General features: G+C 44.0%; 4 protein-coding genes across 6 annotated transcripts; 1 reads left to right on the forward strand and 3 right to left on the reverse strand.

Annotated features, from left to right (window-relative positions):
• Positions 1 to 6,366: 6,366 nt before the first annotated feature.
• Positions 6,367 to 11,161, reverse strand: LOC115312557. 2 transcript variants are annotated; one of them, XR_003917229.2, is made up of 3 exons: positions 11,111 to 11,161; positions 6,992 to 7,195; positions 6,367 to 6,548 (listed from the first exon to the last, which is right to left on the reverse strand). XR_003917229.2 is itself a non-coding variant. In XM_040500529.2 (2 exons), the coding sequence occupies exons 1-2, from the start codon at positions 7,160 to 7,162 to the stop codon at positions 6,483 to 6,485; spliced, it is 237 nt and encodes a 78-aa protein (XP_040356463.1). In that variant the 3' UTR covers positions 6,401 to 6,482. The 2 variants fall into 2 exon arrangements, 1 of the variants encoding a protein (XP_040356463.1); XM_040500529.2 differs by lacking the exon at positions 11,111 to 11,161 and having other exon boundaries at positions 6,401 to 6,548; positions 6,992 to 7,162.
• Positions 11,162 to 20,918: 9,757 nt separating this feature from the next.
• Positions 20,919 to 25,024, reverse strand: LOC8043229. Of its 2 annotated transcripts, none has more exons than XM_029971361.3 (4): positions 24,933 to 25,024; positions 22,661 to 22,851; positions 21,762 to 21,843; positions 20,919 to 21,081 (listed from the first exon to the last, which is right to left on the reverse strand). In XM_029971361.3, exons 2-4 carry the CDS (start codon positions 22,847 to 22,849, stop codon positions 21,059 to 21,061), a joined length of 294 nt encoding a protein of 97 aa, XP_029827221.1. In that variant the 5' UTR covers positions 22,850 to 22,851; positions 24,933 to 25,024; the 3' UTR covers positions 20,919 to 21,058. The 2 variants fall into 2 exon arrangements, with proteins under 2 accessions (XP_029827221.1, XP_029827222.1); XM_029971362.3 differs by having other exon boundaries at positions 20,919 to 21,086.
• Positions 25,025 to 61,540: 36,516 nt separating this feature from the next.
• On the reverse strand, positions 61,541 to 102,275 carry LOC8039247 (ribose-5-phosphate isomerase). The gene is made up of 8 exons (XM_029971355.4): positions 101,996 to 102,275; positions 99,095 to 99,155; positions 90,912 to 90,967; positions 86,746 to 86,805; positions 81,039 to 81,172; positions 78,946 to 79,087; positions 73,942 to 74,041; positions 61,541 to 61,824 (listed from the first exon to the last, which is right to left on the reverse strand). The coding sequence occupies exons 1-8, from the start codon at positions 102,200 to 102,202 to the stop codon at positions 61,733 to 61,735; spliced, it is 852 nt and encodes a 283-aa protein (XP_029827215.1). The 5' UTR covers positions 102,203 to 102,275; the 3' UTR covers positions 61,541 to 61,732.
• A 22,922-nt stretch (positions 102,276 to 125,197) lies between these two features.
• On the forward strand, positions 125,198 to 126,985 carry LOC115312554. Its single transcript, XM_029971357.3, has one exon. The coding sequence runs from the start codon at positions 125,198 to 125,200 to the stop codon at positions 126,683 to 126,685; it is 1,488 nt and encodes a 495-aa protein (XP_029827217.3). The 3' UTR covers positions 126,686 to 126,985.
• Positions 126,986 to 144,179: the final 17,194 nt, after the last annotated feature.

Genomic DNA, 144,179 nt, shown 5'->3' on the forward strand with positions numbered 1-144,179 from the left:
GAAAATATGTTTAGTTGGAAATGTTCAAATTGATGCCGGAGCTCCCATTTAAAGGCGGCATGAAAACTACAGGGTTTGACATCATTTTAACCTCGGAGAGTGGGGACAAGGAGGACAGCACAAACACAAATCTTAAAGCACAGCTAACGTTTATTCCACGCTTCACGACCTTAAATAGGTACGTACACAAAGAAGGGATTCCGAAAGACCAAAAAGCAACACGACGATCTGAACAGACTTCAACAAAGCAAAACAACCTCGAAACTTGGGTGAGGGGGCGACACTCGAACAAAGCGAAAGAAGTTCATACCTCGAAACTCGGACGAAGGGGACAAATCTCATAACGACATAGAATAGAAGCTTCAAAAAGGCAATTCACACAATAGAGAGAGAAAGAGAAAAGCTTTTCTGTGGTGGCCTAAAAAAAACACCAATCTTTAAGAATATTAATGGTTTAGGAACGTTTTAACGGGATTTTCCAGTGAAACACACATACTGCCAAAACAAGCTGCTTATCTATCATCAATGATTCATTCACTAGACGTTGAAACAATATGTTTTCCTTGTTGAGGACTTTACTGTCCTCTTACACAACTACGCAATTAATACATGAAGAAAGGTGTTTGGCTAATTCTAAAGATTCAGCTTCTTTTTTTTTTTTGTGACTGCACGCTTTTTTTTAGTTAAGGCATTTGGCCGTTTTTTTTACATAACAAACCCCACATTTCACTGGAATATTATAGACAATGCCAAGATTGCACACCACCGAGCAGTATCTGTAATTTTTGTTACGACCATTTTCTTGCGACGAAAAAGGAGTCAAGCTATGTAGCCAAAAATCAGGTTTAAAAACAACTGTCACGCCGAACTTCGCAACTAACGCCTTCAAGTTATGGGAGATATTATGAAAATAGGGTAGACATACAACCTTGCTTTTTTCTGCTGTAGTATCTCTGCTTTCATTAGAACTTATCAACAACCGATGAATGAACGAGGAAACAAAATCACTGCTATATTTTGCCAATAACAGCCTACACATCTGTTTTTTCTAAACGGACTCCCAACCGAGGTATGCAAGAAAATTTGATCAAATTCATTAATACAAACTTGACTACTCCCCTCTATACAATTTTAGAATGACAGCTTAACCTGGAGAGCAAAGGTTTCAAAACCGTCTTACCAAACTCCCAACAAAGACCGTTCTCGACTAGAAAACGAATACCAAAAAATTGAGGTCAACCTTCTTGCATGTTCTCTACCGAAAACGTTAACGCAGGAGCCGCCTTTAAAAAAGAAAAACTTCCTTAACTCGTTCACCAACAAAGGAATTCAAAGAACACACCAAGCTGTCGTCCACAAACCTGCGAACGATCACAGGGCCCTCAGCATACGTTTCAAGTTACTGAAGTACTGTACTGTAAATAACACGAAGATAGGTCTCTGATAAAAAAAGGAGCTATCCGAGAACCAATGCAAATTCCACTTTTTTGCAAGAATGACTTATCTTGAACCATATTCACTGTAAAACCTAATTAATGCTAACAAGTTTTACAAAACCACCGACAACAATGCCTGAAGCGGATTGAAAATGCACTAAGTTTTCCTCCATAAGTTTTTTTAACCTCTGAAGGGGAATACGCTGATCTAATAAATAATACATCTCTTTGATATCTAGAGAACAAACATTAACGGGCTTACGATGGTAAGGTTGAATATTCGTTATCACCGGATCAGCATTTTTCAACGACAACAGGCTAGAACAATCGATGCACATCACGCCTTTTTGAATAAACCGTGAGACTACTTTTTGCCATGATTATCTTCATTATTAACTACTCTTAAAGGAAAGTCTACCTTATGGTCCATAAACAAACGAACAAACTTCTCTGAGCACTCCTGATCTGGTTTACTACCGAGGAAAAATCACAGTCCTTGAGAACTTTTTTGATCGCTAATCGGGACAATTTTACAGAGCCATCGAAAGCTTGAAAAAAAAAAGAATTGACAGAATGATCCACCTTTTTATTAAACATCTAACCCGGAAGGACACAAAATTTTCCCGATTTACTGTTTGCATCAAACCAACCCCGAGCTACATAATTCCTTTCTCGCCCAACGCACATCTCTAAAATCTCGACTACTGGTTCAAAACGAACTGTCAACAATGGTATTCAAACGTTTCACAGATAGATCAATAAAGGCTGACCGTTCATCACTAGAGGAAATTTTGTGTGCCACTTAATGAATATAAGCTGCCATGTCTATTCCTGAGGGTTTTACATTTAAATCTTGAGGCCTTTTTTAATACACGGAAAACCGAGGAAGGCAATGGTACATGACAAGGATTACAAATCTGACTCCTTTTTAAATTCGGTTCGTAAAGGAAAGTTCCATCGGGGCTGTATACGTTGAAGCTGTAGATCTAAGGTCTGAAGATTCCGTACCTTTGCTCCGCAAAACCTCTAGCAGTTGGGTTCTTTTCGACGACCAGAGACGATGATACGAGTAGTGTTTCAGTTGATACCAGGCTTTGAAGTCCAACGAGGAGGTGAAGTTCTCTCCGTGGATAGTAATCCACAGCTTCGTCGACACTTCATGAACAAACTTAACATGGTCACGTAAACTGTTCCTGTAAGACTTGACGATTCTTCTCTTAAAACGCCACTGAAGGTTTGCAGAAGTCAGATATCTAAAATCAGAGCCTCCCACGCAACGTTTTTGAAGTGCAAGGCTGAAATAGCTGGCGTCCGACTGCAAGTCTGCAGCACGATGATCAAGATGGCATAAAACAAGGAGCGCACGCAGCTTGAGGTCTCTCGGGATTATTAAGAATAAAACAGAAATAAAAACTGTGACAATTCCTGCGTTAGGTAGAAGTAATGAAGTCAAAGCAAGGGTTTGAGATCGATAAAATGACACCCGATGTTTCGGCCCGCATAAATAAACCACGCATTGAAGAGAGCTGAAACCCCGTGGAGAAAGTGACGCTAGTGGTGGTGATAAAATGCAAAAGTTTGAACATATGACGTTAGCTGAATCAAAATTTACAAAAGAAAAACAAAAATTATTTATGAGCCCACATCCACGTTAGCCTAATTTGCGTATACCGACATTTGAAATCGTGGGCGCCTATAGCATGCATTTCAGTGAAAAAACTTGTCAGTTAGAAAGACAATATTGATTTATTTCTTGCTGACAAGTTTTTGTACTGACATAAATGCTACACATGCCCATAATCTCAAATTACAATTTAATAGATATAGGGCCATAGCTTCTTTTTTTTTTTATCCAGATAATGTTATGTATGAGCTTAAAATTACGCCCTGTCTTGTGGGCATATCTTGTCTGTCCTCGTTTTTTTTTTTTTTTGCCTATTTCCCATTACGTATTTGAACCAACTCGCCCAACTCGCAGTCTTAATTAAAGTTTCGCATTTTGTCACCGCCGCTAGCGTCCCATACTCGCGGAGTTTCAGCTTTCTGCGATGTGTAGTTTATATATGCGGGCCGAAAACACTGGTTTTATTTTCTCGACCTCGCTCTGTATATTGAAACTAAACGTTTGAAACTTTAACCCCCTCCCCCCCCCCCCCCCCCCCCCCCCAACCCTACGGATGATGGTGTTGGTAACATTGTTTATTTAGGTACATGAAAAGTCGATGCACTCCGGTTCTCTTGACTAAAGTCATTTGAGCCGGAGAGGGGGGGGGGGGGGGGGGGGGGCTTGTCCACTCGGTGTAACTTCGAGGGCGGCACTCCGGGGGAACGGTACCAGGGTGGAGATTTCGAATAAGAAGGAATTTCGAGCAGTCCCAGGTCAGGTGGGTACATGTGGCCGGCACTCGACATTGTGTGCACAGTAGTCTAGGGCCCGTGTCCCCTGGGCAGTTGGGTTTGTAGAATTTAGTTAGCCAAACAGGAGTCATGGCCGATTTTGTTTCTAACCTGCGAAAGCAGTTCCGTTCCCATCTGAAGTACCAAGACGGAAGGGGCGAGTCATCGCAGGCCAGCAGTGCAGCCAGGTGAGCCTTTCGGGACTCCTGGCTTCCTGTTTGAGCTCTCCTGTATCCGGTGGGATGGAATAATTGTTTGTTGGGACCGAAGGGTGAACGGGGCCTTGTGAAGGTGGGGTTGCTCATTGCAAACCCCTCGCGGTCGCGTCAGCCTTTTCGTTCCTCGGGATATCGGTATGGCCGGGTATACTTGTGAATTTGACCTGATTTCTAAGGGGTCCTAGGAACTTATCGAGTGCCTTGATTTTGTGAACGATGCGATTGCGACTGGTCAATCGCTAAACATTCCCGTGTCGTCTCCTTGGAATATGTAAAGACGTGAACTTGTTTGCCGTTATGATTTATTTTAGAATGCAGTGCGCCGCGGATGGCCAAGAGCTCTGCCGTCTTGGGGCTGGGAGTCAGAGGCGTAATTTGGCTCTCTCTTCGATCTTTCCGTAAGTGAATAAAATACAACGGCGTTGACTCTGTAGGGCTCACGCGCAGCATCTGTGTAGAAGATGAGATTTTTGGAATCCTTCTCCAAGGAAGCCAAGTCGTTGACGTTGATGGCGGTCTTGGCTCTGGTTTTTTGGGGCTGAGTTTGAAAATTGTAACGGTGGTGTCCTCCCACGGTGAACATGGAGGCGCATTACGACGAACCTGGAAAACATGCTCCTTCATCTGGTGTACAATTATGCGACCGGTCATGGTTCCACGGAGACGAAGCCTCTGGCTGGATTCCTCGGCAACCACAAGGACGCGGTTCAGTTCTAGTGCAGTAGCCGAAATACTTGTTAAACCTAGTCCTGAAACCCGTCTCAAGACGACGAAGGCCAACTTGAACTCGTCAAGAGCTTTTTGGTCTCCCTCAACGTGTGCACGAAGAAAATTCGAATATTATTATTTTTATCATGATCGGCATTAGCTCGGAGTGTAAATGCCTGGAAGTTTAATGAACGCGATCCCTCAAGATTAATAAATATTTTGAATATACAATAATTATGGCTCGCAGAATGTTGTTAGAAAAGGGTAAAATGGGCAGGCAGGGAAACACTTGATTTTTATGCGTCAGATGAATATTTGATCATAGCATGCGATATGTGAGATTCTTGTCAGGAGTATGTTGTTGGAAATATACTAAATTTTAGAATTCAAGAAACACACCCTGTCAGCAACAACTATGACCCATATGCTAGTACTTATTATATTGATACAACGAAGAAAGAAGACAATTAACGAGGTAAGAAGCAGGACTGGACCGCGACAAAGAAGCAGATAGCTTCTCTGGAATCTTCGCTAGAACCGCCATTTTCAATCTCTCTCTTTCTCTTCAGTGTAATTAAAGGGAAGCTACGGAGCTTCTTGGAAAAAATGAGTTAGAAGTGAATTCTAGTGTATTTTTACCCCGTGAACCCGAATACCCAAACCATTTGCTGCGTAAGTATTGTTAAACGCGAGAAAAACGCGAAAGACAGTCGCTGTCCGTGACGTCATCGACGGCTCCTTTGGCTGCCCAAGGCTAGGGAGGCGGGGCTTCAGTCCTATTTTGAAATTGCTCGTATGGCTCTCCGGCGCGTCGCATTGAAATACAATCTTGATATCTGTTAATCTAAAGGCCAAATGAACGCAATTCAAGCGTTTTTTCTCAAATGCAGGAGTGCCCCATCTTCCCTTTAAATCCCTTGATAATCACCATATCAATATAACAGCCATGCTGGTTTCAATATCAGTGAACCTTAGAAAAGAGTTTTCATCGCATTTGTCAAAATGAGACTGGTATCAATAGAGACGGGTTCTTCTTGCACCCGATTTGCTTTTCAGCACAACAAAGGCTTTTGGATATTTTTATCGCTCAAATAGCTTCGGTAATTTCTTTCTGAACACAATACATACGGGAACCTTCTGCTATAGGAAATGGTCAACATTTTCGAGAAGATTTTTTTTTTTTTCGGTTGTGTCATTGAGTGCACGGACATGTGACTCTCACGAGTTAGTGCTGTATGTATTCTTTAAAAACTTAATAACCAATTAACAAAAAAATTGAGCACCCTTTCTCGTTGTATGCAGTAAGAGCTAACATGCAGATTAAAAAGTATCGTTATATGAGGGAACATAAGCGTACCCAGCATTTTGTTTTTTTGAAAACTTTGGACTTTACTACGACTATTTTATGAACACATTGTAAGAAACATCCGTACACCATTACAATTTGGAAAAGGTTTCAATAAATAATTTAAAAAAAAGACAGGTCTTATTTGAAAAAAATATAACAGAAAGAACACCCAAAGGGAAAAAAATAAAATATAAATATATATATACAACATAAACACATGGCATGCTATGATATATGAGGTATTTACTGTTTCGGGCGAGCTGGCATCACATATCGCGTCTTTATTACTCCGAAGGACCACTGTTACAGAGGAAAGTAGACACACTCTCTGAAGCAGTGGCCAATTTTCCGCTGTTCATCCGTACGAGCGTGGACTCATTCCTCGGGAGCGCCGTCACTGGCGTAGAACATTCGACACTCAGCCACCAGCTTAGCTTCCTCCTGGAAAATAAAGTGAACGAGTCAAGCGCAGAGATACGGGCGCACAAGGAGACAGGGGAGTTAGGCCCGTTAGGCTATAAAACAAAAATAACGTCCCTTCCTCGAAAGTTTAAACTCAACATGGGACGAGATTCCCCAACATTATGCAACGAGTCCTTTTAGATTTCATCAACGTGAAACCGTGTCTGTAAGGGGGGGGGGGGGGGGGGGGGGGGGGGGATGCGCTAAATTAAAACATAGAAACGATTTTCTTTCTTGGGGGGGGGGGGGGGGGGGGAGTTATTTTGTGACATAGAAATACTTGAAAACATGCCTTTTTGGAGTCCAGTGCCCCTTTGAGCCCTTTGATTTTTTTCTGCCCGCTAGAGAACATTCACATCAAAATAGTGCGATTGAGGCAAACAAGAGAAGGCCTACACTTAGAATTTGAGAAAACCGCTCACTAAAAGAACTTGGCGAAGCTTGATGACGGCCTGGGCTTCCCTCTGGGAGCACATTTCACCTCGTTTGCCCGGCTGCCAGTTCTTTGAAAAGGTGATCTGACACTGCGCGTGTTGGACCACCAAAAGGCCCAGCAAAAGAAAGACCAGCGCGGCTCTCGACACCGAAGCCATTTTCACAGGGTTCTGCGAAGCAAATTCGAGCACCTGCAAGCAGATACAAGACAAAAGAAAATACCATTTATCTAGCGCACAGGCAAACTTCTCGTCGGTAAGAAGAAGCGCGTATCACCGGTGGGCATGGTCAACGCCAACTAAGATAGTCGAAGCCTGTGCAACACCATTTCCACGTCATCGCAGTGAGATCAAGAGCGTAGGCGCTGACTGGATACGAGCGCTGCGCCGGCGTTCAGCCGGGGTTCGTGTCTGGTCAGTGCGCTCAAGGGCGCGCGGTGCCGAACTCAGGCCCAATTGCTGGGTTTATTGACATCTTATATGGTGATGTCGCTCCATGGAAGAAGAGGTTCGCAGTAAAGTCCCTTGTTACTTCTTTTTACAGGTAACCAATACAAATGACAAAGCACATTCCTCTTGAACAAAATGCCGTCATTCAGTTCAGACTTCTGCTGTACGCCGCCCATTCGCTTCCTAAAACCTGCACCGTCACGCAGTCGGCGCTTAAAAGAATGTCGCTACTTGTGCGAAGCTCTTATTTATACTTGGTTTCAGCTTAAGTCCAAACGCGGTCAATATTATGAGCCAAAGAGCCAATCAAACAGCAAAAAATGCGCAACGTCATGACGTGCTCTCCGCAGTTGATAGGGCCAGCATGTGTTCGCGCCTTTCTATGCGTGCTCCTCCGCCGGCTCAACCTATCGAGCGTAGAGAACACGCCATGACGTTGAGCTTTTTGTACTGTTTGACTGGCCGTTCGACTCATAGCATCGCCCCCTCTCAGACCTAGGGTGAAACGAAGTACAGGAACTTTAGTTCGCACGCCTTGCCTCAGCGCTAGACGCGGTGTTGTCACAGCGCGGTGTTGAATCAATTAGGAATTGCTTCCCTGCCTCATCGCACCAGCACCAGCCTTGTCGACAAATCGGCATGATGGAACAAAACAAAGTGGATCAGTAAGGTGGCAGCTACTTCAACCTCCCGCATATTCCACCGGGTCTGTGTAAATTCCCTAGATAAGAGCTTCTTGCAAGTAGCAACATTCCTTGAAGCGCCGACTGCGGGACGGTGTAGGTTTTAGAAAAGAATGGCGGCGCACAGGAGGGGTTTGAACTGAATACACATGAGTAAAATCAGTGAACAACGTTAGGAAACTGTTGAAGAAAATGGAAGACAGGAAAGACGCTGAAACTCACAAATCAATGTATCTTCGACAGAGAAGAAGAAAGAAAATGACAGAATATACAGGCACGTGCCAATGGCTAGCGATCTCCGGAGCGCGAAGCGATAGCTTCAGACTTTTAACGCCTTAATAATGATATTTCTTTGTGATAAAGCCACTGATAGCCGACTCACAAAGCGCTCCCCAAACCCTGTATAATAAACGCCTCATAAATTTCTCTGGTAAGTTTTCTGTTGTATCTACCTATAATAGTAGTGTTAGCCAGAGTTGGACTGCACGAACAATTTCGGCAGTGTAAAGGCAAGTGACCACCTACGTTGGATCTAAATGACAGGTAATGTTCACGAAGCCTCTCGTTAATACACCGTCCAGTTTGTCCGATATAAGTTCTACCACATGACGACGGGATGCTATACGTCACGCACGAGGGACAGGGCACAAACGGTGAGACATGTTTTTTTGTTGCACATGCGTCTGGATACTTTTTCTATGCCGAGATGAACCTTTGAACAAATTTGGGCCATTTTTTAGTGGGCAGAAAACACAAGTGGTACGCCACGTCTTGAGCTACATAATTTATGTTATGCGATACCTTGTGTAAGTACGGTACCACTACCACCCGTTTTTTCTCAACATCGCGCCTAGGACTAACTACTCCATTTACTTTTTTTAACAAAGACACGCACCACTTTACTGAAAACCGGCCAGGGAAACCCGGAAGACCGGAGACTTTGAATTTGAGCATTAAAGCTGTTCTTAATACAATAAAAACAGGACTTTTTTAAAGCAGAGCCAAGACATGGAGAGCGCAATAACCCTCTTTACAATTTTTAAATCTGCAGAAGCGTAAGCTAAAATGCCGTATTTCGAACGTGAAGAGAAAGACCAGCATAAGTGGTTAATAAACGTTTTTAGTTTTTTTTTTTTTTTTTTCGTCCTTCAACTGCTGCGTCTGTGCTTCCTTCTACCCATATATTTCTTGCAAGCATCCCTATACCTTTCTCCGTTAGTTTACTTATTACCCGTTACTTTTCCCCGTTATATATATATATATATATATATATATATATATATATACCGGGTGAATTTTTTTAAAATTTAAAACAGATCTTTAAAAAAGGCGTATTTACTCCTACGTTAATGCCGTCTTCACTATATGTTTTTCGAGCTCGGCGGACATTCGAGGGGCAGACAACCGTCACTGTCTGGTGAGTGGTTAACTATAATTCGGTAATTAACTTTTTAATTAGTGAAACTAGACACATGGTTCCAATTAGAAACAATGCAGATTGTTGGGCTAGTTGGTACTGGGAATTTGACGTCATGATGGCGCTTAAGAAGAGGACAAAAGGGAGACAGACAACACGGAGCGCTAATTCAACTGTTTATTTTTGAAAAATAGGGGGGACATAAATACACTCACACCACTTCACCTCAGCCACTGCCGGGCCTCACCGTTGCTCGCGAAAACGCTGTCTCTTTGTCTAACAGGTCAATGGGGGCAACGCTGACATATTGTGCTCCAGACTGTTTTATCAAGTCTTCTTCTATTATTTCCCTGACCGTCTTACATGTCACAAGGATAAGACGGTCAGGGAAATAATAGAAGCAGCCTTGATAAAACAGTCTGGAGCACAATGTGTCAGCGTTGCCTCCATTCACCTGTTAGACAAAGAGATAGCGTTTTTGCGAGCGCCGGTGACGCCCGGGATTGGCTGAGGTGAAGCGGTGTGAGTGTATATATGTCCCCCCCCTAATTTTTCAAAAATAAACAGTTGAAGTAGCGCTCCGTGTTGTCTGTCTCCCTTTTGTCCTCGTCTTAAGCGCCATCGTGACGTCAAATTTCCAGTTAGAAACTTACTGAGCTTCATCGAAAACCACGGAATTAACTCTTTTTAGAAATACTTGAAGCTCATGGGAAACTCGGGGGCGCGCCAAAGTTACCAGTCATGAAGCAGGCGCAAAGCCAGCGTTGGCGGAACGCGGGTGATTCCATCGTTACCGCGTTCCACCACTGCTTGCTTTACGCCTGCTTCACGAGTGGTAACCTTGGTGTATCCACGAGTTTCCCACGAGCTTCAAGTCGATCTAAAAAGAGGTAATTTAGTGGTTTTTGATGACGCTCAGTAAGTTTCTAATTGGAACCATGTGTCTATTTTCACTAATTAAAAGTTAATTAACAAATTATAGTTAATCACTCACCAGAGAGTGACGGTTCTTCGCCCCTCAAGTATCCGCCCAGCTCAAGAAACATATAGAGAAAACGGCATTCACGTAGCAGTAAAGATGCCTTTAGATAAAAATCTGTTTCGAATAAAAAATATTACGCGGTATATATAAGAAAAAAAAGACATTTACGCTTAAAACATTAACATTTTCCAATGGCATGACGACAGCAAGAGGTTTTTCTTGCCCGTACTCGACGTTCCGCCACCTAAGACGACAACCGGCGTCTAAGAAAGGTGTATTAATTTCTTCAGTAACGCCATTAGTTATTAAGAACCAAGCACCTGCAGCCGAAGCGTACCACTTAAGGCTGGAGCGTACTTCTCTTGCAAGCCGGAGTGGCAGACTTTAATGCGGAGATTATTCAGTTTTTTTGTTTTTTTTTAACAGTACACCGCTTTATACGATCAATAAAATGGTGGATGTTACACAGTCATATGCCCACTGTATCCTGAGCATGTATATTCCAAAGCGCAAGGACGAAGAAAAAAAACAACATATGTACATGGGTAGCCAACCATGAGTATAAGTCTCCTTACCGTTACAGCCGTCAATGTGCTGCCTCAGTGGGGGCTTGTTTCAAGTGACCTGGAAACGCGTCCGAAGCCACCTTTTAAATAGACCGGCGGTCAAGCGAAGAGCACGTCCTGATTGGCTGTCGGCGGTTTGGTCGCCCACAAAGGAAGACATCGCCAACGGTCCGTGCGCGAGATCTCCAGAGGCAGCGTTGCCGCTCCATACTAAGCAGCAGTGCGTTTCGGGATCTAGAAATGTCCCCTGAAATAGAAAGAAAAAGCGTGGACAGGATCGACGGCCCAGCTAGGCTTTCTAGTACACGCACGGCCGCGCGCAAAGGATCTCCGGGCCATGTCGGAAGGGACATCCGGAAAGATTGCATTAAAACTGTCTTACTTATTCAAAGCCGGACCAGACGCTAGCATTCGTGTTCCAGTTGGCGCCGATCTCATTCACGTTGGCGTAAGGGCTGGGCTCGCTCCTGTCAGAAAATGTATAAATACATTTTCTACCCGTCGCGATAAAAAAAGAAAAAAGAAAGAAAGAAAAGTCGAACTGGTTAATAGATTTACAAATCAGCGCGGAATCATAAAAATTGATTTCGCGTCTTTTGGGAAGCTAAATGGGTGTACGTTGATGTAAATAATTGATAGGGCTCTCGTAAATCTAGGTGGACCCTGTGATCCTAAATTCTACTGGCGGGGGACGCACTCCGAACTGCACGACGCTAATGAAGACACGAAGCGCGAATCTGAATTGATTATATATCACCCCGCAGCGAGCCGAAATTAATTATGCTTTTCACGACCTCGAGTAATTGTTTGCGCAACTTCTCTGCACGTGTGTACGGTACGTCGCAAATCTCCAAATGAGAATTCGCGAGGGATGGACTGCGTACGAAGCAATTAGTTTGAATGTCAAGAACCCAACGTTAAAAAAACCATGAAACACTTTTTGATTTCACTTCGACTCATTGTAGTGGCTCAGAATGACGACTATAAGTTCATAAAAAGGGCATACTTTTCATATTCATATACCTACTGTTTCTCAATTTGTAGAACGGTGCCTCCTATAAACGAAAAAAAAAAAACTTAGTCCAAGTTTTTAGTGTAAAATTATGCGTTTCGTGCAAGGCTCGTCAAAATATTAGTCGATGAAAAAAAAACAAAAAAAAAACAGCCATCTGCGTTAAATCCTTATTTCGGACTCTTGTTGTTCACGTTCCGCTCATTAAAAAGCACGACAAACGAGCCCAAGCACGCACTTAAATGCCGTCTCCTTCCGAACTGTAAAGTCCCTTTGCCATTGTCACCTTCACCATGGCAACGAAGCGCCTCATAAATGGACGCATACGCAAACGCAGCGTCTGAGGGCAGCAACAGCCTACGCTATGTTCCGAATACCTTCTGCCAAAGTCAACGCCGCAACGCAAGCTAAAGCCGAAAGCACTGGTGCGACGATCGACGCTGAGAGCGGGAAGTGGTCGCTTGCCGAACTCTTGACGGTTCCGACGAGGCTTGGTGCATACTTGGGACTGAAATTATAATCAATTTCCCCCGAGCGGAGTGGAGCGAAGTATGTGTGTGCGTGTGTGTGTGTGTGTGTGTGTGGGGGGGGGGGGGGGGGGGTAGGGGGGCAGGTGACCGTGTTTAACACGGTCTGTGTGGAAGCCTAGCTTGAAGCCTGAAGCTAGCGTTGACAGACGGCATTCGGAAAATGACACCGGTTGTTGCTGGCTTCCTATTCTGCGTTTGCGTGTGCGTCTATTCAGAAGACGCTTCATTGCCATGGCGCCTGGTGAGTACCTCCGATCGGTGTTGTTTACCGCGTCCTCAAAAGGGGTCCCTCGATTTCCACTTGAAGACTTCACAGACGTGTCATGCAGAGTATGGTGCCTGGAACGCGTCTCCGACTGGTGTGTTTACCGCGTCCAAAAAACTGGTCCCTCGAATTCCGCTTGATGACCTCAAAAAAGTGTCATGCTGCTGTCGGTCGCGATCCTGGCGGCGTCCAAGCAGCTGTAATCAGGGTGTCGAACCGGAACCTAACCGAACCGAAAACCGGAACAGAACCGTTATTTTTAGCCGAACCGGAACTGAACCGAACCGAAATCTTCGCCGCCATCTTGGAACTGAACCGGAACCGAACCAAAAAAAAAAATATAACGGTAAGCGGTTCAAAACGGTTCAAGGTAATTTATTTTTTTATTTTTTGTTAGTATCACAAAATGAACATATGGGAATAAAAAATTGGCGGCTGTATTTCTATCTGTTCAAATGGTCATATACAGAATTTCAACGTATGGTAAATTGTGGGTTTTCGTGGCGCTTTTGTATTGGCACTATGATTAACCATGTGTCACGTTGTCACGTGACGTCATGGTGTCAATACATGTTGTCAAGTAATGTCACGTGACCTCGTGACGTCACGTGACTGACTGCGTCAACTCGATTTAATTTGAGGAAGTCACTAGATGTATTAGCCTTGTTGACAGCGTGACGTAGCATGACATCACGATTTTGCACTGAGAGTCACGTGACACCGTGACATAAGCGATTTTCATAACACCTAGTCGAGTGCTCGGGTTCTCGACAGTGAGCATCGTCAAACATTCGGGTAACGGCTCATGTCAATTAAATATGTTAATAGCTCAACTCTAAAAATATCTGAAGCTCAGCCCAAGCTTTTGCTTTCCAAACCCTAGCCGCCTAGGGCATGACTATGATGATCACTGACGGTATAGAATTAGCGTCAGATCACGTGGCCGCTTGTTCAAATGGATGTTTTCGCAAGCTATCAACGTCAGTGGTTACTTCTTAACAGTATTTATTGATAGTACAAAAAAATGTTGAGAGACCAATTCTACATCATTGAGGCACCCAAACATTTTTTGGTTGTTGCTGAACTGCATCCGAAAGATGTCCCCGAGAAGAGAAGTATTGAAATGACTAAGCGCGACTTATTAATATGACGTTACATATAACTACATGTGTGTACGAAAGAAATACCTAAAAAAAAAAAGATTTTAGTGACCTCAGAAAGACAGCGAACGTTGGCAGTCGCTGTAAGTCTCACACGAGCGTCGTTCTCAAGTTATTGCCCAAGTTTCGACCCCCTCTGTATTTTGCTTAAGAAGCTCCCCCTGGTGAAATTCGGATCATGATCCTCACCGAGACGCTGCTTATGTGTCATGTAACCAGCTTCTAGTAGTGGCATGTAAACAAAATAACGCCCACGTTGCGTTAATTGACAAAATACATGGGAAATGGAATCCCAGTGTGCTTTCGTTAGCTTCAATCTCCAGTTCTGGCAAAAAGCTTACGCGTAGCAGAGGCCCGATAAAGACGACTCTCGTTGTCTTAATCGTAACAATATATATATATATATATATATATATATATATATATATATATATATATATATATATATATATATATATATATATACTTTCAAAAATCCTAAAAATTAGGGCGCTTGAAAAAAGAAGAAACTGTCTTCGGGAACAAACTACCAGCCACGGCGGACGTCAGGAATTGCCAAAAACATACTAATTAGCCAGCTAATTAATTAAAATTTGTTAATTAACTTTTTAATTAGGGGAAATAGACATATGGTTCCAATTAGAAAGTTGCTGAGCGTTATTGAAAACCACTAAATCAGTCGTTTTCAGAAAGACTTTGAGCGCGTGAGAAGCGTAGTAGCGCACTAAAGTTACCGCTCTTTGAGCAGGTACAAAGCTAGCGGTTGCGATAAGGCGCCCGCGCGATTTTTCCGTCTCTTATCTCGCCCCAGCCTTGTACCTGCTCCACGAGTGGTAACTTTAGTACCATACTACGCTTCTCACGCGCCGAAAGTCTTTTTGAAAATGACTGATTTAGTGGTTTTCGATAACGCTCAGCAACTTTCTAATTAAAACCATATGTCTATTTCCACTAATTAAAAAGTTAATTAACAAATTTTAATTAATTAGTTGGCTAATTACTATGTTTTTGGCAATTCCTGACGTCCGCCGTGGCTGGTAGTTTGTACCCAAAGAAAGCTTTTTTTTTTTTGACGCTTTAATTTTTAGGATTTTTGAAAGTCTTCGCAGAAACACCCGGTATATATATATATATATATATATATATATATATATATATATATATATATATATATATATATATATATGGGTGGTTTCATCTCAAATCGTGCAGGCAAAAAAAGGTCGAATTTTTAATTTCGATGAAAAATATATGTTATGGCGCCGTTTCTAAAACCGCAGTCGACACAAACCGCAAGTACGTCAGATGTTTTGTTCTCGACTGATGAATTTTTAAAGAGGCCGCGGCGAAAAGCAGTGTTTTTCACACCCGTCGTGGGTCGGATGTTTCGCTTGATCTCCCGCCATGGATTTTCAGTCCACATTATATTATCTTTTTTGAAGCACTCTGTGGACACATTTAAAAGGCTCCAATACCATGAAATAATTTTAGGCCTTTTGCTTTTTTTCTGTAAAAATGTCAAAAACGCCTCCTCGGTCAATTGTTGACGAACTTTGACAATTAATTACTGGCGATCTACTTGGGTTACACCGATATTTTTTATGTCCACGGAGAGCCCAGAACACGCTCTTTATATTTATTATAAAATGCCTTGGCTGTATAAAATATCCTTTGCGGTACGTTTACGTTAATATTATGCAAAAACCAAAAAGTACCATTTTTGAAATTGATTTTCTCAAAAAACCCATTTTTTATTTTTTTATTTCTTTTTCAAATGTAGATATGATAGTTGTCTACACGAAAATCAACCCTAGAAAGTGTATATTTTGTTTGCATGTTTTATATTTAGGCCTCAATATCGGAAAAAGACGTCTTTGTTTTGCAAGACCTAAGTCAGACATAGCGACCCATGCGTCTCTATGAATTGTGAAAAAGTTTTCTTGAATTTTCTTCTGCCTTTTGTAATCAATTATAAACGGATTTTGTGGTATTGAATATTTATGTATGTTTGGATAAGAGCGCGAACCATGAGATACATATCTAACCAAATCAGCAGACCTGGTAGACTTTCAATAACCAAAAGGCACAGACGTTGTATTGTTTCGATTTATAAACCTTTCAAAGTAAACTAGCACGACTAGCTATTAGCTGTCATATTACTAAGACAAAGAAAGTCACCACATCGTCGATATATTATATACAATTTTTTACGAAACCAAACACTGGGGCTTGTTCACTGCACATCCCACAGGTCACCAGGGAATGTCCTTTCACTTCCGTAATACACAAAAGTGGTGACACAGAAACGGTCCGAAACACACAGAGAGTGTGTCATGGAGAGGGGTAGGAAATAAAAATAAATAAATAGGAATTAAATTGCCCAACTCCGATCTTAACGAAAATTGCGTAAAAAAAAAAAATAAAGTGTTTAGGTTCCAGCGGTGGCAAGGCGATAGGTCCACACCTGGTGGAGAGTCTGACAAAGAAGTCGACGACACGTAAAGGTAAAACAACAAAAAAAAATTTAATAAAGACGGGAAAACTAAGCCGCACATGGCAAGAACAAAAACCAACTGCTCCGGGCATCGGGACGCAACCAAATGCGTGCGAACACGATCTCTACATCACCGCCAAGCCGCTACGCCATGACGAAATAAACCCAACAACTGAACAGTGCTAACAAACAGTTAGTAAGAAAACATTAAAGAAAAAAACGTTCAGAAAAAATTGCACCCGAGAAACAAAGTTCAGCGTTGCGAAGAAACACACACGAGTCGGTCCCACGACATTGAAGTCTGGCATGATGACGGCGTCCAGATGATGTTCAAATCTGTTCCTCCCTCTATTACGCACATCCACGGCACCTGTGCGGAACAGTGGCTGTGCGAAAGAAAGTGAAGAATAGATTCGAGCAGGAGATGCGCGAGAAGGTAACCGAGACTATGCTTCAAGCTTCATATCGGGAGAGGAGCTTTCGAGGTAGTTTCTGCAGTTACTCAAACTTTCTCTTTCCCCTTCCCTTTTTTCAAAAGAACACGTCAACTGGCGCTAACGTTTCATCTCGGGAGAAGCCCACTCTTCACAAACGGTTATAGTTGACAAAGAGGCTGACTTCGACCCTACTAGTCTCCGGGCAGAATACAAACACAAGTATATTTACCAACACGCTCGTTTTAATGTCAGTCTCCGGGCTTTGCTGTTTCCAAAAGAGATAACCCTTTATAAGGACAGAACGAGCGGGTTGGTGGGGATAATTAAACTTAAACACTCCCTTCTCGTTTTCTTCCTCAAGTTTAATAGATAACCCCTCGGTGCTATCGGATCTCCCCGGAGAGAGAGAGAGAGCACGGCAGTTTCAAGGTAAGGATAGGGCGCTCGATGCTAGGGCAAACATGCGGTATCGTTTCACGCATGCACGGATGGCTGGTTTTAAATTTCCCCACATCCCTAACGAAACCGGCCCATCTTCGTGTGTGCGTCTGCGCGATTTCTGTCCCGCGCCGCCGGTTTTAGCGCGCACGCGGCGTTGTTTTGGCTGGCAGAACAGTTGTTGACCGTCGACATTGTAAGACCGTGGTGTCCTCATCCTTTCAGGCAACGATTCCTTTGCTTTCCCTTGTGCAATACTCTGACAGACTCCTCCTGGGTGGCTGTCACTGTTCGCCGCGTCAACGACACAATCGTACCATTTCACTTTTGGTGACACAGGGTGCGCTGCTCGCTTTACTGTCACGGGCCGTCCCATCTAACACAACGAGCGCGAAAGGTCGTGGTCATCTGCTGGCTCCGAAAGGGCGGGACGTTCATGCAGGCCAATGAGGGCCCCGAATCAATAAGACGTCTGCCGACTCCTACACGTTAAAAATTTACGACACCTGCTGGTGTGTTAAGAAGTGTTGCTTTCTCTTTTTGGAACTCCTCCGATGTAGCTTGCCGCCTACAATAAAATTTAAATAATCAATAAATATATCAGGGTGGAAATACTGTATTTCATTTTTATGTGGGAACGTTGAAAAAAAGAAAAAAACTATTTCCAAGCTTGTGAAGACGCGCAATTCGCAAGTCCACTTCGAGCCGTAAAAACACGTTTTTGTACGATATTGATGCTTAAATGTAGAACATACAAACAAAATATACACCTTCTAGGCTTGATTTTTGTGTAGACAACTATCATATCTACATTTGAACAAAAAATAAAAAAAATAAAAAATGGGTTTTTTGAGAAAATCAATTTCAAAAATGGTACTTTTTGGTTTTTGCATAATATTAACGTAAACGTACCGCAAAGGATATTTTATACAGCCAAGGAATTTTATAATAAATATAAAGACCGTGTTTTGGGCTCTCCGTGGACATAAAAAATATCGGTGTAACCCAAGTAGATCGCCAGTAATTAATTGTCAAAGTTCGTCAACAATTGACCGAGGAGGGGTTTTTGACATTTTTACAGAAAAAAAAGCAAAAGGCCTAAAAATATTTCATGGTATTGGAGCCTTTTAAATGTGTCCACAGGGTGCTTCAAAAAAGATAATATAATTAGGACTGAAAATCCATGGCGGGAGATCAAGCGAAACATCCGACCCACGACGGGTGTGAAAAACACTGCTTTTCGCCGCGGCCTCTTTAAAAATTCATAAGTCGAGAACAAAAAATCCGACGAACTTGCGGTTTGTGTCGACTGCGGTTTTAGAAACGGCGCCATAACATATATTTTTTTCATCGAAATTAAAAATTCGACCCTTTTTGCCTGCACGATTTGAGATGAAACCACCCATATATATATATATATATATATATATATATATTTATATATATATATATATATATATATACATATATATATATATATATATATATGAGGATAAATTAACCGTACTTGGTCGAATGAATCAAAGTTTTACGAAACCGCCATAAGTAAGAATGTTTGGCCACGCGGGGATTTCAACTCGCGGCCTCCCAATGTGCTAACCACTACACCACTAAACCTTGTCTTTTTGGCGTTCGCTATATGTGTTATGAATGTACAGGAACAGAATGCATAACATCAGAGATCCTCTGATCGAATATACGGAGGTTGAGGCGTGTCTCAGCTGTAGAGGATAAGTTTAGCCAGTGCAGTGCAACCCCTACTCTGTGGTCTTTAACGAGCATCACGCACTAGTGATACACGACCGCAAGCCAGGAACGATGCTCATTCAGCTCGAAACGGGTAGGGGTGGGGATTGAACTCGGGATCCATGGGATCTGCAGCAAGAGCTTTCGCTCCGCGTGCTTCGTGCTGCGGTGAGTTAACACACACGGCCACCGATCCCCCTCACTGAACTCTACAAACACAGCTAGAAACACGGCTATGCAGAAGAGGTAGAAACAAGTGTCTTAACCAACTCGCCTGTATACCTTTTCTTGAAATACGTTAGTTAATTTTGAATTTAATCAATACGTCTTCTTTCTCTTTTTTTTCATTTTCATTCGTGCGACATCTGAATAGCACGTAGGCACGATACTGACGATTTCGTATTCTTTTGCCGACTTACTGGTAGTCGGCTAGAATTCTTGGTCGCTCAGAGTCTTCAGTTGGCGCTCCCCATCACTCGAAATGAAAGCCACGGGCGCGATGGAATAGACGAGACCGGGAGTCAACTTGGAATACAAATCGGACCACCGCGGCGGGACTGAACCCGCCTGCGTGGCCAAAACCCCCTATCTCGTATTCCCTAGCCATTCCCCTCCATGCCCACTATATATATATATATATATATATTTTAAAAAAAAGATAGAGACAAAACAAAGCGGGAATTGCCGCTCAAAAAGGAAGGCAGCCGAGAACTCGACGTTTCAAATTTACAAAGCACGGAGTTTGACCACATTAGCGAAAAACTCGGGCCGGAAGAGTGGAACGGCCTCCCGTTCACCCCTTACTCAATTTCCGGCCAACGGTTTGCTTCTCCCAGAAACCGACTGTAACTTGGGCGCCCGTGAAAATAATGGAAAGCAAAGGAAGTTTCGTGCCCCGACTACGTGCGGCAGTATGCAGTCTCCCGAGAAAAGTTCAATACACGTCAGAATTTAAGTGTCATCATTTAATTCGGGTGCGCACATCCGTTTTAGCCGTGTGTTTTATTATGTTCACAAGCTCTTTTGTTGCATACAAATATGGTGGATGGAACAGAAACAAAAACTCAAACTAAAACTACAAAAAAAAGAACCATCAACGGGCGTAGTGTTAAAAAAAATGAAAAGGTTTTTTCTTTTTGTTTTCTGCATTCTACTAAATTTTAACCCCCCCCCCCCCCCCCCCAAAGGAAAAAAAAGTGTCGTGAACTGCTATTAATTTTGTTAATTGTAACTTTAACTCGGCAGGCATTTCTAATTGATTATCGCGAGAAGATGTGTGGAAGGCATTCAAAAAGGAGGCGATGCCGTGACATGGCAAAACCCGAGAAAGGTTTGGTGGCGTAGATACAACATTTCGTGTCAAGCAACTAAAACAGAGGCAGTTGGTTTCTGGTTTCCCTCTCCACACTTTTCACATGTCGCCTCGGTGGCTCCGCTGCAATAAAGAAAATAATTTTAAAAAAAGGGCCTCGGAGGCGGTTACCCAATGTCTGACCCTTCTGAACCTGCGTGCCCTGCGGAAGCACATGTCAGGGCAGTTTTAAGTTTAATCTCTGTGATCTGTCCAGGTACACTCGTTCATGTAGGTACCGTACACATTCGTCCATTTTTTCATCAATTTAATGAGATATAATATTATATACATAAATTTCAATGATAATGCGTTACCTTGGCACACTTTCTTGTGACCAACGTCTTCATGAGGTTTACATATATCGAAAAGGAAGAAGCGTAGGATCGTGGAAACATTTATTCAACAGGAAGGCAAAGTGAAAGCAACGTTGCATAAGGGTCCTGTTCTTGAAACTCCACGGCGATGCGCACAGACCCGGGCCGTTAGATCCTCCAGCAGAGTACTTGTGGCTGGGTCACCGTTCAGCAGCTTCCCTTCTCCCTACCTAGTCTTCAATAATCGAGAAAGATAAAATAAACGGCAGAGTAAATTCTTTGAAGTTAAAGCGAGAATGCAGGCGAGCTTGCTTGGTGATCCTGGAAAGTAGAGGCGGAAAGGGACATTCCCAAACACAACTGTGTTTGTGGTTGTTCCTTCTGTCCCCACTCTCTCGGATAAAAATGTCTACAGTATCCTTGTTTTCGTTTTTTTTTTTTTTTTTATGTGACACAGTCTCATGTCTTGATTACGTGTTACAAACACAGAAAAGACTCAAGTTGAAATGTGCGGACACTCTTCAACGGCTGCTTGATCACACTCATCTTCATTGCAGCTATATTTCTTGTTTAAGATGTCAAGCGAGTCACAGGGCTACCGAGAGTTACTACAAAACTTATTTGGGTTCATCTTCCCGAGGTGCACCATTTCAATGTGTTCACCACAACAACAAAATATCAATCTGTTACTTCGTAGAATCAGACGTCTGGGTCATACTTTTATAACTACATGTTGTAAATGCCCCTCCTGTAATGACCCGCAAGGGTTGACAGTATGTGGCATAAATAAATAAGAACCTCTACGAGAGGGTAGCGGAGAAAACGCCCACAGATCAGGACAAGGCGTTGTGAAAGTGTCGTAGTTAACTGCAAGAACGACCCGCTTGACTAATCTTTTACGTTTACGTACATTCCTGCTGTTCCTCTTCGGCGTGATCAAGTACCCTCACCATGTGGCCTAGCCTCTCCAAAACGATCCGATCCCGGGGAGTCTGGAAATAAAACACAAGTGTTTATTATTGTCACAACTGTGGCACGCATCAATTACGCAAGACCAACTATGCCTAATATGTGTGCATGTGTGCTCCGATTTGCTTGGTCTTATCAGAATAAAGCTGAATTTCTCAAAGGATATCAAATCGTGATATATAAATTTGTTCAATGTTATTTTGATGGGTGCACTAATGCTTGGTTATCCCTTAATTCTGAAGTGCCAATATGCTATCTCAGTTTCCAGCATGCAACGTGGGCATACAACCAATTCTGGAAGAGCAACCCTTCCCCTCCGCTGGAAAGGCGAGCGAGCGTGAGCGTTTCGTACCCCAACTCATTCAAGTACACCTATCACAAGATAATTTTAAAGGTCTCGAGTTTTTAGATCAAAGGCAGCTAGAGAATCAACGAATCAACGCGTGCTATGTAACCGTGAACTGCCAGAATCTTAAGCTGATTTGCCGGCTAATTAGCGGCCTCCAACTCAAGGCCTTCCGAAGTTCCACGTGGAAAGGCGTTTTATTTACTGTTCACATGCATATGGGCTGTCTTCAGCATTTGATTACAGTTCCTCGTTAAGACTATCAGACCTCAAGTTCCTTACCGTCACCTCCAGCTTCGACGACACTTGAGCTACGCGTTCACGATTGGCGTTTACGTACGCCGAAAATCCGCGGAAAGCAACCGACTGAGATGGCTTCCTTGCCGCTTTGTATATGGAAGTGGACAAGTAAAATAAACTCGAGCTCATGAAGCGACCGAGCGCTGGCATTGCGAGGTCACGATTGTAATCAGAGAGGTGGCAAAGTAACTGACGAATTTCGAGAGGACTTCATCCAGGGCCCGGTGATCGTTGGAAGCACGGAGGGGGACTCCGACGAGAGGCATTTCGGCCACCCGCCGCTTGCCATTGGTCCATCCACGGCTGTATTGGAAGGTCTGCGAGTAGGCAGTCACAGCGAGGCACACCAGCAGCACCGCGGATAGGCCCAGGTAGTGACTCATGGCTGCAGGTCGAGCAGACGGAGGCTCGTGAACAACAACGAACACTCAGCCCGTCTCGCCGCACTGGTTACACTCCGAGATATTTTCACACGTATATGGTTCCCTCGTACAGCCCGCAGAAACTTCCTAGACAGAAGTTAGGTGCTGCTGCGACGCAGTTCTGTGGCGAGATCACAGAAAGCCTACAACGGAGGAGCTGGCATAACTTATGGGCCTAAACATATGTCATCCACCACGCAACAAGTGTTCAGTTCTAACGGATGACTTATTCTCGTAAAAAAAAAAATTAATAGAAAAATTTAACTCGTCATTTTACTTCTTATAGACTGCAATCAAATGCGTACCATGTGCTTCGCAGAGGCGTATACGAGCGAGTAGGGACAATTCCTGAAATCGCGACTACACAACTCTAGTCTATAAACTGAGTTTACCCATTATTAAGTTCGATGGCGGCCTCCACCTGAATTGTTCCTCGCTAATGCCGGTATAGTGCCGGCAACATTTGTCACGTCGATAATCCACAAAGCGAATCAAAACATCCCTACATCTCTGCAACACAGGCCCACCATCGGCTCTCTGAGATTGGCCAAGGTAAAATCGCAACATCAACAGCTCTAGCCGCGGACAGCTTAAGAACTGCAGGTTCTGGCAAGTCTTCAGAGTGTCGCCCCTCAGCCAATGAGATTGCAGCATTAGAAGGTAAATACGCAGAAAAGCGAACACAGTAAGCCGTGCCCTGCGTTTCTTATGTCGTCAGTGGCTCTCATAGCGCATTCCAACAATCCGCATCTATACACATGTGTGTGTGGAAACGTATACAATTTTGGGCATATATGCATATATACACAAGAAGACAATAAGCCACCACACACTGAGTTTCTTCAGCTGCCAGTTATACTTTTGAGTATCGCAGTTACGCTTTTGGGGAAATGTCCGTCCTGACATTGAACCTAATTTAAATTGCCCAAATGAAACAACCTTCAAATTCAATTGAATTCGAATATCTCGGTATCTCGTATTTGAGTGACGAATCATATCTAAGCAGGATACTCTTTTGTCTGTGCATGTACACTGATAAGTTCACGTCCAATGGAACATCGTAAGGCAAAGGGCAGTAAAACTTTGCGAAGGGAAGCAAAAAAAAAAAGTGGAAAGACGAAAAAATAACGTTGGCAGACAATTGACATGGACCGCGGCGACAGCCTGCAAAGTAGTAACGGCTGTAAGCTGGTGCAATAAGGCTCTGTGCCTTCGCGAACAACAGGTTATAATGTTTTTAATTAATCTAGGGTACATTAATAAATTATAAAAGTGTGCTTTCACGGCAGTAAAATAAGGAGCGACATCTCAAGCCAGACTGATCTGACGCTAGATAAACGTCACAGTATATTCGGACCCTGGACGTGATTGGCAAAACAAACGGAATATTTCCGTCAGATATTACACCAACCGTTCGAAAGCTGGTTAAAAACCTCGGGTAAATTTGGAAATATGGTCCCGCGCGATATCACTCACTGGCACGGAAAGTGCTGGGCATCTTCATCAGTAGCGTGACACGACGACTAACTCACTAATCTGGCAATCTTGACTTACATCAATTATCTATCACAATTTATCACCTAAACAGAAAGAACTAACACGTAATACCAACGTCTTTTTTTTTTTTTTGTCTGAAACATTTTACATAGCATCACAATCAAGGATAAAAGCTATATCAAGCAAGCATTGCAAACACCATGACGAATCTAACCACACAGTACGCCACGAAAGAAAAGTTCTCACAAAAGAAGCGATCACATGAGAGAACCGATCACATGAAAGCGACTAGCACGCAAAACAGGTTCCAAGAACTGTCATATCAGATTCATTCGAACCCCGAAGAACGCACCACTTGTGCTAAATCTGGGGCTCAAAAAGCAGCTTGGCGCATCGAAAGCTCAGTTTGCAGGTAGCGACAGAGCACACAGTCTTAATCCTACTGACAAGGCAATACGTGTCAAGGGTCAAGAGCGACACAATAACGTCCCCTTCACTGGCCACCACGCGTAGTCAAACTAAATTGTGAAATCAAATGAATGCTCACCTATGGACCGGAAGGCTACGTCTGGGTCGACTCCGAAGATGAGCGTACTAGACACCACGATCGTTGCAACTCGCGGTCCCAACTCTGGAGTCAGAGTTCCGAACCCCGGCTTTTATAGCACGGATCGGGTTCAGTGGGCCTCCGTCATCTCGCGCAGCACTGATTGGCTTTTTCCCTTCCCCTTCTTGACGCGCTGGTAGAACCTCTACGAGCCGGCACCAATCAGGGAAAAGGCAATCCACGTAAAGTCCCGCTGACACCGTACAAGTTCATTAGAATGTCCGGAGGACGGGGGAAGCGACGCATTTTCTCCCAGAAAAGTGAGACATCCCGATAATGTTCTTTTCCACCGCGGGGACTCCTGTCTGCGGCTTCGCAATCCCTGCTTGATTAATTATTCAAGGCGACAGCGGCAAGACAACGCGCGCGGGGAAACGGGTGCGCGAGCGGCGTGAGTAATGCTCTCGGGCAGCCCAGCTCGCCTACTCCGCCGTCGCCTTCGAAATGCACACCCCCGCGTTCGCCACGCTTCACACTGCGCGGCAGTATTTCGCACGTGCTGAAGACGACCGCGGAAAACCTGCAAAAGTGTATGCTGAGTGCGAGCAAATGTAATTATAGGCCGCCAACACGGTTTTGATTTAAAACCGGCAGCTCTAGGAAGACAACCGCCGGTGTTATATTATTTATATTTATGCAGCCCTCCTGTAGAATTGATGTCAGGTAATTATGAGGTCTTGATTTTTTTTTTTTTTTGCATGATAGGTGCCAAGTGTTGGATCAGGACCCTGTCGGAGAAGCAATGCCTGCGTAATTTTTCCCTATTCTCTTTTAATCATAAATGCGTATTTCCTCACAGTATTTTCCTTAGGCCGCTCAATCGCAGCAAAAGTCGTCTTTACGGGTGTGGGTGCCCGTTGCAAATGGCACGGAGAGAGGCATCTCGGCAGACCACAGAATAGACCTGCTGTAAAGCGTGCAGTGCCGTCAGCGGCGCGCCGAAAGGAATGCTGGGAACTCAAGGTACAACAGGTTGTAGCAGACGACAGAGGCGCGATACCCTATTGCACTCTTTAGTGTCACGTGGGGGCAAGGAGGAGCGTACACGACTTTGCGCGCGGCGTTTTGGGATTTTTACAAGAGGTCTATTCGTACTTTCGCGAGAAAATGTACCACGCGCGACAGTCGACCTCCAAATACAGCGACAAGTCAAGCACCAATAAAACAATGACGTGGATTTTCACCGCAATTGCCCAACGTTGTGTGGTTTTCAAGCCATAAATATTTCAGCTCTCCTCTGACGAACAGCTGGCACAAGACGGTCTCGAACAACGCCAACTCTGTGAGCGGAATCGTTTTGAAGAGACGTCGGTCACTCAACGAGATGGACAAGTACACAGCCACTGCGCCTAATGAAATTAAGATAATGCACCCAAGTGCTTGCAAGCCTTGTCGTCTCTCCCATTCTCCCTTCCTTCCTCGCGCTATGCAATTGTCGTTCCGCGAGGAAACAAGTGTTTTGGAAGGAATTCATTTACACTCCCTGAACTTTCCGGTGCCTTCTCGCCCCTTTCTGGCCTCCGTGACCACACTAGTCTATGCGAGCGAACAAGCGTCAGCAGAAGGCACAGTCGCAGACGGTATGGTTCAACACAGCTTCATTTTGGCTGGCTGGTGATGAGAACTTTTACGTGTGCTAGCCTTCTGCGGCAAAGTTTTCGGTCGTATTTTAATCCGCAGCCGCAGTCTGACATCACTTAAGCCAAAATCATCCATTACTGGTTATAATTCCGTACCTGTAAAAATCGGAGACTAAACCTAATCTTTTTTTTTTTTTTTATGTGTAGCATATAGTGTTTATTTGACCACGCACAATTGAAATGCTGTTCCAGACCCACCCGACAAGCTGGAAAACGGTAGCCGGCCAATTAAAAGATCAAATATTTTTTTCGGCAAATACGGAGGTAGTGAAAACTAACACCTGAACAACCCTTTTCGGGTGACATGATTTGCTCAGTTAACATACTATATTAAAAATTGCTACTAATATTTAGTGAAATTTTGTAGTGTACGATGTAGTCCACTCCGCTTGCACAACGGAAGAGCTAGCCTTAAAATATTATTCTCTTTTATTAGTTTCGTTTCCACTTTGGTACTCAAGGTTTGTGGCCTCATTGGCCCTTTTTGAATGAGTGTGATGAATCATGTATAATTATTGAGGAGATTTGATCAAATGTGCCAGAAGTAAAACTAAGGAGTTTTTTCACGTGTCGCGAGTAAACCTATTATATGGGATAGCGCGACACGGCGAGGAAACATAAATAGAGGGAACAGGACAGTGCGCTACTAACATCTGACGTCTAATGCTATAGACAAAGACAAAGATAAAGTAAATAATACTATCCTTAAAACGAAAAAAAAAAGAAAAAGATGAAGTAAACAATACTATCCTTATTAAAAAAGAAAAAGACAGAAACTTATTAATATTAATATTAAAAATACACCCCCAAAGAAAAACAAAACAAAAAATATTACCGAAAATAAAATTACCTAAACAATAAGGCAATAAAATTATTTCTATGATAATGCCACTGATGGTGGGCTAATGCAGCCATCACCTCTGGACAAGATGACTTGCGGCTCGTACAGTTCTCGAGTTCTTTTTTCATTAAAACGTCTTAGGATTCTGGTCTCGCCAAGCATACGTGTGCATTTGCAATCGCTTACATGCACAGCAAGGTGTCCCGCTGGTGTAGACTTGAGTGTTAAAGCATGTTCTCTTAACATTTATTCACACACCGCCACGATTGTTCTACATACACTTTTCGCAGGTAAACGATATTTCGTATATACCACACTGGCAGTCGACATATTTGCGCTGATGTTGCACACCACATCTTGTCTGTTGAAGCTGATGGTTATTTATCTTCGGGCATAGACTCTAGTTTATCCGGTGCCGATAATACAACCTGGACTTCAAACTTTGAGGCTATCTTCTTTAGGCTGTGTGATAAACGATGAAAGTACGGCAGAATAACTGCCTGGCGTTTCTTGTCCTTTTTGCTGTCTCGTGTTATGCTTGTTGTGAATAAACATTCAGCGACGTTATGAAGGACCGATCTCGGGTAATCGTTGTCTTTGAACTCGAGCATTAAAACTATTCTCTGCTGCATGAGCAGAGGGTTTCCTTAAGGACTCACTCAGGAAACTTTTCACGATTCTTCTTTTTAAAGAAATCTTGTGTCGATAAAACAGAGAAGAGTTTTAACGCTAAAATTCACAGACTTAATACATCCGGTTACCCGAGCTCCATCCTATAGACAATTGCAAGCATGGTGCCCCGACTGGTCCACCATGCGTGCAAGCACGTGCAACTTACGCGTGAACGTAGCTCTGGCAAGCTTGCAATCGCACGGGCGGGCCCGTACGAGCAGAGACATGGCGGCGGCCAGTCACCTCGCTTGCAATCGTCATCCAGGCGGCGCCAGTAGAGTGAGAGCCCAAGGTTATACCCTGTTTCGTTGTAACTTGGCAAAGGGCGAACGATAAGCCCCACATTGCGTGCCGACGGCTTCCCGATATGCGCTACGAATACAAGCCCAACGCACATGTATTGGAGCTTGACGCAGCGAAAAGCATGATACTTCTTCGCAGTAAAAGCGAGCTCCGGTGATACGCATAGTTACGTTCCGATTGGCCCGCCAGGGCCGTTTGCTCCCGTTGGAACAATGCAGCAGCCACTTTCAGGCATGCCCTATGTTCCTTGCTTCAGTCACTAGATAGCGCCAAACCAAGCAGCATTGGATGAATATTTACCCACAACAAGCATAAGACGAGACAGCAAGAAGGAAAAAAAAACAAAAAACGCCGGCCAGTTATTTTGCCGTACATTCATCGTTTATCACACAAACCTAAAGAAGATAGCCTCAAGGTTTGAAGCGCACGTTGTGTTATTGGCACCAGATAAACTAAAAAGATTATGGCCGAAGATAAGTAACCATCGGCTTCAACAGACAAAATGATATGTGCATGGCATCAGCGCAAAGATGTCGACTGCCAGTGAGGTGTGATCACGGTGGAAGATGCATTTAGGTGATGACTCTCTGTCTCACGCGGCGACCAGATTATGTTCGGCCCATCGAGCGCGCTTCACTCGCACGGGGATAGATGGCGCGCAAGTATAGAGGGGCTTGTGAAGGCTTATATGGAGGGCTTGTGAAGGGAATTATGCATGCTTTACTCGGTTCTTGTGTACTGTGTGGTGAAATGATGCATTTATGTCGGCGCACTCGCACTGATTGCCTTTTCCCCCGTGCGGTTCCTGTTCCTTTTTTTTTTTTTTAACGAGAACATTTTGATGATGACTCTACGTGACGAAAATACTCGTATAAACATAAAACTTCCCGGCATAATCTACTGGGCCTTCAATAATTTAGAGTAAACAGCTGGGTCATGCTCGCATGCTTTGTCAAACAGCATGTTTGGTAACAGTTCTGTAGATTGTTTACACACATTGCGTGGCTTTATAGGAGGTCGGGTGATTTTTTTCCGCCCTGCTTCTGCCTTCTTATTGAAAAAAAAATCTAATAACGTTACATAGTGGGGCCCAGACTTGTACACGTTACTCAAAAATTGTAAGGAATTACAGTTACAATTACCCAAGGGTAAATTGTAATTTTTTACTATTACAATTACCCTCTCATAAAAGTAAGTGACCGTTACCCCAAAAAGTAATCCGTTACTTTTGTGGCGTTACTTTCAACAATAGTTTCCTCAATTAAGAAACAAAAGGAAGAAGGTTATTCAAGTTCTTACTGTTGCCACCTGTCCCATTTATTGACCTTGAGTATTTTGAGCAACAGCTGGCTCTTGAAAGTCTCGTCAGACATATACTGCGTCATTTCTTGCTGAAGGTGTCGACTGCCACGCTGAGCCCCATTTGAACTGAGTCACTGGATGGGAGTGCCGTATTATGCCTCACGAATATTTAATTCCCTGCATTGAGCTTTTTCAGGGAAGCAATGGAAGTACTATTTAGGTCGAAGATAGCCCAAAGCTTCATCGTTGCAGCCGCTGCCTGATATTCGAGAGTTTTAGTAGAGTTGGTAACAGTAAGGTGATAATAAAATAATATTTAAGGTTTGGCTCGACATTCTTCTTCCTTTGATTATAAACAGGTCGAGCCTCGGTTGAGGCGCGTTGATGAATAAGAAAACGTTTTTAACATATAAATATAAGTAATAGAAAAAAAATCAGAACGTCGGTTAAAATAAGGAAATGCAAATGCACGTTTGCCGTGTGTACCTTTCTTGATGCCGTTCGAAAACGCACGGAGCACGGACCGATTGCAGTCTACTCCGGTGTTCTCCAGATAGACTTCCGCTAATGCCACGGGCAGCGAAGGGCAGAGACCTGAGCCACACTATGGCTCCTCACTCATGAGTTTCACTCTCTCCTCAAGCCCAGAGTCTCAAGTCTACGTCAGCCACCATTATGTTTTATTTGTAAAGATCTCTTACCATTTATTTGTAAAGATCTCTTACCATTTATTTGTAAAGATCCGTCGTGCTGGAATAAAAACAGCAAAAAAAAAAGGAAGACAATTATTATTTTTGGAGTGATCGCAAAAAGCTGACTCACGAAAAGGGTGGCTGAGATGCGGATAACCTGGCTTAAATTTACAAATAAAATGGGCCAACCCTAGAAATTGGACCACAAAAAAGTAAGTAGCTTTCAAAACAGATTCAAATAATGTGAAAGAAGCAGAAAAAAATGCATCCTGTTTTCTTAGAGAAGATGATAAGTGTGCAGCAACGAACGAGGATGCTTGTGGCAATAACACCTTCACATATTATCACATCCCTTTTAGTGGATTTTAGGCAGACGGAGCGTTGTCTCGTGTTGTGACATTATGAAAATGGTCGTAGTTACTGTAACCCAGAAGGGCATTGTTAATTCCTGTCTGTGCACTTAACGCCTAGAGTTTCTCGAAGAGGCATACAATCACTTAATGTCCACATCTCCCAACCTTCGATTGCAAAGAAAAAAAAAACAGACACTAAAAAAAGCGGATATAAACATTTCTACAAAAAAAAAAGAGGGGGGGTTCTTTTTTTCTTTTTGTAGAAATGCTTATTTCGATTTTATGACATTGTAGTTAGGGTCTAAAAAGAAAATAGGTCCAGGGGCTTGGTGTTGCAAAAAAAGGCTTTGCAGAACTGAAGAGTGCCAAGCCTCCCTTTGCGCTGGTCAATGCGCGTGACAGTGTCACTGCGCTCAACTTTACCAAAATAAAAACGACCTTTTCTTTAACAGGGAGGGGGGGGGGGGGGGGGGGCTGGCCCTGAAAAAAAGTAACGAATTACAAGGAATCCGTTACGTAAAAAATGTAAGGGAATTACTTTAAAATTACTCTAGAAAAGATGTAATTATTCCGTTACTAAATTACCGATAAATGTAAGGGATTACAAGTAATTTCGTTACTTGTAACGGATTACGTACAAGTCTGGTGGGGCCCAAATATTTCTTTACATGCGCATAAAGGTTATAGCATTAGAAATGGTTTATACATACAATGTCAACTTGTACTGTGGAACATACAAACCTTGTGAGCAGAAATGATTTCTATTTATGAGGAGATAGTGGCTGAAATGATGACACAGTATGATGACATACTGACTGACATAATGACACAGTGACCGAAAGTCAAACAATAGTAGTGGTTATAGGATATAAATCACTTTTCATCTATATTCTCACGATATGGTGTCCCCCCCCCCCCCCCCCCCACCCCGTCTTACATGTAAAAAATACCTGTCAAATATTTTTGCTTTAAAATCTACACAAAAGCTGAATTCACTGCATACTACCAAAGAACGCCATCTCCTACATCCTGTGTTTCTCGCAAAAGCTCTCAAACTAAGACGAGCGCTGCTTTGCTGGTTTCTTTTTTTCTTGAGCTTGTTTGTTCCAACTCATCGTAATATGCTTACAGTGTTGTCGCATTCGCATGCTGAAGTAGTAGTGGAGCAACTGGGCAATTGTTTCTTCTTTGTGTTCAACGCATGGAAACGTTATTGTGCATGTGTCAAGAATACTGTCGAATTGTGTTCCAGTAGACAGTCTGGTGGCTTTCATTTTCCACGAAGAACTGTTCCGCTTTCTTCAGTAGCTGGAAAAGGTTCTTGTTGGGGTGTATAAGGCCTCCTCTGTTCTTCACGTTTGTCAGTGCTGCTTCAGCAGAAGCGTTCTTGTCGATGCTGAAAGCGGATCGGCATGCAGGGCAGCGTGTATCTTTTTTCATTTTTACGCAAAAAAACCCAGTTACATAACATAGTATACGCAGTCCACAGCCTTGGTTTCTTCAGCCTTTTCTGTCCAGACATCTTCGCATTCCCAGTGTTCGACAGAAATTAGACTGTAAAGCTTGGTCTTCACTTGGTCAACGAGATGAGGAGACTAGGTATTGACTTGGCGATCGGCCCTCGGGATTGCACGACGCCACTGCTTCAGGCGAGCGTCATTCACTGGAGCTTTAAACAAGGACACTCGCTCTGCGCAGTTCCGGTACCCCGAATTGCAGTTGGGAACAAAGCACGTCTTTCCCATCCTTATATCATAACTTCTTCGGGTTAAGGCTCATCTTCATGCACGATGATGGCACCTGTGATCGACACAGCACCAAAGCAAAACATGAGGTCAGCCACTGGCCGTACACCACCACCACACCGCGAAAAAGGCGAGCAAGCTACGCCTCCGACACCGTGGCCGCCGAGGAGGGACCTCGTACCCACGGTGCTCACACCTCAGCGCCCTCCGCGCGGCGGCGCGGAACTAACTGTACTTCGTTTCACCTTATGTTGTACCGCAGCGAAAGCTACAAGCGCGAGCTCATAGCGCTGGCAGCTGCTCTTAAATCACGAGAGCTTGTGCCGCCCAGATGTGCCCCAGAGCAAGGAGCTCGCGCTTGTAGCCTTTCCTGTGGTACATCATAAGGTGAAACAGAGTATACTCATGGTTCGAGGCTCGCTCCGAACACGATCTGGGCCCGTTTTCTCGAACGCGAACCGTGGGTTAAAGTTAACTATTGTCCCTAGAAGGGGGAATTCTAGGTCACGTGACTGGGAGAGCAGGGGCGCCGAGGGAGGAGCAGTACCTACGAGCAAAATGGCCGCGACGTCGCTTAATGAAGGCTAATAGTTCTGCTTGGTTCTGCTGAACATTCATTTCGATCCGGCTGTTATATTAACGACGCACCATCAACCTATTAGCACGTCAAGCAAAGCGGTAGTTCAGAGGGACTGCTAAACTAACCGACGGCAGCATTCCGCGAACGCATCTCTCTTCAGCAGTCCGGGATCCAAGACATATGACGGTACATAAGCCTTGCAAGTGTTTTTATGGTGAGTAAAAAAATGTTTTGCGAACGAGTGTTGGTATATATTTATACTAACACGTTTAATTTGTTACACTATGCACGCCAACTCGTGAGCAGCGATTACTTTGCAGAGAAAGGGGGTTATCCTCGATAAAGTCTTCGTTCCGGGTGAACAGCTGGGACATCGTACTGTTTTTTTGTTCGCAGTGCGCCGACAGTATGCCGACAGCATCGAGGTTTCTACATATCCCCGGTGGCTAGCAATTCAACGGTGACGAGAAGCTTAGCTTCTCGTCACCGGTGGATCGGTTGGGCAAACAGAAGAGAGGGCAAACAGTTGAGATCTGCAGGAATCGCAGAAACGTGCGTCGCAAGAAACAAAAACGAGACTACAGCACCGGCGTTGCCAGACTGGAAGGCACACGGGAAAGTTATGCGTTGTTTATGGCGAAACATATTGAAGGAAATGTTTCTTATATTTTTTTAATATTCGCCGACAAACTCTAGCATAGTAGCTAAAATTCCTTCGTACCATCGGAAGCAAATAAATTGGTCTTCAAGCACAACATTACTACATTTTGACTTAAAAGACCATACTAGATCGATAACAACCAGCGGAAAAAGAGAATAAACAAAAAGACTGGTTTGTTTCACCAATAGATGGCGCATCTTACTGCCCAATCAAAAGTGATTATTGTTCTTCTATATCCAGCCGTTTATTACAGTACCTAGGTACTTTTTTTCTTCCTAGGCACCGTGGCTACCAAAATGGGTTTACCATCGCTTCGACAAAACCGGCCCAAGTCGCTCGCACCCCACGGGAAGAGCGGCCAGAGTTTTTTTGTATAATTTTTTTTATGTTTTTCGTTGTTGTTTTTTTTTTTGTTTTTTTTTTGGGGGGGAGGGGTTTATTTTATATTATATGATTAATATTTTTATGATAGTATTATTCTCTTTATCTTTGTCCTTCTCAGTCTACAGCATAAAATGTCAGTTGTTAAACCCTGTTTCATACTTGGTGTACAACGCTGTCACAGCTGCTGGCGCGAGCATTGGGTTTGAGCCTTTGATCTCGCAGATCATTTGCACGCGTTCTCGTGCAAACGAAACCTTTTATTTATTTATTTATTTATTTATTTATTTAGTTATGTATGTATGTATGTATGTACAGGGTGTCACAAAAGAAAATTTACACGGTATTTTTTACCGCAAAAATAAACTAGGCATCGCCGAACGCTCATTCTCCGCCCAAAGGTAGAGCTAGAGGTCACAACCAGATGCCAAAGTTTCAGCCCGATCCGATAACTTAATCAAAAGTTATAAGTCATTATCTGAAAATTTCAATGGGAAAATGGAGCCCATTTTTGCCCGTTTTCGGTTTCTGGTGCCATAGAGCCCCATGTGTTTGAAAACTCCGTCGGCCGCCATTTTCCCATTGAAATTTTCAGAAAATAACTTATAACTTTTGATTAAGTCATCAGATCGGGCTGAAACTTTGGAATCTGGTTGTGACCTCTAGCTCTACCTTTGGGCGGAGAATGAGCGTTCGGCGATGCCTAGTTTATTTTTGCGGTAAAAAAGACCGTGTAAATTTTCTTTTGTGACACCCTGTATGTATGTATGTATGTATGTATGTATGTATGTATGTATGTATGTATGTATGTATGTATGTATGCATGTATGTATGCTTGCATGCATGTATGTATGTATGTATGTATGTATGAATGTATGTATTTAATTATTTATTTATTACTTTTGCGGTGTCCCTCAACAGCCCAAGAGCTTACAAGAGGGTGCGCCGAAGTGTGTACATGCAAGAACACAAAACATAGATGAAGCCACGCGCTCTCGCTAGTAGATTTGACAGCGTTGTATAATGAAACGGAGGGTAGATCACGTCAACTGCACCTTCAAGGGATGGGATTATTCCGAGTCATTCTGGAGCACCCTCTTGAAGTAGCTTTATGTTTTCCCTTGGAGCAGTAAAAAGAACCCTTTGAGCGCCAGCATATCGTATTCGCCCTTTCTCACGTGAGTTGAAACGTGGTGGCGCCACTGTGCAAATAGCCTTCAACGATTTCCGGTTCTGAACTAGACGGCAAGTTTCACAGTATTTACGAAATCAAATATACACGCTATCTTCTGGAAATAGCCTTTTATAGCACTGGCAGACTTAATTCACTTTTATGATAAAAGAATGATGAGTAAACAATTAGGAAATATACGTGAACCGTGTTTGGTATCTTGACTGACAGCCAGCGCTCCCTGGCTCCTGCGCTCTCGTCCAAATTAAGCAAACTTTGCTTAATTTGGAGGGCAATGAAAGGTTCTACACGTGGTATTATTTTATAAGCGATAGTAAACATTGTCGACTAAAAAAATTCTCAATTTAGGTCACAGTTGTTTGCGGAGGAATGTTTGGGGATTTTTACAAGGATTGGAGCAACGAATAATAAATAGTAGTTATAATGCCGTCGTACCTACTTGCATATATATCACACTAAAAAAATATAGATGCTCTCTTTTGAATACTTTGAGATTGAGAGTGATTCAAAAAGGCTACACACGGCAATCGTCACAATCTCGTTGTTCCTTCCCGCTTTTTCGAGATTTTTTTTCTCAGAAACTAAACATGTCAGGACATTAAAATAAAAAGGATTGTTCTTCTTGGAACATGCGCCACGAAATGTAACAATTTGAATCAAAATAAAAAATATGACTGCACCTCGTTGCCTGAATCCAAATGAAACCGGCCAATGGGTGATTTCATCTCAACTCAGGCACGAATTTTGGGTTGAATTTTTAATTTCTGTCAAAAAAATACATGTTCTCGGGCAATTCCTATAATAAAAGAAGAAGCAAACGGCGAGTTCGTCGGATTTTTCGTTCTCAAGTTATGGGCCGTTGAAGCGGCCAAGGTGGAAACTGACGTTTTTCCAGCTTATCGGGGGTGCCATATTTCACTCCATCCCTTTTCCCCACTTTTTACGCTACATCAATATAACTTTTTTGGAACACTCTCGAGATATGCTTTTTTATAATAATTAAGCGTATAAGTCATAAGATCCTTAATGTTTTTTTTTGTTTTTTTTTAATTGTCAAATCGCCCCTTTGCGACGTTATTTGACGAAGTTCAGCAAGCTGTGCTGTGTAACCTAATCAACATATTTTTATGATCTTTACGTCACCGTAAAGCTCTAATTAAGCTCTTTTTTGTTTTGTATAATTTCAATATTTTGCGCTAAATATATAATTCGCAACATGTGACTGAAAAACGAATATTTCGAAAAACTAGCAAGTTTGGAGTCGATTTCCGAAAAAAAAAAAAGCACCTTTTATTTTTTTATTTATTATTCATAGTTAGGTAATATAGTAGTCTATCAGGAACTACCAGCAGGAATTGTAATATATTGTTTGTGTGGCCGCTATTAAGACTCGAATCTCGTGCTATGAGTGTTTTGAACGGGATTTCACACAGGCGCTCTGCTGAGACAAATATTGGCTTATGTAAGGTTTTACATTTATCGTTAGCAATTATCTCAATATCCAACCATAAACATTATTAAAATTTTAAGTAGTGCGCTTAAAGAAAGTTTGGAAGTCCGTATCAAAATGAGCGGGCACAGCGCTTACTTCCTCCCAATTCGGGGCAATGCAGATCGTTAGAGAATTCCTCTGGGGCATTTTGCTTTCGGCTTTGAGTTTGAAATACCGAACTTAATATGTAATTGTCATATTTTCTTATGTCAAATAGATATTTCGTGCATATACATAAGTACGATTTAGTATCTGACGCTTAGGAAGTACGGCTTATTTTGTGCACGTACGGACTCTTTCGTAAAATAACGAGCATTTCGTAGCGTGTAAGAATTCAAATGTGTTAGTCATGTGCTTAGGTTTCATTTTTATTTTCAGTGATTCATATCGGGTTACTTAGGCTTTTCCCTCTTGACTTAAGTTTGTCCGGGAGTCTAGCTGTTACGTATCTTCTCCGTCAGTACATAGGCCGAAGCTCACACACCTTGGAAATCACCCCAGTGCCAAGTAAATAAATATTGTTAGGATAAATATTGTTGCTTCACTGGCTTTTACGCTCAGATATAGGGGCAAATACTAACATTACATAAAAAACCTTACATACGTCAAAATTCTGCTCAGCTGAGCGTCTATGCGAAGTCCCGTTCAAAACTCTGATAGCACGAGATTCGAGTCTTAATAGGAGCCATACAAACAATATATTACAATTTCTGTTGGTAGTTCCTGACAGACTACTATATTACCTAACTGTGAATAAAAAATTAAAAAAATAAATTTTTTTTTTTTTTAAAATCGACTTCAAACTTGCAAGTTTTTCTAACTATTCGTTTTTCAGACAAATGTTCCGCGTTATATCTTTAGCGCAAAATATTCAAACTATACTCAATATAAAGAGCTTAATTGGAGCTTTACGGTGATGTAAAGATCATAAAAATATATTGATTAGGCCACACAACACAGTTTGCTGAATTTCGTCAAATATTGTTGCAAAGAAGCGGTTTGACAATTAAAAAACAAACATTAAAGATAATACGACCTATACGCTTTATTAGCATAACTCGCCGTTTGCATCTTCTTTTATAAAAGGAATTTACAGGTAGCTACTAAGAATTTCAGACGAGTTAATTATGAGTTAGTGTATTTTTATGTCACTTGTATTACTGGGCGACAAGTGAACAAAAACCGAAATGTGAGCTTTTATAGCCGCCATACAAACAAAATATTACATTTTATGTTTATTTTACTTTATAAAGTACTGCAATAGGTAGCTAGAGAAAAACATTTAGCCAAATAAAAGGTAGACTTTTTAGAAAATCGCCCTCCAATTCGCAAAATTATTGAAATAGTCCTTGCTTTACGAGAAAATATTGCCCTTCCTCTTTTACACACAAGATCACATTCGTTATCATTAGAAGGAGTATACTCTAAGCTTTCTGAAAATACTAAATATGTTAAGACACCTCATATAGGTAACCCGGAAGAGCTGGTAAACTTTAAAAAATATCGTCCAAAAACGTCATATTGGCAAATTTGCTAACATGTATTTCATATAAATAATTGTGTTAAAATTATTTATCAGAGAATGAATGTGTTCACATGTATCTATTAAAAAAATAAAAGGCGCCAATTTTGAACTAGTGTATTTTTGCGACTAAGTTGATTTACTGACAAAACAGTCAAATAAAATCAGATTTCAAGCTTTTATAGCTGCCATACGAACAAAATATCACGTGTTCTATTTATATTACTTTATAAAGCACTGCTTATAGCAGTGCTTTATAAGGTAATATTTTTTTTTTAGAAAATCGACCTCCAATTTGCAAATATTTTTAAATAGTCCTTGATTTACGAGAATACAGTGTCTTTTCTCTTTTACACACAACATTAAATTTTATATGAATAGAAAGAGTATACTCTCAGCTTTCCGAAAATACTAAATATGTTACGATATATCAAATAGGTCACATGGAAGAGCTGGTCAAACTTTGACATGTATTGTCAAGGGACCCACTTTGACAATATTTATAACAAAAATGAAGATAGATATTCACAATACAGTTATTAATCATAAATAATCGCTATTCTGAGAGTGGCCGAAAAAATTTGCATTGCACTACCAATGCAAAAAGTTGAAAGGAGTGAAACATGACACCTCCGACAGGAGAGAGAAAGGTCAGTTTGCGCCTCGGCTGCTTAAAATGTCCAAAACTCGAAAACCAAAAATCCCCCGAACTTGCGGTTTGCACTCCCTGACACGGAAGGTTTTTCCCCAAAACATAAATTTTTCGTCAAAATTAAAAATTTGACCCCAAATCCATGCCTGAGTTGAGATGAAACCACCCATATATGGGTGTTTTCATTCCAAATCGTGCAGGCAAAAAGGGTCTAATTCTTAATTTCGCTGAAAAAAAAAAATGTTATCTCGTCGTCTCTAAAAACGTTGTAGCCACAAACCGCAAGTTCGTCAGATTTTTTCTTCTCGACTTACGAATTTTAAAAGAGGTTGCGGCGGAAAGCAGTGTTTTCCACATCCGTCGTGGTTCGGATATTTCGCTTGATCTCCCGCCGTGGATTTTCAGTCCACATTATATTAACTTTTTTCAAGCACTCTGTGAGCACAGGTAAATAATTTTAGGCGTTTTGCTTTTTTCTGTAAAAATGTCAAGTACTTTGACAATTAAATACTGGCGATCTACTTGGGTTATGTCGACACTTTTTATGTCTATGGAGAGCTCGAAACACGCTCTTTATATATATTATAAAATCACTCAGCTGTATAAAATTCCATTTGTGGTACGTTTACGTTAATGTTATGCTAAAACCAAAAAGTACCAATTTTGAAATCAATTTTCTAAAAAAAAATACTTTTTTCTATTTTTGGTTAAAATGTAGATATGATAGTTGTCTACTCAAAAAGTAAGTCGAGAAAGTATTATTTTGTTTGTATGTTCTATATTTAAGCCTCAATATCGGGAAACGACGTCTTCGTTTTGCAAGACTTAAGTCAGACACAGTGACCCGTGCGTTGCGATGAATTGTGAAAAAAGTTTTCTTGAATTTTTTTCTGCGTTTTGTAATCAATTATAAACCCATTTTGTGGTATTGAATAGTTAGTTATGTTTAGCTGTCATGTTGCTAAACCATAGAAAGTCACCACATCATTGATATATTGTATATAATTCTTTTCGAAACCAAACGCGAGGGTTTGTTCACCGCACATCGCACACATCAACAGGGAATGGCCTTTCACTTCCGTAATACACAAAAGTGATGACACAGAAACGGTCCGAAACCCAAGGAGAGGATGTCACGGAGAGGGGTAGGGAATAAAAATAAATAAATAAGAATAAAATTACCCAACTACGATCTTAACGAAAATTACGTTAAAAAAAATAAAAGATTTCGGTTCGAGCGGTGGCAAGGCGATAGGTCCATGCCTGGCGGAGAGTCAGACAAAGAAGTCGACGACACGTAAAGGTAGAACAAAAAAAAAAGGTATATATTAATCAAGACTGAAAAGCTCAGCCGCACGCGGCAAGAATAAAAACCGATTCCTCCGGGCATTCCCTAAACGGGACACAACCAAATGCGTGGGAACACGCTCTCTACAGCGCCGTCAGGCCTCTACGCCATGACGAAATAAATCCAACAACTAAACAATGCTAACAAACAGTTAGTAAGAAAACATAAAAAAAAAAAAAAAAAACATTCAACAGAACCGCACCGAGAAACAAAGTTCAGCGGGGCGAAGAAACACACGCGAAATAAAAAAAATAAAAAGTATTAACTGACCGACGCCGAGTCCAGTCCCATGACACTGAAGCCTGGCAGGATGGCGGCGTCCAGATGATGCTCGAATCTATTCTTCACTCTGTTCCGCACAGCCACGGCGGCTGTGCGGAACAGTGGCTGTGCGGAACAAAGTGAAGAATAGATTCGAGCAGCGATGTGCGAGAAGGTAACCGAGACGTAACATGCCTCGAGCTTCATATCGGGAGAGAAGCTTTCGAAGTAGTTACATGTAGTTACTCAAACTTTCCCTTTTCCCTTCCCTTTTTCAGAAGAACACGTCAGCCGGCGCTAACTTTTCATCTCGGGAGAAGACCACTTTTCACAAACGGTTATAGTTGACAAGGAGGCTGATTTTGACCCATCTAGTCTTCGGGCAAGGATAAACACAAGTTATTTACCAACACGCTCGTTTATTTACTGTTAGTCTCCGGGCTTTGCTGTTTCCAAAAGAGATAACCCTTCGGCAGTCTTGGGTAGTAACGCGTTACTGTAATTTCGTTACTTTTTTGGTAACTTGTAACTGTAACCAGTTACTTTTTTAAAATGTAACTTGTAACTGTAGTTCTATTACTTTTTTCTGAGGTAACGATGAAGGTAACGACGTTACTTTTGTCGTTACTTTCCAGTGTTTTATGAATAATATATCACTGAACGAGGGTACAATTTATATTTTCCTTACACTTTTCACATCGTCTATTTCAACATTTCGAGTGTCAAGTTGGCCTTGCACAAACTTGTGAATGCGTTCTTTCTCACGAGTCACGACCCGAATATATCCACGTGTAGATTTCATGAAAAAAATATCTAGTTATCTTTACTCACGCGCTTTTACTTCGTGACTGAACACTTACGTCCTAGTGTCTTGAAGCACTATCTATGTTGTGGTTTTTCTTTTTTCTGTGAAAATGCTTTTTAATCGAGTGAATCAACCGTGAAAAAACAATCTACGCGGAGGGCACCGCGCATGTTTCCTATTTTGATTAGCACCAGTACTCCACACTGCGCATGTTTCGTATTTTGATTTGTGCCACTACTCTGGCGTGAAAATTTTCAAAGACTAATTTCGGGCAGCAACTTCTCCTAAGTTACAATATAAAGTAAAAAGCGTACTGTTTAAGTTTATGCAATCAAACTTGGTGAGAGGCGTTTTCTATTTTTTTTCTATTTTTTTGTGTTATAGAAAAGTAACTGAAAAGTAACGTCGTTACTTTTTAAAAGTAACTGTAACGAGTTACTCTTTTGTTGCGGTAACTGTAACGGTAACTTCGCTACTTTTTTCTGAAAGTAACTGTAACTGTAACGAATTACTTTTTAAAAGTAACTTACCCAAGACTGCCCTTCGGTGCTATCGGATCTCCGCGGAGAGAAATAGAGCAAGGCCGTTTCAAAGATAGGGCGCTCGAAGCTTGGGCAAATACGCGGTGTCGTTTCACGCCTGCACGGACGGCTGGTTTCAAAATTTCCTCACATCCCTAACGAAACCGGCCCATCTTCGTGTGTGTGTCTGCGAGATTTCTGTCCCGCGCCGCCGGTTTTAGCGCGCACGCGGCGTTGTTTTGGCCGGCAGAATTGTTGTTGACCGTCGATATTGTAAGGCCGTGGTGTCCTCACCCTCCCAGACAACAGCTCCTTTGCTTTCCCTCCTGCAATAGTCTGACTGACTCACTGATCCTGGGTGACCGTCACTGTTCGCCGCGTCAACGACACATTCGTACCATTTCACTCATCGTGACACAGGGTTCGCTGCTCGCTTTACTGTCACGGGCCGTCCTATCCCACACAACGAGCGCGAAAGGTCGGGGTCATCTGCTGGTTCCAAAAGGGTGGGACGTTCATATAGGCCAATGAAGGCCCCGAATCAATACGACGGCTGCCGATTTCTACAGATTAAAAATTTAAGACGCCTGCTGTAAAGAAGTGTTGCTTTCTCTTTTGAACACCTCCAATGTAGCTTTCCGCTCATAATAAAATTTAAATGACCAATAAATATAACAGGGTGCAACTACTGTATTTAATTTTTATGTGGGAACGTAGAAAAAAGGCCAAAAGATTTCCAAGTTTGTGAAGACGCGCAATTCGCAAGTCCGTTTCGAGCCGTAAAAACACGTTTTTTTGTACGATATTGATGCTTAAATATAGACCATACAAACAAAATACACAGTTTCTCGACTTACTTTTCGAGTAGACAACTATCATATCTACATTTTAATAAAAAAAAATGTTTTTTTTTAGAAAATTGATTTCAAAATTTGTATTTTTTGGTTTTAGCATAACATTAATGCAAACGTACCGCAAACGGAATTTTATACAGCTCAATGACCAACAATTAACCAAGGGGGCGTTTTTGACATTGTTACAGAAAAAAAGCAAAGCGCCTAAAATTAGTTTACGGCATTAGAGCCTTTTAACTGCATACTTACAGAGTGCTTGAAAAAAGTTAATATAAAAATGACCGCATCTCCACGTGGTGAATTATGTTGATTGGGGCGAAGCTCTGGGTGGTGCTGATGATACTGATTTTATTGTTCATAGATACTGCTGATGGTGCTGATTTTTTTATTGCTCATAGGTAGTTCTGAGTTCCGGGTTGCGTTTCGACTTCACTATTACTGCTTTATGGTCGGTGAAATGCAGAGCCAGCGGTTCTTCTAGCGGATCAGCTTGGATGCTCTAGAAGCCGTGGGAACGCATCTCCACCGCTTAAGTCAACGGTCCATGTCAGAAAGAGAATGTGTGGTATGTAACGTGGTTGTATACGCATTTGAGCATTTGACCGCAGCGCCCTCTCGTCTATATACGTTGAGCCAATGCGTGCAAAGTTTAACGCGATTATATACGCATTTGACCGCAGCGCCCCCTCTGGTATAGACGTTGAGCAGCTACATGCAACGTTTCATCCATGACATCCCCAGCTCTTGAATTACTACCTCATCTCAGAGCCTCTTACTCGTCCCGCAGTCGTGGCCGAGTGGTTAAGGCGATGGACTAGAAATCGATTTGGGTCTCCCCACACAGGTTCGAATCCTGTCGACTGCGCAAACATTTTTTTCTTTTTATGTGAGCACGGACGCCGGACGGACGGACGGACGGTCGGACAAGGCTAGACCCTAAGGAGCTTCGCCCCTAATATGGACTCAAAATCCACGGCGGGAGGTCGAGCGAAACATCCGACCTACACTGCTTTCCGCCGCGGCCTCTTTTAAAATTCGTAAGTCGAAAACAAAAAATCCTACGAACTTGCGGTTTGTGGCTACTGCGTTTTTAGAGACGACGCCATAACATACACTTTTTTTCAGCAAAATTAAAAATTCGACCTTTTTTTCCTGCACGATTTGAGATGAAATCACCCATATATATATATATATATATATATATAGAGAGAGAGAGAGAGAGAGATAGAGAGAGAACGCAGGCCAAATTGCTCCTGCAAAGACTACTTATCACAACGAAAAAAGGCTTGTGGCGTTTTGGTCCTGGGCCAGGGGCCCATTTAAGAAAATTATTAAAGTCCCGGATATTTAACTTGTTAATTATTTTTGCGTAATTAACTTTTTTAATATTGTGTTTAAGGGCATGGATTAAATTAGAAAATTGCTCAGCATCATCGAAAACCACTAAATTAACATACTGCAGAACGATAGAAGGCAAGCGAAACATTTTACGGCTTTCTGAAAAACCGCACAAATTCCACGGGTGTTTTAAGTTTCGGTTTGTTATCGGAGCGCATCTCCGCCCCTACGGCACCGCGCCCTGCGAAGAGATAGTGCAACTAACCTATGCTGCGCTGTCATCGCGCGACGCAGCAGAGTCTGGTTTTTCCGTCTTTAGATGCCACCAGTTTAGGTTGAAGCCGCCATGCAGCTATGTCAATGGGCCTTACTTACCGAAACCGATGCCGAAAGCAAAACTTACGCTTGCGAATACGTTCTCGAATATTCGAATCATTTCGAATATTCGTGTTACAACGAATATTCGAAAATTACCAAAGACAGTTGAAGAATCGAATACGAATATTAAATGCATAATATTCGATTCGTATTCGAAATTTCGAATATTCGCCCACCTCTAATATATAACTATTTTCGCAACTTGCCATTTTCGTATGATTTTCGCATGAAACTCCCATAGATACACTTCAACGACGATTTGAGCTCTTTCTGGTTTAAAGACCGCATCTGGATACCTATTCTGAAACAGTGGCGTCACTAGGGTCAGCGGCGCCCAGAGCGGTGGCCCGCCGTGACACGAGCACCCCCCCCCCCCCCCCCCCCCCACACAGTCCCCTTAGTGACGCCACTGTCCTGGAACTCAGCTTCCGCACGATTTTAGCTTTTGCGTTGTTTTGCACGATGGCGACACCCTGAAGGCCTCAGAGAATACGTTTGTTCAGTACAGCCAGTAATTTCTGAAAAGTATTACGACATTTGTCCCAAAGTGCTACATTTCACCAAAATGTCAAGAATCTGCTCCAGAATTGCGACAAAATATTGTCTCACTTCCTCTATAGCTCAGGCACAATGCCGGATATTTTATATAAGTTTTGGATATGCTGCAACATAATAAACTCTGCAGAAGAAGCTCCGCCTCCAGCACGCGCTTGTTGTCTTCCGTCGTGCTTTGGCTGCACGTGCGCTGAAGACGAACTTGCCAAATTTTAATAACTTTCCGTGATCGCTTCGAATAACTAATTTTTTCACTTTATCTTTGTATCGAGCATTGACACGTTTCTGAAGTTCCGCAATATTCATTTATTTTATTTCACAATTCTACTACACTGACAGGGGTTCAGTAGGAGAGGAGAAAAACAAACAAATATTGATAAAACGAAAGATAATACATATAGTAGTAGAACAAAATACAAACTTCACGAAGAGACGTTCAGCTGGTGCAGGAAACTGTCAAGTGAGTCGGCATGAGTGATGCTGGTATGAAGGCTATTCCAGTCTGATATGGTTCGAGGGAAAAATTAATATTTGAAGCAGCCAAGACGAATATGGAAGTTTATTGTTTTAGTGTGAAAGGCCCTAATGTTGGTTCTAGTGGAAAGCTAATGAGGTTCTCTATTGATCTGAAGATCACCCACGATGATTTGCTGAAGCGTTTTTAATCTTTCATTTTTGAGCAGTCAGTAGGAGGTGTCAAATCAGTTTGTCTGATAAATACCAACGGTGAATCACGTCACCCGAATTTGTTGAAAATAAATCATAGAGCCTTCCTTTGAATCATTTCCAATCTGTATATTAACAGCCTAGTAGGGGTCGCGCATATTCGAATGTGGGCCGTATTAATGTCTTATAAACGAGTGCTCCCAGGAAAGGTTGTTTGAAATGGTAACACCCAAGTATTTGTATTCAGGACTTTGTTAGCGTTTTTGAGTGTATGATCGTGTAGGCTGTACTGAAAAATGTAGGGAGATTTTTTAATGAGTGATCGACAGAGCGACACCTTTAGAGGGGCTCAGATTCATCTGCCAGTCCCTGTTTCAGCCAGCGACCATAGATAGGCGCCTGTCTAGACGTTGTTCGTCCGAGGCGTTAATAACATGAAACAATTAATATAAAATCGTCGGCAAACAATTTGATGCTGAGGTCACTATCGAAACACAAATCAATAATAAACAGTAGAAACAACAACGGAGAAAGACTTGAATCCTGTGGTACACCAGATGTAACATTGTAACTCAGCGATAGTGCCCCCTGTAAGAACGAATTGTTGACTATTTGTTAGATACGCGATCAGCTAATTTTGCATTTTTTTAGGTAGCATTAAGTTTGTATTACAACTTACTGTGAGAGACGGCATTGAAAGCCTTTGCCAGATCTAGGAATATAATATCAACTTGTTTATTGTCATTGAGTGCGGAAGCAAAGTCTTGAACAGTAAGCAATAGCTGCGTTGTAATGGAATAGCCCCTTCTAAACCCGTGCTGGCGAGGACTCAACATTTTATGCATTTTAGAAAAATGTTTTGCAATTACATGTTCAAGAATTTTGCAGCACTGAGAAGTTATTGAAATTCAACGGTAGTTTGACAGCTCGTTTTCTTCACAATTTTTATGAATTGATTATATTTGAGCTATTTTCCTGTTATTTAACAAATCAGCATAGGTCAGTGATTAATATATATATATATATAGATAGTGATTAATATATAGATATATAGATAGATAGATAGATAGATAGATAGATAGATAGATAGATAGATAGATAGATAGATAGATAGATAGATAGATAGATAGATAGATAGATAGATAGATAGATAGATAGATAGATAGATAGATAGATAGATAGATAGATAGATAGATAGATAGATAGATAGATAGATAGATAGATAGATATGGGTGTTTTGATATCAAATCGAGCAGGCAAAAAGAGTCGAATTTTTAATTTCGCTGAAAAAAATATGTTATGGCGTCGTCTCTAAAAACGCAGTAGCCGCAAACCGCAAGTTTGTCGGATTTTTTATTCTCGACTAACGAATTTTAAAAGAGGCCGCGGCGGAAAGCAATGTTTTTCACATCCGTCGAGGGTCGTATGTTTCGCTCAATCTCCCGCAGTGGATTTTCAGTCCACATTATATTAACTTTTTGCAAGCACTCTGTGAGACTATTTAAAACGCTCTAATACCACGATATAGTTTTAGGCGTTTTGCTTTGTTTCTGTAAAAATGTCAAATACGCCCCCTCGGTCAATTGTTGACGAACTTTGACAATTAAATACTGGTGATCTACTTGGGTTACATCAATATTTTTTTATGTCTACGGAGAGCCCAAAACACGCTCTTTATATATATTATAAAATGACTTAGCTGTATAAAATATCCTTTGAGGGACGTTTATGTAAATGTTATCCGAAAACCAAAAAGTGCCAATTTTAAAATCAATTTTCTCAAAAGAAACATTTTTTTTTGTTGTTGAAATGTAGATATGGTAGTTGTCTACTCGAAAATCAAGTCGAGAAAGTGTGTATTTTTTTTGGATGTTCTATATTGAAGCCTCAATATCGGAAAAAGCCGTCTTCGTTTTGCAAGAACTAAGTCAGACATAGCGACCCGTGCGTTTCTATGAATGGTGAAAAGGTTGTCTTGAATTTTTTGTCGGCGTTTTGTAATCAATTATAAACGTATTTCGTGGTATTGAATAGTTATTTATGGCTTGATAATAGCGGGAAACCACGAGAAACATATCTAACCAAATCAGCAGGCCTCGTAGACCTTCAATATCCAAGAGGCGCAGACGTCGTATTATTGTTTCGATTTATAAACCTTTCACTGTAAACTAGCATGACTAGTTATTAGCTGTCATATTACTAAGACATAGAAAGTCACCCACATCATTGATATATTATATACAATTCGTTCCGAAACCAAACGCTAGGGTTTGTTCACCGCACATCGCACAGATCACCAGAGAATATCCTTTCACTTCCGTAATACACAAAAGTGATGACACAGAAACGATCCGAAACACACGGAGAAAGTGTCACGGAGAGGGGTAGGGAATAAAAACAAATAAATAAGAATATTTATTTATTTATTTATTTATTTTACCCTCAGGGCATGAGCATTACAGAGGGGGAAGTGGTTGCATGAGTTAAAAAAAAAAAAAAACACAGACACAGATACACAGGAAAATACAATCAGTGAAGATCAGAAAAAAATGCGTTCCAAGGCTTTTTTAAAAAGAACATGATCTATGATGGAGACTACGGGTGCAGCCAGGTGGTTCCAGTCAAAGGATGTAGACGGTATGAAGGAATGGTGAAAGACGTTGGTGCGAGCATATGGGATGCCAACTTTGTGTTGATGGTCAAGTCTAGGTGAAACGTAAAGAGGAGGTATAATTAAATTATTACGCAGCGTGTCATTAGTGAAATAAATTTTATGAAACAAACTGAGACGGGCTACTTTTCTACGGGTTGATAATTCAGGGAGAGAAAGATTAGATTTCATAGTGCTTACGCTGGCAGTCCGATGGTAATTTGAAAATATAAATCTAACTGAACGATTTTGGACGGCTTCAATCAGATCAATTAGTACAGACTGACCAGGGTCCCAAACAGAACATGCATATTCAAGCTTTGATCGTACGAGGGTTTTATAAAGAATTAGCTTCAAAGACTGGGGTGCTAAAAAAAAATTCCTTTTAAGAAAACCTAGCATGCGATTAGCGTTGTTAATGATGTAGTTAATATGAGTCCTCCATGATAAATCAGATGTAATATGAACTCCTAAATACTTATAGACCGTAACTAATTCAAGGGGATGGTTATTTAGCGTATAATGGGGCTGAGATGAAGTACAACGGGACACTCTCATAACCTTACATTTGCTGGAATTTAGTACCATAGACCATGAGTCGCACCAGTTTGTAACAGAGTTAATATCATTTTGTAGTATGTTAGAGTCAGAATCATTAGTAATTTCTCGATAAATAACGCAATCATCAGCAAATAAAGACATTTTTGAGGATACATGAGAGGGTAGATCGTTAATGTAAAATTACCCAACTCCGACCTTAACGAAAATTGCGTTAAAAAAATAGAAAAGTTTAGGTTGGAGCGGTGGCAAGACGATGGGTCCACGCCTGGTGGAGAGTCAGACAAAGAAGTCGACGACACGTAAAGGTAAAACAAAGAAACAAAGATTTAATAAATTCGGAAAAACTCAAAGAAGCAGTCACTGTGGAGCTTGCTATCACGAACTGTGACATCGATGGACTTGGTTCATCAGAATGGAAAGGTGCTCCTGAATATGTACAAACATTGAAGCCATTGTTTGAAGCCACTGTTATTGCCAGTGCTGAGAAGTATCCGTCTTTGTCCTCCCAGCTCCTATCATTTTGGGTATGCCCCACTCTCTAGGTAACTGTGCTGGGGCATCAGAATTTCCCGCAGTACTGATAAGATCCATCGAGGCAATTTTCACTCTGTATAAGGAGGAAAAGGAAGCATGCCTTGCTATGTTCTTGGACGCACGCTTGAAGTCCACTATTTGTAAAGCTGAAAAGGAAAAATTATTATGGCTAAAAGCTCTGGGGCTGCAAGAGCTAGAATAATGTGATGCTACTGAAGGAACCCAGCCGGAAGCTGAAACACAGTCAAAAGTGCAAGGCACAACGCCGTCAGCAATGCTTGGCATTAATTTTACCACGTAGCCAAAAGTGCAATGGAAAGCAAAGTGAATTCAGCTTCAGAATGGGAAGTTGTAGCGTATGCGGAGGGAGGCACTGCTAAAGAGAGAGAGAGGGTGATCCGTGTGAGTAGTGGCGAACTGTCGGGTGCTTAAATCCGAGTCTGGCGAAACTTTGCACCAAATACCTGGTAATACCTGCTACTTCAGTGCCGAGTGAGCGGCTCCTACCTGACCATGTGCAGCAGTTGATTTTTCTGCGTGACAAGTTGTAACCTTCCCTACAACTATAATTTTCGTTTTTGTGTTTTTATTGTCTAAGTGTGTGGAATAAAAACCCAAAACGAAAATTCTAGTTTAGGGAAGATTACAAGTTGTCATGCAGAAAAATCAACTGCAGTTCCCACATGGGGAAATAAAAACGCTCTGAATAAGTGCACCTGCCTTCGACTATTCGATATTCGATTTGATATTCGAAGCTAACTACTCGTATTCGATTCGTATTTGAAAATATTAATATTCGCACACCCCTATTATATATATATATATATATAATAGGGGTGGTTTCATCTCGAATCGGGCAGGCTAAAAGGGTCTTATTTTTAATTTTGACGGAAAAAATATATGTTTTTGAAGCATTTCTCAAATGAAGGAGGGTGCAAACCGTATGTTCCCCGGATTTATCGTTCTCGAGTTATGAGGCGTAGAAGCAGTGATGGCAGAAACTAGTATTTTTGCCTGCCGTCGCAAGCAGCGTGTTTGACACCATCTGCTGTCGCTACTGTCTTTTCTCCACCTTTTAAAATTTTCCCCTCATATAATAGGTACTATAAAGATACCATGATGTATTCAAATATTTTTAGGAATTTTATTGTTTTTTTTAAAACAAATGTCAAACTCGTCACTCAGGTCGATTTTCGGTCAGCTTTGACAGGTCCTTCCTCTGTCTGTACTTAAGGTAAATTATCTTTCTTTAGCTCTATAGAAACCCCAAAGGAAGCCCATTATAGATATAATAATATCATTATGATCTGACGACTAGCCCCTCCGCTACCTTCACGTAAACGTTGTGAAAAATAACAAATGTTGAAAGTTTGAGAGTGATATTCTCAAAAAAAAAACATTTTTGTACATTTTTTTTAATTCTTTTAGATATAATAGTCGACTACAAAAAAACAATATATAAATGTAATATTTTGGTTGTATGTCCTCTATTTGAGCCGCAATCGCGTGAAATGTGAGCTCAATTGACTAAAATACAGCAACCTTACCGGCATTATGCGCCTCTGCGATTTCCAAAATATGTTTTTACTTTTGTTTATGTTTTCAAAAAGAAACGTAAACTAGGCGAATTTGTTATATTCATTGTAATTGGAAACATGAAATAAGACAGAAACCACATAAGCACACTACAAAACAATGAGTAACAAGTATATAAAAATCAAAAGGCAAAGCAACATTACAAAAAAATTGTTTTACATAGAACGGTTCAAAGTAAACGAGGGTGGTTACTCATTATATAGCCTATTACGATTGAATGATAAATTCTCACACCATTCAAATCTTGTACATAAATCTTCTGGAATTTTTTAACGAGTTTCAAAAGTGGACAAAAAAAAATACATTCCCCACTTCTTCATCAGACGCGCCCAGCGAAGAGCCATGCATATGGCACGAGAACGCGCGTGTGAAGTCAACGTTCGGTTATCTTGTACTTCGATTTCGCTAAAAACTGGAGTGTCGTGATCCAGCGCGCGGTGCAAGTAAATCCCAGGAAGAGCAAGATGGTTTCCATCTTTACCTGCGTGGCTTCGGCGTAGTGAGCGACGACATCGTCCATGACCCGTCCCATGCGCGCTCTTTGCGCTCAATGTCGTCGAAGGGCGACTGGAGGAAGTAATGCCCATTTTCACGCAACTCGTTTATATTTGTGACGGTGCTCTAAGCCATTTCAAAAACAGGCATCAGGTGTACGAATTCAAGAAAAGGAATGACGTCGTCAAGTGGATATTCTCCGCATCAGGGCACGGGAAAAGCTCGTGTGATAGAGCGGACCGGGCATCCGTGTATCTCGACAACTACAGAATAGACCTCTAGCTAAATTATCCAAGCATCAAGGGGAATGCAGGGAATGGCGTTTCACGCGCCACACGCGCACACCTTTCCCGTATAAAAGGTTCGAAATAAATAAGCTAAATAAAGCGTTGAAGAACGCGCGTGTAAGATGCTGTTTGTTTTAGGCATTTGCTATGGAAAAGTTACCAGTGCTGAGTCCAGCACGTGCGGCGCGTGGAACACCATTCCCTCCATTCTCCGAGATGCTCGGGTAATTTTACAATAGATTTATTGTACTCCATAACGAAAGCGCAAAGCTTCGTTGAGGCACTCAGACCGAAAGTCAATGGATCGTTCTGCTCTCAATCGCCAGAGAAGCTCACGCGTTTTCGGGTGCTCAAGAAAGAAGAGTGGGAGAAAGTAAACCCACCAAGGGGGCATCCGATCCTCACACGTGTGGAGGAAGACACTGAGGAAGGCGCCTTGACCGTTGCCCTGGAAAATATTTGCGAAAGCACAGAGTAGCTGCATACACTTGTCAAAGCCTGGACGTACCGCTTTGTGTCCCAAAATTTAGAAGATAATCAGTGAGTACGTGCCGGCATGTTCAAAACTGCAACTGCTGCGTGGCTCCTACAAAGTGAAAAAAAAAAAAAAAAAACTGATTTAGAGTTACGTCGAACTAGTAAAAAAATGTACTGGGTATAGTGACTGTCGATTTTCGGTTTTTTTTGTTTTACCTTTACGTGTCGTCGACTTCTTTTGTCTGACTCTCCACCAGGCGTGCGCAATTTTATTTATGATCGGAGTTGGGTCATTTCTTCTTATTTATTTATTTTTATTCCCTGCCCCTCTCCGTGACAATCTCTCCGTGTGTTTCGGATCGTTTCTGTGTCCTCATTTTTGTGTATTACGGAAGTGAAAGGGCCATTCCCTGGTGATCTGTGCGATGTGCGGTGAACATACCCTAGCGACTGGTTTCGGAAAGAATTGTACATAATATATCAATAATGTGGTGACTTTCTATGTCTTAGCATTATGACAGCTAACAGCTAGTCATGCTAGTTTACAGTGAAAGTTTTATAAATCGAAACAATACAACGTCTGTGCCTTTTCGATATTGAAGGTCTACTAGGCCTGCTGATTTTATTAGACATGTTGCTCGTGGTCTACCGTTCTTATCAAAACATAAATAGCTATTCAATACCACAAATTCCGTTTATAATTGATTAAAAAACGCAGAAAAAATTCAAGAAATCTTTTTCACAATTCATAAAACGCACGGGTCGCTATGACTGACTTAGGTTTTGCAAAACGAAGACGTCTTTTTTTCCGATATTGAGGCTTCAATATAGAACATACAAACAAAATACACACTTTCTCGACTTGCCTTTCGGGTAGACAGCTATCATATCTACATTTAAGCAAAAAATGAAAAAGATAAAAATGAGTTTTTTTAGAAAATCGATTTCAAAATTGGTACTTTTTGGTTTTAGCATAACATTAACGTAAACGTACTGCAAAGTATATTTTATACAGCTGATTCATTTTAAATTATATATAAAAAGCGTGTTTTGGGCTCTCCATAGACATAAAGTTCGTCAACAATTAACCGAGGGGGCGTTTTTGACATTTTTAGAGAAAAAAAACAAAACGCCTAAAATTATTTCATGGTTTTAGAGCCTTTTACCTGTGCTCACAGAGTGCTTTCAAAAAGTTAATATAATGTGAACTGAAAATCCACGGCGGCAGATCGAGCGAAACATCCGACCCACGATGGATGTGAAAAACACTGCTTTCCGAAGCGGCCTTTTAAAAAATTCGTAAGTCGAGAACAAAAAATCCGACTAACTTGCGGTTTGCGGCTACTGCGTTTTAAGAGACGACGCCATAACATATATTTTTTTCAGCGAAATAAAAAAATTCGAACCTCTTTGCTTGCACGATTTGAGATTAAATCACCCATATATACATAACGAAGTGAAAAACTCACGGTGAGAAACAACAAACAGCGGAAGTTTAATCACTTGTAATTCATCTCCTGACGAAACCGAGTCCCTCGGCGAAACTGTCGATTGAAGTTGCGCTGTTTGTTGTTTCTCACCGTGAATTTTTCACTTCGTTATATATACGCCTTCGGCCCCTTACCTCCGATGCCCCCATGCCCACTATATATATGGGTGGTTTCATCTCAAATCGTGCAGGCAAAAAGGGTCGAATTTTTAATTTCGATGAAAAAAATATATGTTATGGCGCCGTTTCTAAAACCGCAGTCGACACAAACCGCAAGTTCGTCGGATTTTTCGTTCTCGACTTATGAATTTTTAAAGAGGCCGCGGCGAAAAGCAGTGTTTTTCACACCCGTCGTGGGTCGGATGTTTCGCTTGATCTCCCGCCATGGATTTTCAGTCCACATTATATTATCTTTTTTGAAGCACTCAGTGGACACATTTAAAAGGCTCCAATACCATGAAATAATTTTAGGCCTTTTTCTTTTTTTCTGTAAAAATGTCAAAAACGCCTCCTCGGTCGATTGTTGACGAACTTTGACAATTAATTACTGGCGATCTACTTGGGTCACATCGATATTTTTTATGTCCACGGAGAGCCCAAAACACGTTCTTTATATTTATTATAAAATGCCTTGGCTGCATAAAATATCCTTTGCGGTACGTTTACGTTAATATCATGAAAAAAACAAAAAGTACCATTTTTGAAATTGATTTTCTCAAAAAACCCATTTTTTATTTTTTTTATTTTTTGTTCAAATGTAGATATGATAGTTGTCTACACGAAAATCAATCCTAGAAAGTGTATATTTTGTTTTTATGTTCTACATTTAAGCATCAATATCGTACAAAAACGTGTTTTTACGGCTCGAAATGGACTTGCGAATTGCGCGTCTTCACAAGCTTGGAAATAGTTTTTTTCTTTTTTTCAACGTTCCCACATAAAAATGAAATAAAGTATTTCCAACCTGATATATTTATTGATTATTTAAATTTTATTATAGGCGGCAAGCTACATCGGAGGAGTTCCAAAAAGGGAAAGCAACACTTCTTAAAAGACCAGCAGGTGTCGTAAATTTTTAACGTGTAGGAGTCGGCAGACGTCTTATTGATTCGGGGCCCTCATTGGCCTGCATGAACGTCCCGCCCTTTCGGAGCCAGCAGATGACCACGACCTTTCGCGCTAGTTGTGTTAGATGGGACGGCCCGTGACAGTAAAGCGAGCAGCGCACCCTGTGTCACGAGGAGTGAAATGGTACGATTGTGTCGTTGACGCGGCGAACACTGACAGCCACCCAGGAGGAGTCTGTCAGAGTATCGCACAAGGGAAAGCAAAGGAATCGTTGCCTGAAAGGATGAGGACACCACAGCCTTACAATGTCGACGGTCAACAACTGTTCTGCCAGCCAAAAACAACGCCGCGTGCGCGCAAAAACCGACGGCGCGGGACAGAAATCCCGCAGACGCACACACGAAGATGGGCCGGTTTCGTTAGGGATGTGGGGAAATTTGCAACCAGCCATCCGTGCATGCGTGAAACGATACCGCCTGTTTGCCCTAGCTTCGAGCGCCCTATTCTTACCTTGAAACGGCCGTGCTCACTCTCTCTCTCCGGGGAGATCCGATAGCACCGAACGGTTATCTATTAAACTTGAGGAAGAAAACTAGAAGGGAGTGTTTAAGTTTAATTATCCCGACCAACCCGCTCGTTCTGTCCTTATAAAGGGTTATCTCTTTTGGTAACACCAAAGCCCGGAGACTGACATTAAAACGAGCGTGTTGGTAAATATACTTGTGTTTGTATTCTGCCCGGAGACTAGTTGGTTCGAAGTCAGCCTCCTTGTCAACTATAACCGTTTGTGAAGAGTGGGCTTCTCCCGAGATGAAACGTTAGCGCCGGCTGACGTGTTCTTTTGAAAAAAGGGAAGGGGAAAGAGAAAGTTTGAGTAACTGCAGAAACTACCTCGAAAGCTCCTCTCCCGATATGAAGCTTGAAGCATAGTCTCGGTTACCTTCTCGCGCATCGCCTGCTCGAATCTATTCTTCACTTTCTTTCGTACAGCCACTGTTCCGCACAGCCGTCGTGGATGTGCGTAATAGAGGGAGGAACAGATTCGAGCATCATGTGGACGCCGTCATCCTGCCAGACTTCAATGTCGTGGGACCGACTCGTGTGTGTTTCTTCGCCCCGCTGAAATTTGTTTATCGGGTGCAATTTTTTCTGAACGTTTTTTTTTTTTTTGCTTTTTTTTTTTTCAATGTCTTTTTACTAACTGTTTGTTAGCACTGTTCAGTTGTTGGGTTTATTTCGTCATGGCGTAGCGGTCTGGCGGTGATGTAGAGAGCGTGTTCGCACGCATTTGGTTGCGTCCCGTTTAGTGAATGGGGCATTCACTAAACGGGACGCAACCAAATGCGTGCGAACACGCTCTCTACATCACCGGGGAGTTGGTTTTTGTTCTTGCCATGTGCGGCTGAGTTTTCCCGTCTTTATTAAATTATTGATCTTCTTTTTTTTTTACCTTTACATGCCGTCGAGTTCTTTGTCTGACTCACCACCAGGCGTGGACCTATCGCCTTGCCACCGCTCGAACCTAAATACTTTTTTTTTTTAACGCAATTTTCATTAAGATCGGAGATGGGCAATTTAATTCCCATTTATTTATTTTTATTTCCTACCCCTCTCTGTGACACACTCTTTGTGTATTTCAGACCGTTTCTGTGTCATCACTTTTGTGTATTACGGAAGTGAAAGGACATTCCCTGGTGACCTGTGCGATGTGCGGTAAACCAACCCCAGAGTTTGTTTTCGTAAAGAATTGTATATAATATATCGACGATGTGGTGACTTTCTTTGTCTTAGTAATATGACAGCTAATAGCTAGTCGTGCTAGTTTACTTTGAAAGGTTTATAAATCGAAACAATACAACGTCTGTGCCTTTTGGTTATTGAAAGTCTACTAGGCCTGCTGATTTGGTTAGATATGTATCTCATGGTTCCCGCTCTTATCAAAACATACATAAATATTCAATACCACAAAATCCGTTTATAATTGATTACAAAATGCAGAAGAAAATTCAAGAAAACTTTTTCACAATTCATAAAGACGCATGGGTCGCTATGTCTGACTTAGGTCTTGCAAAACAAAGACGTCTTGTTCCGATATTGAGGCCTAAATATAAAACATGCAAAACAAAATATACACTTTCTAGGCTTGATTTTCGTGTAGACAACTATCATATCTACATTTGAACAAAAAATGAAAAAAATAAAAAATGGGTTTTTTGAGAAAATCAATTTCAAAAACGGTACTTTTTGGTTTTTGCATAATATTAACGTAAACGTACCGCAAAGGATATTTTATACAGCCAAGGCATTTTATAATAAATATAAAGAGCGTGTTTTGGGCTCTCCGTGGACATAAAAAATATCGGTGTAACCCAAGTAGATCGCCAGTAATTAATTGTCAAAGTTCGTCAACAATTGACCGAGGAGAGGTTTTTGACATTTTTACAGAAAAAAACCAAAAGGCCTAAAATTATTTCATGGTATTGGAGCCTTTTAAATGTGTCCACAGAGTGCTTCAAAAAAGATAATATAATGTGGACTGAAAATCCATGGCGGGAGATCAAGCGAAACATCCGACCCACGACGGGTGTAAAAAACACTGCTTTTCGCCGCGGCCTCTTTAAAAATTCATAAGTCGAGAAGAAAAAATCCGACGAACTTTCGGTTTGTGTCGACTGCGGTTTTAGAAACGGCACCATAACATATATTTTTTTCATCGAAATTAAAAATTCGACCCTTTTTGCCTGCACGATTTGAGATGAAACCACCCATATACACATATATATATATATATATATATATATATATATATATATATATATATATATATATATATATATATATATATATATATATATATATATATATATTACGAGCTATGCGTGGAAATTTACCGGACGGCAATCGTGAATTTATTTTTAATGAAATTACCTTTGTGATTTACATGCAGATTTGGGCGATCTTCAGTTGAGCTTTGGCGCGTGTTTCAGCCTTTATTGATGCCTTCATGATTAAGAAAATCAAATCGGCTGCGAGGATATCATTTTTGTGCGCGCTTTTTATACATCATGAATCGCTACCCACCAGCTCAACTTTCAACCCCCAAACCGAATACAGAAAGGGCCACAAATGCGATTTTTGTTTTTGTGTGTGCACGTAAATGCGTTGTCAGGGGTGGAACTCATGAAATGTACTTGAGAGCAGCCACAGGAGCAGCTGAAACAGCTGCTTTGGAGCAGGTTGCGAGCAGCTAAAACTACATCCTGGAGCAGGCTAGGAGCTGCTCAGATCAGTTTTCATTGCACTTCAGCTTGTGTCTTAGACGAGCACGGGAGCGATTTCAATTGTGCTTAGCAGCACAGATGAACATGAGTGGTTCCTAGGTCGATGGGATAACAGTGTAACAGATGCGAAAACTTGGCCTTAGCGAGAACCAAAAAGCAAGTACCATATGTTTCTGAAGATAGTGTCCTTGATATTTTCTGAGTGGCTTTCAGCTGCTCAAAATGCAAACCAGACCTGCTTATAGCACAACCCACACGTGCTCGACAAAGCAATTATAAGTGCGAAGCACGTGACTTGCGTAAGCAACGGACGTGCAGTTGCGCGGAGGAACAGGGTAACAAATTTCGAGTTTATCCTATTATACAACTCAATATCGAGGCGGCAGACAACGATTAATGGAGTTATCGTATTCTAAGCGATAAGTAGAAACAAGATTAAAGTACGCCGAGCAGATCTACCGCTCGTGTGAGAGCTGCTGGCCGGCAAGGTTTCGGATCGGACTGCGTTTCAGTTCCATCAAATCACGATTTAGCTTGCAGGAATGTGGTTCCAACTTCCATGAAGTAGTAAAAGGAATCTTTTGCGAACGAGTTTTCAACTGGCTGACGTCCGGAACCCGGGCAACAGAGCCTCAGGCAATCTGATGCTTAAGGACTCGACCTCACCTCGGCCGACTTGCTTAACCGCTTATGGTTGAAGAATAAGAATCCAGTCGCAGGTGATGTAGCACTTGGAATCCGACCCACGAGTTTTTTCGCGCGCTTCCGACTCGGGATACACAGGGGAAAAAAACGAAATAAAAAATTGCAAGGCCAACCAAGCCAAACGCGCTCATGGTTGCCAATCGAGTCGATAAAAACCGAAACCAAGACAAAATAGCATTTTTTTTTTGGCGCAAGTTATGCGCTTTGGAGCACAATTGCGCGAGGTATCGGCTGTGGCGCAGTTTCCGCAAAATGGCACAAACAAATGCCTCTAGCGCAAAATGGCGCAGCCGTTCCACCTCCAATTGTTTCCATTTGGCAACAGATGATGCAGTATGATATTGGGTTAAACATTGGTGCGCCAATGTTCAACCTGGAGCTTCACTAAAATCTCCGAGTTGAGATCCCAGCCAATCCAGCACTGCGAACGCACCGCGTGACCACGCACCCCGCGCGTTGCTACCCAACCGAAGGCCACGTGACACTTGCACGGCGTTGGATTGACTGCATAAATCGTAGCGTCCTCTAAAATTCGCCATAAGGTGAGCTTCCTCGCACCGGTTAGGTGATCCCAACGTTACTAGAACCACTCAGTTGGGAAACTGCCATAGAGACTGCTCTGAAAAAGTGGCCCCAATCTGTCCATCAGAACCGAGCTAATGGCGAACACAACGCCATTTCCCCCGCAGCGGCCACTCGAGGAACTGCATATTATATTTTGGCTTTAATCGGTCATTTTGGTGCCGAAACAGATACAGCGAAAGAGGTTACAGGGGTGCCACCCCCGTCTCCCAAGTTAAAATGCACCTAGGTCGGGACGCGCTTCCTGAAAGGACCGCTGAGGCATGGTTGTATAAAAACAATAATAATTGTTCCGCAAAACCTTGCAAACTAAAGATTATAAAAACATCACGCGCCCTTCATTTTGTACTAAACTCCAACAAATTTCATACAAAAAGAGTCTTTTCCGTTTGTTTTTACGCAAAAACATGCTTTCTAAAAGCTCAATGTGACCACAGTACAGGCAAATGATAAAGAGTGGCGCTGTTGTCGCGTTTAGCTCGGTCTCGGTGGACGCCAGCGGCCCAGGTTTCGACGGCGAGTTTCCGAACTGAGTGTTCTAGTAACGTTGGGTGATCCTCACCGGTACGATGTGTACTTTTTAAGTTTCATTCCTTCTTAGGCAGAAATGAATTAATGAGCATCTGTTAAAATTTCTATGTAGCCCTTTTTAATTATTTTAAAATATATTAACGAGCCTAAAATTAATGTCATCTATAATCGTTTTAACAATTTTTTTTTCATTCAAGTGATTGTGTGGTTTGTTCTTAATAAATTTCGTGCAACGAGCCCATTTTTAGATCCTCGTTTATTGCGACGGTGCCCTTTTGCATGATTCATAATGTTCATATGTGTGTGCTATTTCTTTATATTCTATTTATGTTCCATCAGAGTGGACTTTTTTTTCGTGCATGATGCTGGACCCTATTTTCCACGTTGCCCCTTGGTGCATCGTCAGGCAATTCGTTTGCCTTTAGAGAGTGAGAGTGCACTCCCTTGGAAAAAAATATTATGGATTGGATTTTTAATGCAGCATACCCTATGCAATACTTACTGTATATGCCAATAAAGCCAATTTTCCCCAAGTTTGACAGGTTAAGAGTAAAGTGGAAACTCTTCCACGCTCTTTCCACTTTAGCAGAGCGAATGCTGAAGAGGAGGAGGCGCCCTCCCCTTCGGCGGTCGCTCCGATACAGTGGAAGGAGGTGGGAGGAGCTTCAACTTTACTCTTAACCTGTCACTGACTACACCATTGACATATTAATGCTTGTGTCAACGATGGAATCTATTTGCTGATAAAGAGAACAAATCTTACTAGTGAGTAAAGATATGAAGCATAATCCAGATGACATATGAACCTAAATCCACATTCAATTTACATGAAACTGTTCATTCAAGATAGCTGTCACAGCACTAGCACCTTCAATAATGCATTAGTAGATCAAAGTTTCAGAAACTAAAGCATAACACTCATATACTACCTCAACTTAAGCAGGGCATCAGGCCTCTGACTGAAGAATATTGGTGAAGACATCAGACACTGAAAACTTTGCGCCAGTTTTTTTTTTTTCAGTCCTCAATGAATGCCTTTGCCAGAAACCTGCTGAGCCAAGATAAATATCATTACTATATACACAATATCACATTTAATATCCCTTTGACTAAACATAGGAAAAACTCTGCTGCCAAGTTCACCACAAAGTATCTGCTTGTCAACATTGCTGTAATGGCAGCCAGCTATGCCCTAAAGTAAAGTTGAAGAGTTTATGTGCCAAACCAATGATGGGCATCTGACATGCCCCAGCATATGACCCAGGATTCATTTAGACCGCCTGGGAATCTTATCATGTCCAACCGAAATCTTGGTTACATGGCACCTTCACTGCAATAAGTAGTCAAATTGCAAGCACCTCGACTAAGATTTTAACCTGCCAATTAATCTGCGGGCCAGCGCTTTGCCTTGGAGCCACTGAGGCCGACTGCACTCGTAAGAAAAAAAAATAGTTACAACACATTGTAAAAAATAACCAGCAGATCCTTACTAATGTTCAATAACCACTAGAATCCTGAGTAGTACATCACACAAAGGGTTTTTCTAAGAAATAATTTTATTTGAGCGTCAGGATAGGTTAATAAACTGAATGTTACCAATGCTACAAAGATATTTGAAAGGTCGCCATAACAAAAACTAGTGCAGAAACCAGTATAAATTGCACTGCTAAAGTTGCTCCCTGAATTGGCCAACGTCATGAAGATCTCGTATATGCAAAATGATGACCATTTTAAACCGCATTCTTCTCAGTGACAGAACCATCATTAAGACCATAGTAGACCTTCTGAGCCATTCCAACAAAAAGACCGGTTTCAACAACACCTGAAAAGAAAAGAAACATCTTAACAGCAGCCTTCACTTTGCACTTTCAGACACTTCTCACAGTTTGAACCGTGTGTTAAAGTTATAATTAGGGCTTGGCGTTTTTGAATTTTATGCAGAAAGAAGATATTCGATTTTTTTTCTTTCTGTTAATATTTACTTATTAAAGTTTACTAAAAGACAGCGAGTGTGCAGGTGAGCTAGTGATAGTTAATCATGATTTTTAAAACCCGAGACTCTGGTAAAATAAAAAGCGGTATTGTGAGAATTCTTAAGGAAGAGGACACGACTTCCATTTCGAAGCAGATGATGAGCTGAAATAGTTTGGCGTTAAGTCTTAAATTTTTTAGATACGGAGCATCTCTTGCTCGGGTCTATGTCCCGCGGCGTCGGCGTCGTAGTCCGCACTCAGACTACGCATGCGCAACTCTCCTCCTTCCCTCTCTCCAACAGCTGCGCGTTACTCTCTCCGCTCTCTCTCTCTACCAGCTGCGTGCACTTCGCGTGCGTTCGCTTCTACTCACACCGCGTGCGCATGCGCAACTCTCCTCCTCTAGTCTCCTCTCCTTCAAGTGTGAATATAAGCAGCGGTAGCGCGCTGCGCGCGTTCAGTTCACTGCTGTTGACTCCACTTCACTCCGTTCTTCCGATGAAGTGTGATGGAAGCAACAGTCCCGTCAGTTAGTGGGTTGGCACAAGCAAGCGTCAGCACCACCCCACAAACTAACAGCAATGCTGCTCAATAAAGAACTTCGTTAACCGTTTCACCTTCGTCTACGCAATTAAAAAAATTACACCATCTTCCCGAGGGGAACCATGGGGTGATGGGGAGCATCGCGGAGTTTCCAACAACGTTCACGTGATGTGTGGTAACCAACGCAAGCTAACAACGTAATAACACGCAAGTTAACAATGTTACTAACACCGTTAATAACACCGTTAATAACGATCTGCAATGCTCCGCATCACCCCATGGTTCCACTCGGGAAGATGGTGTAATTTTTTTTTAAAGGATCACAAGCCAGAGAGGCCTCTCTGCACAATATTGTAACAAAACGGAACCTGGCAGTGCATATTGTCTAAGTTCCTACAACGTGGGTCGAATGTAGTGCATCTCGGAAAAAGTCTAATGCTCAGAAATTCAGAAGAGCTGATCGAGGCTCTGGGAGATGTTCATGGAAAACAGTGTTTGGTTATGTCAATGGACATAAAAGATCTTTACTACTCGTTGGAGAAGGTTCACTAAAGGCAAAGAGTTAAGCGCGAGACACATGCGCGAAAAATCCATCCGAACCGACAGTCCGAACACCGCTCCGAATTGCCGCACGCGACAGTTTGAGACACACGCTTCCGACCTTACATGCGACACGACGATCCGTTCGGCTCCGCCCAGGACCCAGGAGATCCAAGCGTTTCAGCGGACTCCGGAGGTCATCTCTGGTCCCAGATTGACGGTTCAACTCGCACGAACGAAATTACAAGCTCGTTCTCAATAGCGCGTGCATTCTTTGCTGGGGCCATCTTTCTCGAATGGGTCAGCGGGATTCACGCGTTCGGCTTCCCCTTGCCTGCCCCGTTATCGCGTTCGCTTCGTCCCGCCAGACTCAGTGCGTCATCATGACGTTCGCGCTAGCTGTGCTGTCATTGGCTGGACGCATCCGACAATCCGTCCGCCGTGCGAAACTATCTGGCGCGTTGCACGCACGTCGGATCGCCAATCCGACGCCTGAAGCGACCAAATTTTTCGGATCAGGCAGTCGCACTGCCGGATCGGACGTCGGATCGGATGGATTTTTCGCGCATGTGTCTCGCGCTTAAAACAGGCATTAAGCGCGAGACACATGCGCGAAAGATTCATCCGATCCGACGTCCGAACCGACAGTCCAAACGCCGCTCCGAATTGCCGCACGCGACAGTTTGAGACACACGCTTCCGACCTTACATGCGACACGACAATCCGTTCGGCTCCGCCCAGGACCCAGGAGATCCAAGCGTTTCAGCGGACTCCGGAGGTCATCTCTAGTCCCAGATTGACGGTTCAACTCGCACGAGCGAAATTACGAGCTCGTTCTCGATAGCGCGTGCATTCTTTGCTGGGGCCATCTTTCTCGAATGGGTCAGCGGGATTCACGCGTCCGGCTTCCCTCGCCCGCCCCGTTATCGCGTTCGCTTCGTCCCGCCAGACTCAGTGCGTCATCATGACGTTCGCGCTAGCTGTGCTGTCATTGGCTGGACGCATCCGACAATCCGTCCGCCGTGCGAAACTATCTGGCACGTTGGACGCACGTCGGATCGCCGATCCGACGCCTGAAGCGACCAAATTTTTCGGATCAGGCAGTCGTACTGCCGGATCGGACGTCGGATCGGATGGATTTTTCGCGCATGTGTCTCGCGCTTTAGAGTTAGATTTGGTTAACTTTCAATCTAAGACGGGCTTAGCAGTGGACTTTCCTTTCTATTTTAGACCCATACCTCCAAGCAACAGTAGTAGAATAAAGCAGCCAGAATTACATACAGAAAGATGGAGTTTTGTATAGGATTATCCACGGCTCCAATATTGGCAGAAATATTTTTTAACGCATTAGACAGTACAATAACTGACAGCCGAGACAAAAGCGCCTCCAATGGTTTCTTGGTAAGACTGTGCGCAGATGATATTTTTATTTGTTCATTCCAGGATAGTGAAACACAGGCACTGGAAAAATTGCTGAGAACAGCAGCTCCAGAACTATGGTTCACCGTAGAACAGCCAGAGGATGGGATCTTAAGAGTTTCTAGATTTACATGTGCATGTCGAACGAGGTCTCTGCTGGGAGTACGGGAAAAAAAATGCTAAACCTCCTTTAAAAAAGAAAAGTCGCGCAAAATCTAAAGCTGGAGTGGTCAAGTTTTATTGATGAAAGCCAAGCAGAATTCATGTACTCATTGGATTAATCACTCTGCAAAAAAAAAAAAAGGGAAGAGGCTGGAGAGTGCTGGGTATGAAGAAGATTTCATAAAAGGACAACTAGAACATTATTTTACGGATGGACATAAAGGAGATAAAGAACAAACGAAAAAGGTACCAGTGATTCCGTTGGGCACAATGGGACCGGTCAGTTTCGTGCTAGGAATGGGTCGTCTATGAGATACCACTGGCTTGTGGTTTTAAGTATGTGGGAAGGATGTCAAGATGTGTGAACGACAGATTACTCGAACATAAAAGAAACATAGAAATAAACGTGTCAAACTCGGAAATAGTGAAACATAATGGAAAATATAACAATTGTATGGCAGGTTGGTCAGAAACGCAAGTTTTACACAAAGAGCCTAATCATAGCAAGAGGATCGTAAGAGAAACAATAAAAATCAAAACCATAGAAAATTGCATCTCCCAGGCCTCGATGCAGCTTGACAGTAAGTAAAAAAAAAAGTTCCTTGGAATACAACCTTGTACTTCAAAAAAACCTTCTTTCAGTAAGCTTCTGTGCATGTGCACACCCTCTCCCCCGGCCTTGCTTCCCATTGTCCCCATTTTCGCAGGGCACCATCCTGCACGACCAACATTGTCAGCGCCTATCTGTCCCCGTATTTCATCTTTTTTTACAATTCTTTTTTGGGTATCGATAGTATGGGGCATATAAAGCAATGAAAACCAAAACAATGGCACAATATCTATGTGTTTTAACGAGCGGAGTCCTGTAGGGCTGTCTTTCATTTGTGGTGCACGGACAAACCGCCACACAGCACTCATTACTCAAAAGAAACTCCATTCTACTTTTTTTTATGTGCATTGCGAACAAAGTGTGATTAGAGGAGAATATTTTTGTAAAAATTAATGTATCAATTTTTTTTTCTTTGCAATGTGAAAGAAGGGTTTGTATGCTTATTGTTTCAAAGGATGTGCCTGGGAGAGAAGTTGGTGATGATTGTTTGATTGTATCAAGAATAACTGAACATTTCTAAGAAGTCACTCGGTGGCTGATTCATATGTACAGTTGAATCTCTTTAATTCAAACTTAAGGAGGACCGAGAATTTCTTCCAATAGAGCAAAGTTTGAATTACCGGGAGTTTCCTCCCATAAAGACGCATAGGATGGGACCTGCATGTTAGTTTGAATCATCTGCAAGTTTAAATTAGGAGAGTTTGAATTAATGAGATTCGACTGTATCTAGGAGCCCATTCAGTGCATTGTGAATGAAGTGTATGTCTGGGAGAGGAGGTGTTGGTTTCTATTGATGGTATATAAGGAGTGAGAGGAAATAAACGATTTAGCTGCGTTTGAGACGTTTTCTTCTGTGCCTTTCTCTTTGACTTTAAAGTTTCCTTTATTTTTCCCCTCACCACAGTCTCGGCTTTTAAAAATCACGATTAAAGTCTACTGGGTTTCTTTCGGTGATATGTGCGGTACCTCCAGTCAACCCATGACCGTCTGCGGTCTTTCTAGTGTTTGGCTTTTTTTCAAGCACTAGACAAATATTAACAAATGGTTGTGTTTAACATAGTGATGTCATGAAGAGTTTGCTACCACCATGTAAAAGAGTGACAATCCAGAAACTATGTGATGGCGCCTAAAATGTAACGATAAGATTAAAGCACATTACTTGTCCTAGTAACGCGTGCAATATTAAAATTACGACGAAACACGCGGGGACAAGAACAGGAGACAAAGCAGATATCGACAGGCACTATACCTAGCCTTAACATATAACCTTCAGCATATCAAGAAACCACAAACTTCACTGGTCACCTAGATCGCAATTACTTTGTACGCTCGTAATAAAAACATGCATTGTTTACCCAAGCTTTCTTTACATTTAAGGACCGTTTACGCACTTCCGGTTTACGCACTTCCGACTTCTTAGAGCGTGTGCCTTGAAGCCTTATAAATCTCTTACGATAAGATAGCACACTAGTGCCACCTATCGGGAAGCCGTGTTGGCAGTCCTGTATATTTCCTATTTTTTTGGCGCATCATTCTTTCTTTCTTGGCTCGAAAGACTTTCCTCAATGTTATAAACAACCATTTCTCATAGGTAGTACGTCCATCGGATCTTCCACGTTTTTGTCCACGATCTGGACGTGCAATACTGGTTCCCGTGACATGCGAGTTTGTAGCGGGTTCCCATGTTTTTGGTTCGCGATCTGCGCATGCGATGTCGGTTCCTGTGGCACGTAAGTTTGTAGCCATTTTCCGCGTGTTTATCGCATTGTGAAACATGAATCTGCTGCATCCGCAGTCTGCGGTACCCTTTCCCGTGACACAGGAGTTAGTAGCAAATTCCCGCGTGTTTATTTCATTATGAAACGTGAAATGCTGTGTCCGTGATCTGCAGTATCAGATCCGTGTCATGTGGTATGTAGCGGTGCCCCTGTGTTTATCATTAATTTTTTAGGTTTTGCTGTCTCATCCCCCAAAGATAGCCCCATTTCATGTTTTTCATCATTTACCTCTTCATTTTGGGTGGGCAACCTCAAGGCGAATTCCATACTATGAAACCAAACTCTAGCCTACATCTTATGAGGGCTGAGATAAAACGAAGCATGCATGCTACATTAACAAAGTTTCGAGCTATACGAGAGATTAGACCCAACATTGCAACTGCAGAACAGACAATATGAGTGACATGGCAGCCAAATGAAAAATATCTATGAAAAAAATCACTTCAAGATCATGAATCATTGATACCCGAGTAATAGTCATACTGTCAAGTGCATACGGATGAAGAATTATACTTCTCGTTTTTCTACAAAACGAAAAATACTTTAGTTTCACCTGGCTTAATTAATTAAAAACTTGCCGAACAACAATTCAGTATACGTGAGGCATCGCCCTGCAGACGCCTACAGTCACAGTGATGTAATTGGTCCGAGTCATTTTGGAGCACCTTTTGAAGCAGCCAAATGTCCATTTTGGAGCAGCAAAAAGTGCTTTTGGAGCTAAGTGCACATTTAATATCAGCATGAATATTATGTTAAAACATATGTGTTTATGTTTACTTTGCTTTCCTGCTTCTGAGCAACCATTTGATGGCATGAACAGCATGGCAGGTTTGGTTCCTTGGCTAGCAGTTTAATTGCACGCAGAAGCACAAGGCACGGTAACAAGATGCTGATTGAGCTGTACATACAAACTGTTGTGCATGGTTATTTTACGTATGAAATCAAATGTAAACCAAATAAGGTATATTCCACAGAAATAATGTTAGAATATAAAACTTTCGAGCACCCGAAGTGATGCCTAAAGTTCTAAAGGTTGTAATTAAACTGCAGCTTTTAATGTAGATTGAAAACAAAGCTTTTGTCATTTTATTATGAACAAGAATGACACCTCATAAGTGGAACTTCATAACAAATATCAGGAAATAAACAATAAATATGCTTTCTTAAAAAAGAAAAAATCCCAGTGTTGAATTTACTGATACAGCTACCTAATCTAGTTTTAATTTACTGTATTCACTGCACCATCAAACGAATGAAACCTCAATAAAGGTAATAACTAAACGAGAGACGACAAAAAATAAACATATATGTAGAGCGGTCCATAAACATTTTGTGGCAATACTCGGACACTCTTCTACTGGTCCGCCGTTTTGTTTGCGCTGTTTTCTCGTTCCGCTGCATCACTAACTCGCCCAGATTTCTACGCTTACAATACTCAAGTATCCTTGATGAATCTCGAATGTGAAAAGGACATCGTCAGAATATCATAGTTTATCAAATATACTACACTCTGGGACAACTTTTCTTGGCAATGCAGTCAAAGGTATGGGCACGCATGCCCTCTCCCCTTTGGAGCAGTCAGTAAAGTTGTCCCCGAGTATAGCCGCAGTTTCAACGAGAAACCTTGTGCAAGTCCCACTCTGGAGGAGTGATTTCCCCTTACCACATGGGTGCACAGCGGCGAAGCAAGCTAGGTGAAATTCTGACCCCTACTACGTGATCATCGCTTCACCGCAGTACACCACTGCGCGGTGACAAGCGCACTAAACGATGCTAGCTATTTAGCCAGAACAGACAACAAGCGTGATATTTTTTTCAAAACTTCCAAGTACTTTCAATGTTTGATACAGCGATCAAATCGAATATGATGTTATTTCGGGCGATAAACAAAAGTTTTGGATATTGGCACAAGCCCATCGTAGCGATCCAGCCATGTAGCGAGGCCCAATTTATTATATATTTTCAATATTAATAAAGTGAAATTAAGTTTTGGCACAATATTGGCACAAATTTCTCATATTTTGGCAAAATGTAGCAGGATGTAGCAGGGCAAGCGTTTTGGCACAGTTTGGCCCAAATGGCATAGCAATCACATCCCTGCAGTCATCGAGTGAGTGAATTGTCCAAAGAAAGCTTAATGTCATCAGCAAATAGCGAAACATTTTAATTTATTGCACATGTGGCAATGTCGTTGATAAAAATGAGAAACAAGAGGTCTTAAATTGGAGCCCTGTGGTACTCCTGACGACGGGCAGAAGGGGTTTGAAAAGCTATTTAAAACCCAGACAACTTGTTGACGGTCAGTCGGATAGCTATCAAACTACTTTAGGATAATTAATGAAAACCCGTTCAGTGACAGTGTCTCTAAAAGCAAAGCACGATTCACCTTATCAAATGCCTTCGGTAGATCAAAATAAATAAAATCAACTTCACCACGATTTAAAACATGAGGCACTGAATATTCTAGAAAGCTAGAAAAATTTGTCTCAACAGAATGACCCTTAAAAGGAAACCATGCTGATGGAAAATAATATGTTGTCCAAAATAAAAAGACATGCGTGCATGCATTACAATATCAAATACTTTTGAAAAAAAACAAAGCAGAGATACAGGATAATACCGTATTTACTCGAGTAATAGCCACACTATTTATGAACAAGGCCCTTGGGTCTACTTTCCCGCAAAGCACAAATACAGTCAATCACCGCGTTGTGCATAAATAACGTAGCGAATAACTAGATCGAGAACACGAGTCTCCATACAAATGCAACATGCCCAGATGGTATCTTCGCACGAAGAAGTTATCTCTGTCCTGTAAAAAGCTGGAATCATGCTGTCGATCGCGATGATTGGCAATCCACGTGCTCCGGGGAAAAGCAAACCCTCAAGTTTTCTTCATAAACAGTGCGGCTATTACTCGAGTAAATACGGTACTGATTTAAGGTTGAAGTATTTCCCGCCTTAAGAATAGGCACAACAGTGGACTCTTTTCACACTGATGGAAAAACAATAGCAGACAAGGAAAGATTAAAGATATGCTCTAATATTTTAAACAAACAATGTTTGAACATCCTTTAACAATGAAATTTGGAATAGAACCTGAGCCAGGTGATAATTTCGGCTTTAGTTTTTTTGTTATAACGTCCATGATTTCAGGAATAGCGCAGCAATCAGTAAAGCAGGAGCAATCACATTACTGCTACGTCTAGTAAACTGGGTGAGCCAAATCCTTGCTGATAAAGTTTACTGCACAATATTAATAAAGCAGACTGTCTCTTCACACTGCGCATACTTTACATAATTTGCTGCGAAACGAATGCGATTTCCAGCATGGCGGCAGGTTTGCTGAAACCCTCGAGTGTCAAACTGAACAGGAATTAGATAATCGCGCAACAGGGTTTCGCCGTTTTATTCACAAAAGACGTACCACCCGATCTATGTTTGGCAAAATGTTGAAGGTGCTTACCGGGATATAGTATCATTCAAGAACGTATGAACCAAAGAAAAACTAGCAAATGCGAGACATTTTTGGTGTCTCTAATCGTGAGCATATGAACCAGAAAATCAAACGAACCGAGAATGTATCAATGAGGTTCTACTACATAAGATGCACTCTTTGTACAGTCGGCACAGTGAAACTGCATTGATTAGCCCACATATGCGTACTGTGATTGCAACATGTATTTCATTTGGTCGCATGGCCCCACATACAAGTAGAATGCTGCTTTTGTGGGCCAGCTCTTTATTTTGTACGACTTGATTTGAAATAAAAATTGAATTGAATTAAATATGTGCACAAGCGGGAGAAGGTTTCAATATTCCCACCGAACAATCAAACAAGAAAAAAAATTCCTGTGATAAACTCGTTTTGATGTGCCAATATGGTGGCTTCTATAGGTAGCCACCATTTTGCCTGGAGCAGATTATGAAGGAAAGTCGACTCGCAGTAACCGCAAGCTACATCTGATGGATCTAGACTCTTCTTCAAACCACCGCAGAGCAGGCCATCCGCGGGTGTTCTGCCATTCCTCTATTGTAAATGTCAATTCAGCCCACATCTTGCTCAGTTAAGGTCCAAACTTATAAAAGACAAAAACATACAAGTCACGATGTTATGCAGAGGGCAAGTTCGTCTGCTTCTTGCGCAGGGGGTGGTGGTGACGTCAGAACGCCGAGCCCTGATTGCCTGATCGCGACCGCCTATCTGAGCGTCGTCTGCTCCTTTGCAACGTCGTCTGCTCGCAACGTCGTCTGCGTCTGTCTTACCTTTCCTGCGACTTTCGGAAGTGGAGAGGCCAGATTCACAAAACGATCTTACGCCAAAAATGTGCGTAAGACAAAACTTAAGAACAAATTCGTATTCATGAAACAATATTTTCGTAAGTTTTGCGCAGGTTACGACGAAATCCTACGACAGCTCCGAAGCTGTCTTATGCACTTCTTACGATCAAATCAGCATGGCCGACAGCGTCGCAGTTGCGACGACCCACGGACGTTTATTTTTCTATGTGCACTTCTCACGCGTCCCGACTTCAAGCAGCAAGGAAAAAGTAAAAAATACTTGAAACAGACCACGACGAACAAGAACGCTGGATCCACAAACACCCGGGAAAAGCTCCAACGGCCACGATTCCACCGAACGCAACCAAGCGAGCTCGGCAGTTAGGCCTAGCAGGCACTACGCGACTCGGCGACCGTCTGCCCACGACCGGCTGGCGTGCTCAATGGAATATGTCCGCGCAACCCTTGTGAACCCTTCCCGTATTATACTTTGATCACTGACCTCAATTTTAGATTAAGAGGCCAATTTCTTCCTCTTGTTATCTCCCTGTTTCCCGAGGCAACGGTGACTCTCGCCGGTGAAAAAGCAGTGAATCTCCGACAGACGCAGGAAAGGTAAAGCAGCCATCCCTTTGACTAGCAGACGTAAAGCAGACGACGTCAACTGCGCCAACCCGCCGACGCCGTTAAAGAATGAGGGGTCTCGCCGCACACGAAAAGAGGGAAAAAGTATTTGGGAGGGAACTTGCGGACACTAACACGCTCACTCTCGGTTCTTAGCAAACAAACCTCGGCGCCTCGGGACACCTCGCCAGTGAGTCCTTTGACTTCCCTCCTTGATGCGCGTCTGCTAGTTGTTAGACAAAAACAACGTACCGCTCGAGTTATTTTGTCTGCCCTCTCTGAAAGGCGAAGTCGCGCTCGCTCGTAAAGACCTGCACTTCCGAAAGTCGCAGGAAAGGTAAGACAGACGCAGACGATGATGCGAGCGGGCGACGTTGCAAAGGAGCAGAAGACGCTGAGATAGAGGGTCGCTATCAGTCAATCAGGGCTCGGCGTTCTGACGTCACCGCTACTTCCTTTCTCATGCACAGAAGATGAAAATGAGCCCACTTGTGAGGAGTATAAAAAATGCTAAAAAAATTTAAAAAATTAAAAAAAAAAAAAAAAAAGCTTAGATTTATACATTAAAAAATATGGTATGTTTATCAGTTCTGATCAGTTTAAACCGAAAACACCAAGCCCTAATTCTGATCAATGCTCAGTTTATTAATGTGCCCATGACTCACAAATTTTAAACTTGTCTTCCTCGAGATCCAAAGAAAGCACCACCTTGGTATATGGTATAATGTTGACCCTAAATGTAGCCATTTCTAGGAAGGTGTGCCAAAACTGTTTATAATTATCCAGCCCTGCCTAATGCCAGTATATTGGATTCTTCAACATGCAAGGAAACAAATTTGGGGGATGTCTCCTGACTTCGAAACAGGCAGGTAGTTTTAGGAAACTTCACCGCTAGGTACCAATGAAGAAATGCTCCACATGCTCAAAAGTAGTTTTTGGACTTTCTTAACAAGGTGAGGGGCTTAGAGCGATAAACTGGTATCCTGTTCAACAAGCAAAAGCGACTCCCACTAGGCTGCTGCCATGTTGTAGAATTTTGACTACTAGACACATGACTGCACCGACTCCTGAGGCTCTTACGCAAAGCTGAGCCAAGATTTGTATTGCAATCGCTGTAAACACGATAAACTATTTTTTCAATAGTGTTGGCCCCAGAGATCCATGTCTAGCTCCGATAAAAGCCCAGAATACAGCACTGCGGCTGACAGCATCTAGCAAAGGCATTGCGAAGCTGCCCGAGTTTTTGTCATAAAAGCACATTTTGGACTTAAAACAAACAAAACATAACTTACCTCGTCGGTACTGTTATTAAAGATCAATAAGCAATTATTTGTATACGGTACTTTGTTAAAATCTAGACGTAAAACTATAAGGTAACGTGGGTCAAAAAGTGTGCAACATGGCGGCGGCCAATTAGGGGTCAATTTCAACTGCCAGTTTATCACTCTAAGGACCTCTACCCCGTTGCACTTTCTAACCTCAGCTCCAAACCTACAGGTGCTTCCTTTGTCTGGTTATCTCGTTCATCTCCATTTAGGTATCGCAAATAAGTGGGCCATGCCACAATATGACCATGGAGCCGAATAAAACAAAAGTAAAACTCGGTATTTCGTGTGAAAAATTTATGTTTTACATTAGAGCTACCGAACCAGAGAATATTAGAAGCCAAGAGCAGACACCACTCAAAGTTAACGAATCCACAACTGGGCGCGCGATCTCCACAGCCCAGTGTGCACGCATTTGTCGCTTCAACAAGCGAGCAAAGCACTTGCCATAGGCGAGGATACTGAAAATGACACAGGCCAAGAGCCCTTTATTGGAACAGTCTGTACCTTCATAGAGGGATTACAAAGTTTTAGTTGCACATTTTGTTTTTAGAAAATGACCTGCGATAGATTACTTTGCCAACGGGCCAGAAATTTCAGCAAACCTACATTATCAAATAACATTTAAAAAAAATTCATATCTTTTTAATTGTTTTAATTTATCACACCACATCAAAAACTCACCAGGAATCATTTTCAAGGCTGTGTTAGTTGCTGACCAGTTGCTTTGGGGTGCAAACTTGCAATCCAGTATAAAATTTCCGTTATCAGTTACCACAGGGCCCTACGTGAGAATACAAAACATAAATATTAGTGCAGGAAAATATTATATTTCCAAAGATACAAAAATATTTCAGAAATACAGTAAGTGTGTGGACGAGCTGATAGAAATTAATAATGTCATAAAACTACCCGTCTGGGGTAAACGAAATACAAAAACCTTTGAATGTCAAAGGAAAGAAGAAGGTCTCAAATTCAGCTCAATTGTCTTCTTCATAGTCACATAAACGCAATGAATTAGTCAGTGTCACACATTTACAATCATGTTGAACTGTAGGTGTCATCCAGTCAATAAAGACATTTACACTCGAAAATATTACCCTGCCATTTTCAAAACTTCGTAGGCATTTAATTATATAAAATATTTTTAGCCACATTGCACATCAAAGAATGAGCGCAGCCAAAAGGTGAGAGTACAAATGTAGAGCTGACGTTTCAAAACATTTTCCCCGTTTCCAATTGAAAAGCGGGTGACAAGATGATCATATCTATATTCTAAGAGAAAGAAAACAGCATTTGACCTCAAAATAACCACTAAAAAGTTGAAAAGTAAGTACTGCTCCTTCTCTGTTATGTTTAATGGCAACGGCGTCATCCTGAAAGTATCTAGCTCGACTTAGTAAGCAGAAACAAAAATAAGATGCCATTTGAATATTGCACATCATCCTATCAGAACGTTTATTCAAGATAGTAAATGAACATACCAAGTGCCTGAAAAACAAATAAATATAAGAACAGTTGGTAGAAATAATGCAAAATTTTTATTGAGAAGGAACAAAGTCTATACAAAGCATCTGAGACCAGCACAGAAAATTGATCAGTAATGGTTATGCTTCAAAAGCAAGGATGACATGCTGCAATGGATTCAAGAGAACAGTAATATATTGACTGACAAAAATCACTGTCGTATACCACATCCCAGGAATTTCCTGGTGCATACAGTAAACAATTTACTTTTTGCAGGCTCAATATTTCGCGATTTAAGTCAAAGCTGAAGTTTTGTGATAATTCGCAGGTTCTAATTTTCGTGACACGGTGGGATCTCATTATAGATTCCAATGTGTTTACATTTTACCGGAATTGTTCACGGGACCTATTTTTTGTGAATTGTAGGCGATTTGTGAAATTCGCGAAAATTAGGTCATTCACAGTACTTTGTCTAGCTGTTTTTGTACGCATGAAAGTGTGTGACCAATAGTGCCTGGCCACCTAACGCAAGATGCTCAACAAATTTAAGGGGCAGGCAACCTGGCCGGAAGACGGCTTGTGTGAACCTCAACGGCACCCGCAACGAATACAAAATAAATTAAAGGCTTGACCAGTATTATCATAAAGAAAGAGAAAAAAAAGCCAAGTGGAAGATATTTATTTTGATAAAGAATTCTCTCCAAAAGCAGAATCTAAATACAGGCAAGCCTTGAAGCCTTAATTCGTGTTGGAGCAGCATTGAAAAGGAAGTGAAATAAGCCGCTCTCAGAAAAAGGCTCGAGGTACACCTCAGCACTTCCTATGAGTTGTGAATGTGAAAGCATGAATGTCAATCTTGCGCGCATTCTCATGAAGTGGCCACGCCGTGCTCCGGAGTATGCTCGAGCGGGCTCTCTCTGGAAGACTCGCCAGCCAAACACTTCCTTTTCTTGGTGTGCACTGGCGCGGACACATAGCGCCATGGGGTGGCTCTCCTTGAAATTGACGTGCCTCGGCCAATGGGAGCCTCGTTCCTTGAAACTAGGATGTGCGCCAGCCCATGGGAGCACTATCAATGAGATTTCAGCTCCACTGGGAGAGGTGAATATATTTGCCGTTTGGCTCGGCTTTTTGCGCAGCTTCAAATTTTGCATTAAAAAATTGCATAACGAGTCGTCACATTGAGAGTGTGAAAATACAAGCTAATTTGATGAGTTTGACAACCATGTTGGGTTAATAGTCAATACGAAGAAAGCAAAACAAACAGGGGACAGAGACAGACATGTACAAGCTTGTACATGACTGTCTCTGTCCCCTGTTTGTGTTTTGCTTTCTTTGAATTGACAAGTGCATTTGTATGGACATCTGTTTCATACTAACATTTTTAGTTTTTCCGTAACCACGATTAAGAGATAAATTGCACAGCACTGAAATAGCCTTAACTACAAAGACTGTGTCTATGCAGTGTCGAAAACGGTCCCCCTTCTTGAAATTGCTGCAGATAATTTCATGAGGGCCATGCATGTGGAATAGGAGATAAATCCCGACTGACGGTAAAAATGCCACTTGAGGAAGTAAGACAGTGCAGAGGTGCTTTGCACCAGCAGATGACATGCACGAGGGATTCACCCCTCTTGGTTAGGTCTTGTGACATTGCAGGGTTCATTTTAAAAGTCCCTTTCCATTTGAAGCCTGCCCAAATATCTTTTATATTTTCAGCACAGCTTTACCCCTATCAAGTCATTGCCTATATCGATTAGAGGGTATGATTGGCAGAATAGTGCATTTCAATGGAACCAGAGTAACCAGCTTGTATATAGTCATGCAAACAGTTAGCTCCATGCAACTGTACATATTTTTTCTGGCAGACACCAGCCTATAATTTGGCACTCCTTTCATTTATCCACGTTTCCATTCGCAGCTGACGGGAGGAGAGGCCCGTCAAAGCAACCCATCAGCTGTGCTTGTACTTGATAAGATGGAGGAAAAGAAGCCCATCGATCATGCAAGCAAGCATTGGTAAAAAAAAAAAAAAGCTGCTTTTCTTTTTTTTTTATGGCACTGCACAGGTCTGTTGTTACACATGTTCATTGTTTTTTATTCTTCGATTGCACGAAAAATTGTGGCTCTTAGGTGCTCGCCGCAATAAAAATGCAGTAGTGCTCTATTTTTAATTTTTTTTTTACATTAACCATAGAGTGACACAAAGAGTAGCACAAATGAAGCTGCACCATTCAGAGCCTTCCGATTGCAAGGAAAACCTACAACAGACAGTCTCTCTCCTCAGTGTCGAAGCTAGGAATGACACTGCACTATTCGATTAATAGTCCTTCACCTTTAGCCAAAAGCAAATGTGGTAACTTCTTATTGCGAGCTCCGATTGTTCCCGTTTTTGCGTTCTTAATGCTATCCTTCCACCTGTTGCTCATATCGGATGGGTCTTACGTCAAAGGCTGAAAATGAACCAAGCCATGACATAGCAACCACTAGATGGATTGCCAATAGGCGAGCCCCTCAGGAAAAACAGATACATTGTCCGTTGGAGCTATCTATTAACTTCTTGCATGACTATCTCACCACATATAGTCCCTTTCTGGAATCTGTTTTAGGATACAAAACACACGGAGTTTCTAAGAAAAGGAGAAAAACTAAAACTATGATGATCTGTTTTATTTAAAATGTACCATCATGAAAACATGTTTTGACAGCTGTAGTGTAGTGTATAAACTTCAAAGCTTGTTAAACTTTTTCTTCATTCAGAAGATTTTTGGCAACTAAAGCAGAACCAAATAAACCACTCCCAGCTTGGGGCTGATGCAGATGAGATGAAAACATGCCGCAGGCTTGATTCAACCTGCGGGCCTGGGTGCCTACACTTACCGTAAAATCCCAGGCAAGCGCACTCAAAATTTGGAGATAATCACGTAAAACTGGGGGATGGGTGCTCCTTAGGTCAACAATAATATGCAAAGATATGTCCTTTGTGCATTTTACGAATGTTACAAAACTGAGGGGTGGGCGCTCATTGTGGAATGGGCGGATGCTCGGTATTTTACGGCAATGTAAAATGATTAAAACATCTATATAAGCCATAACCCTGTTTTTTCAAAACGGTTGTGTCATTGTCTTGACCATTTTGTTTTTGTTTATGCACTTGCACAAACAAGACAAAAAACTGCAACAAAATTTTTTGGTGTCGTTGATTGATGAATGTACTCTCTTACAACCAGAATAAGGGGGTTGGTGGCTAAGTGTCAAATACCGCAGCTAAGAGTATGAGGAAGGAAAGCTTGCACTGCAGAAGTCAGGGAGCCTAGGCTCAACCCCCGCCTCTGCCTATTTGGGTACGGATGGTCATCGTACCGGCGCGCATTCGTGTAACTACTGCTGTGTGATGCACATTAAAAACCGCCAGTTACCGTATTTACTCAAGTAATAGCCGCACTATTTACGAACAAGCCCCTTGCGTCTACTTTCAGGCAAAGCATATATACAGCCAATCATCGCGTTGCGCATAAATAACATACCGAATAACTAGATCGAGAACACGAGTCTCCATACAAATGCAATCTTCACAGATGGTATCTTCGCGCTAAGACATCATCTCTGTCCTGTAAACCGCTGGAATCATGCTGTCGATCGCGGTGATTGGCAATCCGCGTGCTCCGTGGAAAAGCGAACTCTCAGATTTTCTTCATAAACCATGCGGCTATTACTCGAGTAAATACGATAGAAGTGGTACTGCACCGGCTGAATTTCTCATCTACTGCAAGGAATATCAGATGCCCCTTGACGCAGACTAACCACTAGCTGTCTAAACATTCTACAGGGTGATTCAAGGAGACGCCAGACTCTTTAAATCAACCACAAAATTCAGTTTCTTAACCTATCGCGCTACGACTTTGTGCAGCGTTGCCCACAGATGGTGCATTTTTTTTGTAAAATTTGCAAAGAGCGAACTTACCTGAGAAAAAAGTAAAGAAAGAAAAAGGCTTAGCTCCTCTGGAAACGCGACGCCACCGGTCTTCAAACAACACGGCGCCATTTTGCACGGGAGACAAGAGAGAGCCATAAGGCTCAAAATACAAACATGCAATTGTCATTTACGGATATTGTGGATCATATTCAGCCTATTTGTGAACACGACGGGTATATCTCAGATTTCGTTGAACTATACCTTTAAAATAGCAGGGGAAATAGCAAAATATTCAGACTCCTTACGCATTTCTTGGCAGCCTGCCGCAGCTCTGCCTTGTTTCCCAGAAGCTTCTCAATCTTTTTCTGGACTGGAACATACGCCATGGGTATCACTTCCACAGGTATTCCCTTCTTCCAATTTTCACCCAGGTTGGACGAATCCTTCCTGAAAAATCATGCATACCTCCTCTCTCGGTTTCCCAACCTAGCTAAAAGCATAAAACGAGGAATTTTTACAACACAGTTTTAAGCCACAAAACTCATTTTAAATTTATTAGCTACCGTAAAATACTGGGGTAGCGCCCAACCTTACTTTCACTGAAAACTGGGTTAATCTAGACATGGGTGCTTGTTCGGTTGTTAATAGTGGGCACTTGACCGAAATGGGTGCTTCCGTGGTATTTTACAGATTATGTGAAGAGCCCGAAAGGGAACACGCACAAGCACGTAGCTCTGAAAAGTGCTTAGAGTGGGACAAACGTGCGACTCGTAAGCACCTAGTGGCTAAATTGAGAACTTCACCAGTGGGGACAACAACAACATAGATTACTTAATTGTGTTTGACGCACCGCTCGACCCACGCAGCCGAACGTTGCGTCAGCGTTCGGCTGGGGATCATGTCCAATTAGTGAAGCTGAATGCGAATGCAGCTAAAAATTGGGCCCAAGTCGTGCCCAATCTTTGCACCATGCTCAAGCGAGGAAAATTAAGTAAACAATCACGTACACGTGCCTTGCGTTGGTAAACACAGAGCTCTGGGGGGAAAACAAGCTGGACATCGCGCTCCCTATAGCTCGATCTCCTCGCCAATAGAGGTACTATTTTCCCCGCTTATACCCAAAGGTGCTTCATAGTCACACGGACAACTCTAAAGCACCTCATAGCTTAGCATTTGAGCCTTAGCACATTTCTGACTGGAAATGGTTAATGACAGCAAAGGGTTAGAATTATGTTTTGTGGCAACGGATGCCCTACACAGGCCATGCCCCAGACCCAATGACTGAAATGAAGCGACAGTGAGTGTGCCAGTGAGGTAGTGGAGATGCACCTTGAATCCAAGAGGCTATCGAATTTAGAGGTCAGAAATTAGAATTCACTTTCAGTATGAAATTTTCGTTGCCACACTTCGTAGTGTACTGAGTTACATCCAAATTAATACTGATTTGAAAACTTTTGTGATTAACCAGAATGCCTAGATAGTTTGTAAGATAGTTTGTAAGAAGCTGACTAACGTTGACGTTTGGGCTAGTTGGTATTTCATGGTTAAAAATTAAAAACGGTGCAAAGACAAATTTGGGGGTTGTACGAGCCAAACCAACGACGGGAATCTGGCAAGCCCCAGCGGGGGATTGAGGATTAGTTTGGACCTCTTGGAGATCTTTTGGCACGCAACTGAAAGTTCGGTTATATGGCACCTTCTCTGCAATAAGCCTCTGTCAGAGTGCAGGCATCTCAGCCGAGATTTGAGCCCGCCATCTGGGGATCCGTAGACCGGCGCTTTGCCTCAGAGCCACCGCGGTGGCTAACAGCGCAAAGACACGGACAAAAGAACGAGAAGATAGATGAACAGTGCTGCTGTTCGTCTGCCTTTTCAACAGCGCTGTTGTTTGCCTACCTTCTCGTTCTTGTCCATGTCTTTGCACTGTTTTTCATTTTTAAACAGCAATACATGCATGCAAAAAAAGGAAAAAAAAATAGCACAGTGCATCCCCTCAACATGTCTTCTTTCAAGAGCTTCCAATGCTGAACTTTGTTCGCAAGTTAGCCAGAAAAGGAAGCAGAAAGCACAGAAAAAAGTTAGCAAGTTTCCAAGAGATGGCAGCGCAATGGTGCTGCCACAAACATGGAGCCTGAAGCATTTTCAATACAAAAATTAAAACAAAGCTCTTGAAACGTTCCAATAAGTCAATGCCATTTTAAAAAGCCATACTGAAGGGAAAATACCTATCTTCAAGAAGGAGCATGCCATTACTATTATAGGAAACAAAATATCGGAGAGCAGTCAAAAGGGATGAAAATGGGACGAGACAACTTTCCAACTCGCAGCAAAAGTTAAAAGCATTGTATATGGTGGCCCAGTGCGTGCAATATTCAAGGAAATGAAGAAAACACCACACCTGTAATCGGCCACCACAATGAAGTGTTTGGCGCAAGATGCAATGACCTTCTCCTGGGTCAGGCACCCACCACCACCTTTGATCAATGTCAGCTTGGCATCCACTTCGTCAGCGCCATCGATAGCAACATCTAACTGCACAGGAATGGCAACCCAAAATCTAGATGCCTACAACCTGTAGTCCCTTCAAAGGCAGATTTAACAAACATTTTGACAATAACTGGGATGCTATGTTTCTGGGATGCATATCGAAGATATTGTCTTGTGCCCCATTCTACATACTTTGTCGCTGGATGTGATCACTCAATCAACCCATTCACTGCTACTTGAACAAGAAATTATTTTTAATGCTCAATTGCTCAGGTGAGGCAGTGTCGCACATATGCTACAGTGGAATTAACAAGGCAGGTGATTTCTGCACAGGCAAACAATAGTGTGTGTGATGAATGAAGAGGTTTGTTGAAAAGTAAGCTGGAAATATCAATGCCTTCAAGTAACGAGCTTGAAATTGCTTAATGATTTAAACTTAGGAAATTGGAAGGCATAGCTTCATTTCTACAAACAATTACCGTATATTGCCGATTATAAGTCGACTCCGAATATAAGTCGACTCCCGAATATAAGTCGATTTCTTCAGACTACGATACGAAAAAAAAAATTTCTCATACGAGTTAGGGAAATTAGAAAACAATTTGTTTATTGGCATGGAAACATATTTACACGCAGAAGTAAACGGTGGTTTACTCATCATCGCTCGACACTACGACGCAGTCACTGTCGCTAGAGTCCGGGTCAGCACGCTCGGTCGGCTGAAGCGGCGTCGATATTGAGCATTTCGAAAAGGCCTCGCAAACCATCTCATCCGGTAATCCGTACCAGGTCGCCACGGTGCTTAAAGACGCGCGCTTCACTCGGCCTGTCGGAGTCGTCGGGTTGTCCTCCCGGCTCAGCCACTCGTTGTAAAATGCTCCAACACGATCTTTAAATGGTTTGTTTAAAACCACGTCGAGGGGCTGGAGAGCCGACGTCATCCCGCCTGGAATGATTGCCAGGTCGCAACCCGCATTCGCCACCACCTTCTTCACGCGATCCGTAATGTGGGCGCGGAACGAGTCTAATGTCACATTCAATTGGGGCGCACCACACCGCACCGCACTGCACCAACGGACGCGTCGCGTTCACATGGTCGTGTCGGTGCGGCTGCACTACGTTCATTTGGGACTTGGTGCGACGCACGACACCGGCGCGTTGCTGCACCAGCTGCACCGTCGAAAGGAGACCGTGCAGCTTCGCGCACTGCGGGCCGGCGCGACCTTGAGCTACCGCTCTCCGCCTCCTTCGGCCCCTTCTTTCCCTCGCTTCGTCTTCCTCGTCTCGGTAAACATGGCGGCTCGGGAGACTCTCGCTAGATGGCTCGCGCCGCCGCCCCACTCGCGGCGGATTTTGTTCAGTGGTCCAGCCGTTTATGTTTTGCCCTTGAAGTGACCGCGCCAAACGCGTTGCACGGCGGAATGCTTCGTGTTCACTTGGTAGTGCGTCATACGCTGCACCCGCGCGGTGGCGCGGCCTTGGGGGCAGCACTTTCTCGGTGCTGCGTGCGCCCCAATTGAATGTGACATAACACGAGCATGCTCCGGGGTTTCAGGAGCGCACCCGGGCGCCTGCACCAAACGAGGAGAAACCACTCGAGTACGGTCTCTTCATTAAAAAAGCCCTTCTCATTCACTCGAACAATAACTTTCGGCGGAAACACTTCTTTAGTTGGCAATGTCTTCCGCTTGAAGACGATGAAGGGAGGCAGCTTGTGGCCGTCTGCTGTGCAGCACAACATGACCGTGAAACGATTGTGCTCGTTCCCAGTCGTCAGGAGGGGAACTTGGCGCTCTCCCTTGCCGGTGACAGTCGTCCTACTCGGCATGTCGAACCAGACCGGCGTCTGGTCAGCGTTGCCGATCTGGCCGAGCATGAGGGAGTGCTTCGTTCTTACTTCTGTTACGTATCGATGAAATGCCCGCGATTTCTCTTCGTAGGCGTCGGGCAGCCGCTGGCAAACTGTTGTTTTTCTTCTTAAACTCAGGCCACATCACCTCATGAAGTTCGTGATCCATTTTTTTGAAATCTTGAACTCGCTCCGTCCAATTTTCATTTCGTTGGCAACAGCGCGCGCCTTGCTTTCTATGTCGTCGTACGAGACGCTGAGGCTTCTGCTCCGCTGCTCCGTGACCCATCGCAGAACAACCTCCTCGACCGCAGGGTACTGGCCTTGTTTGGGGCCCCGAAAGGACCGACGCGCACCCGCGCAAGCAAAAAGTTTCTGCCTTTGTTGTCTCCATCCCCGCACGCACTTCTCTGAGACACCGAAGTGACGCTCCGCCGCGACGTTGTTCGCCGCCTCAGCGAACAAAATAACCTTCCTCTTGAACGCCGCGCTGTACTGACGCCTAGCTTGAGGCGGCATCTTCTTCCACTTCGTGAAGGCTACTGAACAGACATGTGACAAACAAGGGTCTGACATGGCCGCGGTCGCGTGCTTTTGCTTGTGTACCTAGGTACAGTCGCCGGCCATATGAGCTCCCCCGGCCGAACGCCGGCCGGAGCAGCGAAAATCCCGCATGCGGCGCGTCGAGCGTCGCCGCGTTCTGGGAGCCGGGCTATTGGGACCAAACCATTACGCTATCAAGGGGGTGGACGCAAGAAGTTTAATAGCATTACGCGTTTTCTAATGTGAATCAGAAGCACGGCCGATTTCTAGCCTGCTTCCGGTTGTATAGGTAAACACAGGCGGTTTATCGAAATTCTTCACTGCATAATATCTCTGACGTGTTATATGATACTTTTTTTATTTGAGAAACCTGTTTGTAATTTTAAACAGTTCCTACCCGAAGAGTAATCCTACGCGCAAGCCCCCCCCCACCCCCCCCCTTTCTTACAATCTTTCTTAAACCTAGACTAGACAATGACAAGCGATTTTGAAATAATTTATTTAATCTATAAGGATATGCTATAGATAACAAAAAAAGAATGATTTGTGTCGAAGCAGAATAAAGATTCAGACACCTTTCATGAACGCGTTTTATCGAGGAGACTGTATTGCTCTGCGCTCAGTAGCGTGTTGCTTCGCCAAGGGTGACTTTCTACACGATGATTTTGCAAATGGCTTCCTGGTCGGCCACTTCAGGCTTGCCGAGGGATCATTGTTGTCATGCCTAATGTCATATCAAACATAGGATTTTTACATTTGTAAGCATCGATCGAACACTGCTGCTTTACCTACGCCTAAAGCAAGCTCCAGTTTATAAGCAGTTATAACATCATCTCCGAACACTTGGGGACAACACCCGAAGACGGCAATTCTAATCGGCCATGTTTTTGTGATTCACATTTCGAAAGACCGGAATCCCGATAAAAGCTATGTGTCCACCCCTTTGATAACGAAATGGTTTGGTCCCAATAGCCCGGCTCCCAAAACGCGGCAACGCTCGACGCGCCGCGTGCGGGATTTTCGCTGATCCGGTCGGGGTTCTGCCGGGGGAGCTCATATGGCCGGCGACTGTACAAGTCCCTACGTTTCCTCCACGGAGTCCCTAGATAAGTTTATGATTCAACCGCAAACGCTTTCCTGATACAACTTTAATAGTTTCATGCGACTAAAGGTGTTATAAAATAAAATTAAGATTTAAAAATATTATATTTTTGTTTTTAGAACAAGTTTATGCAGGTAATGGCTTAGCTGGCTCTCGAGCACCACGAAACTAGTCCCTTGTGAGGAAAAAAAGTCCCTAGGATCTGTCGTTCGTCTAGACGCGTTTTTAGGCCCCGCGTATAGGTCGACTCCGCGTATAAGTTGACCCCCCTAATTTGAGATACCCATTTTCTGAAAAAAAGGTTGACTTATATGCGGCAATATACGGTATAACAACCTTGTCATTTTCAATAACAGGCACCATCAATAGTTTCATTTATAAACTAGAGTAAGAATTTACATCTAGACGATAGATCCCTTTGAGAATATGAGAAAAATTAAATAGTAAAACTTAACAAAAAATGTTACGAGTAACAGCTCACCAATATTGAGTAAAAACGTCAAAGTAGCCAAATGTGAGCGTTTCGAAGCGCTATATTTTAGGCAAAGACAAAAGAATGCCACGTTTTAATGGAAAAACATGGAATAGGGTGTAAAATGTGTCACCTTAATCTTTTTAGAAATAAAATATGTTCTTTTTTTGTTTAACCGCACGTTGAAGTTGCGGAACTTTTTGCCTCGGGACATGTTTGAAGTGCTGTAAATATTTTGCTTTACAAACTAGGGCAAACAATTATATACAGGCAATGTGAATATAGTATGTACATATATTATGCGAATATATGAAATAAATTCCAATGATATATCATAAAACAAACACAGACAATAAATCACAAATATAAAGAAAAACTGTCAAAGTAGCCAAATGTGTGCATTTCGAAATGTTATATTTTATACAGAGACAAAATAATGCAACATGTTTTCCATGGAAAAACAAGGCAATATGGTGCAGAATGGTGGGTTTCTTTGTTGTTGTTTTTAATGGACCTTTTATTGAAATGCATAGTAGTGTGCATTCGCGCAACGATCGACTCTTACTTTCCAAAGCCTCCTGTCTTCAGGGCAGAGTAGAAATGCAGAGCACTAAAGACAGTGAAAGGCTAAGAACCCAGTGGCAAATGCCCCTCAAAGGGATTTATATGACACCACCAGCCAATCAATTTTTTATTTCTTTGATGTCAATGACATCACGTCTTGACTAATTTTCTTTTTTCAATATGGCAGTGAGAGTGGTAGGTGACGCCGACGAAGGAGCACCAGGTATCTCAGTAATGTTCCACCTCTTTACCTACCCAGGTTTATGTTACAGTCATGCCGGTCCACTTTTGTCTGTGGCACTTTCTTTGCGACAATGTGAGAATCTTGCTGTCATGTTACTTGCCATCCAAGTGTTCAGTGTGCGCCTTAGTCAAGTGGATAGGCCTAGCAACCAACAAGACTATGGTCCACACACCTCACCAGCTCCGATGGATTCTCTTTTGTGGGTTTGCTGATCACCCCCGACTCAAGTTATGTCGCCAAATCGTACCGTGCGAGTTTCTTTGCAGTTGTTTCTGCGGGAAGACATGAAAATGCTTTGGTTGCCACGTATATGCTGCGCGAGATGATCAAGTGACACCACAACCATGTTTATTCACCAAGTTCCGTGACTTTGTCTGCTTTTCTGCTGGCTTTAATAAAGGATGCCCCCAAATGATGCCTTCAAGGCAGTAGTTATTCATCTGTGAAACATGGCACCCTTTGCCAAGTCTCGTCATTGCAATCAATTGCACAGTAATTGAGGTAAGCGATGATTGTATTGTCCTACCACTGTCACACTTGGAGGTGCAGTCTGTCAAAGTTACAATCGAGTCCTGGCATCACTATCGACGACACGAGGCAATCCTATGATCCTATTCTCCATAGCCATGTATTACCTCGCAATGATGTCATCCCGCTCCATCAGCAGCGAGCTTCACTCCTTCCACTCGTGCCTGAAACCAACGTTGCCAATATCGTCCATAATGTGCAACCAACCCACTATTTTCAAGAAAAAAAAAAGCAGGCGCATTACGCCTGTTGGTGGAGCATCTACTGAGTTCTTAACCTGCCACTGACTACCAACATAATTACATAGAATACTCACATCAGGGCTCTCTTCCAAATCTGTCATCACTAAGTTATATTTCCTGATTAGTTCCTTGGCCTGCAAAGTCAAGTAAACAAAAGGGGGCATTGGGACATCAATAACAGTTTCAAGCACCTACTGATCAATTTTGCACAACTTATCTTTCCTGTGTGCTACATTTAAGTATTCTGACCACAAAGCAGTTGACAGTAGAATAATGTCACTAACTACTGTAGAGCCCCACATCTGCTACTTGATCTCATGACACAACTTGTGGTACTGTGCTGAGAATACAATGGTCAGTGCAATGCACTCATCACAGTAGACCAGTGCTGAGGTAGGCAAAAGAGCCATTGTCTTTTAGGGTGACAATGGCACGTTTTGGTAGAACCAGAAAGATGGCTGGCACACAAGAGGTCCCCTGGTGATGCTACTTGGTATTCACCAGCTGAAGGCAACCCGAAACAAAACAACAAGTAATACAATTTTCCTACTTGGTTCAGAACCAAACATTATACCTATATGTTAAGTATTATGTCCACTGTTACAGAACTTGGAACCTTTAAAAAATGGCAGTCAGCTGCATGCAGGCACAAGGCAGGTGTCACTCCTAGTTGCAACTCTTTCCAAATGTGACATGAACAGAATAATATCACCATTTTTCATGAGACACTGAATACAGCTGATGCATGCAGTTAGAATCTCTGAAACCACTTCCATTCTTATAACTATGTTTATTAACCCCTAAAAGGGGGTAATAAAGAAGATTCTGCAGTTTCCTGTTCTTGGCCATAACTTATTCCACAGGCCCTAATGGTGTATACGTAATAGAGTTTGGAGGTCACGTGTTTCGCGTCACTCTTTGCCCCCACCCACGGATAACCGCGGAGGGCCTGTCGGCATCTCGCAGAATACCCGTCGCCTCTCGCGTCGCCTCGTCCGGATAGAAATGACGACGAACAAGCCCGCACTGTTTTGCTCTTCGTTTTGTTCTTTGCCGTGCCTTGATGAAAAACATAGCTGACTCCGCCGTGCGAATGCCAGCCCACTTATCTCCGAGTGTCGTCCCCACTGTTACGGCTTATCCTCCTCGCAGGTTTGTGACATAGCCAGTTTATCAAGTTTTCGCTGCAGAGATACATCTCTCGTACAAATACAGTCGTTGACCGATTTTTCGGAATCGGAGGGGACCCCAAAATTGTCAGAATAATCAAGCGGTCTGAAAAATCAATTTCAGCCAAAATATCGAACTTCCGCGCATACTCCACTGCGTATTGGCCACTTTTCACTTGCTTGATGTCAATTTTATGTTCTCATGCAACTTCCACTTTATATTGTTCACTTTTCACTTGTTTGTTGATCTGCTTGATCACAGTGCTGCGTTTTGTCGGCGCCTTTGTTGGCACAAACGACGAAGTTCAAGTTGGTGTCATTTGGCACTATTTGGAGACAATGTTTAGTCCACCAAGCTCACTTCAATACCAAGCCTATCGGCAAAAAACCTTCGCGCTCAAAGACCAAGGACCAGACAGCCACTCCTCTCGTGGTCGCACTCGAAAAACACCGACCACGAGAAGAACTGGAAGAGAACCATAAGAATGGGCAGACGGCGGCCATGCTGGCTATAGCCGAACCAGAAAACCCGACTATAGCCTCAACCCAGCTTCTTTATTGCGTAGGACGTGGTATCGAGGCTACAAGGCCAAATCAAAATGGCTGTCGCGGCGGCTGTTTCGTGGTTATGAACTGAGGAAATCACCCAAATTATGTCCGAAATATTGAGCAATAAGCTTTATGGCATCCGAAATTTCGGTCAGTGTTATACATTAACTCTATGGGGTGAGTGACGGTTCAGCGAAAACGTTGGAATAATCGGACATGTTCGAAAAGTCGGCGTTCGAAAAATCGGTCGGCGACTGTACACTATAAGCATCCTAAAAATCCAACAATTACACTTACACTATGCCGATTTTCCTATTAAAAAGGTGATGAAAGATCGGGACCCACCACATTCTTAGCAGAAAAATCCGTTCAGAAAGGGGTCTGTTCCAACCTTTCATCACGTTTTAAATAGAGAAACCGGCGTCGTGTGATTGTAATTTTTTAATTTTTAGGATGTTTAGGGCCCGTAGAATTAGTTATGACCAAGAACAGGCGATCACAGAATCCTCTTTAGTGCCCCTTTAAAGGACACATGCAAAGAAAAAAAACATTTTTTTTAAACAGCTTAGATGGAAAAAGGATGTCATAAAACAATATTACAACGAAGAAAAAATTTTTTTAGAGCTATATTTACGGCGCTATACGAGTTTGTAGTTGGCGCCAGCGGGCGCCGCGGAAAAAAGGCCCTTATTTATCACGTGACTGGCCCTTATTTATCACGTAGTGCTTGCGCTCTTTCGGAAGCTTCGTATGACATCTAAAAGTAACTTATTCATCTTTGTTTGAAATATAACAAAAAACTAAGATTAATAAATAACTTTTAGAGCCCAAAGGAAACTCCTGAAAAAGCGCAAGCAGACATGATAGACCTGTGCGCCGGTCAGACGACGGCGACGGCACCCCAAAGCAGACGAACTTGTGCGGCGGCGGCGACGGAAGCGTGGAGAAACGCGTTGAAGCGGCGTTCGCACAACGCTCAGCGTGCGGCGGCAAGGTGACTCTGCGGCAGTGGCGACACAGCGCAGCGGTGCACGGGCCTACCACATTACCAGCAGCGGCTCCCGCGGGCACCAACTACAAATTCGTATAGCGCCGTAAATATAGCTCTAAAAATTTTTTTTTCATTGTAAAATTGTTTTATGACATCCTTTTTCCATCTAAGCTGTTTAAAAAACATGTTTTTTTCCTTTGCATGTGTCCTTTAAAGCAGCTGTGCAACAATTTGAGTGCTCTGTTTAAATAATTTGGGAGTTCGTGTTTTGCCCTTTCTGAAGTAAAGTACAAAAAACCGCTTTTGCCTGTATGTCCTAGTTTCAATTTTAAAAATTGACAAAGATTGAGGTTTTCGGCACCTCTCAACTCCTTCACCATCTTCCAAGTCGCGTCCACAGTGACGTGAAAGGGGGACGCGCAGGGTTCCAGTTAAGCTCTCTCTCTAGAGCCATCAGTGAGCAGCGAGAACTCACCCTCTCGCGACCATGTGACCACGTGCTTGTGCAGTGCGATCAACATGGAGAAAGGAGGAAAGTGCCAACGTCCGGGTCCGGCCGTCCGGGTCCGGCCGTCCCCGTCCGGCTCTACCCCCCCGTCTCCCCTCAGTCTTCTGGCGGCTGTTCGCGGTAGCAGATAGAGCCGACGGTTTTGCTGATCTCGGATAGATGGCGCCACTAAAACTCCGTACAATAAAAGTTTTGTCGATGATACCAGGTTTTAGACACATTTATATTCATGTTGGAACGACAAAATTTATAGAAAAATTACCTTTTATCGAGCAGGTATTTGCACAACTTGCTATCTTTAGAAGCCCCCATTGACGTCACGCGCGTGATTCTCATGGCCGCCACTCGCAGCTGCAGGTCGGGTAATATTCTAATTTTTGACTCGCGATTATGTGGCGGAATCGCAACATTTTGATGGAAGGAGATGTGTTTTCTGTCCTTTGTGACAAAACAAACAATGTCAAAAGTAGAAGATGAAAATTCTTTTAACATTAAAATCGTTGCACAGTTCCTTTAAACACTTTGGACGAGCCTAGCTCGTCAACGTGGGGCCATCCAAAAACCCTTCAGGACAAGTATACCTCGTCTGCTTTCCCCGGTTCATGCACTGAACTATTTTAGACAAACCACGCTTACTCATAGCTTAGTTTGTGGCTACGCCAACAGATGGTAGCTCCGAATTTTTTTTTTTTTTTAATTTAGTTCCCCTTCTGTTTGTGGTTAGAAATTTAATGTTGAAGGCAACAAATATATTTTTGAAGACAACAATCAAACAGTTAAGGATTAGAAATTTCCAGAAATTAAAAACGGCCAAGGGGTTAAGATCCTCAGCCACTGTTCCAAATGCCAAGGGCATGGCCCCTTAACTTTTTCTGTCAACTATTGCTATGGTGAAAATGCATATGCACAACTTTATCAGGCTGCGACAGGAAAGGTCCCACGGCAGCACTAAATAGTCAAATACTGTTATAACACCCGACTACAACACACTGCCCTACTTTCCCCCACCCCTATAAAACTCACTTGAAATGAGGTTGGTACACAACTTATCTTCCAGTCATTCTCCTTTATTCTTCGGGCTGCAGCACACAAACAGACACATTAGAAAAAAGCAAAAAAAAAAATACAGGAAGATCCATTGGTTGATTTTTCGGGAATGCGTTAGCATGACCCTTGGAAACGCAACACACGTCCCCTTTTGGGAAACGCCAATGCTGACCCCTTCGCTTTTTTTTTTTTTTTTTGGCTTTCTCTCCTGCTTTTTCTTTTTGGTTTCATTAAGGGATCAGTGTTAGCGTTTCCCAAAGGGAGACGTGTGTGGCGTTTCCGAATGGTCATGCTAACGGATTCCCCAAAAATCCACCAATGGATCTTCCTGTAATTTTTCTTCACCCCTTTTTTGTACTCTGCCTGTCAGAGTATGTCGACGCCCTTGGACGCGGCCATCCATATCACTCATGGAAAGAACCGCATCCATATCACTTGTGGAGTGAACCGCATTAATCTTTTTAGCAATGCATGCATGTCACAGCCCACGCACTGCTACTACAGAAACCCAAAGCGAAGAACAACCGGTGACAGCAGAGCAGCAACTAAGCACTCCCACATTCCACCGCGCCTTGGCGCAACACCTTCTAGAATCTAGATAACAAAGCCGTAGTGTTCAATAAATGGCATCATCAGTGAAGGCGAAGGCTGGGCACAGATTGGACACGATAACTGCGTCAACGTTTGGCTCAAACTTGACTCGAAGCCGAGCGCTGATGCAGCACTCGTTTCCAATCTGTGTCCAGCATTGGCCTTCCCTAATTAACCCATCTCGTTCAGCACTACGGCTTTGTTATCCACTAAGAGGTGTTGAGCGGCGCCTCTTCCTCTCTGGCTCTGCGCCAGCCGTGTGCGTGACTGCCGAAAACGAAAGGGCTCGTTTTGACGAAAACCTGGCGGTGTCTGCCAGTTTGTCAGCGCTGGGGAGAGAGAGAGAGGTTGAAGCATGCTCACGTCACAAACAAAAGACACCACCAGGTTTTCTTCAAAACGTGCGTTCTAATGCTAACGCAATAAAAAAGAAAAACATCACAGCCTGGAGTCGTTATATACCCTGGGTTGCTGCGAGAGTGATGGAAGTTTAAACGACCCTGGCAACAAATTTTGTTCTTCAGTTTTCTGTGGTGATATACTACTTATGGAAGATGCTACACAGAGAACAAAGCAGAGTGCACAAAGTGTACCCATAATATAATTCAGTTTGACAAGAAATGCAGGAAGACATTTCATGAAGGCCTGCTTACTTTGGAACATTAAGTAAGCTATCATGTGTGCTAAAACAATAATCTAGCTTCAAGTTTCTAAAGGCTCCAAAACATCCATATATATTATGGAAACTAATATTTATCAAAAGCATAATTCAGTGTCGGAGCACATTAGGTCAGTTGTGTGATGCACCTTAAGAGGGGGCGCACCTCAGAGCCCCATAGAGAATACATGAGGTTTTTCACCAAATTAAAAAAATTCTCACATAATAAAGGCTGCGCGGATCTTCTTGAAAATTTCGGCTTTAAAGACATTGAGTCATTATCGAGACACTAAGCGCAACAAATGTTTCATCATAAATTTAATTATATTCTTTAAAAAATCATGAAAATGGTCAAAATTGGCTAATTCGGCACTCTTGCGTTCGGAGCGAATTTACAAAATTATATAAATTCAAACATAAGAGGTATTGCGCTTAGTGTCTTCTAAATTTATTACGGAATCGAATAATATTCAAATTATTCATGTAAGTCGATTTGTTCCGTAACTACAGCAAATATAAAGAACCAAGGTGTCGGTGCTTGTTTTCGTCGTTTTTAAGGTACCTCTCTCTCCCGTGCGGTGGCGCTCGCTGTCCACGAAATGCGAAATCGTCCGTTCGGAGATCGGCCGGATCGGCACTGTGCGAGGTGTTCTTCCGCGGCCGTATTCCGCGCCCGTATCCTGTTTCATTCTGCACGCCGAGGCGTCAGTGTGCGTGTCTTGCCTTCCTGGTTCTCGCTGGGTAGGTCTCCGTGTTTTCGCAAGTGGCAAATTCACCTTGGAGCTATGGGTCGAAGACAACCGTCCTGTGGCAAGCGGACCGCGAGGTGTTCCACAACCTCGCGGTCCGTCAACGCGTTGTGCTTGTTTCTACTTTTTTTTTCTTTTAAAAACGGGCTTTTTTTTTACGCAAAGTTTTATTTTATCGTTATCCTTCACACAAACGTCCTTCGGCCTTGGGGTCGTGGAAATCGGGGATGAAGCGTGCACAGAGTAGATTGTTGTTTGCCTCCTTTTTATTTTTCACGGACGTCCTGTGACCTCCGTACGGTTCGTGGTCACCGCAATCTAACGCGGGGAAAAACGGGTCGCCTGCTCTGTAGTCAGGGTATTCCTAGGGGAGGGTGATAACTCGCTGTTCTTCTGGAAATTCACATATCACCCAAAAAGGTGACATGGGTAATGATTACGGTATGTTTTTTCCGGTGTTTATTTTTGAGCGAAAATCGGTGCATGTTTTTCGGTGCTTATTTTTTAATCACCAGTGTATTATGGGTTGAACGTCTTGTGATGACGCTAAAAAGCGTTGATAACCAAAGAAAAATGCGATTGGACAAGAACATTTTAAATTTCCAATTCGATTCACATATCCATTACGCTCTTCTCGTGGGAGCATTTATCCTGAAGAAAAATGCCTAAGTCATTGAGCTGTGAACGCATACTCAGTGTACAATCTTTCGGCCTAGAGAGGTATTCCGCACGCTCGAACGCGCTTTACAGCCCAGTAGACGAAGTTGGTGGCACCCAGAAGGCGAGTTTTTGAATGGTCTGGAGTAGGCAAAAGAAACAAATAACAATCAACGCATATCAGCTCTTCAAGCGAAGAGGCGCGTTTCTAAGGTCAATGGTTCCGGACGGCACTAATGTTGTTGGCGTTGTCGTAAGGTGACGTCAGTTCATACGAACTGACGTCATCTTACGTGATCACGTGACACAAACACGTCATCTTACATGATCTCGTTACACGAAATGACGTGATCTTACGTGATCACGCTGCACGAAATGACGCCATCTTACGTGACCACGTAACACGTCATCTTGTAAGTCAACCTCTCCCCACAGCAGCGCGCTCCACGCTTTCCGGGCCCGTGCAGTGCTGTAGTCGAAAGCAAGCTCCCTATGGCAAGCGAAAGCTTCTGAAGTCTCACGTTGAGAATACTCGCAAGCGACCGTCTGTGGAAGCTTCGCACGTTGAGGTTTTTGTTGAGATCGAGCCATCGTGTTACATTAACTATAGTTGAAGTTATCGTTCAATAAAGCCCTAAAAAATATGAATGTGGTTGGTGTAGACATCAAGATCTAATCAAAAATGCGGTTTGACGTTGTTTAATTAACGTGTATATACAAGTGTAGAAAAAAATGAGTTATTTGTGCATAGATATTTAAAAAAGTGTTTATTATTCGACACAGGACTTTGGGAGAAGGATGTGTTCAGATTTTTCTTCATGAGCGCAAATATACCTGACGCAATAAATAGTGACGATTTCATCGTCCCAGTGGTGAGCAGGTGATTTCTTGCTCGAAACAATGATGCCATTTCATAAACCAAGTTCTGCGACATATGCTTTTTCAATGCCTGGTCACTATTTTGTAAACCCTTCAGTCCAAACGAGTATACTTCTGTTTGTTTTTGTTAGCTTAGGAGGGGGTCACAGAGCCTATCTTTTTGTCTTCCTCTAGGACAGACGTACAGAGTTATACCGCAACACGCATCTGTGGAGCACACAGAGCTATCGCTCTCCTGTTGGCGGTACAGTAGCAGACGACACAACGCAGCTCCGTAGTCTATCGAGGGCCCGGCTAGCCGCGGCCCGTAGCGCGACCGTTCAGACTAGGGAAATGGTTTTGAAGAACCGAGAAATGGTATCTTGTGTACAATAATCACATGTCGTTAGTATACTAGTATTCTACTTGCTAAGCCAAATAAATATTTGCAGCTTGTGAGAATATGTTTGCGTGACGATTTACCGTTCACACTCCTGACGGATGTTAGCGAATCCTTCATGTTCGTGGCTCGCAGTTATCGGTACCCCCTCGGAGTGACTTCACCATATATATTTTTTTCTTGCTTGCAGGACATCATAAAAATCACAAACACGCGAGAAAAAAAAAAAACATTATGAGTACGCGTGATTTTCAGCTTCGCAGCTCTAAAAATGCCCGGTAAATGTCGTCCAGCTTGGGAAGAAACTAATCCTTTTTGTTGGAGTTTGACTATCGTATCCTGGCAGCTCGTTTCCGGTCTGTTTTGTCTATACTCCGTTTCACCGTAATTTGGCAACCCTCAGTCAGAGCTGCTGTGAGGGAATCACAGTCGCGGAGCAAAGCACGTGACAGCTACGTTTAGGAGCTGTACTATGGCACCTGCAGCGCGTCTCCGACTGGTGTGTTTAGCGTCTTATGCTGGCCATACATCAAAAGTGGTCCCGAAGTGCAACAAATGACGTCACAGAAGACGGAGTGTCACGCTGTTGCATCTCGCGATCCTGGCAATTCATCGTAGAAATGCTGGCGAAAACCACGAGGGAACACGAGTGTCGTTGTCGTCATGGCGTCCCAACGAAAAGCAATTATACAATTTCGATTTTTTTGTAATTCGGTAATTTAAATTACTGTATACAATTTTTAAGAAAGTAAAGACATCATAACCAAATAGGAACTTCCGTGCTAAAACATGCAGTGCGAAGTGATGTCCACAAAAAAAAAAAGGCTATGCAGCATCGATCCCACCGTTTTTTTTTGTTTTTTTTTCGCACATTATGTGATGTCCTCTTACACGAAAGTACCGACGTAAAAGCGCTGTAGAGACGATATAAAAACAAAAATTTAAGTGAATCGAGCTTTGTAGTGGAACGGAAAAAAATAAATAATTAACGACTTTTTACGGTAAACACTTCACCTCTAAGTAGAACTTCAAAAAAGTGACGGTTACGCGCTTTCATGCCAATTTCGACAAAGTTGGTAGAACGATGTATTGCATCTTGTGAATAGACATGTGGAGCAGCATGTTTATGTTAGAGGCATTGTGTGTAATCGCTGCGCAGTACCTGCCAAAAGAAGATATTATTTGGGCACAGTCTCAACCGTTTCCGTCTGTGTGTGCTACGAATACAGCAACTCTTTTCGTAGAAGAAGTGATGAGGAAATGGCGTGCCCTTGATGATACGATTGTGATTATGAAATAAAATTTTTAATCAGCCAATAATTGCGACCTGTCCGGTCGCCTGGAACCCCGACAACAACTATCGTTCTCTGGAAAGTTCATTCTAATATTTACACGTTTTGTGGAGTTCATCGAGCGAATAAGAATGTTCCAACAATGAGCTAAACCTACACGAGTTCCCAAATCCAACACGACGCTTTTGAATTTTAGCGCCGTAGATAGTTCTGCGAACAGTGTATACTTCTGCGCAAATATTCGTCTAACAGTTTTGCAACGTTGGAAAGCATCGGAATGATTCAGAATCACTGCGGAGTTGATACTCGGGAAGATAAGACGGGCACTTGGGAGAAACGGACCGTGGCATTTGAGACAGGGCCACAACCGGGGGACAAACGTGCTACAATCGCATACCCTTCCAAGGTCATCGCTTGGGCGACCGCGCGCGCGCCCAAGAAACCTTTCTTTTCTTCTTTTTAGGGGTGGTGGTGAGGCGGGGGGGGGGGGGGGGGGGGGGGGAGGGAGGGGAGTGGTATAGGCGCTGATTGTCTTCCTCCTTTGTGGCTTTTGACAGACGCACAACGAGACTGGCAGAACAAGCGCATGATTCATTTCTTTCGATGGAGGCGTTCTGTCTGTGTATGCGAACATGATTTTTTTCCCCTTTTAGTAGTTAGTTGTTCTTGCCTTGACTCGGGTCCCAGTGGGTGCGTTGTCGTTGTAGGCCCACTATTTGTTTTTTTTTTTTAGTTTATGGTAGTTTTTGCGTTCATGGGGTATCAAGGTAGACAAAAAGAAAAAAAAAAATGAAATAGCGCCTCGACAAAAAAAAAAAAAAAGTTGTTGCGATCAGGAACGTATTTAAAGCGATTTTAGGAGCCTGCAGTGTTACCACAGGTGCAGGACTGAGAGCGTAACCCACGCACTTGAAGAGAAGGGGAAGCTCTCGTCTTATTGGAACTCTCTTTTATGGGTTTCCACGTCGCGATTGTTCTTCAAAATCAACTGTCATTCATTTCTCGCTCGTGGCTTCCAAGTACTGGAAGCCACGACTCGAGCCACAATAGTTTTGCGAAATCAAGGTTTCGCTGAAATGGATAACTCTCACGTACAGTTCGACGCGCAATACCTTTGCCGTATTGACTCGCGAGAGATGCCCCCAACACGGTTGAGTAAGGCGGTTCTCCAGACCTAACATCTAAATTTTGTTGCCTTACCTGTTACTATTTCGCGCCCATTTTGAGCCATATCAAAATGAAAGCGCATGATAAAATAAAAATGACACTCGTTTTCCGCTCGATGGAAATTTCACGCCAGCTCGCTGTCTTTGCTGGTACCTTGAGCGTTTACCAGCAATGCGGAGAGTTAAAAAAAAAAAAAAACACGTACGATGGCATTTCTTGCACACTGATTACTTCTATAACACTGAGCCACCTCGTATCCTTTTGTTTTTCTTTCATGCTACTAATTTCTTTGTGGGCGGCATTACGGCTGTTACGACGCTAAGTCTGTCTGCCCTTCGAATTTGAACTTGGGCTCAGATCAGGGACGAACCAGTTTAAATCGGGAAAATATAATTAACACTGTAGCAAAGTAAATCTATCATATCGATCGGAAATACGATTTAGCACATTCCATCTGAACACATATTGTGCACAGCGAATGCAATAGCGAGTCAGCGTGCAAAACGCCACCACACTGAGCTACCATAACATGTCAGCGATTTTTGCATAGCACCGAGCACGGAAAAGAGAAAACAGTTATTCAATCACATAAACGAAGCAAATTTATTTAAAACCCGGACACTTCGTACGTCCAATCTAGCTAAGGTTATCAATAGACACGACCATGTCATTTGTCGAAACGGATAAAAGACGTTGGCAAAAATGATTAGACTGAATAAGTGAATCTAACGCACGTATTTTACCAACCGACGGTCGCGCGCCTTCAATACTCTTTCGAATTGTCATTGCGCACCTTGGACACACTTTGGGGAGCAATGCATATTTACATCGCCGCCCGAGGTCTCCATTGAACGTGTAGTGCTGACCCAAATAAAATGCTAACCTGACTCTTAATCGCTCACCGCAAAGGACGATTTCGAACAGGCGGTACTGTAGGTCACTTGAGATAAAAAAAAGAAAAACAAGCTACAGAAACGAGCGTCGTAAAAAAGGGGACCGGCATTTTTATTCCTACCTCCGAACAGAGACGAGCGCCACCCACTGCATCACACAGCGCAGAGGCCGGACTCGGCCACCGCGCGACGCGCGTACATACCAAGCGCGCGCGGGGGAAGGAGAAACTTCCTCCGCCGGGAGAACACGGCACATTTCGGGAGCTATTTCACGCAGCGGATAACGCGGGCCTTTTCACACCTCGATACTGGCGCCATCTAGAAGTTGCGCGTTCAACCACGTTTCGAGCCGCGCGCCATCTGGTGGCTGAAACGGACAAATAAATAGAGGTACCGCGCCCTCTTAAAGGCTGTAGAGCACCCCTCGTCAACATTGTGAGCAATGCAGCATTACATTGCTCACAATGCATTGTAATGTGAAAAATTTTATATATAAAAAATAGTTCCCTCTTCTAATTCTTTAATCACTGCAACCAGACTTTCAAGTCTGGTTATGTTGCCAAAACAAGTAAAGCGTACCATATAAGTTATTGCTTCAATGGCCACTACGCAACATTTCCACCTCTCTGATACCTGTGCTTTCTCAATAGATGTCAAGCTCGGTAGTTGATTGACCAAAGCTGACAGAACCTGTTCATGCCCATTTCTATAAATGATGAGGCAGGGAAATAAACCACCTCTCGGCTAATTTCAGAGTTAGTGCCATCGCAAAGCTTCAAGACCCAATAATAGGAATATGTTGCCTTTCGGCAACATATTCCCAGGGCTCATAGCCTGCCAAATAACATTCCTTCGCCGGTTTAACTGTAGAATACTAAAAAGCAGGCATTTTACCAAGGTGCTCCACAGCATAGACGACAGTGCTGCCACTCCCAATTCCAACGACGAAGTTGTTCTGCAGAAGAAATGCAAAACAGGGCAAGCATTCTTAGACATAGGACTGTAGAACCTAAAGGTAATGGAACTATAGTCACTAACAAGATGAGAACGGCACAGCATCTCCCTCAAACGCCTGGCCTCCAGCATGCACTCGTCGTCTCTTCCCATCCTTCAGTTGCACGTGTACAATCGAGGCTTACGAGACACCAAAGCATCATTGAACGTAGGAAATTCGTGCTGGAGAAAGGCACCTTAAAGCTCCCCTGCGCCGTTCTCATTCTGTCAGTGACTATAGCTTTGGGAGGCCTAGAATCTAAAGTAAGTGCTCACAAAGCTGAACCACCTTTGCAGACATACTCAAGCACACATAGCTCCTACCTTCCCAAGTGCAGAGGTGAAAATCAGTCCAGGTGTGAGCAGTTGGTCCCTTCATTTTTCCACTTGACTATACTTTTCTCTACTTCACTGGCAGAGAAACCTTTCAAATGTATTGTATCACCCAAATATTCAAAAAAGACAACAAAAAAAAAATCTAAAATTTTCTGCCAAAATGGGAAACATGTCATAAAAAAAATGACTGGCGTACATGCTTTGCATTAGAAGTGGGCAGATAAAGCAAACAAACCTTTTGCGCACACCAGTTATGTCATAATTAGGGTTCCCTGTATTCGGATAAATCCAAGAAACACCGAAAAACACCCGCCGGTAAAATTTTCATCAATTTGGATTTATCCGATAAATTCCAAACTTCAATAAACCAATGCCAAAAAAAATACTATTTTACAATTAAGTTTGGACAGTGCACAGGCTCAATGGTCTTGAGAAAATGTCACCCCAGTTTCCTTTCAAATCTCGCTCCATTGACAAAAGGAATCTTAACGCTTATATTAACAAGGTTCATCAGGACAACAGGTCTTTTGGGTCACGACAAAAGTCACTGTTCCGGCTTCTAGTTTTGGGCCATAGTGCTTCTTAGAGGAAGGAGGGGTTGTATTTTGTAACTGCAAAAGCTGTGAACCACACAGATTTTATAGAAGGGGAAGAGGGGGCGTGCACTTGAAAGCTCTATATTACACCCTTTGGCACTCTACCCAGTGCAGCTGCGGGGTAGGTTGATGGACAGGATGGGATGAATACGAGCTTCCTAGCTACCCACTCCAGGAGTTTATCGATTTTAAGGTTTCGACGTTCATCGAAGAAACACTTGTTTGCCACATTTGTCATGGGACAAATTAGTATTGCCAATGACAATGGCATGAACACCACATCCATTTGAAAAAAATAATAATTGATACAAGCTTGTTCTTCTGAAGCTAGCACACATTTAAACCCAGCTATGAGTTTCTTTTTTATAAAAACAAAAAAACACTGTAAATATAAGCTTCAAATTTCAAAGAATTGGAAATCGAAGAAAACTAAACTCCGATAAACTCCAAATTTTTGGCAAACCATAAACTCCGCAAAAAACCCTCCAAATTTGGCGAAAAATAAACTCCTGCTAGTCTCTGACAAGGACTACTGATCTGCAGTGCAGTGATTTCTACATGCTTTTGTACAAGACATCACAAGTGAGATGAAGATCTTGCAGCTTGACCTGTTATTTTTTTTGTGAATTAAAAAAATGATTTCTCAGAAAACATTGAGCAGGTCCTGTCTTTCAAGACACAGGTTGACAAGAACGTCTGCTAGAAAGGTAGCGATGCTTGGCAATTGATTAGTCAGCTCAATATGATACAAAATTGAAAAGCGACTGGATGTTACAGAATACTGTTTCAAAGAACAAAAAGTTAGGGCTCAAATTGGCTGGTGATGGACGAACATAATTTAAGAGAAAACCCCAAGACTCAAGAAAAAGCTGTTGCACGGAAGATAGCATCTCAATCGAATGTTGAATACTGGATAAGTGGGCATTCAACTCCTGCAAACATGCATCGATGGGAGTTCGCCAACTGAGACAATTTAGTAATAATGCTATCCGGAATAAGGAAGGCGGTGGCACGTGACCATCTGGTGACGAATGTTCAACCTAGGCCCTCAACTCAAATGATTACTTGCCCCTTGGTTGAAAGCAATTTTATGCTTATGAAGAAAGCAAATATTTTCACGTCACAATGCAATTGAGGCTACGAGCAATGCCTCCAGAACCCACTTATGAAAATGGGAGAGTTTTTGCTCACACTTAGTAAAGCTAGTATAACGACACTTACATCTGGCTCGGACCCAGAATTTAGCCATTATTTTTATCTGAAGCCGAGATCAAAGAGGTAAATGTGTTGTGAACTTTTATTGACCAAACACTAGAATTTAAAGGCTTCAAACTAAAATTTGCACACAACACAGCTTAACGTGGGAAACCTGAAAGTCTGAAAAGTTCTCATGTTTATCCAAAGGTTGCCCGGTGAAGAAAGTCGGAGTTGGAAACGGCTGCTTACACTCTTATCACGGTAAAGACACTTCAACCGATTACTTGGTCCTTGACTGAACGCCGCAGAGGAGCGCAGATACAGAATCTTTAACGGATATATGTGCTGTCAATTTGTCCTTCTGAAGTTACCAAATTCTCGAAACCAAACTTTTTACCTTCTGTAAGGAGGTACAAAGCCAATCAAATATTGGCGGGCTACCAGTGTTCGTGATGCAAGACGATCGAAAGGGTCACACGGAACCTTCAGTTTTTCAACTTGCTCACGTTACGCCAAAAGTCAACATTTTCTATGAGCGCCCCGGGTCCAGCATGCATAATATGTAGTGACACTTGAGAGAGATAAAAACAACAACGTAATTTCTCCTTTCTTCTTTACACGCAAGTGCGATGAAAACAAAAGGTTGGTTGGATCGACTGTGGATCTTACATACTTTGATGTGGTTGTCAACAGCCCTTTGAGCCGCAGCTTCCTTCGCTTTTTCGACAAGATCCATCCTTTCGCCAACTGCTTTTTTGCAGTAATGAACTTGGGTGGTACGAGCTAACAACGGACAGCACAGAGGCACTTGACTATCGTGCTTCCTTTGAATCTGCAACCTCCCTAAACCTCGAATCTTATCCACCAAGCGACGTAGCATGGTAGTATCGCCAGCATCGCTCTCGCATGCTCGTTGAAACGCCTCGACTCCTGGCTCCCCCTTTCGGAGCGTCTGGAAGACCGGAATCAGCAAGCACCCTGGCGCTATCACGTGGTGCTATGGCCACGTGACAACGGAAAGTGCGCGCACTTTGAACGCGTTGACCGAGTATGCAAACACCACCCACATGTTGATATTCACAAACGCACTGTAGACAATACACGTTTGCAAGTCCGGCTTCAGGGCGCTGCCATCTTGCTCGCAGGGTGCGCTTGGACGCGTCCTAATCCGATTACGAAGCCTTGCTAAGGCGTCATAATCGCATTACGGCCGCGCCCAAGCGCAATCCACTGGGCAAGATGGCGGCGCCTTGAGACCGCACTTGCGAACGTGTATACAAAAGACTGGTATCACCATTACAATCGGTCAGATGTCAGTCGATCCTGTTTTTCACCGAGAAATCACAAAAAACAACGCATTAAAAAAAAAAAAACTTATTTGGGTGTTTTCGTCCCAGCTCAGGCCACGGGTTCAATAATTTAATAAAATAATATATTAAAATAATTAAAATTAATTAATAAAATGTACATGTTCAGGGGTCATTCTTGAAATGAAAAAGAGCGCAAACAACAAACTTGCACGCTTTTTTTTTTTTTATTGAGGCGCAAACTGACGTTACTCTCACCCGTCAATGATTTGCATGTTTGACCGCTCGCTCTTTTGTCACTTCTCAAAATACTGCACTAGGACTCTTCTGTGACACTCTCAAAAGAGATTTCATTATGCTTAATGCATCTTTTTTTTTCTCTAATAATAAAAACAAAATGGTCGAACTGTGTTTCTTTGATTATTTTTCGCAACGTTTGGTAAGTTCTTACCTGTGACCTATTTAAGATAGTATAATTACCTCGATATCACCAGCAAGCTCGAACTTAGCTCTTTTTGTTAGGCATAATTCAATATTATATGTACACCCGCAGGCGATGTGAAGGTGAACGGCGGACCGTCGACCGGTTCGTGCTATCAGCGCCATGACGCGGCTCCCGTGGCGGCTCGCTTTCTTATCGCTCGCTTCGCCAAGATAATGCGCTTAGATTGAGCGCTGTTCTCAGCTCTGATGCTACTCCCTGCAGAAAGCGTGAAAGTGGGTTTCAATTTCGGCATCGCTTTTTGTGGGCGCCGTGCCCCCGTCATTGCCGGCAAATGATTTGCACATTACACGTGAACTAGAGCGGACGTTCTTCGGCATGGTTTATCAGTGACTCAACCGCTTTTTTTTTTTTTTTTCATTCATGAGTGAACGCTATACTTCGTTTCAGCTAAGGTCCGAGCGCGGCCGATGTTATGAGCCGAATTCGCCGTTTCTCTGTGCGTGCTCCTCTGCCGGCTAGCTCTATAAAGAGCAGAGAACACGCCATGACTAGGGTGACTACCCGTTCCGCGACTCGCGGGACTGTCCCGCATTGAGGGTTCGTGTCCTGCGTCCCGCGAAAAATTCCGAAATCTTCAAAATGTCCCGCATTTCACCACTGTCGTAAAATTTACCCTGCAACTCATGGTGCTGCCCATCAAGGGGGCACGGGGAAGCGCCGAGGTGACTGGTAATCATGCGAACCGCAGTGGTGTGCCATTTTCTATCCAAGTATTGCGAAAAGCGACCGTGGTTCTTGTAGGAGAACCGACGAGCATGCGCCGTTGTGCCTCTCCCTTTGGTGGAAAAATATCGTAAGAAAAATATCACGCCAAAAGTTTAAATACAAATTATTATAATTATTTTCAAATTGCTATGTCAACGCGAAAGGTTTGCTGTGGATTTTCTTTTTAGTAAAAACAGCCACACTCGCAACGATCGAAAAAGAACATAACGTTAAAAAAATTTGTGTGGGACCATGTTGGTAAAAGTAAGCGTTGACAGGAAACAATGACCCGAAAAAGATTTTGTGTTTATTATTTCCGTTTGATGCATTGAGTTATGATGCAGTCAATTATTATGTCCTAAACTTCGACACATTTATAACATGTTTGGCAATAAAAATATTGCTGGTAGTGGAAATTATTTGTGCTTAATTGCTGCAATGCAATTAGCAGGTGTATAAGCAGTACAAGATAATAACTGGGTTAACAGAGCCTCGGTTCGTTGTGTACGTGTTCATAAATTTCCTCTACCCTCCCCCTCCCCCCCCCCCCCCCTTACCACGCGTGTCCCGCATTTCGCTGACAGGAAGGTGGTCACGCTAGCCATGACGCTGCGCTCTTTGCGCTGCATGATTGGCCCTTCGGCTCATAACATCGGCCGCGCTCGGACCTAAGCTGGAACGAAGTATAATAGGGAGTTTTAGTAGACCGCGTTTCCCCCTCCGCAACGAAGAAACCGCCACTGCGCCTGCGCCGATGGCCTTGGCTGTAGAGTTCCGGGTAGCGTAGGGGCTTAGCGGAGGGGGAAACACAGTCTACTAAAACTCCCTAATAACTGCGAACGCTAATAACTGTTCTTTTTTAAGAAACGGAAAGCATAAGTTACTTTTTTTATTTGTTCCGCAGCTTTCTGGTTTAGCACATATCACACACACACACACAAAAAAAAGAATTACTAAATCACATCGTCTACCGATAGCGTCTGAAAGGCTCCTTCCGCAATCATCGCGCTTTCTGCGGGGAGTAGCAGCAGAGCTGAGAACAGCGCTTGATCCAAGCGCTTAAATCAAATTTAGGGGTTTTACGTGCCAAGCCAACGACGGGCATCTGGCACGCCCCAGCGGAGGACTGAGGATTAATTTCGACCACCTGGGGATCTTTTGACGTGCAACCGAAAGCTCGGTTACACGGCGCCTGTACCGCAATAAGCCTCCGTCAGACTGCGGGCACCTCGGCCGGGATTCGAACCCGCCACGTGGAAATCCGTAGGCCGGCGCTCTCGCCCCGGAGCCACCGAGGCGGCTAATCCAAGCGCTTAATCTCGGCGAAGAGCGCGACAAGAAAGCGAGCCGCCACGGCAGTTGCGTCATGGCGCTGATAGCAGGGACAGTCTAAAGGGACCAGTCGACGGTCCGGCGTTCACCTTCATATCGCCTGAGGATGTACAGTCGGGAGCAAAAGTTTGCGGGGCGCGGGAGCGCGTGCCGAAATGCATCACCGCGCCGTCCGACGGCGCGCCGCCGCATTATCAAGCCGCGCTTTGCGCGTGCGCACCTTTCGTGCCCGCTGTCATGTCTCTTTTGCTCGTTTCATTCCGACGCGCTCCTGATAACAGGAGCCGGCGCCAGGGGCGCGAGTTAGCGCTTTGCTGGCTGTCATGCTGCGCCTGCTGCGCGTCTGCTTGAGCTACCTCAGCCGTCGCGCTTTGTGACGGAGCTCGCAGGGTGGGGTAACCAGGCGCTTTATCACCCAGCGAGGCTGCTGAGACAGCTGAAGCAGACGCGAGGCATGACAGCCAGCGAAACGGAAACTTGCGCCCCTGGCGCCGACTCCGGTTATCAGCAGTGAGTCGGACAGAAACGAGCGAAAGACACATGACTGCCAGCACGAAGGGCGCGCATGCGCAAAGCGCGGCTTTTTAATGCGGCGGCGCGCCGTTGCACGGCGCGGCGATGCATTTCGGCACGCGCTGCCGTGCCCCGTAAACTTTTGCTCCCGACTGTACAGTCATGCGGATACTAAATATCTCCACTCCAGCGGGTGTCGGACGTTGATTTTTTTTTTTTTTTTAAGAAGCGCTTTTGTTTTTTGCGACTTTGTCATCGCAGCCTGATTAAAAAGGGGAGAGGATTCTCGAAACGGCAAGCTCGGCGACTACTCGTTGAGGGCGAGGAGAAAAAATTAATCAAAATAGCTATGATCCATTCGTTTAGCGCTTTAAAACCTTTTTTATTGTAATTAATAAAATATGCATGCAGAATATAATTATATACTCTAATTTTTTTTTCTAAAAAAATATAAAAGAATTGGAATAACGGTGAGTAAATGAAAGATAAAGGTATACATTTACAAAGCTCGGTCAAGAAAACGGCTTATTTCACCGCTCTCGCCCGTTTGGTGAATCCTCTCCCCATTTCAATCAGACCGCGCAGTGACTCGGGCGCAGATGATAACGGCATTTTTCGCGTTAATGGGCTCCCCCCCCCCCCCCCCCCCCCCCCCATCTGCTCCACATAGACGAGTCCTGATGTCAGCGCTGGTTTGAACGTATACCACCAGTCAAGCGCTCCCCTGAAGAAAAAAAAACGCCGGCTTGCGTGGAGCTATTTAGTAACCATGTTGAAATTAACCTGAGACTGGGGTAGAGAAGAAACATCAAAACGTAGAAGGGACAGAAAATAGACAGGACGACGTCTCCAATTTGAGACGTCGTCCTGTCTATTTTCTGTCCTTTCTACGTTTTGATGTTTCTTCTCTACCCCAGTTTCATGTTAATTTCAACATGGCTAATATTCACCAGCTCGCCTGCACCCTTACGATTTTTTGTAGCTATTTAGTATCTGCATGAGTGTACAAGATAAAATCGGTTACGTATAGGGTGCGCGAGGTATTTGAGAACACATCTTCAGGCTGCATAACTTCTCATACTCTGAATACATCTGTCTAGACGCTTGACTTCGTCTTTGACTGCATCTATGTCATCTATCTAGTGTACTTACCAATTTCAAAATGGCAGCTTCCGGTCTGACACAATAAATTAGGAAGGCATGCCGTCCTGGTTGCATTGACCGCCCACCACTGCGATTTGGATATAGCCACCATGCTTGAATGGGTCAGGTCCTTTATTTTAAGGTCCGAAAACAGCTTTCGGATACTGATGAGAACGTTTCATCAGTGGCCAAACGAAAAAAAAAAAAATTCCCAGCAGTCAGACGTTGTCAGGACGGCTAAGTTTGTCCAGCTGTGCAGAACATTGTGAATGACAATCCAAGTCAATGAGGGTCATTGCCAAGCAGCTCGAGGTGGTAGAGTCCACTATCAGGCTTGTGGTGCATGAGGACCTTAGATACCAGTCGTACGCGATGAGTAAAGTGCAGTAGTCCCCAGAAAACCCGGGAAAACCGTGTTATCCGGTCCAAGCGCCCAAGCGCTTGTTGAATGAGTTCAAGCACCCTGCGGAACCGGACGTGCTTTGTTGTCCTTCTTTTCCAACCAGAAGAACTCTGCCAAGACTAAAAAGTAAACAAGAGGAATAACAGGTGGTTCTGTGCGAGTCCCGATGAGGTCCCCAAGCTCACACGGGAAAAGTTTTCGTGATCTATGACGGTCCTAGCCGTTGTGAGCAACGAGGGCGACGTCATGCCGCCACACCTCTTCCAATATGGCCTTAGGGTCAACTCGAAGGCCTACATCGAGACGCTAGCTGGGCGCTATGTAAAACCTTGGACAGAAGGGGTGGCCCAGGGAGATCATAAATTTTTCATCAAGACTCTGTTCCATACCACACAGCCCACGCGACCCAAGATTACCTGGCTGACAACCTCCACGACCACGTCACGCCCAACATCTGGCCTCCTAACTCTTCAGGGCCCGTTTGCTCGAACCACTAACCGCGGCTAAAGTTAGCCGCAGTACCTAGGAGAGGGATTTTGGATCACGTGACTGGCTCGCTAGGGATGCGGGGAAACATGGCGGTGCCGTAGTGAGCGCCGCTCTCTTTCGAACTAATATGTCGTTGTGGTTGCAATATCGGGCGCGTTAGTCAGCAACGAATGGTGCAGGAGGCTTTCGCTTTGCCTTAACTCACTTAAACCGCAAAGCATAAGCAATGACATCGCCGCATATTTTAGATAGTGTTTCGATTCTGGGCACTCCTAAGCCTAAATGAACGCGATAATTGTCGGCATAGCAACGTCTTTGGAAAGCGGATTGTTGATAGCAAACAAAAGCAGACGGCGTCCCAACATACCTTTTTTTCTAAATTATCCAAGCACCGAGGTGCATGCTGCGACTGTAGTTGCACGCGTCGCACGTGCTAGCGTCTGCAGTAGTAACCGTTCTAAAGTAAAAGTATAAAACAAATTTTGCCTTGCACGCGCGTTCGTTAAAGCCTTATTATGATTTTTTTTTACTTCAAATCTTTTATAAAAGGAAGGCCAGCGCGCGTGAACCGTAGAATCACGCTTCCAGCGTTCTCCTCGCGATGCTTGGATAATTTAGAAAAAAGTCTGTTGGGACGCCATCTGCTTTTGTGTGCTAGCAACAATTCGCTTTTCAAAAACTTTGTCATGCCGACAATTATCGCGTTCATTTAGGCTTAGGAGTGCCAAGAATCTAAACACTATCTAAAAAATGCGGCGATGTCATTGCCCATGCTTTGCGGTTTAAGTGAGGTAAGGCAAAGCGAAAGCCTCCTGCACCATTCGTTGCTGACTAACGCGAACGATATTGCAGCTACAACGACATATTAGTTCCAAAGCGAGCGGGTCTCACTCACTGGGGCACCGCCATGCTTCCCCGCATCCCTACCGAGCCCAGTCACGTGATGTGAAAATCCCTCTCCTAGGTACTGCGGCTAACTTTAGCCGCGGTTAGCGCTTCGAGCAAACGGGCCCAGATGTAAACCCCCTGGACTAATGTCTGGGACGTCGCCTATAATATAGAGACCAACAGGCAGACCCACAACATCAAAGGGTCGTTAAAGGCTGCCATTGTGGACGCTATGGCCAACATCGGTGAGGACCACTTGATCAGGGCATGCAACCGTTTCCGAAGCTGCATTGAGTCAGTCATTGCCGCTGAAGGGTGTTTTATCGAATAAAGTTCGAGAACACGAATAGAAAAAAGTATCTGTACTAAATGCTGTGCAAATATATTGATAATTCACAAAGAGATCGTTTTTTTTTTTAATTTTTGTTATGTTTTTTTTAGATACCTCGCACACCCTATATAAATCAACGTAAGTTTCGAAAATCTTGCCAATTCGAGATCAATTTTCTCAAACAACCAAGTTTTTCCTTCGTTTTTCTTTTTAATTTGTAATGAGGTATGATATGAAGATAATTTAATTACTGCAAAGGTGCAACCGAGCTCGACAAGAATGACGATCAGACTTGTACGTAATCCGTTACAAGTAACGAAATTACTTGTAATCCCTTACATTTATCGGTAATTTAGTAACGGAAAAATTACATATTTTCTAGAGTAATTTTAAAGTAATTCCCTTACAATTTTTACGTAACGGATTCCTTGTAATCCGTTACTTTTTTTTCAAGACCAGCTCCCCCCCCCCCCCCCCCCCCCCCTTCTAAAGAAAAGGTTCCTTTCATTTTGGTAAAGTTGAATGCAGTGACACTCACGCGAATTGACCAGCGCAAAGGGAGGCTTGGCACTCCAGTTCCGCAGTCTTTTTTTGCAACACCAAGCCCCTGCACCTATTTTTTTTCACCCTAACAACGATGCAAAGATCCAAATAAACACTTCTACGAAAAAAAAAAAAAAAAGGGGGGGGGGGGGGGGCAAGTTATATCCGCTTTGTTTAGTGCCTTTTTTTTCTTTCTTTGCGATCGAAGGTGGGGAGAGGAGGACACTTAGTGATTGTGTGCCTCTTCGACAAGCTCGAGGCAGTAAGTGCAACGACAAGAATTAACAATGCCCTTCTCGGTTATAGTGACCACGAAAATTTTCATAATGTCACAACACGAGACAACGCTCCGTCTACCCTAAAATTCACTAAAAGAGATGTGATAATATGTGAAGGTGTTATTTTTGTAGTCTAACTTCTAGGGTTGGCCCACTTTATTTGTGAACTCTAGGCAGGTTATCTGCATCTCAGTCACCCTTTTGTGAGTCAACTTTTCGCGAGCACTTCTAAAGTGGTAATAATTTTCCTTTTTTCTTCCTGTTTTTACCCCTGCAATACGCATCTTATCTCAAGCAGATATTTTTATGAATAAAACATAATGATGGCTGACGTAGACTGATATTCTGGGCTGGAGGAGCGAGTGAAACTCGTGAGTGTTTCTTTCATAGTGTCTTACTTAGTACTCTACCTTTCGCTGCATCAGCGGATGTCTATCTGGAGAACATTGGAGTAAACTGCAGTCGGCCCGTGCTCTGTGCGTTTTTGAAAGGCACCAAGAAAGGTACATGCAACAAACGTGCGTTTACATTTATTTGTTTTAACCAACGTTCTAATTAATTGTTGTTATGAGTGTCCTGGTTATTTTTTTTCTCGATTACTTATATTTATATTTTAGAAACTCTTATTCACCAACGTCTCAACCCTAGGCTCGACCTGTTCATAACCAAAGAAAGAAGAATATCGAGCCAAACCTTATTTATTATTTTAATTATCACCTTACTGTTACCAACTCTACTAAAACTCTCGAATATCATGGGAACGGCTGCAAAGATGAAGCCTTGCTCTATCTTTGAGCTAAATAGTACTTCCATTGCTTCACTGAAATAGCTCAATGAAGAGCATGAAGCATTCGTGAGGAACAATATGGCACTCCCATCCAGTGCCTCAGTTCAAAGGGTGTTCAGCGTAGCAGTCGACATCTTCAGTAAGAAATGACGGAAAATGTCTGACGAGACTTTCGAGAGACAGCTGTTGCCCAAAATACTCAAGGTCAATAAATGAAGCCGGTGGCACTCAATAAGAACTTAAATAACCCTCTTTCCTTTGTTTCTTAATTGAGGACAAAAATGTTGAAAGTAACGCCACGAAAGTAACGGATTACTTTTGGGGGTAACGGCCACTTACTTTTATGAGAGGGTAATTGTAATTGTAATAAATTACAATTTAGCCTTGAGTAATTGTAAATGTAATTCCTTACTATTTTTCAGTAACGTGTACAAGTCTGATGACGATAATAAACCTTGGAGAAGGGGAACAAGGAGGACAAAGGACCAACACAAATCCCCAAAATCTTTTGGAGATTTGTGTTTGTATTGTCCCTCTTGTTCCCTTTCTCCGGGATTATTATCGAGGTATGGCAATGGTTTGTCAGAAAATGAAAATATAAAATATAGTATTTTGTTTGTATGATCGGAAATTAATCTTGAACCTTGTCAGATGTGCGTTGTAAAACGGCAAGCTTTGTTACTCCGTATTGCGCACCATTTCACGCATTTTAAATTCTGCTCAATAATATTGAATAAGGGATTACGTCTGTTTTCACTTAAGGTAGTGTCCCTGAATTACAAGGTATATATATATATATATATTTTTCTTCTTCGATATTGTGTGTAGTTTTGTAACTATCACGGTTCAAAGGTTGGTTTCGGGCGTCTACGGCGAAACCGAAACTATCTGCCAGAGGAATGGCAACACTGATTATCAACCTTACGGCCGCGGTGTGGCGTCATCTTGGTGCTGCGGTACACGGTACAACCAATTAACCCCAGCTTTACCGCGACGTGACGTCAGAGGGGTACTGCGCCAGTGTTCCTTGACTAAAAGCCAACCCGCTTGCCGGTCGCATCTTTAAAATCGGTTTGAGTGGTCACACTGCTTATGCGTATATCATACCGGGGTCACTCTGCTTATGCGTATATCATACAAAGGACAGACTGGATACAGATTTGAACGCAAGTCACCGCGTGATCCGTGCTTCGAATGCCGGCAATGAGTTTAAGGAAAACAAGGCACGCGGCATTCGAACCACGGATATTGCGGTGACGCGTGTTCGCAGACCGTATTTTGTATAGTGTATGAACGGTGCGACCCCGGCTTTAAAATTTTTACGTGCGTATTTTCCTTAGCAATGTTTGCTAAAAAAAAACAATTTTTGTGATTATTTTAAGTAAATTACTATTTATAGGCGAACGAAACGCGGCAATCTAATGACTGCCACGACTCGCTTTCCAGTAAGCGCTCTGGGTTAGAAGTGCCGAACAACCCTTTGCTTGTATAGACAACGTGCACAGCAGTACTCGGTGGCTATGATGGCGGATTGCTAGGTGTCCTGTGGCAGACGCTCACATGTAGTAGTGATCTGGAAGGACAGAACAGGCATCTTTACTAGCTTCTTTGGCATTGTCAATGTATTGTACTCAGTAGACAGTGTCGGCTTCTTTTTCTTTTTATGATCCAGATGAGAGTTTTTATTGAACGTCTAGGACAACGGTTACGTATTTAGACAGCTTTATTATTTGTTCTCACTTCCTTTTTTTTTTCAGTTTGTTTTTTACTTAGACTCTTCAACCAGGAGCTCGTACCTTGACATTTGGACTTCAAATTAAAAAGAACTGCGCACCCGGAAGAACAAGGCCTGGTTACATTGCCAGTTTTTGTGACTCGAATCAAAGCATTAAAGGGATACTACAACGAAATTTCGGCGCTCATTTTTTGGTCTATATGTGTTCAAAAAAGCACCATCAAATCGAACATACCAATATCTTTGTTAAAAAAGTCACGAAAAGAAATTTTAAAACGAATTAAACCATTAGCAAAGAGCACCTGGTGGATGTCGCTAACGCCTCGCTTGTAATGCCCGCCTAGCAACCTTGGCAGCTAGTGACGGAGGTTGTCTCGCCTCCGGCCACGACGAGAGAAGAGGGGCAGGAGGAACTCCCCTCTTCCCGAGAATGCCTTTTGTGTGTCACAGAAGTCGCTATTGTCCCCCTACAAGATTATAGAAGATTAACCCGTCACTCAAAATTCGCACAAAAGCAGCCGCTTCGGTGGCTGGAACGACTAGGCCATCCTCTCGACGTCAGCCTCGCCGTAGCTTTGCTCGTCTTGAGACGACCTACGTCACGATTGCGTTGGATGTCACGTGGTCTCCCCTGGGCCTTCTCCGAGCGCTTGCCAGAGTGGGCCGTTTATAACGACAAATACAGCCACCAGGCTCAAAATACAACGTGCGATTGTCATTTATGGATATTGTGGATCATATTCAACCTATTTTTGAACACGACGGGAATATTTCAAATTTCGTTGAAGTATCTCTTTAAAGGGACCATGAAATGATTTTAAAATCGAGTTTCATCCACCGCACGTCGTAAAAGGTGTGAAAAGAAACACAAAAACACAAAAATAGGGAGCCCAAAAAAATTATTTGCTATAGAACTTTTAAAAGAAAACTGGACTCTTTTGCGCCTTCCTTCCTTCGCCTGTTCACTACGTTGCATACGCAGAATCGGTGCACGTCAGCCGAATCCACATCGCCTATTGGGTAAGAGCCTACCTCACCAGCACCGCGATCGTAAACAATAAATAGCCGGCGAATGTTTCCTAAAAGTTTTGTTAAATAATATTCAGATCCACATTTTGTAGCATAATTAGAGATGTGTGGCGAAAATTGCCAAATTTGATAAGATGATGATGATGATGATGATGATGATGCGGCTGTTCCCTTTAGATCGGGCGGGCTCGAACAATATTCATGCCCAAGCCTGGGGGCATTTGCGTGTTATTGCCCCCTAAGGTAGATCTTTCTCCACCAGTCCTCTAATCGTCTCTTTGTTGCCTCGACAGACGGCCTATGTGGGCCACTGGAGGCCGTAGTCTCATTCGAGGCAGGCCTGTCCGCTGGTGCGGCTGGTCTAACCTCACTGGTTTGGTGTCCATCTCTAGTAGCCGTGAAGCCCAATACTTCGGCAAGCTCCAGAGGGCTTTGAAGGTCACGGTCGTTGTCTCGTGACTGGGATGGCCGGAGTCCTGCGCATTCCAGTACAATGTGTGCTACTGTTTCGTCGTGGGCCCCGCACACCCGGCACACGCTCGTGGTCACGGTAGAATCGAAGTGACGTCTGTAAGACAGAGTCCTTAGTGCCCCGGCTCGTGCCTCAAATAGCAAACGACTACCCAGGCTATTATCGTATAGCCTAGCCTCCGAGCCGATGGTCCTCTTGTTTGCAACATACACATCGAGCGTAGTCTTCAATTGGGCATCTTTGAGCCACTGCTTTGTTTCCTGGTCGCGAACCTTTTTCCGGACCTCTCTCTCCCATTCCCTGGCCGACGACGCTTGGACAGGGTCCGCAAAAAAACCGTACTTGCTTTCGAGCTGGTATAGGCGTTTCTGCCAGCGGGTCTGCAGCCCAGTCAGTTGAGTGTACCTGAACAGCCTTTTGGCCCACCGGCAGGTGTCCATTTGTCGGAGACGTCCGTCGTAGGCGATTTTGCTGGTAGCTTCACGGGCTTCAAAAGAGGACCATCCCAAATCACCCTGGACAGCCTCATTTGCTACTGTACCATGACAGCCTAGCGCTTGACGCCCGACCTCCCTCTGCCTACGTTCTATGTGAGCTCGGATATCTCCAGGGACACACACCACAGCGTTAGCAAACGTCAATCCTGGTACCACCACCGCCTTCCACAGCTCCCGGGTCACAACGAATCTATTGCAACTCCAGAGATTCCGTCTGCGCAGAATGCTGGTTCCTCTGATGGCTGCTTGGCGGAGATGGGCGTGATGCTCTTGCAAGTAGTCCTCTGTATTTGTGAGTGTAATGCCCAAGTACCTGTACGAGTTCATTACAGGTACACAGTCCACCCCGAGTCGAAGACTGCCAAATGTTGGATCTTGTGGACCTGCAAACAGCACCGCTGCTGACTTGTTAGTGTTAAATTTCAATCCAAGTTCCGTTGCTACCTCGGTACAGATATCTAGGAGTTTCTGCATGTCGCAGACTGATGCCGCGGTCAGTACTACATCGTCTGCGTAGGTAAGTCCGGGTAGAACCCATTCGACGGTCAGACCATCTTCTAAGTGAGCCAACGAGAAGCCCAGTCCAGATCGGATCAGTTGCGTTTCGAGTCCGGTTACGTAAAGCATGTACAATAGTGGAGAGAGTGGGCACCCCTGGCGTAAGCCTCTTGTCACCAGCACTTCCTCAGAGTTAGCCTCACCTAACTTTGTCCTAACCGTGTTGCCACTGTATAGGCGGTGGATGAGGGTGACCCACTCTGGTCGCATGTCAAGATGTTGTAGTCGACATATCAACTGGGCATGGGGCACACTATCATAGGCCTTGGCGACGTCCAGAAAACAACATATTAGGGTCCTCTGCTCCTTGCGGGCAACCTCAATACATTGTGTTAGCGTAAACAGATGATCTTCCAACCGGCGACCTCGACGAAAACCTCCTTGAAGTTCCGTAAGCAAGCCTTCTTCCTCTGCCCATGCAGTCATGTGCTCCTTTAGAATATGTACGAAAGTTCTATATATCGTGCTGGTCACAGTCAGTGGTCTGTAGTTGCAGAGGTAACGCTGGTCACAACCTTTTTTTGGAACAAGAACGACTTTGCCTCTCCTCCAGTCTCCAGGAACTTCTTCTATTCCAGAGGCAATGTTGTTAAAAATTCCTGCCAGCTGATCCCTTGAACCTTTCCCTAGTGCTTTGAGGACGCTTGCCGGAATCTCGTCGAGTCCTTGGGCGGTGTTACTTTTTAGGTGAGTCAAAGCGCGTATAATTGACACCCTGCCGATTTCTCCACCGTCGACATCAACCGGAGTACCATCCGGATTTTGATGTGGTAAGATGTCCTGAGGTGTTGGTGCTCCCGGGGGCGAAAATATCTTCACTAGGTGGTCTGTAAGGCTATGCCCAAGTTTGTCTGCTGTCATCCTTTTGTTCTCGTCGAGTATAGCCAGCCTCTGATCTCTCCCGTCCAAGGTTCCAAGGTATCTCCAGAACTTTCTAGGCGCATCTCTCCCGCTTGAGCTAATGTCTCTCATTGTTTGCAAGTCAGCCTGAGACATTTTCTCCTGGACAAGTTGCTTTGCGGCTTGCTTTTGCGCCTGGTACATCTGCCATTTTACTTCGACTTCGTCTCTGGTCCCCATGTGAAGGGCCATGCGGTGTTCTCTGTTCAGTTCTTTCCGTACTCGGATAGCAGCTTGAACCTCCGCGTCCCACCAGCGCTTTCTCCGCCTTCGCCCATTTCGGGCCTTCGTGGAGCGTGGATAATTTGCTTCAGTTCTTCTACGTATCCCATGTAGTCAGCAGCACTTTTCCTCGTGGAGCTGTTTTCAAATTCCTCCACAACTCTTTCAACTGCACTTGAACATAGTGTGAGACATTTTGTTGGATGGAGCTTTCGTCTTGTTGTTATCCACGTTGCTTTCGAGAATATTAGCTTAATTCGGTTATGGTCGCTTCCGATGCTGTGTTCACCAGCCTCGTCTATGTGAACTTGAACAATATAACCAGCAAGTTTATGTGACACTACTGCGTAATCAATGCATGTTTTGCTTGCGCGAGCATTCCAAGTAAATTGACCCTCACATGAACTTCTTAGATTAACTACTTCCAAGGCGAGATCGTCACTCATCTGCAGCAGTAGCCGTCCATTTTCATCTTCCCAGCCATCCAGTTCGTGCAGATGTCCATTGAAGTCCCCCATGATCAGTAGTTCTTTCGTATCAGCCAGGGCCCTAGCATCATTCATCACGCATGTTATTAACATTTGGTTCTCCTCTCGGCGGGCAGCTCCCACCGACAGGTACAGTACGCAAACGGCGACCGGAATACCGAGTATCGCTCCTGTTACCCAGATGTGATCCCAGCACTCTCCTGGCTCCTTGTGCCATACGGATGAGCTATGCCACACCACTCCCACTCCTCCACCTCGACGCGTCCCCTCCAGTCGGTTGCGTCCAGCCCAGTACCAGCTTTCCGAAGTCGGTGGTTCTTCGAGATCCCGAAGGTGCGTCTCAGCTACTCCGAAGAGGGTCATGTCTTCTCCCTCCAACTCGCGGTAGAGCTCTTCCCATTTCTGCTCCCGTCGCGCTCCGTGGAGGTTGAGAAATCCCACCGCTTCTGTGGTTTTCTTACTGCATCTACGTCGCCTTCGTCTTTTTCTACCCCGTTCGCCGCTTGTCTTCACCACCTTGCCTGTGAGCCTTCTCACTGACGGTGCCATTGGTCCAGGTAGCTCAGTTGTTGCCTTACAATATCTGCCACCATACTGCGCAGGTCTTGTGGATGAGGCAGAAGAGGCTGGCATAGTGGAGCAACACGCGCAGGTGTCGGGAATGACGGAGATTGCAAGCAATGGGTCGGGGGCCCTCCATTTGGTAGCATCTTGTGCTGGTGGAGTGCCTTCGTTTCGGGAGGCCACTCCGGTGATACATGGTCGTATGGTGGCGCACGTGTGGTTATCCACTGTTGCAACCCTGGAGCTTCTCTCGCCGAAAGCAGTTGCATCTCCGGGTCTACAGTGTGCGATTGCTGTGGGAGCCCACACACCGGGGGTCGGTTCACTGGAACAGAGTAGCGCGGCGGTTGTCCCAGCTGCGCCGGTTCCAGATATGACACCGAAGTATTCGGTTCCTTTGTCCTGGAGGGCAGCATGACTGGGAGAGACGCTGGATGGTTCTTTGCGGGCAGCTGTTCGTCGGAGCCTCTGTGATATAAATGGCGTGACGGCTTGATCAGGCGGGAAGCAGTCATCCGGTGTCCCCCTGGGAGATGATCCCTGAAGCCTGGAGGAGGTTTCTTCCACTTCTGACTGGTTCTCCAATGATAGTCGCGCATGTCCGAAAGCTTTCTTTTCTGTCTTTCTTTTCCGCCAGCGCTTTTTCCGGCTCCTCTGTCTAAAAAACGACTTGCGACTGAGGCTAGTTGCTGGGCCACTAGTTGGGCTCCTATCCTCCCGTAGTGTACGCCATCTGTGTCCATGGTATTTTGATCATCTGTATTTCGTCCTAAATCCACGTATCGTGCGCGTATCTTCTTACATAGACTTTTGAGTTTGGCGTTGAGCAGCATCGTCACCGCATGCACTTCCTTTCCTTTGGTCACGACTTCTGGGACCGAACAAATAGTGAGTGCCGATTTACGTGAACTCCATCTTTTTTGGAGACATTCCACCACCTCCTCTGGTTTGTCTCCCCTGAGCAGATTGTTAATCCCCACATGTAAGATGTACATGCGAGGTATCCTACGGGCATGTTCCTCGTATTCGTCGATCATTGCATGGACTCGTTCAACTGTTGCCTTTCTTTGGAGCAGTGGCGCTTGGCTCTCAGCATAATGCTGAGAGCCAAGCGCCATCTATCGTGTGGTAAACGAAGCAACTACTGCGCGTGCGCAGTAGGGCGGGGCCGCCAGTTACTTGGGTGACGGCGACCGACGAACATTTATTTTCTTTGTTTTCCTTCCTCTCAAAACTCTGACTGACTGAACGTTTATTTTTCTACGTGTTCTTCCCGCGCGTGCCGACTTCAAGCAGCAAGAAAACAGTACTTAAAACAGACCACGACGAACAAGAACGCTGGATTCACCGACTCCGACGAAGCGTATAGGCCTAGCAGGCATTCCGACTCGGCGCTGCGTTGCTTCGTCGCAAGACCGTCTGCCTACGACCGGCTGGCGTGCTAAATGGAATATGCCCGCGCGACCCTTGTGGACCCTTGTGGACCCTTCCCGTATTATAGTTTGATCACTGACCTCAATTCTAGATTAAGAGGTGAGGAGGTCAATCTCTTCCCCTTGTTTTCCGAGGCAGCGTTGACGAACACTCGTCGAAAAGGGACTCTCGTCGATTCTATCTTCTTGTTTTGTGTGATATAGAGCTGAAATAAACGCCGTATGGATTGCCTTCGTAACACGGTATGTACACTTTGTTATTGGTATGCCATTTTTATTCTGACAGACTGCACGTCACTGTCGACCCCGGTCCAACCTTTCTTTGCCGAGTGTCGCGTCAGTATCGAGTTGCAATCGTAAAAGAACGGTCCCGAAGCGCTTACCAACAGCGCGAATACAAGACTTCCATCAAGCGCGCGCGTCCGCTCCGAGTGTAAACAGGTATTTACGTGGCTCTTGCTGACACTCGTAGTTCAAACGTATCTTTTTTAACGTCGGCTCGCTCCTGCATCTCCGAGGCCGCGAAAAACGCCATCTACGTCGCTTTGCAAACGACTGACACGGGCCGGCCCTTCTGCCAACAATGACGGGGTGGTGACAAGACTCGCTGCACTTCCCAACAGGCATACCGGCGTATGGGACTAGTCCCATGCTGTCGCTGTAGCGCAACATATCTCATTGAATTTCGCTCAGCTGCGATGCGGCGATGAGAGGCGCCGATTCAGGAAATACGTCGGTGACATCAGGGCAGTAAAACCTACCGGCGCACCCCAACTCGTTGCCGCTAACACTCCCATTCTCCTACTGCCGAGAGAACTTCCGGTTCCGGAAACGGTTTACGTCACGGCTTCTTTTGCGGTCAGTTGGAGAGAATGAAAAAGTCGATATTTCAATAATTTTTTGTGTAAAAGTTAATAAACCGAGACGAAAACGGATGCCTGTTCGGCATTCAGTGAACATTGACGGTTTAATGTAAAAGTTATCTGGAAAAAGTAAAAAGGTCATTTCATGGTCCCTTTAAAGCAGAGCTGGTGCAGACGAATGAAGCGATCTGGTTGGCTACCCTTCTTCCACTCCCTGGTCCAACAAAATGATCGAGAAACACGAAACCCAAAACCCAATAACCAACAAATCCCTCCATTCGTTGTTTGCTACACAGACTCCTCTCCCTTTTCTTTCGTGAATTCCAAGGCATGCTTTTATACATAACTTCTTTTTTTTGGAAACTCGAAGGTTTTTTTTCTGTCTTTTAATAAGTAGGACATTTTAAACTCATTGAAATAGAGAAAACATTCTCCACGTTGCTCAAAGACGCTTGGTTTGCTGAAAGGTTCAATATGAAACAGTGAACCACATTGAGAAATAAAATCAAGAGTGGGATTGGTGGCTGAGTGGTGTAGCGCGCCCAAGCGCACACCAGTTCGAAGCACGTGGAGCGAAAGCTCGTGCTGCAGAACCCGGGGATCCTGAGTTCAATCCCCACTCCAGCCCGCTTCGATCTGGATGAGCATTGTACCGGCGTGCAGTCGCGTATCGCTACTGCGTGATGCAAGTTAAAGACCCCAGGCTAGCGGTTGTACTGCACTGGCTAAATTGCTCATCTACAGCTGAGAGACAAGTCGCCCGTTGTGCAGCTTGTGGCGTAAACACATGCTTGACCAAAATGTACACTATTGTTCCTAAAACAAACGTAAAAAAAGAGCGCACAAAAAAAAAAAAGTTAAAGTCTTCCTTTTGGTTTGAATTAGAAAACATTAGAAAACACTCCACGAGGTCGAAAGCTCTGCGAAGAGTCGCCCGTAAAGCTATCGCTTCAAATCGCTTTAGAAGTGGTCCCTCGATTTCCGCCCCATGACGTCATAAAAGTGTCATGCTGTCGCCGGATGCGATCCTGGCGGCATCAAAACAACGAGAAAAGAGTCAAAGTACAGGCTAGCTGGTGGTAGTCAACCATTTCGTCGTTTACCCTGAGACTGGGGTAGTAACAGAAAAAGACCTGTCTGTTTTTTCTGTTACTTCTGCTCTTCAAAAGAACCCCCAGTCTCAGGGTAAACGACGAAATGGTTGATCAAAACAACGGTGGTGGGCATGGCAGACGCCTATTCTGCTGCAGGTCGCTCCCCAGCTTGACAGTCCACGGAGGCTTCGGCAGCCAGAAGTTGGGACGCCGTGACGACAGCGACACTCGCGTTCGGTTCTGATACTCCAATGCTACTCGCAGCTTCTCGTTAGCATTTCAAGCATTTGTACGATCAACCGCCAGGATCGCGATATGCGACAGCATGACACTCCGGCTTTTGATACGTCATTAGGGAGTTTTCGTAGATGGTTTTCGCCGTCCCGCAACGGCTCTCCGCAACTCGCTACGATACCCGGAACTCTACAGTCAAGGCCATCGGCGCGCCGGTGCAGTAGCCACTTCTTCGCTGCGGAGGGCTAGCGGAGGGGGAAACGTAGGGTGCCTACAGCGGCGGAAACATGTAGGCACCCTAGGGAAACGCGATCTACGAAAACTTCCTATTTGTTGCCACTTCGGGACCACCTTCGATGCATGGGCAAAATAGGACGCTAAACACACGGGGAAAAAGCGGGAGAGGGCACGCGCCCGATCCCGCTAGCAGACGACAGACCTGCAGGATCCCTAAGCTAGTCAAACACAAAGTTGGTGCAGAAAGTTCGCTGAGGGCGCCTATTGGACGTCGGCGAAAAAAGCGCAAAGTCATCGTTGTTATAGGCCAATCGGTGCGCTCCGTCAACTTCGGCCCCAACTTTGTGTTTGGCGAGTTTAGAGGCCCAGTAGTTCTCCATGTTTGGGCAGTATACCCGTGGGTTGCACGTTGTTGTACATAACAACTAACTCTCGCTCGTTGCTTCCGCTATGAAGTGGCTTACGTTTCTAGAAATTTTATGGACATTTCAAGACCAGACTGTTGTGCTCTGCTGATCTATTTCAGTCAATGATCAGGCAGCGTTCGGTAGCTTCAATTGCAATGACGTCTGCCGACAGAACTGCCCTCAACCACTAGAAAACAGAATCCTGACTGTACAGTATTGAATTCGAAAAAGCCTTGCTTGTTTTTTTCTGAAACGCCATGCAAACGTACAAATGTTCTTACTCCGGGGTTAGAAATCTTAAAACCCTAAGCGTTTTCTTACTTGCTCCCCGCCATATGTGATAGAATTCGGTATCCAAGGAAGCGCCGCCACGTCAAAGTTAACTGCTTTGCTTTTATTTTTTATGAATAACAATAATCAACTTTTTCACAAACCATGCTGCCGGAGCACCCACGACGTTGGGTCTTCGGCGGTGCATTGAAGTCAATTGCGCACCCATATGCCGCTTCCCAAGTACCAACTACGCGTAAGCATAAGAAAAAGTTATTCTTTTCACAAATGGACCACTACAAACATCTGCGATAATTTAAGCCATTTAATATCGTCATATCCAAGGCCATCAAGCAATGAAGTTTGCGCAAATTCGTTGGCCGCTGAGAAAACAAAAACAAAAAAAAAAACATCGCGTTGTTGTTGTTTCATACTTAGTGAGCACGTGTTCTTTTTTTTTTTTTAATCTAAACTTTGAACGGTTTGTTGATAAAGGCCTAAATAAGTGTGAGCTCTATGTTGCAAAAAGCTGTGCAACCGCATTCACTTTCCACCGGACACGACGACATACGACAGTCCGACCACATTGTTTGCAAGGTTGTATTCACTCTTTTTTTTAAGTCTTTTTTTCTTACTTGCGCGGCAGGTGATTACAGGATTGAGGCCGATTAGTCTCTTTATCGGAGATAATATTGTACGATAACCTTGCACATCTAAATCTGCACTTTCGCGCCTGACATTGCCGAAATGACGCGATTTTCAATCGTGTTTGCACGCCAGCCGGGTGTTGGCCACTGTCCAGTCTACAGAGCAGACGTCTTAAAAATTGTGTTGCTTTTATGGTTTGACAGCCTTGAAGTTTCTACGCCTCAACGGCTGACCTGTCTCTCAGCTGTAGATGAAAAATTTAGCCAGTGCAGTACAACCACCCCAACGCCTGTCCGAACAGGACACTTCAGAAATCGTGAGGCGACACGACTCCGTCAAAAATCGTGGAAGTTGAAACGACCGGCAGTTGGTTTGAATACGACCAAGCAAACATCGCGATTTTCCTCCTCGCTTCCACCGCTCTTCGGTGATCTTGGTGCCCGCCAGACTTGACCTGCCATGCTGTCCATCTGTTCTGTTCTGCGGGCCCTCGTATCCTTTGCCGTGTTCCAAAATTTACTCTTAGTCCAGGGTAAGGCTTCTGTACCTTTCCGTTCGAAAACCTACCCACGTCCAGCGTCGCTCTATCTGTGTTACCACGTGACACGACCCGCCAGAGTGACTTGGATCTATTTTGGGCAAGATTTCGGACATAGCCCTCCCCTTTCCCGTTTTCGGGACCTGAAGAGGAGCGGGGGTCTTGAGCGATTGACCGACAGCCAACAGAGCTTGTAAGTGGCTGTCCGGGAACCACGTGATGAGCATGCTCAATGCACCCGTGGAGGACACGGGTGAAATTTGACGGAGAGAGCTTTCCCCTCGGCAAAAAAGACGGACGGAAAAAAAAAATTGGCTTGCTCTTTATGTTTATACAGCCTTGATGGAGATGCGCCTCAACGGGTAATCGGTCTCTTAGCTGTAGATGAGAAATTTAGCCAGTGCGGTACAACCGCTAGCCTGGGATTTTTAACGTGCATCACGCAGTAGTGATCACACGAACGCGTGCCGGTACGAAACTCATCCAGATCGAAACGGGCGGGGGCGGCGGGGATCGAACCCAGGAGGTTCCCAGCGCAAGCTTTCGCTTCACGCTCCGAGCTGAGACGCGTTAGCCCACTCGGCCACTTCCTCCCCGACGGACGGAAGCGGACCGCCGCACGACTTATGTCGGAGTCGTGTCCCCTCAATATTTCTAAAGTATCCTGTTTGGACGGGCCTTGACCTGGGTCTTAGTAACGTGTACCACGCAGCAGGGATCACACGAACACGTGCCGGTGCGAAACTCACCCATCGAAACGGGGGGTGGGGATCGAACCAATGAGGTTCTGCCACGCAAGGAGACGGCTCGCTACGGAGCGCACGACCTCTATGCCATGCCGCCACGTCACAACGTCCGCGCAAGTTTCTGCATGGGAACCTCCGCAGGGAGCCCGTTTACATCGCTCGTGAGTCTGCTTTATGCCTCGAAGCCTTTCTTCGGCTGCCACCAGGATATCGCTCCCATGAGATAAGACACAGCTCACGTGCTCTGTATAAGTTTGGTGAGCACTGTACTTCGGTAACAAGAAAGGCGCACACACTCTTTTGCCATAATAAACGCACGTTGCTGTGAAGTGGTCTAAGCGATTGCGATGATAATGTCCACAAAGCGCTCACCATATCATAGATCAGTGCTTCCATTTATACAAAGCGATATGAGCCAAATATAAGGAAAAAACGCAGGTGATCGGGGGAATTACATTCATAGTTTTTGTTTGTTTGATTTTTTTAAACATTTTTGTGTTTGTTTTTTACAATCACTTGCAGGGTGCTTTGCACTGCAAAGTTTGACAGCGCTAAGTGAGGGGAGAAGTTCATAGTTTATGTTTTTCTTTTCTTCCTTCCCTGTTCTTTTGTTTTTCGGTTTTCGTGTGCGGTCCGTCCCTATTGTTGGAGATTAGGGTACACTGTTAGTTTCGGCGAGGAGGTGTTTTTGAATCTGTAAAGAAGGTATGGACGTGTATAGCCCTTTTTTCATTTACTCTCGTCTCCAACCAAGTGGTTCCGGTTTAGGGTATGGACGAGTAAAAATTATAATATATTTCAACCTGGAAAAGGTAAGAAAAAAAATGAGGTGATGTAAAATGAAAACGAGTGACATTCACGCTTTACACGTGAACATCTTCCAATCACATGGAGAGAACACGTTTTCGCCCATACTGGAAGTTCCGCAATTTTTGTTGAATAAACTTTTAAAACTTCGTTGTTCTGTCCGTTTTTTTTTGTTTTTTTTTTGTCTTGGGTGTACTATGGATGAGCCAAAGCTTAAAAAGGACACGATATAAATTTATACATTACTCTAGAGGACAATGCGTATGTATAATGTAGTTATATGTTCTGGACGGTGGTGGTCGGCCCGCGAGAGCCTCTCTCTCAAACAGCTGCTCATCACTTGGCTGTGTAATGCTTTTCGCTATCTTTTATCTACGCATGGCGTTGGTGAAGATAGCCGAGGTCCATGCCCAGATGGATTAATAAGGGTATTGAGACTTCATTCGTGTCACCCAATGCCAATATAGATGACAGACTCCTTTCATTTCCGACAACTTTCAGCGCGTAAAAAGTTACTCCGCAAGCCAAATTGTCACACAAACCTGCATGGAAATGTTTGTTGTCAGGAGTTTTGCAATGAGCAGGGCAAGCTCGCGTCATGATGTAATTTCAGATGATTTGCAAGGGTCTGGAGCAACTGCACAGCTTTGCGGCGCTACGCTGCTGTGTCAGCTCACGTACTCGATACATATGCACCGCAGCGCGGAGACTGAGGGGACTACGGAACCAAGGCAGCCAAGGCCTCGCAACCGTTTGACGCGATACAGAGAACGGCAGGACGGCGGTTCCCGTAGCAACGAACATGTGACTATCTCGTCAAAACGAAACTATACGCGGAGCTTCGATACCGCTCGCGTTCATAGACGCGCTTCGCGCCTGCGGTGGAGTTCTAAGTGAGTTTGAAAAACCATGTCTCTTGGTTGTGCAGATAAGAACAGCGGAATTCGCTTCTACCTACAAGAAGCACAACAGGTGAGCTTCGAGAGAGCGGGGAAAATTCGCGTGTGGGAATGTGCGATGAATCCAACTTATGGACAAGCCTGGGAGAACGCCGAGAGACTGCACGAGCAGAATCGTACGCTCCACAAGTATCGTTCCTGGCACCTCATGGAGAAAGAGTGCTACGTTGCCATTATGTGTTACACGCTCAAGTTACCGAATGTGTCCCGAGATTTCAACGCCCACTGCCGCCGTGCTATGGCAACCGAAGCGAGCTGGAACGCCTTTCCGTACAAGAGCCTCTGGTATTTTCTCATTCGTGCGTTCGAGAAGTTGCCGCCGTTCTCTGCCCCAGGAGGGACCTTTTTTCGGGGTGTCGAAATGTTCCGTAGCAATGACGATCACACTGTCTCTTTTGTGCAGTTTGTGTCGGCAAGTGTGTCGAATTATCAGGCTGCCAAGTTTGGTCGGCGCCGCTATCTTCTCACGCTGGACTGCGTTCCTCAAGAACTGGTGAGAGACATCAGCTTCTACTCAGTCTATGAACACCACAAAGAAGTGCTCATCTGGCCCTTCTGTACGTTCAAGGATATCTCTCCTGATGCACTGATGTGGAACAAAAGCCTCCGCTTCAGTTCGGCCAATCCTTGGGTGGCTCAGTTGCCATCGATGAAGCCATCGTTGACAGTGACTTCAATGACGTCTAATTACATCGACAGTCAAATGTCCGAGGCAGCATCCTTTCCTTCGTCGCCACCAACGATTCTGGGTACAGTGACGGTGTCTGATGCAGATGTTGTACCAGCGGTCCCAGCAATGGAGGAGCACATGGCTCCTGAAAGTGCAAAGATGACACGGATCACGGTGTCATCTTCGCAGTCCCTCCTTGATGCGGTGTTTCGAGCATCGGAAACCTCGCGAAACAGTCAACGTCGACTATTGCAAGAAGCAACTTCAGTGGCGCCAAATGCGATTGCTGCGTCGGTAACTTCTTGCAGTGCAAAGACGACGCGGAAAACAAGCCTCTATGATGCCGTGCCTGAATCTGGAAATGCCTCCAAGAAAGTATTTATCTTGCAAGAGGCCGAAAATACGAAGCCTAGAGCGATCCTCTCCGCTGCTATACCTAGCCCCAGAACTGCTTGTGATGAACAACCTCTCCCACAATCACTCAAGAGAACCATAATCGTGAAGCCCAGCTCACTTCGCCTGGTTACTGATCCTGAGCGTCGTATGCCCACGGCTCCTTCTTCAAGAAAAGAAGGCCCAGTTACTGCCTGTGTGCTGCCACGGATGGCTACGCCCAACAGCCCAGGGGATGAGACGAAAACGTTCATTGGTTCCTCCAGCGAAAACCAATCCTCAAAACCTAAACGGAAGAAAACGACATTTCTGCTATTCGTGTTTCGCAGCTTGCTTCACACAGTCATTTGCGGAAGATATGCGAGTGTCGATTGAAGACAAAAATAGGTAGGGTAAACCATATTAGCTACCCCACCTTTTCAAAAGGGTTACTCTTCTTGTTTGGATCGCCTTCTGCTCTATATATTCCAAAATATCATATCAGAATATCAGTTGCCGAAAGAATGAATAGGCATACCCCAAGCTCTAGTTCTTTGGAAGTTGGAAACACTCTTATATCTTTTATTAATTACATCAGAAATGATTTCCTATATACTCTATATTAGAACTGTGATGCTACTTCAGATTTATATTAAACATATTTTTGGTACATGCAGTGCACCGGTTTATCGAAGTCTTCCGACCAATTTGTTATACTCCTATCTGAAAGAAGCTATCGACTAAAATAGTAACTAATTCCTTATTTGTATCCCTGTTTGTAAGGATGAAGTTCCGATTAGATTTCATGAAAAGTACTATCTTTGAAAGGTAGCTGGAGAGCAGGGTGGTTTTAGCTACTGTTTTCCCTATTGACTTGATTTCCGAAAAATGCAGCAAACAATCTTCCCTTTTTCTTTTTTCTGAAAGGCGAGAAGGCTAACTTTATTATGTGTCAAATTTTTAATAAACATGAAAATGATATTTTTGGTATATTATATGGGCATGTCGGGTAAGGTTGCATAGCCATGACCAGATTAATAACGATTTATCAAGACATTCATTAATTACAATTGACTCGCTTGTTGTTTATATAATAAGGAATGTTACAATAATAATTCCTGGAGAAGGGGAACAAGGGGGACAAAGGACCAACACAAACCTCCAAACACATCTGGGTGACTGGTGCGGTCCTGCTATCGATCCAGGGTCCTCTCCATTTCCAGTGGAGCGCTCTACCGACTGAGCTAAGCAGGAGTTAAACGTCAGTAGAGCAAACGCGTTTTAACAGCTGCCACCAGTCTTTACACCAACAAGGGTGAACGGCCTGCCTTTTAAGGTTATGATAATAACGCAATTAATGCAAAGGTGCAAGCGAGTTGGACAAGAATAACGATAATAATCCCCGAAGAAGGGGAACAAGGGGGACAAAGAACAAACAGAAGTCTCCAAACACAGCCACAATGCACTCCACGCGGTGCGGTCGGGGCATAGCTGGGTGATTTCAGATAAGATCGACCAAAGGGTGGCTGGTCGACATTTTTAAATCAACTGATGTTTTTATATGACATTGTCTAGTGTCTGGTATAAACGAATCCACACTTAGTTTTGACCAGAAAAAAAATTTGGAGACAAGAAAAATCGTAAGGCAGGGAGAGGTGGACAGTTGCAATAACGCGCACTGATGGAGGGGGCAAGTTTGAAAGTGAATAATTAAAACAATAAAATTAGGAGAATTTTAAAACTTTTTACAAACAAACTATGGGTACAACTTGCTTGTAATATAAAGTAATAATATTTATTAAAAATTTATTTAGTTTTCTAAAAATTGCCAAACATGCCTGCTCGAACGACAAATGGCAAACTTTGGAAATCTGTATCTCATGAAATAATTTAATCATTATTACATAACTTGCAGACATTATTTTACTAATATATGGCTATTATTGAAAAAATAAATAAGGTATCTGAGTGACACAATAGTTACAATATATTTAGGCAAACATGGGAAAAAAATCAAACAAAGAAAAATTCCAATGCGAATAAAAAAAAACACCACCTTCGATTTTTTTTAAATTTGGGTACCCTGTTATACTCTATTTCGGCATTCATTTCTATTAAAACATGTTGCATCAATGCACTGTGAAAGAAGAAACAACTCCCCAAAGTAGGGTCCTTTTTCAAAGCCTACACGTGTCCTATACAAGAAGTGACTCTGAGTTCCAGTTTCATGAAACTTGCACAAATCTTTTATATACATTTATTCAGATGAGATCATTGATAAAAAGAGCGATCGGTCACACAGTAAAAGGGAGGAGAAACTATATACAGCATTTTACATAAGCGTACAAAGTGGTATCATATTAGAGACTAATGATTTGAGAAAAGATGATGCAGTGTGAAGTTGTACCTTCCGGTATATTTTACATCTAGAGTAAAATAAATAACTTTACTTCCACACACAAAAACAAAGATATAATAGTAAGATATTTAGGTTGGCTGTGTATTTACGATTACAAACAATTTCAGGTGACGGATGCCATAGTGCCTAACTGGAGCAGCTTCGATGCTCTCGGTGTATGAATGAATCGTGGCAAGCCGATATATTTTATCCTGCTCGAGGATAACATTTTGGGATTTTTTTTATAGTGATCAGATAAAAATTATTAGTAACCACCAACAAAAACAGTAGGTTAAATACCCCGTGAAGAAAAATGTGATAAATAAGATGTCCCTGCATTCAAAATGAGCAGTCCTTGGGAAATCAAATTCGGCACTTTACGCTAAGGTTTTCCTCGCTGTACCCATTTAATAAAGTTGGTTCCAAGCAGATCAGACTGTCCGTGCTACATATACGTCACAGGTCCCTTCTGTTGATGACTTGCTGAGCCGCCACGCGTGCCAAGACTGAATGCCAGGGAAGGCGCGCACCGTCAGCCACTCTTCTTTTTTTTTTTTTGTTCACGATACCGAACAACCTCATTTTCGTCCAGATATACAAGATGCACGCATTTCAGTTTCTTTGATAGAACGCTCACCATTGTCCTAGCCGTCTGAATTGCGCTTACTGAACGTTCTCTCAGGTTGTTCAGCGTGGCCTGGTGCTTCACGAGTCCGCCAACTCCGTCACATGCATTTTTCCCATGTCCAGATGCAGAAAATAACCACTGGGCTTGTGGGCAATCGTCCTTTGCAAATTGGTGAAGCTGGTAGCGATTCTTGAAATGACTGGCGGCGCCGCCACTTACGTACGTCACGTACGAGTATACCGCAACGTTGTCTTCAACCCACTCCTTCACTTTTTCTAGAGCCAAGCAAGCGTGAGCGGCGTCGTGACACAGGTCCTCACTGATGATGGCAAAGCTGTTTGTAGATTTTCTTGTCGTCACTACATATGTAAATATCGAAACTTGTTTTTTTTTTCCAGTGATATGCTTGCACTTCGTCAGGAAGCACGATGGTCCAGTTTTCAGCAAAGTCAAAATGAAAGACAATGCTCCCGCGTTGCATGCACTGTTTTTCATCGTAGATCGCTTTACCTTGCGTTTGCCGGGTATGGTTGTGAAGTACCCAACTTCCAACCGTCACTTGGATGACTTTTAGGAAAGTCTCAGGTTCCAAAGTTTTTTTCACAAGGTCGCCGGACTCCCATGTTGCAAGCACAATCTCTTCATCCTCCGGGATATCAAGTTCCTGGAGTGTAAGAAACTGGCCTTTTGGGCAGTGATCACAGTCTCCTTGAAGGCACAGTTCTGTTGCTGGGTCGCACAGAAATGCCCAGTTCATTTCACCAGTGTTGAATGTTGAGCCTGTAACGTTCTCTAGAGCGGCAATACAAAGATAATAATTAGCGCAGCGCACACAAACGCACACTTCCTGGTGTGGAATACATTGGACCCATCTAGGGCGCAACGAATAAAATTTCGTTAGCCCAACGCCGGAATCGGGATGCTTGTCTTTGTATATACGGAAGGCCTCTCGTATTGAGCGTGTCATGAAGCGCTTTGGCACGAACGTTTTCTCTCCGTTGAGCATGACAGAGATGACGTCCTTCTGGTTGGGACTTTGGCGCGAACATTGTAGCTCGTCTTTCGTGAAGTACTCTAGGGCAGCAGACAGGTTCTCAGGGCTCACCTTGCACCTCGTGTAAGGATCCGGCTCATACCACACGCCATGCTTTTCCTTGAGTTTTCGGGATTTACTGATGAGGTACATTGAGGCCTGTGGAATCATCTTTTGAACCTCATTCTTCGTCAGTGTTGACGGCAGGAGTGTAAGCAGTTGACAACGTTCCCGGAGAGAGGTGGCGGTTTCAAATGCCTGCCGAAAGTTGTCCACCCACTCAGTGCATGTGGAGCATGTTGGTTCGGACGACCCCGATGGTGCGTCCCTGTCGTACGCAATACGTAGCCTTGAGCGTATATTCTTGACAGCAACCTGCTCCAGTTCTGTCTGCTTTCTCTTGACATAGGCAGGCCTGTCCCGACTTCTTACGACGCTTGGTTGTCTCAGCGGCGACACATCTGTAGGTAGTATGCTGCGATTTAGATCTTCAATTGCTTCTTCAGCTGGCACAAATATGTCAGGGCACTGCTCTGAGCTTCGCATCGAGACCTCCTTAGTGATGTGCATGAAGCAATGGTAGCACAGGTAGTCCGTCGCACTCACTTTGGTGGAACAGTCAGGCGGAAGAATTTGCTTCAACGAGTTTAGGTCCAACTCGCCAACACTTCGAAAATTCCGCTGCTTTGGTATAGTCTTTTTGTGTTTGCAAAAGTAATCTGCACAAAACACTCGTTCGGAGCTCCAGGACGTCTTCATAATGTATACATAAATAATAGAAATTAAACCCCAACTGATGGCATATAATTGCCAAGTGAAAGAACTACTGGGTGCACAAGTGACAAGTCCGAGGCTGAGGAGCTCACTCACTGCAAACGTACATTTGAAAAGAGAGGTCACAACTGAGGCTGTCGGCAAAGCTTGATCCACGTCAAAGGAAGAAAGAGGGAAAGTATCCAGACAAAAAATTGTGGTCAGCGGCCTTCGAAAAAGACTTTCCGGAATCGCACTGTCGTCCCTCCACGCGCTGATATGAAAGCACCCGAGCTTCTACCACGTGGTTCATGACACAGCCTGAGCCATGTCGGCGACCGGTTCGCGAGGGGTTGGCAGTGGGGTTACGTTGATGGTCACTCGGATTAGTCCTTGCTGTACTGAGCTACCGCCTGCAGTGCCTTATCGCCGGCTGGTGTCAACAACGAGAACACAGACACCCTGTCTACACCAAAACTACAAGCGTTCACCGCACACGCGTCGCCGCCGCTTTTAAGCTTTTGTGAAATTGCTTTCTTTTGCCGCGGAGAACCGCCTTATCTTAACTACGCGCCTGAAATCCTTCCAGGCGGGCGTACACAATATCAAGCATTTCGAGAAATGCCCGTGGAGTAGAACTATGGGAAAATTCGGAGCCCGCGATGTCGATATCGTCGCCGTTGTGTTTGTACGCCGTCGCGTACTGCAGTCCCCCGTTGGGGGAGGGGGGGGGGGGGGCGGTCTTACTACGATAACATGGCGACAGCGTTTACACTCTATGTATTTACGCGAGGCTCGAGTATTTGGGGATAATGCTGCCGGTTGGTGTGCCCCTTTGTGCCTGATATTATCGCCCGTGACGCCAGCGAGTGAGATGGCGACAGGCATGACTGCTCAGTAAACAGGCGTCGGCGGCCATGTTTTGCTGGTTGAAGCGAACCCCCTTGTCCTTGACAGCGAGCGGGGAAATGCGAAAAAAAGATTGTATCGGCCGTTTTGCCAGAACTAGCGACGAGTGTCGTCTGCGGTTTCCGGCAACTATTTTGCCATAATCGTGAGCTTAGCGAGGAAATGATTTTTGCTAGCCACAGAACACTACCACGCAGAAAGGGAATGCTTGAACATGTTTTTGTTCTGGATATATATCAGGGATATATATGAGAGAGAGAGAGAGAGAGAGATGAAGGTAGAGCGGAAGAGGGAATAGCATATAGTGTCGCAGGAGAATAAAGTAAACAAAGTTCCTAGTGGCCGATGGCTGCATGATCTTTTCTCGGATCACTAGTCCGTAATATGATACCTCTTTGTACACAGTAGTTTCTCCTTAATTTAAGTGTGTGAACGATTTCTTTAGTTATCATTGGCCTCATCTGAATAAAAGTATATAAAAGATGTGTGTTGGTTTCATGAAACTGGAGCTCAGAGTCAGTTCTTGTATAAAACACTGCTAAGTGTAGGCTTTGAAAAAGGACCCTACTTTGGGGAGTTGTATCTTCTTTCTCAATAAAATGATGCAACATGTTTTTAATGGAAATGAATGCCGAAATAGAGTATAACAGGTTACCTAAATTTAAAAAAAAAAATCGAGGGTGGTGTTTTTTTATTTGCATCGGAATTTTTCTTTGTTTGATTTTTTTTCCATGTTTGACTAATTATATCCTAACTATTGTATCACACAGATACCTTAGTTATTTTTTAAATATTAGCTATATATTAGTAGAATAATATCTGCAAATTATATCATAATGATTAAATTATTTCATGAGATACAGATTTCCAAAGTTTGCCATTTGTCGTTCGAGCAGGCATGTTTGGCAATTTTTAGAAAACTAAATAAATTTTTAATAAATATTATTACTTTATATTACAAGCAAGTTGTACCCATAGTTTGTTTGTAAAAAGTTCTAAAATTCTCCTAATTTTATTGTTTTAATTATTCACTTTCAAACTTGCCCCCTCCATCAGTGCGCGTTATTGCAACTGTCCACCTCTCCCTGCCTTACGATTTTTCTTGTCTCCAAATTTTTTTTCTGGTCAAAACTAAGTGTGGATTCGTTCATACCAGACACTAGACAATAACATATAAAAACATCAGTTGATTTGAAAATGTCGACTAGCCATCCTTTGGTCGATCTTATCTGAAATCACCCAGCTCTTCTTTTTGATCTTCAGTCGCTTAAATGAACTCAATCATGGCAATTATTAACCGTCGTTAGTGAATTTCACCCGCTGCTGCATGTAGTGGCAGCAATGTAGCGCTGAAAAAAAAAAAGGGGGGGGGGGGGCGAAACGCAGGGCGTGACCTGTATATGTTCACGATTGGTGATTGGTTCTTCGGGGCTCTTATCAGCGAATGCCGCAATCTGATTGGCAGCGGGCCGAGAATGAGATTCTCAGGATTCGACACGCCCTGCGTTGCTTAAGCTCTCGGTGACCATGCACTCTAAGAAATGCCTGCGCGTCTACTTACCCGCAAAACACTCAAAGAGCCAATCTCTGCGATCTACGAAATCAGCCCAGCGAATGATCAGGCGCAACATCCGTTTAGACCTTAAAATGAAGTCTGCACTGTGGCATTACGCGGCTACCTCGGAACGTAATGTGAAACAAAGATAAAAGGTAAAATATTAGACAAGTGATATCAGCACGGTCGCGGGCTAGAGAGAGAGAGAGAGAGAGAGAGAGACCGCAGTGTTGTGTCAGTTTCCATTACCTTCGCATCAATCGCAGAACAAACTTTATAGCTTCAGCACCGTTACCCATCTCGGTTGGGGAGAAATAAAACCACCTCAAAATACTTTTTTTTTTTTTTTTTAAGATTTGACTGGTTTTTGATTTTAACATAAAACTTAATGCAGGTTTTCAAAGAAGTATTTTTGAGCGTGATGAGACGGTAGAGTCAGTGCCTTGCGATCAGTGTGACACTCGGCATCTGCCATGAACACGTAGTGGTGAACGCTCTGAGTCTCCGCAGTGTCCACGTAACCCAAATATGAATCATAAGTTAACAACGTCGGCTCTTCGAGATGTTGCGCTACTGAACATCGTCTCGCGATTCCCAGTTGGCATGTGTGTGCAGTCTGGATCAAAGGGCCACATAATTAAATCTACCCAAACATCGCTATACTACGTTCCACTTGAACAGCAGCAGGTGCTACGAGCCATCGGAGCCAATCCAGTGACGCGTGAGTGCCACGTGACTTTTGAGAAAGGCGCAGCATTGTGCGGGGCTCGTAGTCTCGTCACATGTTCCCCGCGCTGAATTGACGGTCCATCGTAAGGTACGTGAAACGGATTGTAGCAGAAGAAGGCAGTGTAGGAATTTGCGCCGACTACATAACGTGATCAGCTCTAATCTAGACGTTTGCAAAAAATAATAATAATAATAATAATAAGGGTACGTTTTCTGGAGGCCCACTCCCGTGCTGGCAGAAATGGCGAGCGCGCACCGCTTTTACGCGCCACTAATCCGCAGAAGCAGCGGGCGAAGCATCGGTGGTTCGGCGCTCGGCGCCGATCGGGAGAGGAAACACCAAGCAGATGCGAGTCGGACTCGAGAAGAGACGCTGCGACTTGTGTTCAAAACGTACTACGTATACTGTTCGAGGTGGAGTTTGGTGTCGCTCGTCCGAAGGCCCCATGTGCTCATGATGACGTCCATTCCCCCATCCCCCCATCGCCGAGGTCTCGGTGTCCGAATTGGAGGCGGGAGACGAAGTAACAGGACGGAAAAACTAGTTTATTTACATGAGTATAAGTAGGAGCGTAATGGCAAGTGGAGCACATGCCATTGGAAGGCCAGTCCCGCATTCCGAAGCTGGCCCTGACGCCAGCAACCTCCTCTCGGCGCCGATGCTCGGTCGTTGTTGTTCTCCGAATCAGTGCTGCCAACTCAAAAATTGAAAACCCGCAGTCGGAATCCCGAAAACCGCTAAATTCAAAACATAACGCAAAACGATTTTTTAGACTTTTTTTTTTTTTTGTTTTAATTCTTGACAGAGGTATAATAACAGTAAAGATCATATCAATGCCATCTGAAAGGAAGCTTTCCTTTTGTTTTGACTAGAAATCTGTCACGCCACGCCACAGTTCACCCAGTGTCACTGATTTCTACCCAGGTGATACGAAGCCAAAATTGCAGAGTGAACGCATACGAACATGGCAAGGGACCCTTCAGCAATGCGCGACTACTAACTACAGCGCGAAACACATGTACGACGAAACCGTCCGATCCGACGTCCGACCGCGCAATACGACGGTCGGAGGCGAGGGTTTTCAACGCTCTCCGATGCTACGAAAACCCTCTCCCCCCAAGGTCATTCCGGCAGTCCGCACGTCGGATCGGAAGGTTTTCGTCGTACATGTGTTTCGCGCTGTAACCGCTCATTCACACTGGAAGCGGATCCGCGTTCGCAAAGCGGTTGCGGACGCGGTTGTATAAAGATCGTAACCGCTTTGCGAACGCGGGTCCGCTCCAGTGTGAATGAGCGGTAATGGCGCGTTCACACTGGAAGCGGATCCGCGTTCGCGAAGCGGATCCGCGCGTTCTCAACCGCAAAGCGGCTAGGATCGAGCGGTTGGAGCGCGTTTTTGCCAACCGCTTCGAGACCGATTTCTCCCAACCGCTTTCACGAACCGCAAAGCGGTAACCAATCACAACGCGACGCTGACGTGACGTCAGTGAGTTTCGAAACAAGATGGCACCTGTCGGTGGTGAGGCGTCCAAGGCGGTGTAGTCCTAGCTAGAGCACTATATAGCTCCTTCGGAGCAGAGTAGCGCAATCTAGAACGCCGCCTCTCGGCGACTAACGGCGAACGCCCGGAGGTTCCAACTGTGGTCAGAAATGCATGGAGAAGGTGAGACAATCGCTGTTTCTTCAGTATTGTGGGGGTGTACGGAGTGGTAATTGTTTTTGACATAATAATGGAACATTTCAGAATAATTTGCGCTAAGTTTTGTGCCCCGCAAGGACCTGACTTTTTTTAAAAAATTGCTTGAGCGGCATCATGCAGCAGACGACACGGCGACGTCACACCATTCACGTGACCCGCTCCGGCCAACCCGAAAAGCCCATCTCCGCTGCGAGCAAAAATCGTCTGCTTCAAACGCCATTGCCATGGAAATTGCCTTCTCAAAATTGGCACACGCATCCGATATTATTAAAACTTTGATAAAGTGTTTAGTGCTTTACTAACTTCACGGCAGACTAGTTTTGAAAAGTGTGAACTCGCCGTTAATTTTTTAATCAGCCGTGTTGTATCGACCTCCATGTATTCTCCCATAGGGCGGGCCGCCTCCTGGAACCCTCAGTACCACGTGACTCGCGCCGAGCCGCTCTGTCGGCCATGTTGTCGGCAAAACACGGGGTTCAAAGGATTGCGCTACTCTGCTCCGTAGGAGCTATATAGTGCTCTAGTCCTAGCGCTGTAGTCTTAGCTTTCGACAAATCAACGGAGAAACTTGATGTTCACGTCCGTCACTCGAATCCGCCGCGAAAAGAATTGCCTCGTAATTTTAACGGGCTTCGCACCGGTGATTTGGTTTGGGTAAGAGTTTGTTTATTATTCCCGGTGCCACAACCCAAGCTCGCTGCCTTGCTAATCTCTGCCTGTAGAACGTCGGAGCCCGCCCCTGATCGACCGAAATAACAGCCTTTCTACCCACTAAGATAGTCGCGTGAACTATTGAAAGCTTTCGACACCGTGCATGACCACCACGAAGGCCGATAGAGACGAATCCCGGAGAAAAGCTCACCGGAGAAAAGCTCACCGGAGAAAAGCTCACCGGAGATAAGCTCACCGGAGAAAAGCTCACCGCAAAACCGGCGGATGCGGTGAAAAGCTCACCGGCCATTGAGCGTATGTGGAGAAAATTTGCCCACCGATATTTTTTCTTCTTTTTATATGGAGGCTGTTGGATCGAGCGTAACATATATCAATTTATTATCATTAACATTCGTCAGCTTTGTAAAAGGTAAAATGTCCCCGTTTGTAATATTTGTTAAGCTTATTGGGTATATTGCTCCCAAATTAATAATTGCGGGAGAGTGTTTTTTGTGGCTTCCTATGCAACGAAAGCCTAACTAAAATCTTTATAAACCTAAAAACAGGAAAAACTTAAAAAAAAAAAGAAAACGTAATGATGACTCCTAAAACCTAAAAATCAAAGGTGTAAATGCCGAAAATCCAAAAGTGCATGCGCAACAACACGGTGCCTGAAATTCTCTTTGAAGCTTTTGTTAACATTTGAAAACAGGATAAAGCAGTCAATAGGATATCGAGGCTTCTTTTTTTACACGGACATGCACGCTTTCTAGCCGTTCGTGCTTCCACGGAAATGCACGCTTTCTAGCCGTTCGTGCTGCATGGTGTTTCCACACGTTCCCTTTGTGTGATAGTGCCTTCTACGGTGAGCCACCCATGACCCTCAGAGCTGCGCACTGTCACCGTTGTTACTCGTGAGCTATATAAGAACTAGTCTTTTGTTAGGTAGGTAGCGAATTGGGCGAGTTGGTAAACGTTATACATGATGAAAACCGCTCAAACGACGACGACGGGGTGAAGACAACAAACACGACACGACGAAGCTGTTCTCGCAACTAAAGTTTTGTTAGTGAAATTAACAGAAAGAAAACAGCGTAGCCGACACTGATGACTGGCCGACTGGAAGCGGATCCGCGTTCGCGAAGCGGTCGCGGATGCGGTTCGCGAGCGACCCCGTTTAGACACACCGAGAGGCGGTTGGCGGTTTCTCGGTGATCACGCGTGATCTTTTGAGACTTGCGTTTGGCAACCCTGTTTTACAATCCAAAATCCACTTTAATTCAAGATCCAAAGCCAAAGTTTTGCTATTTTGGCACTCGGAATATTTTTCTCCGGGATGTTCGCACGCATCACAAGTTCAGGCAGCGTAAAAAGAAGCATGGACCCGCCAAACTCGCCTGTGATTCCCTCGACTTCGCCCACAAGCAAAGCAAAGCTAGGCGCGCCTTGCTCACTCAGAACAGGATGCCCTCGACCTTTTCTTCGAAGTGGACCCTTCCCGCATGAATAGCTGACCTTGTTTTCGGCATAGAGGGCCAGTTTTCCCCCTCGTTGTTGTTCGCTCTTATTATTTTCGAAGTTGTGAGCGGTGGGGTGGACCGTGGTGCGGGGGAATGTGTTCGGTGCTAGCCGGTCGTGGCTTCGTTGGTGGCGGACTCTCCTCTCGTCACTCGCTCGTCGATCAAGTCTACTGTTTGTTTGACATTAAGCTCAAATAAACGCCGTATGGATTACCTATGCACTGTCTGGTACGTACACTTTATTCCTTGAGTAGGTTCCCTTTATTTATTTTATTAGTAGTAAACGTTACAGGTCGAGCTAGCGCAGGTACCCTGCCCCCTCCGCGGTAATGCGTCAGCTACGCAATCAAGCTCACGACGTCTCTATCGGCCTTCGTGGTGATCATGCACGGTGTCGAAAGCTTTCAATAGTTCACGCGACAAACTTAGTGGGTAGAAAAGCTGACATTTCGGTCGATCAGGGGCGGGTTCCGATGTTCTACAGGCAGAGATTAACAAGACAGCGAGCTTGGGCTGTGGCACCCGGAATAATAAACAAACTCTTACCCGAACCAAATCACCGGTGCGAAGCCCGTTAAAATTACGAGTCAATTCTTTTCGCGGCGGATTCAAGTGACGGACGTGAGCATCCAGTTTCTCCGTTGATTTGTCGAAAGCTAAGACTACAGCGCTAGGACTACAGCGCCTTGGATGCCTCACCAGCGACAGGTGCCATCTTGTTTTGAAACTCACTGACGTCACGTCAGCGTCGCGTTGTGATTGGTTGCCGCTTTGCGGTTCGTGAACGCGGTTGGGAGAAATCGGTCCCGAAGCGGTTGGCAAAAACGCGCTCCAACCGCTCGATCCTAGCCGCTTTGCGGTTGAGAACGCGCGGATCCGCTTCGCGAACGCAGATCCGCTTCCAGTGTGAACGCGCCATAAGACCGGTTCAACTCGTAGAGTCGTCTGCTACCAGAGGAGAAAGGTGCAGCGGCCGAAACATGCTACTTCGTTGCACCGCGCGCGACCAAATCCACATCCTTCGCAGATAGTTCTGTTTCGAAATAGCGGCACCTGGCTCGTCTGCTATCACCAGGAACCTCCAGTCTTTTCTAAACTTTTGAGCGTACTCGACTTAATGTTTTGATGACGTCACAGGCGTTACTCTCACAAACCAGAACATTACTGAGAGTAAGCGAAGACGACTGTGGCATATAAAAGGTGCATAGTTGACAGTAAATCGATATAACTTCTATATCGCTAAAAAACCGCCGAGGTTACATAAAACCGGCTAAAAATCCCGCCGCCCGCAAAACAATAATTTATCCCGCTAAACAGAACCAAAAACCGCCAAGTTTAGCGGGAAAACCGCTAAATTGGCAACACTGCTCCGAATTGAAGGCGTTGCAACCTAAGAACGAAGGGCGAGGGTAAGACGGACCGGGGAGGAAGAAGCACGCGGAACGCTGGAGAAGAGAGGGGGAAACCTCCTTCCCTCTTTAGCATTCCGTCTGCTTCCTCCTCCCCGGCCCGTCTTACCCTCGCCCTTCGTTCTTAGGTATTGACGTCACTTCCAGTATGGGCGAAAACATTGTTTTGCCTTTGCCACGCCAATAGAAGGCATTTAGGAGATAAGCGTAACCGTCACCCATTCTTGTTTTGCCTCCCCTATTAGGTGGCTGGGGACGAGAGTACACAGAAAAGGTTTATAGTAGGGGATTGTCTTACATGCGGGAGACGCAGACAACTGCACATCCGTTGAGGATCGGATATTGTCTCGCGTTTTCGTGGAATGCAGACGCCTCCGTGGAAGGCAGACGCCGTAGACGCCGTAGGGTTAACGTCTGTTCCCATGCGCTTAAACCGAAGTCCGGGAGAAACGCTTCTTCGGTTCTAGGTCAGACAGGTCGAACGCGCGAAAAGGGCTCGGATAGCACGACAACCGTCTCGACGTTCGCCTGGTTGTCGTCCACACAGGAGTGCAAGGTCGATCGCAACAGCAGTGAACGTTTAATTCAAGTACGTATCAAACTGGCAAAGTAGGACCGGCGACGGTTGTTAACACGCAGCCATCAACAAGTATACATTTATAAAATCCTCAACAGACAGCCACGGCTACGGGATGGTGGTGGAGAGTTTGGAACTGTGCTCTCCGCGGAGCTTTTCATGGCACATTTCCACGTAATGAAGCCATTTATATTAACGAAAAGCTGCATAACTCACGGAAACTAGAAACACATATGCGCCTGCTAAAAGAAAAACTGTAAGTGTAGTAACGTCAAAATTACTTTATAGGGTTGGAGTGAGCTGTAAGTCATGAGCGAAGGAAGCACCTGATGATAGATAGATAAACCGTAACTAAAAGAATATTTTCGGGATTATTGTTGCGGCAAAGGTTTTATTCAAATCATCATGGTAAAGCTGGCCTGATTTAAATCACGATTTAAATTATATTGACTTTTATTCTCCTCACTGACTGGATGACAGAGGCCAGTTGAACTCCGAAGGAGACGACGACATCTGCAGTACCGTGTAGAGAGCCGAATGAACGGCTCTCTACTGCTGCGCACTTCGGCGCTCATTCCGTTCCCGCTTTTCTTCCACCGAAGAAATGTTGCCGCGATCTATGAGCGACGGCGGCAAGCGAACAACCGGCAAACAACACTCTGAACAGATCGCATAACATCCTGTATTCGACTCTTTGCTGATGACTGCGTAATTTACCGATCTGTATCTAACCTGAACGATAACATAACCTTACAAGTTGACCTTAATTTAATAGCCGACTGGTGTAAATAGTGGAAAATGACAATTAACTTTTCTAAAACAAATCTCGTTTCCTTCACGCGTGCTCATAGTCCTCTCTCTTTCACTTACACCATGTGCAGCCAGGTAATTACCAAGTGTCCATCTTACAAATATCTGGGTGTTCACTTATCTGACGATCTTTCATGGAACACGCATATAACACACGTCATGTCTAATGCTAACCGCTCTCTTGGCTATCTTCGACGGAATCTGTAACTAGCACCATCATCAGTTAAACAACTAGCCTACACTACACTCGTAAGATCGCAACTTGAATACGCGTCATCCATTTGGTCCCCTTGGCAACATTCATTGATAACAAACATAGAGGCACTTCAATATCGCGCAACTAGATTCTTTTTTTTTTTCAGGTTACTCACAAGACATTAGCATCAATTCTTTACGAATGAAATCTAACCTTGATCTGCTCTCATCGAGAAAGAAATTATCACGCCTGTCACCTTTCTCAAGATTTACTATCATAACCATGACATCAGAACTTTTCTATTATCCCCAGCCACTCGCATATTTCCTCGCATTGATAACGTCCGTAAAGTTCGTCCAATTTAGGTCGTTTCCACACGAACGGTTCGCACTCGAACGTATCCGCGATGCCACTGCGCATGCGCGCGCGAGTCGTTCGGGGAGTCGGGAGGCTCTTCTCGTTCGTTTCTCCCATTCCAGCCGCTGGAGTCGCCACCACAACGCAGCCAGCACCGTTCACGGCAACGTTACTAAAACACTCAGTTGGGAAACTCCCATAGAGACAGCTTTGAAAAAGTGGCCCCAATCTGTCTCCGAGCACCGAGCTAATGACGAACACAACCCCACCATTTCTCCCGCAGCGGCCATTCGAGGAACTGCACGTGACTTATATTTTGGCTTTAAGAACAGATACAGCGGGAGAGGTTACAGGGTTTAAAGAAAAGTTTATTGACACTGTAAACTGCAAGACGTAAATCACACCGGTATACAATAGGAACATGTACGCTACAAAGATCCAGGGACGGAGGTAACGAAAAAACATAACTTAGCGAACCAAATATGGCCGCTGTTTACATCTCATCAGCACACACGAGGAGGGTTCTCTCCTTTACCTAAGAAATGTCAGTGTAAGCCAGGCGTAGCGTTCGGCTGGCTAACGTCATATCCCCCCCCCCCCCCCCCCCCCTTTCACCCCACCCCACGCCTCTCACACCTGTGCGAGAGGCGCGAAAAGCAAGTGGATGTGACCACCGACCAGCCGGACGTAGCGGCAAGACCACCGCCTGAGGAACTCTTCCTCGCCCAACCAAAAGAGCTCGGAGTCTAGGTGACGGAGCAGGGTACCCCGCAGTCGAGAGAGGACTGGCCACATTGCACGAGATCGTCGTTGCTGGCCAACCGCCGCACAACGATTCTGCCAGAGGACCAGTTGGCCGACTGCCAACAGGAGCAGGGCGAAGCCCCCGCGGGGGCACCTACCGCCTGACACAAAGTTCCAGATGCCGATACCCCGGAAGCCATGGTGCACCAAACGCCAAAATGAGCGCGCAACGGGACAATCAAAGAAAACATGGGTGTTTGTTTCTACCTGTCCACAGTTGGGGCACTTAGGGTCGGGAACAATGCCCCAGCGGTGGAGTCGTTGTCTTGTTGGAAGGACACCCCAGCCCCGACGCCACTCAAAATCCTCCACAGGTCCGGGAAGGCGGCGAGAAACCAACCAGGTCCACGGAAAGGCGTTCGCCCGATCCCTCTGCTCACGAGTGATCCGGGTCACGCAGAGCTCTTCGACGACGCGAGCCGGTGGCACTTCGCGCACTTCGAGGTCTGGTAACGCCCGCCTCAACTCTTCTTGGCAAGCCACCACCGCTTGGTAAAACGGTGGCGTTGCTTCTGCGCTCGGGTAAAGGTTGCCCAACGCGCGAGGAACAAGTACTCGGCGCGAGGGCCCTAGAAAATAAAGAGCCAGGGACCGTACCGGGTGATCCGTGTCATCTAACACCCCTAGAACAGTGCGGAGGGAGAGCAGGCGGCACACCGTGCTGACGCAGGGCATGCCCCTTCCGCCCAGTGACGTGGGAAGGCGGAGCACCGACCTTGTCACTAGCTCAGTGCCCCTGCTCCAGTAAAACCGGAAGAGACATGAGGTGATGCGGCTAGCGAATCGAGAAGGGGGAAGTGCAATGTGGGCAACATAGAAAAGTTGCCCACAAAAAACAGCTCTTACTAGGTAAGCTCTGTCGCGGAGGGAGAGCGTAAAGGTCCCTGCAACAGCCACCTGACGTTCAACGGCGGATGCTACAACCTCCCACGTGCGGGGTGCCACTCCACGAGAGTCAAAAAACACGCCGAGAACTCGGAGCTCGTTCACAATCTGGATATCCGCAGGTAGAGCGGGAGGGGAGCCTCCAAACTCCAAAGCCTGGCTCTTGGTAGTGTTTACACAAGCCCCAGAGAGTGCGCCATACTCCAGGAACAGCTGTCCAGCAGCCTCAAAACTGTCAGAGTTGCGGACAAACAAACTGACGTCGTCTGCGTAGGCGCTAACCACGACTGAGTCCCGGCCGGGCAGCGGAAAGCCACAAATCCGGGAGCAGGATGCAAGACGTCGGAGAAGCGGATCAAGACTAAGAACGTAGAGTAAGGGAGACAACGGGCAGCCCTGTCGTACTCCCCTACTTACTGGAAAAGGCGGAAGAAGACACCCGTTGACTTGCAAATGGCCAGTCAGTCCGCTGTATAGGGACTGAAGTAACGAAATGAAAGTCTCGGGGAAGCGAAAGGCTCTCAGGACCTCGAACAGATAACTATGCTCAACCCTATCAAACGCTTTCGCTTGATCGAGGGAGACACAGGCCCCCGACAGATGGGTAAAATTCGCGTACGAAAAGAGGTCTCGTGTGAGTGACAGGGACGAAAAAATGTTTCTCCCAGGCACCGAACACGTTTGAACTGGGCTCACCACATGGGGCATGACCGTACGGAGGCGCGAGACGAGTAGAGACGCTACTATCTTATAGTCTGCGTTTAACAAAGTGATAGGTCGCCAAGCCGCAGGATCCGATGAAGAGCCACCCTCCTTTGGGAGGAGGATGACGCGACCTCTTCTGAAGGATGGTGGAACTTCGCCTGTCTCCAGAAAGCCGTTCACAAGCTGGACTAGGGGATTCGCGAGGACATCCCAAAAAGTGACATAAAATTCGGCTGGTAAGCCGTCGGGGCCTGGGGCAGACCCGACTTTC

Source organism: Ixodes scapularis, unplaced genomic scaffold (genome assembly GCF_016920785.2).
Source record: "Ixodes scapularis isolate PalLabHiFi unplaced genomic scaffold, ASM1692078v2 PGA_scaffold9__187_contigs__length_104089568, whole genome shotgun sequence".
In the NCBI taxonomy this organism is placed as follows: domain Eukaryota; kingdom Metazoa; phylum Arthropoda; class Arachnida; order Ixodida; family Ixodidae; genus Ixodes; species Ixodes scapularis.

Bases quoted from the DNA above. Each gene is read 5' to 3' on its own strand.
- LOC115312557 (XM_040500529.2), bottom strand. From the start codon at position 7,162: ATGGCTTCGGTGTCGAGAGCCGCGCTGGTCTTTCTTTTGCTGGGCCTT. The intron at 6,549-6,991 runs GTGAGCGGTTTT...TTTATTTTCCAG, and splicing joins AGCTTCGCCAAGTTCTTTTA to GAGGAAGCTAAGCTGGTGGC.
- LOC8043229 (XM_029971361.3), bottom strand. From the start codon at position 22,849: ATGAGTCACTACCTGGGCCTATCCGCGGTGCTGCTGGTGTGCCTCGCT. The intron at 21,844-22,660 runs GTCAGTTACTTT...TTTTATTTCCAG, and splicing joins ATGAAGTCCTCTCGAAATTC to ACTCCCCGGGATCGGATCGT. The intron at 21,082-21,761 runs GTACGTAAACGT...ATTGAAGACTAG, and splicing joins CGAAGAGGAACAGCAGGAAT to GTAGGGAGAAGGGAAGCTGC.
- LOC8039247 (XM_029971355.4), bottom strand. From the start codon at position 102,202: ATGCTACGTCGCTTGGTGGATAAGATTCGAGGTTTAGGGAGGTTGCAG. The intron at 79,088-81,038 runs GTGTGGTGTTTT...ATGATTTTTCAG, and splicing joins ATTGTGGTGGCCGATTACAG to GAAGGATTCGTCCAACCTGG. The intron at 61,825-73,941 runs GTGAGTTTTTGA...TTTTCTTTTCAG, and splicing joins AGCCTTGAAAATGATTCCTG to GTGTTGTTGAAACCGGTCTT.
- LOC115312554 (XM_029971357.3), top strand. From the start codon at position 125,198: ATGTCTCTTGGTTGTGCAGATAAGAACAGCGGAATTCGCTTCTACCTA.